This window comes from Amphiura filiformis, chromosome 3 (genome assembly GCF_039555335.1).
Source record: "Amphiura filiformis chromosome 3, Afil_fr2py, whole genome shotgun sequence".
NCBI classification, from domain to species: Eukaryota; Metazoa; Echinodermata; class Ophiuroidea; order Amphilepidida; family Amphiuridae; genus Amphiura; species Amphiura filiformis.
The window spans coordinates 26,053,051-26,197,229 of NC_092630.1; the positions used below are offsets into that span (position 1 = coordinate 26,053,051).

General features: G+C 35.0%; 4 protein-coding genes across 4 annotated transcripts; all 4 read right to left on the bottom strand.

Annotated features, from left to right (window-relative positions):
- Nucleotides 1-6,848: 6,848 nt before the first annotated feature.
- Nucleotides 6,849-10,723, bottom strand: LOC140147151 (neuronal cell adhesion molecule-like). Its single transcript, XM_072168931.1, has 4 exons — nucleotides 10,711-10,723; nucleotides 9,868-9,996; nucleotides 8,468-8,555; nucleotides 6,849-7,166 (listed from the first exon to the last, which is right to left on the bottom strand). Exons 1-4 carry the CDS (start codon nucleotides 10,721-10,723, stop codon nucleotides 6,953-6,955), a joined length of 444 nt encoding a protein of 147 aa, XP_072025032.1. The 3' UTR covers nucleotides 6,849-6,952.
- Nucleotides 10,724-14,489: 3,766 nt separating this feature from the next.
- On the bottom strand, nucleotides 14,490-71,148 carry LOC140148273 (neuronal cell adhesion molecule-like). Its single transcript, XM_072170168.1, has 11 exons — nucleotides 70,913-71,148; nucleotides 70,505-70,733; nucleotides 69,886-70,001; nucleotides 68,817-68,994; nucleotides 67,890-68,009; nucleotides 67,201-67,377; nucleotides 66,242-66,364; nucleotides 64,358-64,528; nucleotides 26,316-26,441; nucleotides 22,197-22,284; nucleotides 14,490-20,939 (listed from the first exon to the last, which is right to left on the bottom strand). The coding sequence occupies exons 1-11, from the start codon at nucleotides 71,012-71,014 to the stop codon at nucleotides 20,720-20,722; spliced, it is 1,650 nt and encodes a 549-aa protein (XP_072026269.1). The 5' UTR covers nucleotides 71,015-71,148; the 3' UTR covers nucleotides 14,490-20,719.
- On the bottom strand, nucleotides 71,125-80,129 carry LOC140148275 (neuroglian-like). Its single transcript, XM_072170169.1, has 8 exons — nucleotides 79,989-80,129; nucleotides 78,837-79,026; nucleotides 78,168-78,308; nucleotides 77,037-77,186; nucleotides 74,765-74,895; nucleotides 73,034-73,190; nucleotides 71,891-72,193; nucleotides 71,125-71,273 (listed from the first exon to the last, which is right to left on the bottom strand). The coding sequence occupies exons 2-8, from the start codon at nucleotides 79,006-79,008 to the stop codon at nucleotides 71,125-71,127; spliced, it is 1,203 nt and encodes a 400-aa protein (XP_072026270.1). The 5' UTR covers nucleotides 79,009-79,026; nucleotides 79,989-80,129.
- LOC140147152 (neuronal cell adhesion molecule-like) lies at nucleotides 79,985-83,475 on the bottom strand. The gene is made up of 4 exons (XM_072168932.1): nucleotides 83,420-83,475; nucleotides 82,618-82,737; nucleotides 81,039-81,274; nucleotides 79,985-80,412 (listed from the first exon to the last, which is right to left on the bottom strand). Exons 1-4 carry the CDS (start codon nucleotides 83,473-83,475, stop codon nucleotides 79,985-79,987), a joined length of 840 nt encoding a protein of 279 aa, XP_072025033.1.
- Nucleotides 83,476-144,179: the final 60,704 nt, after the last annotated feature.

Genomic DNA, 144,179 nt, shown 5'->3' on the forward strand with positions numbered 1-144,179 from the left:
CTAGTTTAAAATTGGTTGTAAAAAGTATGTGAAATTTTGTTGATTGTACCACATATACCTCTAGTCATAAATTGACTTCAAATTGTTCTTGTAGGCTTATGTAGACTGCATGATTTTTAGGACTGTTTGGAAAACAGAAAATGTGCCCATTTTATTGTTATAAGATACTAAGATTTCATCAATAAAAGTAACAGAATCCTATTCATGGTAGTTAATCCTCAAATTAATATTATTTTAAATAATAAAGCACCATTTTCTTTCAAGATAAAAGTGCTCATGAATTCCTTAAATATGCAATATTTGCACATTACTCTGTGTAAATAATTTATGTTTTTTGTGTTTGTTTATATTAATTATGTTTTTGCTCAGGGCAGTAGAGATATACTTTTGGTTAAGAAATTCAGAAATTGACAAGGATATTTGGATTGTGTAAATGAATAAAATGCACAGGTTTATTTTATGCTCAAGGGCCATGAAGGGGCAAACATATTGTACGGGTGCCTGCTTTAGGACCAAATTCACCAGCATTTCTTTAGTTTTCCTTTATATTTTAGAGCAATTCAAGGGCCAAGTACGATTGGTTGGTGGTCGGATTTGGGCCTGGGCCACCTGTTACCTGCTGTAAGGGATTTGAGAGGTTACCATTTTTTATGCCTGGGTGCTTCATTGCTTACACCTGTCTAACTAGATTCAAAATTACTCTTGACCTGTGATATGATTCAAGGGCCAAATACATTTGGATGGTGGGTTGGACTTGGGCCTGGGCCACCTATTGAGGGATTAAGCTGTAAGGGATTAAGATTTTGTTGCTAACTTATGCTGGAACATACTTTAGTTGTTGCATTAGAGATCATTGTAGAGAAAGATGGAACATGACTTGACAAAGGTTAATGGATGGGGTAATGTTTCATCATGATACTAGACACAAAATGCAGTTTTATATGAGACTGAAAATTGACAATTCTGGTTTTAGCTTCTGAATCAAAGTAAATTAACTAAAGCCCAGAGTATCTTTCACGCGATATATACTATATATGTACTGTTTCCAATATGCCCTGCCAACATTTGTTTTTGATACTTAAAATATAGTTATATTTATTAAACAATGTACTTCTTGGGCTGTTCCAGTTAAAATCCATACACCCCTGTGGAAGACATGACCTTAATCTCCAACATAGGGAGTGTGAATTTCAAATTGGGTTGCCTCCATTAGAAATCTACACCCCTTGTGTGGAAGATTAAGGTCATGTCTTCTATAGGGGTGTATGGATTGCAATTGGAATAGGTAAGCAGGGACTGCCTTTTGAGGAGAGCAATCACTCTCTACTGCTCTCCTTGAAACTGATATAGGAGAGTCATTTTTAGCTCTCCTCAGTTGACCATTCTCTCCTTATATTGTATTGTAAATGCTCTGAACAGCTCTCCTTGGAGGTTCCAGAAGAGCCGTTTAATGCTCTCCTGCAAATTCCAAAAGACAGTCCCTGGAATAGCCCATTATCAATTGCAAACAAGTAATCTTACTATTAACATTATATTTACATGTATGTCAACTCAAAAGTAAATGAAACTATGAATTATATTTACAAAATAAGAGTCAACAGAGTATGATTTGATACTCTTTTTCATAATATTGTATTAATAATGTGACAAAGTTATAAATGTATGTGATGGAATAAATTGCAGAATGTGACTATTTTTGTATGGATCTTCATTTCTAATTCAATTATAATTTTGGTCATCTGGGGGAAGTTCTCAATGTTTGAGTCGTTGACAGTGAGAGTCGATCTTGTGATGCAGATATAACCAATCAGCACTGGCACCAAATTGACATTATGTGTTTACACACCAAGTTTGCATCCTTTCACTGGTGTTGTCATTTTAAACTTTCTTTAAACATACGTGATGCGATCAAGCAAAATCAGTCAGAACTCAGAAATATTAAATTTCAGTTTAAAATCAGTTATAAGATAGTAAAAAGCATTTACAAAGCTGCATTTTGCAGAAAACCCCATTGAAATTGAACAACCAGTTCCAAAAATATGAGCGATGAAAGAGTTTCCAAAACAAGAGGAAACAAAAGGAAATATTTCCTTTGATTAGCTATATCTCAAAATCAATATTTCAGAGTTTCAACTGATTTTGCTTGATCGCATCACATATAATGCTATCCAAAATTTTGTGGTCTCATCTCACTGACAATCAACAAAACTCTCTGCTCATCTTGCTAACTTACCATAAAACTGGGTCCTTGTGTCAAAACAGTGTCTATGGTGACAGGGTCATGGCTATGGAACCACACACCATCCGTTCAGCTCAGTTTAAATCTCAACTCAAAACTCACCTGTAAATTGATGCTATTTGATTTGAATTGTTTATGATTTGTTGTATCTCAACTTTTATGTTTGTGCTTAGAACCTTCAGTTTTTGTATTTTGTGTGAAATATTATGTTTTATTATCTTGGCGATTTTAATATTAAATTCAGTGATATATTAAAAGGGGCAGGGATATTAGCTATTGCTTTGGCTCAAACAGCTCCTTGTTCTTATGGAAATATGGTCAACCAAGGGGTATGTTTGTTTTAAGAGTATCCCCAGATTCAAGTACCTTGCAAGTTACTATGAAATGAATACTGTCTTGATTACCTTTTGTCTGTAATTCATTATTCATTCACAGTCTTTACTTTTGTAGAAAAGTTTCCAATGCTATGCTATAACATGGAAATAACAGAATGTTTTGAAGTACCCGGTAGGCTCTAAAGTCATGTGGGACAGCCCTCAGCTAGTTTCTATGTAATTATTTTGTGTAAGCTATTCCTAACCCTAATTCTAATCCTAACCCTAATTTCTTGTAAAACTACATGAATGTATAACCAATTTCCTGCATCACTTGATGTACACATATTTGATATGGAAGCACAATAATTAACTCCATGAGAAGCACTAATTATTTTATGTCTGGGACACATTTTTATTGAGACAATACAAGCCACAGAAGAGTACTGATATAAAACAACAAAGAATACTCAATAATGCTTTCTGTGCATCTCTAATACTCAAGCCAACAATAATAATAGCAAAGCGATCAGCTACTGATCTGATGGCTCACTCCGGGAAGAGAGTAGGAGGGTTACTGGAGTTTCCGGAGGAGGTGCAGCAATTTTGTTTTTATTTAAGGGTTTGGATAGCGACATTTTCACTTATTATTTGTGGGACCTGAGAGTACATCAGACATATCGAATTGCATTTGCACACGAGGAATGTCCTGATGATATCAAATAATTTTGATTTTTTGAAATTCACGATATACATATTTTATGGCAAATTATTACAAATTGATATTTTTTTAATTTAACAGTCCTCGAAGTAAATTGTATAACTATAAATCTAATGTTATATACTTAAAAGTGTATGTAGCTGGGATGAAAAGCTGTTCATCATATGAAAATGTTGGCCTTTCGTGTTGAAGATAGAGATATTTTCCCCCAAAACACCAAAATATTTTCTTTTGGGGAAAAATATATCGTCAATATGATAGGTCAAAATTTCAATTGATGGTCGGCGTTTCATCCCAGCTACATACACTTTAAATACATATCATTGAATTGATTTATAAGATTTACTTTGAGAAAAATTAAAAATATATCAAATTTTAATAATTTGCCATAAAATTTGTATTATATCGTGAATTTCAAAAAATCTAAATTATTTGATATCAGAAGGACTCCTATTCAGAATGCAATTTGATATGTCTGATGTCCTCTCGGGTCCCACAAAAAAGACTGCAAATGTTGCTATCCGAATCCTTAAGGATTGTATTTACATTTATATTTCAGTGCATGACATTAATGTTAGCCTCCTTGGAGACTGAATAAAAAACTTTCTTTGCAATACCTCCAAGAACTGCAATAGAGTTACTTTTGCAGTACACAGTCCTACATATCAATACCGATAGGATTTCAGTCATTGGCCGCATTTAGCATTTTTCTCCTATCTTCGGATTTGACTTACTTTCTCCCAGTTGCTGTAACAGTTTGTAAAGATATATATTATTGAGTCCTTCTGGAACCACAGCCCTAATTTCAAATCCTAACCCCAAAACATTTCTAGCACTTATCCAAAATTCTAACCCTAATATGTGTACCCTATTCTGTAACCCCAAATAAATGATAAATTATACACCTAAAGACTTCTCTAAATGAGCCGCTTTCATTGGCTGTCGAATTTGGCACCTTTCTTGGTTCGGTGACTAAGTCCTGACTAAGCCCGACCCTAGCCACAATGGGTAGCCATGTTAATGCTTGCTTTACAGAGCTTAAGTATTAATGACTACAATTTTATCGAGAACAGCAAGTAATGTAGCAACGTATCAATGTTTATCATAATGTTTAAAAAAAAGCAGATTAAATGTTCCTGATTATAACTAAAGTACTTCTGCACATCATATCTAGTTCAACCTCCTCTTACATCAGTTACAAAAATGTACCTAAATTAACTGACAGAAAAATATGGTCAAATAACAGATATACAAAATGACAGCTAACTTCAACATCTCATTTTGTACCACTTATTTCCTTTCTGGTAGCACAATTTGTACAGCCAGTGCTGACCAGCTGATGTAGGCATAACATAATTTACATATTGTGTGAAATGTTTGAAGCATAGAAAATCTATGAAAAGAAGCGACATACATTTATAAAACAAATATTTACAGAGTAACCAAGCTCTCAGAATAAACTTTGTTTATGGTATTTCTTAATTTTTAAGGGAAAAAAGATAGACGTGTGTTCCGCTGAAGTGTTGAGTATCCGGATTATATCAAATTATATTTTTTGTTTAGTAGTGGAGGATGGCATACAATAATTCAACATGTAAATAAACACATACAAAATGGGCAAAAAAATAGCAATATCATCTTAAACAAAATCCCCTTTGCAATATCTATAAAATAGAATCCTAGTTTAAGTTTAAAGAGATAGAATGAAATAAACTAGTAATCTAAAAAAAAAAATAAAACTATAATAAAGCAATATGTAGTTGCTTTATTTTACTAAATATTTATGTTCGACAAGCCTTAAAGTTTGTATAAAAAAATTCTGAACTGTACAAATATGGCTTAAACTAGACAAAACTTAGGTGACGAAAGAAATCAACGCTGTTCTACAGGCGGACGGACCTTTCAAGTACGGTCAGTCATTTGGGCATTTTTTGTGTGTGATGTTTTTTGCAAATGACTCTAAAAATCACCAAAATCTGTAAATAAATAAAACTTTTAAAAAAAAAATTTCCCCTCATTTTACATGTATTTTTTCAGTCAAAATATATCTATTCTTTGCCCCAAACAGCTACAGGCATACAACAATTTCCGTCAAACTCGGTCCACTTTGGCAAAAAAAATGCCTAATTTTACATGCATATTAAAAAAGAAAAATCTCAAAAACAGAAAATCTAGAGACATTGCTGTTGGGCCTGTAGAACAGGGTGGTTTTTTTTTGTTTTCTTTGTCGCCTTATTGAAGATTTTTAAAGGGTTGTTTTGTTTGTTCAATAATTGTGTCAAAACATAAATGTGGGCTACATCTGTCAACAAAACAGGGCCCAAATTTCACCAAGGCGATCTGTCTCACTTTCTATGAGTTAACAAAAACTGCAACTGATATATTTTTTCAGAAACTTTTCTTTACATTTGTCTATACAATATGGTGATCTCATTGACCAATCAACATAAGCCTTAGATAATTATCTAAGATAATTATAATTATCTTAGATAATTATGTAATCAAACATAAATTACATGCGATTGTGAAACAGGAACTTTCTGCAAAAAAAAAAAAAGGAATTATAAGAACATTTAAGCAATAAACTTACTAATCTATTTAACTATATAAGTTCATGTCTTATTGAACTTATTTACCAAGGCTTTTGTTGAGTTGACACATTATGTTATGGGCTACAATGCGTAAAAAAGATGCCACCTTAAATTATGTGTGTCGGCAATTGCAATGGGAAAAATACACACAAGCGCATCGCCTAACCATGCTTTATATACAGCACCATTTGTTCTTTTTGGTCCTAATTCTGACTACAGTAACAATAATAAACAACATCTAATTTGTGCTATGACCTATTCCATGGAGGCCAAAGGAGGCAGTTTTGAGTTACTATAATTTTTACCTTATACAAACATTAGGCCAGGATATACTGAAAACACCAAAGATTTTTTACGCCACATTTTTGCCTTTATCTCAATTTCAAATTTGCCGCCTTTGGCCTCGATGGACCAGATCATGGCACATTTGTATACAAACAATTGGGCTACATATTGAACATAACAGCAACTTTCATAGTATACTTTATCTAATGGTAACTTAAAATATCATACATAAATAATTTGCTTTATTTCACTAAATTTTTAATTTTCTATTAAAAACTCAATGTCAACCACCCTAAATTTCAGTAATTCATAATAAAATATGATAACAAACTTATTTAATCATTTCACATCGTTATTAAATAAAAGTCTGATCAAACATAATGGGTTTCAAAAACAACTACAGCTACTTCATCACCCACACTCAATATCTTCAGTGCAATCTTTACATTACAAAAATGGTTGGAGATGTCATACCGTAGAATTCCATCTCCAAGTTTGCCTCTAAATCTGGTGTGTTTTTTATGAAAGAGAAGAAAGGCAGACACCCTCCACAAAATTATTTGGAGTTTGAGCAACTTTATTACTGATACAAGCAGCAGTACAAACATGTATTATTGTAAGCCCAATCGTAGTGTTTTTGTGGAAGGTGTTGCCTTGCATCTCTTTTGTCAAAAAAATTAAAACGCTCATTTGGAGGCTTGTAGACATAATTCTACGGTATATGTTAACTTATCAAAATAGCAAACAAAAACAAATTGTTCAGTTTTATAAAATTTTCAAGAGAAGCACTGGCAAGCTGTCCTCAGACAAATGTTGCATACCCCCCAGTCCCGTCTTGATCCTTGTCTGGCGACCGCATTTTCTTATCACCATATTGTCCTATAAATGATCCTTCTTCGTCGAATTTGCCCATGCTGCCTTCAGCATACTCTTTCAAACTGTCTGTTTCACTACTACCGGGCTCACTCTCATTAAGACTAGGCTGTGAGCCATGGGTTAGAGGTGCCTTTTCATCACTAGAAAATAAAACACATTATTATTATTAAGATATTAGACAAGACAAGAGATTATGAAGAAATTTCGAATCATATTATCAAGATGTTATATTATTAAAGAATTAGCATTTTGATCTTCAGAAGTTAATTAAACAGTCTCCACTAAACATGGGTTTTTCCAGTTGAAATCCATACATCTGGTATGGAAGATATGAACTTAATCTCCCACAATGGGAGTTTGAATTTCAAATGGTCTTTACCTGAATGAGTGACTCCATTTGAAATTTACACTTCCTGTGTAGGAGATTAACCCTAACACTGGACCCTGCTTTTTGGGATCGGAAGTCAAAGAAGATCCGAAAAAGTCAAGGAGAAGAAGAATTTTGACTTGGCACCCCGGATTCAACCTTTGACCCCTAGCATGCCAAGCACACGATCACGGACCGGTAGCTACATGGGTTATTGCTGCCCGCCAGCAATTCCGTCGCATATATAACACTTAGGGTGATTGCGTCCATCATGAGACCCTGGGATTCATGCATGCGCAGATTTTTTCATCGTAAGATTTTTGGGTGTTAGGGTTAAGGTCATATCTTCAATAGGGGTGTATGGAATTCAACGTACCTCAATAGTCCATAACGGGGATGCAAAAAACTTCCTACGTACCCTCTTACAAATGCACTTTTCACATGTTCTGCAATTCCATTAATTCTCTGTGACAGCTTTTGAAAATGCCCAAAGTGACAATCAATCAAATATCTGACCCGCTCCCACACATCCAGATATAAGTCACTAATTTTGAAAATTGAGTTTTTGATGTCATCATTTGACATTTGGTATAGGTCTTCCGCTTTCATTTGATATCAAAATTATGTTTCTGGGACATGTGGTCCTCATTCTACGGTCTTTCAGTGGGAAGGGGGGAAGCGACACATAAAGAAAAGGAAAATGCAAGAAAAATGACTTTGAAGTTGTAAAATGACATGTTAAGGTCAGGACTTGGTTTTTTTGAAAATGCTAGATTTGGGTGTTTTAGGCGTAAAAGAATATTTTATTTCCAATGGTAGGTTAAAGTAAACATATTAACGAATTTTGGAATAAAAACTGAAAAACAAAATATGCAAGGTTTTTTACCCTTTCCTAAATTTGACTCGCCTTATCTCGAAATGGCTGAGTGCGACTTATGGCGGGTTTCTTCAGAGCGGGTCACATATATTTTGTCACAATCACTTTATGTCATAATCACACACTCTTGTTCCCTTTACCATCTCCTTAATTGGTCTATATGCTAATGAAGGGCATCAATTTGATAAATGACTTACTCTCTAGGTTGGAATTCATCAAATCCCCCCTGATCCTTGACAGGTGAGAATTCTACATCATCCTTAAGCTGATCTTCTTTATCTGATACTGTGGGTATAGCATTAGAAAGCAGAATACAAAAAAAAATATTACTGCATAAAAACTTGAGTTATTAAAGCAACAATCATGAGTTATTAAAACAAACTCACAGAGATATGAAAATCTGTTTTCTCCTACATGAATGGCAACTCTTAGACCAATATTGTGTCAATTCAGGACACTATCTACATTGCAAGCTTAGTGCATTGACCTGTCACAGGATGACAGCAAGAGTAACAATATTCCATCAAACTGTGTCTCCTCACCGTCCCAATGCAAAAGGTCCTACGCCCAGTCCAACGCTCATCAAGGCATTCAAAATTCATCCAAATATCAGCAAATAAAAACTGTTATAAATCCTCATTCATACCAAAAACACTGGTGGAATGGAATCCTCTGCCTGACCACATAACATTTTCAGGCGGCTTATCTCGGCTCAACGCCAACAAGATATGACCCAACTTTTCTGCACCATTCCTGCTAGATTGGCTCCAGGGGTGTTTGGCAGACACCAGAACCAGTTATCGTCATCCACAAACTGATGATGATGAGCAAATTTATGGTTTATTGAGAGGAAACGTGCATAATTAGCCCCATAATTAGTCTCCCAATGATGATGACAATAATGAAAAGCAATATTTTGTCTTGTTCATTTTGGTCTCAATTTTAATGGGCAGAATACAATAAAGTTTGGAAAATTCAGTACGTGGACACAGTTCCTAAAATACTGTAGCAGAAAGACTAGCAGGGTAAAAATCGCTGACAATATACATTATTTTGTTATACTTATCTTTCATCTGTTTTAACCAATCAGTAGCACAATAGCGCTTGGTGCTTAGGTCCTATGACTGGTTACAACAGGTGAAATATTAGTATGGCAAATATATATGACCAACAATGTTGGTTTTTTTGCTGGTTTTCCTGCTACGTTTTTTTAAGGCAATGTCCACGTAATGCGATCTCACAAGTCATATCCTAAACGTACATACATATTGGGGATTATTTAAAGGAACTGTGTATGATTGCTCAGTGTGTATGCATAAGTGGTTATACTTTTAAGGGGCCGTGCAATAATTATAGATCCCAAGGAAGGGGGAAAATGTGTAAACAGCATGTCAAAAATTGCTTGCACCTCCCTGGGCCTGCCAAAAATTGCTTGCCCCGCATCTCAGAAATCCACATTGATGCACTGAAACATTGCCTTCCATGTAGAGTTGCCCACAGTTTTACATGCTAGAGCAGATATAGGGAGCTTGTGATATACAAGACCAAAACAAGCCAGGTGGTAGCTGATGCTTACAAAGCTAGTACAGAACCTTACCATAGTATTTGCCTCCTTTTTGACTCTTGATTAGACATACAATTAGAATGATGAGAAGAAGTAGAGTGATGATAACAATGAGTATAATAAACCAGCCTTCTACTTCAAAACCAGGGTCTGCATAAGCTCCTGCAATGAATAACAAGAATAAAAGATTAGAAGTTTGTATGTAGTAATTACCAATGATTATTTATAACACTTGTTATAGGCAAATGAAATATCAAAATACAGTATTGAAGCTTAAATTTGTTATCTTTTTGATTTAATTATAATACCCTAGCACTGGGCTTTCATTCACTCTCAACAAGAACAAACAGTGACATCAAATTATGAAGTAGTACTATAATGTGCCTAATTGTTCCCACAAAAAGAGTAAAGCTGTAAGTTGGTGATTTTGAGATCTTCCAATTCAGTGAGTTGCTATTCTTTGTTTGAAGACACCTGTATAGTCAGTAGTATGTCCTTTGTGAATGGGAATATGCTGTATTCTGTTCCCATTCACAAAGGACATACCACTGCCAATACAGGTGTCTTCAAACAAAGAACAGCAACTAAACCGGTGGAACATCTTCAAACTCCCAACTTGTGACTTTACGCTCATCACAGATGTCGCATGTATTTCAAAAATTCAAAAATTGCAGTTTGCTCCATTGGATGCCCTATTGATTTGTATGAAAGTGTTACCAAAGATAATCTAACACTAACTACCCGAAGGCTACAGCACAAAGTGACTGCAAGCGTAGTATCCCAAATGATCCAATTGCGGGATCATCCAAACACACATAATACACATGAAAACATTGGCCAGGCAGTGTACACATCCCTTGTTTCAGTGCTCCTCACCCGACGGGTCCATTGTTCAAACCTGACCGGAGAAAACAACTTTTCTCTTCATCTTCTTTCCCCGGTGGGTTCAGTTTGTATTTAAAAGTAGGACGTATGACCGTTCCAGGATTTGAAAATGACCCCAATTTCGCGGGGAATCAAGGAAAATTTTCCCCCCAAATACACCCCCTATTTTTATCATTTTGAGGATGCATTTTCATTTCACCCCCTTATCACAGGGAATCGAGGACATTTTTTCTGAAAAAATCCCCTATTTTTACCATTTCAAGGAGGAAATGAGGACAATTTTTTTCGGAAAAAATACCCTATAAATTTTTTTTGTGGAACTACTAAAAAACAGACAGAAAAAATAAAAAAAACAAAAACTGTAGCGGTAAAACACAGACGAAAATTCCGCGGATATTTCTTGAAAAGTACTCCTAACTGAACCCACCGGGCTTCTTTCTTCGTTTCCCTTTGGTAAAAGATCCTCCAGAGTGTTATAGGTTAAAAGCACATGACACATCTTGTTTGATGACCATTCATTTTTATTATGTTGAGCTTTGGTATTAATTTGATGGGATGTGACATTGATCCATGGCTACACTAGTATTGTTTATAATCGTTGTTGTCTTGTATGATTTGTAATTTGCTTATTGAATAGACCAATATAATAAAATTTGATATAAAATTGCTTTTAGTTGTAATTTATTAATGTTCATCCATTAGCAGAGGTTCCAATGCTATGCTGCAGTAGTAGCCTGATTCATGTGGGCCAGCTCCCAGCCAGTTGTGAAACATTTGACCAATTTCTGTTTTTTTACCGTACTTGCTAAAATATGAGCTCACATTAGGGATTTCAGTACCACTAAGTAATTTGATCAGGAAGCATGAAACCCTCTTTCAATATGGAGTAATATGATGTATAGACAAATCCAATTTCACACATTCCTACACCTCAATGGCTGCCAAAGTTGGGTCCCCGTCGGCTCCATCTCACCAAAATGTGAAATGATGCAGCCTTGGAGGGTATTTTAAACTGCATTCTATCACCTGTGTGTGTGTGAACGGTAAATGTTCCGAATGGCATCCTGTTTTAAGTGGAACTCCGCAAGGCACTGTGCTAGGCCCTCATCTCTTCTTATTACATATAAACGACATTCACAATAGCGTTTCAAGTACAACCAGGTTATTTGCAGATGACTGCCTCCTTTATCGTCCTATAAATTCATCTGCCGATGAAGATGCACTCCAAGAAGACCTTAATACTATGGTTCAGTGGTCTGAAGATTGGGGAATGAAATTTAACCCAACTAAATGTGAAAAAATGCGTGTTTCTAGGAAGAGAAGCCCAGGCACCACTTCTTATAGCATCACTGGAGTCAAACTAGAGGAAACAAACCACACCAAATACCTAGGTATCCACATTGAAAAAGATCTCCGATGGAACAAGCAGACCCATTATGCTGCTGGCAGAGGTATTGGCGTCCTAAACTTCCTCAGGAGAAATTTCCATCATTGCTCTTCCTCCGTCAAAGAGAAGTTGTATTGTACTTTGGTGCGTCCTCACCTGGAGTACGCGGCAGCATCATGCGATCCCTACACATCTAAAAACATCGCCTATTTGGAAAGAGTCCAGCGACAAGCCGCCCGTTTAGTTACCAACACTTATGGCAGAGATACCAGTGTCACCCAGCTGCTCAACACTCTTCAATGGGAGCCCTTGAAGACCAGGCGTGAAGCACACAGACTAACATCATTTTACAAAATGCAAAATGATCTTCTGGACATAGACTACCAAAAATTCACAGAACCAAAATCAGACCGTTGCAGAAGAGGCCACTCAAACCAGTTTGTTATCCCGACTCGAACCACCGACGTATATGCAAATTCATTTTTTCCGTGCACCATTAAGACATGGAACAAACTTCAGCAGTCAACTGTTGCGCAACCAGACCCCTTCAAGTTCAAGTCATCGCTCCTGCAAGACCCAGCTCTAAACAAAAACTAATCCACCCTCGCGAGCCTCCAGTTTAAACTTCTGCAAGGAGATTTTTGGAGGATACCAATACCAAGTACCAAGTGTTACACATAGACAAAAGAATAATGACAGTGTACAACACAAAAGAATCTAACATCGAATTTTAAGCGGCTTTAATCCACCCAATTGGGCAGTCACTACACCAGTTTGGTGCATGCGGGGACCCGTCATGGCCAACCAAATCCTGACCATGACTTGGCTCGTTGGATTCGTCTATATGCAGAGTTGTTGTGTTGAGTGAAAGGTCCAATTTTGTCTACAGAATTCACCTGTTCCTTGGCTATTCTACGTTGTAGTGATCACGTCACACCTTGGTTACTGGTTCACACTTGGTTTGCAAACCTGCTAGCAATCCATTGACTTGGTACTGTGATCATTTTGATCATGGTTCCGAGCAAATATAGCATGAACCAGTTGACCTGGTAACAATCAATTTTGACGTCACACTACAACGGCAAATTGTAAGAATTTGCTCTTGTTTTGTTTTCTTAATTATTCAACGAAGGTCTAAAAAATGTTTGGAAAAGTCTGTAAATGTCTCAAATCCTTATTCTTTACCGGAGAAGAAAGTATCTAATTGTGTTTGGTTCTAGGGTCTTTGATATTGATCAATAAGATTGAACGTGTATGGGTCGCAGTAGAGTCTATGACTTTACTCATGCACTTTTTGCGAGAGAAATTGGACCCAATAATGCATGTGTGCATCCAATACACAAGCCCTGCAGGCCAGGAGTGCATTGGACACATCAACATCAGCACAAATACATTATTGTGTCTAATCTCTTGAGCAACAAGGGATCCGCATTTATCATGTTTATTAACTTATTTAATACACAACCAAGAATTTCTGCTATTTTTTATAACCAACAAAATACTAAAAATGTTGGCAAATTTTACAAATATCAATGCACCCACATTCCAAGAAAAATTAATCCCTGCAAGACACATCACACAGTATGCGAAACTGCGCACAAGTGCAATTATACAATATATATGCACTTTGTATATTTTTCTAACAGCATTTCTGATTGGCTATATGTGGTTGTAAGAATGCATGAAACACCTTTTGTGCATCCAACTATCATTGCAGCAATTTCCTGCATTCTCTCAGTCAGCGGTTGTTCCATCCATTGCACTTATCCAATTCTCACATCTGTCAAAGGGGATACCCTCATGAAATCCCTTTTGGTTTGTACAGGGGCTTTCAGTTCCATCCAATTTTCTCCGCATCACCAATTTGATTTTGCTTTTGTATTTATTGGGAGTTTATTCCCCTGATAAGAAATCAAACTTTTTGAATTGTTTCACCAAGAGGTATTTATTTTATGACATGTTTTGTGATTTTCCTTATTGAATTGCAACAGTTAGTGTCCCTTTCATGTCCAAGGGCACCAGATGGAACAGCTGAATCACGGCAAAAATGTATCGATCTATCACGAGTGACGTCATGCCGACCAAGAGAATGCTTTGATATATTGGGGTATTCCATTCAAAATCCACACTACCCCCGTGGAAGATTCTAAAGTTTAAAATAGAACAGATGGGTAACTTCCATTTGAAATACTCACCTCAGTTGTGGAAAATATAGGTAAAGCCATATTACAGGGGAGTATAGGTATCAAAAATAATTAACCCTGACCAATTACATTTGAAAAACATACTCCCCCTGTAGAAGATTTTTCCAAAATCTTCCACAGGGGTAGTGTAGCTTTCAACTAGAATAGCCTGTTTGAATTAAAAACACGACAAGCAGTAATTATTTTATGTCTGGGACACAAACAATTTTATTGAGACAATAAAAGCCACATACAGTACTGATTTAAAACAACAAGGAATACTCAATAAATGCTATCTGTGATCTCTAGCCAACAACAATAATAGCAAAGCATGCTTTAAGGGATACACACAACAAGGTATATCTATCAAGCACTTACAGCATTTTAAAAACTACAGAGTAAAATTTTGCATTTTTTCGTAAAAATAATTATATTTTTGGAAAAAAAGTTGCGATCATTCAATTCATTCAATTATTACATACACCCTTCTTAAAGTTCTATTCACCGATTTCTTTCCTTTATACAATAAATCTCACTTCTCCTTCTGCAATCATGTAGTCTCTTCAGCAGTCTGGTTGTGTGTTGCGACATCATTATGGGTTGTGCAGGAGACTGTACATTTTACACCTAAAATCTTGTGTTTTTATAATAGAAGTGAGAAATAATTCAAACAGATGTCCATTTTTGATATTATTTATAAATTTGTGTTTTTTCCTTTATAATTTACAGCTTGATATTGTGTCATTTCTATTACTGCTACTACATGGTCACAAGTCCCATTTTTACCAAGGATTACAGCTTAGTAGGACTACAATAGATACTAATGCAATGGCTGTGGTCAAACTTGATGAAAATGGTATTCTTGTGTCCCAGATCATCGATACAACTGTTGATATATGAATATGTTGTTTGGCTTCCAATTCAGCCTGTATGTTTTGATGGTTACGCTTAAATCGTGCAATGTCACAGAAATGTTCAAGTTTTGACCACAGCCATGCATTTTGGAGACATACAGCACCTCGTCTACAGGGATGCTTAAGTTTTATACAACAATGAACGCCAGTGCTATGTACACACCGACATAAAATAGACTCTATGTGGAAAAGTAGTAGTAATAGTCAATATTAACCTTACATTTACTGTACAAACAAGCTGCCTTAGCATATATATGCCTTCTTCCCCATTCAGCACTGCTATTTATTATATTATATAAACAGTAAAAAGAACTGAAGGTATATTGTGCACAAGCTCCCCATTTAATATATCTACAATGAAGAAAGTAATATAACTGGAATAGGTTTCAATTATCGGACTGAATTTGGTCATGTTTTACCAATACCAGATGCACATGTTTTTTCCTTGCAACGACAGCGACAAACAATAGATCATCCACTCCCAGTGGAGGGTGCTTTTTTTCCAAGACTCCCCAACTTGTTCAGTTTTGAGCCTCATGACAATTTACAACTAGTTTGTAGCCAATCTACAATATGAATGACATCTTTATGAAATTGCCTACCTGTGTTGATAAGAAACATACTCAAAACCTATGAACATACAGCATTTTGGTATTGATTAAACATGAACTGCAGCAGTTTTATTTCGCCTTGTACAGAAAGCTGCAAAATTCTACAGCACAAACCATAATCTCAAGCAAATTATCATTAATTATCTTTTTTTCATGAATTGATACATTTACAGATTTTTTTTCTTACAAAAATACAAACAATAATAATGGTAGGTTGAACATATCACACAATGATTGTACGTTAGTATATGTCTATAAACCGTGATAAAGAAAATAGAGACACAAAAACAAAATAACCTGATTAAGATTATGGCTTGTACCTCAGTCCCATTAGTATGAAACTGTGTATAATTCTGCATTCACTAGGATTCACAACATGCTCATCTATCAGGAGCACAGTTCTTTAACCCTAATACATATGCACATTCATTGAATGACCTTTGAACATTTGGGTACAAAAACTCATACTCTGAAACTTGAGGTCGAATTTTGCAATATGATTGTTTAATTGAGGTTATTGAACTATGCCATTGGGATGAGGCCATTGTGGTCCATAGTGATTACAACATAAAATTTGAGAGTAAACCTTCACCTTGCATTGAAATATTAAAAGTCTCAGGGTTGTGTGAATATTTCTGGTAGCCATAGCAACCACTAGCCACTATAATCACTGTGGTTACCAAGTCCTTCTTGGCTGCCAGTGGCAGTTTCAACCATTTTCCCCACTTTATGTGCAACGAAGGATTGTACTTGCATTATATTTCAGTGCATGACATTAATATTAACCTCCTTGGAGACTAAAGAACAACCTTCCTTTGCAAGAGTTGCAATAGAATTACTTCCTGCTTAAATGTAGTTAAACCTTGCAATGCATCAATGTTTATCATAATGTAAAAAAAAAGCAGAATAAATGTTCCTTATAGCTAAAGTACTGCTTCACATCATAACAACTCCTCTTATAGTTACCGGTACCTAAATTAAATGACAGGTTGCCCAAATATGGTCAGATAACAGATATACAAAATGACAAAATAACTTCAACACCAACACTATTCAGTGCCAAAAGTGGGTAAGTGCAATAGCTGCCATGTATAGATTGAGTACAACATACTGTGTACATTGCCAAATGTTCACAGGGCAGCTATTGTACTTAACCACTTCTGGCACTGAGCAGCCCAGTCCTCATTTTGTACCACTTATTTCCCTTCTGGTAGCACAAATTTGTACGGCCAGCATTGACCAGCTGACAAAGGCATTATAACATAATTACACGGTTGAATCACACAAAAGTTGTGAAATGTTTGAAGCATAGAAAATCTATGAAAAGAAGCGACATACATTTATAAAACAAATTTTTACAAAGTTTATATAGCCGAGCTCAAAGAACTGATTTGTTTTTAATGATATTTCTTAATTTGGCTAGATAGGACATTTCTATCTTTAGGATAAAAGATAGAAATGGGCTTAAAAACTGGTTTAAAATCTTAGTATTCCGTAGAAGCGATATTTTTTTATTATCAGTGAAGTATGGCATACAATTTGGCAGCCAACATAATTATGTTTTTATATTAGCAATAGGAATACACATGGATCATAATTAAAAATCAATAGCAATATGTAATTCAACATGTAAATAAACACATACAAAATGGGCAAAAAAATAGCAATATCATTTTAAAAAAAAACCTTCCACAACATCTATATAATAGAATCCTAGTGTAAGCTTATGGAGGATAGAATAAAATAAACTACTGATTTGTTTTTTTCTCCTTAAATAAAAAAAGACTGGCAGGAAAAAAAATAAAACTAACAAAGCAATATAATACTAATAGTTGCTTTGTTTCACTAAATATTTATGTTCGACAAGCCTTGAAGTTTATACAAAAAAAATCTGAACTGTACAAATATGGCTTAAACTAGACAAAACTTCAAGGCTTATTGAAGATTTTTAAGGTTGTTTTGTTTGTCCAATAATTATGTAAATACATAATATGAGCCACATCTGTCAACAAAACAACAAAACAGGGCCCAAATTTCACCAACTCGATCTCTCTCACTTTCTATGAGTTAACAAAAGCTGCAACTGATATATTTTTTCAGAAATGTTTCTTACTGGTTGTCTATACAACATGGTGATCTTATTAACCAGTCAACATAAGCCTTAGATGATCAAACATAAATTATATGCGTTTGCGAAACAGGAACTTTCGGCAAAAAAAGGAATTAAAGAAATTTTGATTAATCTGTTCAACCTAAGAACCTGTCTTACTGAACTAATATACCAAGGCCATTGTCAAGTAGACACACATGTTATGGGCTACAATGCGTAAAAAAGACAGACGACGCCTTGATGTGTGTCGTTAATTGCATTGGGTAAAATACACACGAGGGCGCCGCCTGATCACGCTATATATACAGCACCATTTGTTCTTTTTTTTTAGTCCTAATTCTGACTACAATAACAATAATAAACAACAACATCTAATTTTGTTTACAAACAATTGGGCTACATATTGTATATGATACCAACTTGTATAGTATAGCTTCTCTTAATATGGTAACTAAAAATATGCAATGATTAAACAAATTTGTTATCACACATTACAGTCTTAATATTATTAAAAACTTAATTTTCGATTAAAAACTTATGGAATAGTGCTCAATGTCAATCTACTTAAAAAATTTCTGTAAATTATGATGTAATACATACAATAACAAATTTAATTAATCATTTCACATGATTATTAAACAAAATTTCTGGTCAAACGTCCATATGGATTTAAAAACAAAACTTTTCCATTATGGAAATCTCACCATCCACGCTCAATATTTTGATTTCATACATACACATGACAAAAAATGGTTGGAGATGTAATATATGTCAACTTATCAAAAATGGTAAACAAAAACAAAATTGCTCACTTTTTTATGAAATATTCACGATGGAAATGATCAGAGCTGTCCATAAACAAGCATTGTACATATTCATACAAAAACGACTTACGTTTATGCTCATTTACATGCTTAGCGGGGAACCGTACATTGTATGTGTCTTTTCTTTTTCTATACACCAGCTCATAAATATTCATAAATTATACAACTTACATAATTCGGGTACAATATGAGTACTTGATATAATTTATAGATTGGCTACACATACATACACACCAAGGTTTTCTTGATAAAATATGCAACCTGCATTACTTAAACCACAATTTATCAATTGCGAACCCATTTTTATACAAATTGGTTCTCCTGTTATTAATATAATAATGCTACCATTGACAACATTTTGGAGCATTATGTTTACATTACAGTCCATTTGAACTGTGGAAATAGTGGATCATTTTCCTCTTTTTGTAAAATTTGCGAGCGATGTTCCTCACTTTGAGCCCTGATACTATAAACATTTTTAAAAAGTGATCACTTTTTTTGATATAGACACAATTATTTTGTAATTTTAAAATGATTAATTGGAAAATTTCAGTGCAGATATGATACAATGTGCAGATTTCAGATTATGTGTCTTCAGTTGATCAGTCACTTTTTTCATTTAAATTCCCCATAATCATTTCTTTTTTAATCAAATCAGTTGGAATTTTGAAGAGAAAATTGAGTTAAATGTGTAATAGTGAGTTAATTCAGTACCATGAAAGTAAATGCATTTGTATTACATTCAACGAATGGCTAGTCGAACGTTGACGGAATATATCATATGTTCTGGAATATTAATATGCCAGTCAGAGCACCATTAAACTTATCCATGTGAACCTTGGTAATTAAGTTCTAAATAAACGGTTACATATTCAATGCTATAGATCATTCAGCATAGCACTATAGATCATTCAGTATATAAAGGAACCTGACCTGTCACGGTACATCTGCTGTTGCATTTATTTTTGCATTGCACATACATAGACAAGGTTCCTCCATACACGAAATGGCAAACCATACTACAAACCGTCATATATTGTAGATGGTCATACTGACCTTTGACCCTACGAGTAATCAGGTATAGACAACTTTAAATATCTCATGTTTGACTGGTTGTCCATGGTACATGCAAATTTGCAGTACCCTGAATACTTAAATACAAATGCAGTCTCTTTCACAAAATCTTGACTTGCTGCCCTCGTTAGAGATCCAACATTCTTGTTAAAATTTGTGGTTTGACCACTGTTAAACACTATCACATACACATGTCAATTTATCATACATCATACTTGAAATAATTCAAGGATTATATATTTTTTTGTTTTATTTTTTAATATTTTTTGTATTATAAAACATTAATTTTTGACAAATCTCACATTCCAATGTTGTACACTGAACTATCTAACTAGTTACATGAGCTTAAGTCTTATTACAATACTAAATACTATTTGCACTTAATGTAGGGTTGGATTGATTATCTTAAAAAATGTACAAGTCTAGCAGTATATAATTATGAAATAGTTGTTGGTTTTACACAGAGTTTTCTTACATCTTGCGCCACTTCGAAGCACGCAAGACTATTTTAAGGTGAAATTTTTGACTTAACTGTAATAGGATTTTGTTTATCACCAACACAAAAATGATTATACACACAGCGTTGCCTTCTTCCAATAGCGCCACCTATCGAGCGATCAACTCCAACTCTGCAGTCAAATCTTCATCACTTTGGTATTTTGTCCAATAGTAGGTCATGGATATGCAGCAAGAACTTGCTTGGCCAAAGTTTCTTGACAAGCTGTGAGTGAATCCTTTTATGCCCAAAATGACTATACATAGCTGGGCAAATATATATAGATATATATATATCCCTTTAGAGTACTACAAGAAAATCCCAAAATTCCCATTTGCAGTAGTTTGGAAACAATAACATTAATAAGAGTTCTATTTTCAAGAGGCACTGGCAAGCTGTCCTCAGACAAACGTTGAGTACGCGGCCCCATCTTGACCTTCGTCTGGCGGCCGTGTTTTCCTATCGCCATATTGTCCTATGAATGATCCTTCTTCGTTGAATTTGCCTGTGCCGCCCTCGGCGTACTCTTTCACACTGTCTGTTTCACTACTACCAGCCTCACTCTCATTAAGACTAGGGTGCGAGCCTTGTGTTAGAGGTGCATTGTCATCCAGATTACCACTAGAAAATAAAACACAAAAGTTATGTAGTTATATTATGATCATGAAGATACAGTTTGATTAAAGGCCCATTCAGTGATCCCAGCAAAGTGTTAAACAATTACAATTGTGTATTGCTTAAAAGTGGAAAATAGGTCATAAAATTTTGAAATGAAAAATTTGGCAAAAAATGAGGAAAGTAATGACAAAGTTGAAGCCTTATTCAAATACAGTTTCATGTAAAATGTCTCATTTTGTCTCTAATACATGTCTTTTGGCTTAACCACTAGCAGGTTATGTTAGCACATCTAACAACACTAACAAAGATGCCAAAATCTTAATTTTGATGATTTTTATGATCCTCTGGAAGAACAAATCACTGAATAGGCCTTAAATTTATCAAAATATTAATTATTGCACAAGACCTACATTGATCTTCATTATCAGAAGAAACAGCCACCTCCACAGAGAATGGGGTTGTCACTAACTCCCTACCTTTTGCAAATGTATATCTTAAAGATGACAATAAATCAGCAACTGAAAAATCAAACTAACCAGAGTCGTCCAATACTTGTGCGTGCATTCTTAACACTAGACAGACTCTCCTTACTGTTATACATGTAGTCTTTAAACACACATGTCAAAAAATTTGCTGTACTACATGTATATAAACACATAGTGATTACTTATACTAGTGCGAAAATTTAGTTTTATTCAAGTCAATTCAATAAAATCAATACATATATGCTTGACCCCCAAACCTTTACCTTATAAAGACTATAGTTTGATCAGATTGTAATCAGCCTTATAACATCACGTTTCAATATCAACATATTTGATTGTTTTGTGACATCTCGCCAGAAGCATCATGAACTATTAATTGAAGTCCTATACTTTGTCTACTTTCTTTAACACACACAATATAGACCATACAAGTAACTCTTAACGTGGGTCTTATTTTTCGTCATCGTAGTAAAAGCCTAACAATTCCCGCCGATTACGAGCTGATCAAACTATAACTCAAAGGAATCCATGAGTGTGCAAAAGCCACATAGAGCACATAAATCTTCATTACACCTCTTGTTCTTGGCTGTTCAATGATCGTATGTTCCATTAATTCTCTGCGACAGCCTTTGAAAATGCCCAAAGTGACAATCAATCAAATATGTCACAAATGTTTTATGTCGCTATCACACACCCTTATTCCCTTTACCGTCTCCTTAATTAGTCTGGTGAGAGAAATTAACATATATGCTAATGAAGGAGATAAATGACTTACTCTCTAGGTTGGAATTCTTCAAATCCCCCCTCATCCTTGAGGGGTGTGCTTTCTATATCACCCTTGAGCTGTTGTTCTTTATCTGATACTGTGGGTAATAATAAAATCAGAATACGATAATTATTAGTTAAAGCACAAATATTGCCGCATAAAAAATAGAGTTATCAAAACAAACTTACATATATGTGACACGATCAAGGGGAATGAGTCACATGTCGGCCCTGGTCGAAAAGGAGTTTTACACATGTATCTAAAGAGGACATTTAGAGCTTACAGAAACTGAAAACCCCATGTTGATACAACTTTTCTTTGTGAACAATATAAAACAAAAGAATTTTAACACTTTCTTTGCAAATATCTCAAAATCAATATTAGCGACATCCGACTCATTTCCCTTGATCGTGTCACATATAGAAAAATTTGTTTTCTCCTTCAAAATCAACTATATTTAAAAGATGGTAACATACTTATACTTATCACTATGGACCATGATGGCCTTATCCCAATGGCATAGTTCAATAACCTCAATTAAACACTAAAAGTGCAAAATTTGACCTCAAGTTGCAGAATATGAGTTTCTGTACCCAAATTTTCAAAAGGTCATTCAATGAATGTACACAATTATTGGGGTTAAAGAACTGTGCCCTGATAGGTGAGCATGTTGTGGATCCTAGTGTATTATACTTGAGCATATGTTTAAGAGGAGTTTGCTTTCAAAGCAAAAATGCAGCTCATTTACAATTCATTGTGTAGCGCTACATGTTAATCATATTTTTTTAAAAATTTGTAGTCAAAAATGTGTGTAGAAACTGTCTGCATCAAATACTTGTAGTGCAATGACCTGTCAGCCATTGTCATCCATGAACTGATGAAGATGAGCAAATTTATGGTTTACCGGGAGGAAACATGGATAATTAGCCCCATAATTAGTTTCCCAGTGATGACGGCAAAAATGAAAATCAATATATTTAAGGGTATCTTGTCTTGTTGATTTAGCCTGTAACCATATTGAATGCAGTATGTAATGAAAAATATTAGTGCTTTCAAGATCAACACCGGTAATGATTTTTTTGGTATCTTAATTTATAGGCTGAGAATGTTATCCTTGTTAAGTACCGGGTGATAAATCACTTTCTGATGTATATCACTTTCCGATGTATATGCCTAAAGAGACTCTCCCCATTATGCACTACTCATTGCTTTATGAAGTGAGAAATTGTGGGAAAACCTAAAACAACATCGTGCCAAAATGATGCACCTTTAGGGGCTGTGCAATAATTATGAGCCCTGGGGGAGGGTAAAAAATTGGGGGGAAGACATTTTTGGGAGCCAAAAGGGGGTGCAAGCAATTTTGGCAAGCCGCACAAATTCATGGGGCGCCTTTTTAATAAAACGCTCTAAAAAGGCTTAGGAAAACAGTACAGAAATGCTTAAATATGCAAATTTTCCTGCTCGCTGCACTCGCAATTACAACATACATCTAGACCATTTAAGGTTTGCAAATTGGGATCCCAAAAATTTGGCATGTTCAAAGGGGGGGCAAAGATTTTTTGGCGGGCCGAGAGGGGGTGTGGGGCATGCGATTTTTGGTGAGCCGTTTGGAAAATTTACCCCCCCGGCTCATAATTATTGCACAGCCCCTTATTCAACATATTTATTAATAAAAATATCAAATTACTTTAAAAAGTAGCCCAATTTTAGGCAAATAGCGGTATGGGTTTTTGAATAGCAGCAAGCTATCGCCAAGTAGCCCAATTGTGCGCCTAAGGCGCTGCGTTGGCATCACCGACTAAACATGCGACTACGAGGTTCAAATATCAAATAATACCCCAAGTACAATGCATGATGGTTAAAAAATCAGATAATTCTGTAAAACCCTGGGAATGATAATGGACTTGTGTAACATAATAAAGGTGCTTCGAGGTATGTCAGTACATGCACCTGACTCTCTGTAGCAATGACATTTGCTTCATTGCTATAATAATAGTCCTATTATTTCACAAGGATTTTATTTTTGCCAATTTCATCAGTTGTTGTGGAAAAGTGAAAAGTTAAAGATGCAAAAATATATTTGTATAATAAAGTTCTATTATACTTGCTTATAAATTCTGCAAAATAAACAAATTGTCCAACCTCCAAATCACAAAAAAAAGTATATAAAATAATAGTGTATATAATTATGCCTATACCTTGAACACTATATGCCATGATAGTCTCAGCTCTCATCAGTGAGCATAATTCAATAAGCAATATTTATCAGTGAAATTTTGGAAAAATTCACCTTGTCTTGCAGAGGATGAGATTTTGATACCCACAAGTAATTCCATGAAACACAAATGCAAACTGGGGTTTATGGAACAATGTCGTTGGGGGAATTGGAATGTGTGTCTGCACAAGTAAAGTTATACCCAAATTTAGGTACATACTGAGAAGAATTGTATCACTGTATCATAGTGACACTGTACTGACACATTAATATTTATCTTCACCAAAATTCTGAGGACTGCAAGCAGTATCAAATAACATACTTGATTGACATAAAATTTGAACAAAATATATAGAATTGCACTCCAAAACCATCCTAAAGTGTCATATTGCACCAAAGTAGATATCACAACAGATTTGTAAGACTAAGAAAGTATTGTTATGTACAGAAGTTGGGAAACAGTTTACTTTTCTTTTATTTGCTTAACATAACAATCTTATTTATACGTCAACATATCACTGGTTGTAAATTGAAGCATAATATGGCACCATTGACATTCAACAGTAGCCTACTTGTATTTTGTCCTAATCTTATATCCAATTTCAATTTCAATTTCAATGCACGTAATTCTGTAAAGTTTTGTAGGGTCTTTTGGTAGTTTTGTAAAATTTATTCCATAGATGAAAGAAATTAAGTAAAATTAGTTTTGACTCTTTTCTCTTATCTTAAACAAATAAGAGCAAACAAGCATGTTCACAATTATTTACCAACTTATCATTCATCACTATATTTTAAAACTTTATCAGCAATTCGATTTCCACCTTGTACCTCAAGATGTGATGGGACGAGTAAGTGCACAAGGAAGATAACGGTCAGTAAGTTAATTTCTGGCTCAAAAAGATTCTGTTTCCTGGCATGCCAGCACTATTTGATAAGTAAAATGAGCCCTTGGATTTGCCCTAGGGTGTTGTACTTGGGTGTTACCCTTTAGAGTGTGGTAGATAACATAATATAGGTCTACTCAACTACATTATATGCAATATCTACCAAGTAATGACACAGCATATACTACAGATTTATGTTTGACATTCAAAAGTTCTGAAAGTTTTTGAGTTAACCTGCTTCTAAATTGAACCTGCTTCGAAACTGAAGATGAAGTATCGTCAAGTAACTGAAATAGCAGCTTTTAATTGGGTAATTAATATTGTGGAACATTTTTGATTCAGGCTGCTGCAAATTTAAGCGCAATATTTGCTTATTACCTCTACCGTCCATTATTCAAAATCATGCAACAATGTGATTTGTCCAAATGCGTCCTATATTCGAAATAAAGTGCCTGATTGCATCTGTAATCCAGTACATGTAAAGCATGTACATCCTTCCCAGAGCATTACACAAGGTTGAGCGTACAATTTTTCACACGCTGTCATTTGTTCTGGATACACGTACATGCTTCACATTTATGTAAATGACTTCAAATATTAGGAAAAAACAGTGAAATTCTCACTTAAAATTGCACAATATTTGCGGTAAAAGAATAGAAAGTTGATGCCTTATCCTTTACACACAATTAATGTACCCTCAGCAGTAAAAACTTTTAAAATAATGGGGGTCCAATGTGCCTCACCCACTATTTACGATTTTACTGCCTCAGACAGATTATTTGGGAAAAAAGGATACAGTATTACTGTTAATTTCTTAAATAATGTGTCTTCTTCAATAAAAACGTTTAAATAATGGGTTTGGCTGAATCTCGCCTATTATTTACGTTTTTACTGCCTCGGACACATTATTTGGATGTAAAGGATAGGGCATTGGCATTTAATTCTTTAGTAATTAACTAAGCAGATTCTACTTGGAAGAGTGCAGATGTAAGGAACATGGGACCCCAAACAACTGCTACAGAAACTTACCATTATATTTGCCACCTTTTTGACTCTTCAGTACACAAATAATTAGAAGGATAAGAAGAAGTAGAATGATGATAACGATGAGTATAACAAACCAGGCTTCTACTTTGAAACCTGCTGCTTGAGCACCTGAAATAGATAAAAAGAAGAAAGAACCAAATGTTAAAAGATTATTTATTTGCCAATTTTATTATATTTTTCTTGTATTTATATAGAAGTAATTGATGTGATGTTACATGTCCGCCATCTTGTAGGTACAGGCCTTTTTTTGTTGCCTTCAGCATTCTATTTGCACTCTGCACATAGTGTCTAATGCATGTACATGCAAATCAATTTGTACCCACAAGATGACGAAATGCATTTAATTTTATAGAGCACCAAAAATCTAAAAGAATTATCATCAAACACTGATATTTAATTTAAAAAGCGCCAAAAATCAAAAAGAATAATCACCAAGGTGTTAAAAACTAAGCAAATAAAGTAAATAAAATACAATGAAAATGATACAAGCAAATAAATTTTAACAATAATTTAAAGCAAAAAAGTCATTGGTTGTAGGCAATTATGAAGAGATATTTCAATAGTTTCTTGAATGTGGCCAAAGACCCTGCAAGTGTGATGTGATCTCAGTTCCAAATGCGAAGAGCAAGACATTAAAATGACCGGTCGACAAATGCTGTGCGTGTGAAGTTCAACAAATTGATGTGTACGCAGAGGAAGATGTAGAACGGAGCACTCTGGAACCAGTATGAATTTAAAGCATGGTATACATGTTTGCAGGTGGATTTATTTGAAAACCAGAACAAGGTTACTTTATGACGTGGGAGCCAATGCAAGTCGATGATGTCGGTGGTGATGGGGTCCATGTTTTTCCTTCTACTGGTGACGAGCCCCAGTGTTATGAATGTTCTGAAGACACTTTGTGAGAGTATCACCTGTACCAATCAGCAAACTGTTACAATAGTCCAACCGAGATGTAACAATGATGGCAAGTTTTTTGGCAGATTTGGAAATGTTAGCATCATAAGCACTCATGGCTGGTCATTCCACAACCCCAAGGTTTCTGACAGGATTCCTGAACTTTGACATATTGTTTGGAGACAGAACATTCAACGCCATAAGCAGATGTTGGGCAAAAGGACGCATAAATTTGTATATATTGTCGGCAAAATCAAGGAACTAATTGGAATGATAAAGATCATAATTTGAATGTCACCAACTGGCTTTTCTACAAAGATTAAGCTTTTATCTAATATCTGATGCCTCTGCTTCTTTGTACACAAAATAGCGAGATTGGAGCAATGTTGTGAAGACTTGTAGACATAAAGGATGAATTTCATACGACAATTCTTTTGCGGACAGGCAGCTAATGAAGATCCCTTTGAAGCTTTTGATGGCTTGCAGTATTTTCTGATGATTTGAAGCTTTTGATGGCTTGCCGTATTTTCTGATGATTTGATGACAATAATCTTAATTGATAAAGCGATGGATGTAAGCTGAATAATGTTGCGAAGATGGAATGTGATTCATGTTGCTACAAAGAAATTTGATTACCTTTTCAGGCTTGAAGATCGACATTTATATTCCGCTGTTGTAAAATGAGAGTTCCAATGCTTCCTCCATGGCACCATTCCTCTGTTTACACTCTATCCGCTTTCTTTACTTAATTTTCATTTTTGTAGGACACAATTAACACAGACAAAGTCACATACATAAAAACATACAGAACAAACAGTGACACTAAAAGTATATATATTTCACACACATAAATATGACGAGATACGCAGTTCTGAAGAGGATATTCATCGAACCCATCTGTAGTGGTAACTTAATATTTGACGTCTGACTTTGATCATGATAAATCAATTTTGTTCATTCCCCTGCTGCCCCCACATTTTTTACATTAATTTAACTAATCTGACACAATTAGTGTTATTATAAATAAAATAAATAAAATAATGTTGATTGGAATTTACATGCATAAATATTCATCATAATCCTAAACAGGAAGGTTTATTCAGACATATGATGATGGAATTATTCTTTTGCATAGATTCATTGAAAAGGGGCACTAATACGGTAGCCAAGCGAAAAAATTCTTTAGGGGCGCTTATTACGTCGAATACAGTAACTGCAACACACATTATTAAGTTGATCCGATATATTCTTTACAATTTGCATCACATCATAATCATGATGGAATATCCTCAATTGCACATTCCCAGAACATCCCAGCCATGCATAGTCTGGGCACGCCCTTCACTTTCAATATGACCAAGCATACTTCACTAGGATCCACAACATGCTCATCTATCATGGCACAGTTCTTTAACCCCCAATACATTTGTACATTCATTGAATGACCTTCGAAAATTTGGGTACAAAAATTCATACTCTACAACTTGAGGTCACATTTTGCACTATGATGATGTAATTAAGGTTATTGGACTATGCCATTGGGATGAGGCTATTGTGGTCCATAGTGCTTCATAATATTTGGCCTACTTCAATGCTTGCTCCACCTGCTTCACACATGATTTCATTTCCAATAACTCAGTATGGCGTAACATCCGATTACACATTTTTTTGTGCCCGTTTTATTTTTTGCACCATGGGAATATAAACATCATCACTCCGTATTAAAGCATGTGAAATTTTCCTTTCAAGTGTATTGCGTTTTATATCCAACAATTACAGAAGATAAAGCATACCGTGGTATCACAGAATTTTTTGCACTCATTTAAATTTTGTGTTTCGGTAATTTTAACAGGAGATGATATTGGTCATGGCTACACGAGTATTTGGTTGTGTGTGAACATTTTATTTCCAATAAAAAGTCACAATGACCAGCATTTTACAAGGGTTTTACCCAATGACGTACTACCTGCTGATTGGTTACAAGAAGACTTTTATTATTTATTGAGCCAATCAGCAACATGGTTAAGAATGGGGGTAGGGGCAGAAGAGGAAGCTTATATATTTCAAAGCCATATTTTAACCAATCGGAAATGCTGTAAGAAATGTAGTAGTTAATTCTCACTGGGGGTTAAAGTTTGTGAATCCTGAAATTCAATTTTACTACTAAATACAGTGGTACCAGTACTAAAATAGTGCATCTGGTTGGGCATCTCACAAAATTAGTGAAATTAAATGTTGCACAAAATAAAGGTAGTTTTACAGCATTTAGTTTGGTGTCAAGATGACAGCACAAAACAATATGATCTAGTTCATCTAGTCAACCAACTATGTTTTGCAAATTGAGCATATGGTCTGAAGCATAGGGCTGTTCTATTTTAAATCCACACCCCCATATGGAAGACATGACCTATATCCCGGGGGCACTCAACTTTGGAGGTGGCGCGTATGTAGGGCTGTTAAGACCCCTTTTTCAGCATCGCTGTCACCCAAAGACCCCATATTTTTTTACGAACACATGCTCGCTCTGCGCTGTGTCACCCAAAGACCCCCTATTTTTCCATTTGATCTGTCACCCAAAGACCCTAGCAAGTTCAATTTGAACAGCAACTTTCATTTATCACTGATTTTGTTACTTATTTTGAAAAAATAAAGAAATTTGAAGCCATTTAGAACTAGAAATTGATTTTCGAGGTTTTTGTGGCTGTTTTGGTTCTCACCCAAAGATTCCATTTAAAAAAAAGGTCATGTTCTCACCCAATGACCCCATATTTTTTACATTTGCTCTCAGCGAATGCCAAAATCATGCTCTCACCCAATGACCCCATATTTTTTACATGTTGCTCTCACCGAATGCCCCTTAGTGCGGCGCCAGCCCTACACCTATATCCATTTCAAATTGAAGTGCCCCCCCAGGGCCTATATCTTCCACACAGGAATGTAAACTTACAAGTGGAATAACCTATTCAGGTAACTCAATTTGTAATACATACTCCACCGTGTGTAATATTAAGGTAAAGTCTTCTATTGGGGGTGTATGAATATCAAATGGAAGAGCAGTTATTAAACATATTGCATTAAGCTTTTTATATACCTAACTAAACACTTATCAAGGAATGGTCAAATATACTGTTCCTGAAACTATTACAACCCAAAGCAATTATTGCCTTATCAAAATGGAATATAATACTTCCAAAACACCTGACTCATTAAAACAATTACACCATCTCCCACTCCGTAAGGCAGTCGGCCACGCCTGTATTAGCTTTATACATATATGAGAATATGAGAAAACAGCCCCTGGGGAACAGGCCTAGCATTTTATAACTAGCCTGCGTTGTACTATCCTGTCCGGCCAACTGCAATAGCTTCTATTAGTTTTTGAATATTAGAAATAATTTAACATAGCTTTAAAACAAACAAACAAAAAGTTCAAAATTGGAAGCAACCCTGAGACTACCATAACCTGAAATATTATAGAAGTCTTCTTACTTTACTGAAAAATAGCAAACATTTTTGCATACCTTTGAATTTTAATAAAGAATATACTTTTGACAGGCATGATACGCCTGTCCATGTGACCCGGTATTCATATGCTAGTGAAGATGACTGTATAATATTTTGATTTCATTTCATAAATACAATCATCTATAAACAAACTTATTTATAAATCTATGTAAGATTCAAAACATACAAATAAACATTTATCTTTATAACTAACCTCAAATACAATGTGCTGTCATCACTAATTAATACAAAAATAGTTACAAAATCATGAATAATGCAGAGATTAAATTTTATAGAGGAAAAAAAACCACAATATTTTTCCCGAAGGCCATTCTTGATTACGAGTAGCTATTATCATGATTACGCATGGTTTATTTCAAAAATCATGTTTTCATGTTCCAAGACAGATATGTTACACAGTAGGAGTTAATTAGGTGGTAGTAGGAAGACCTGACAAGGCTGACATTAATAATATGATAATGCTGCTACTATATCATATGATGAGACAACAGATTGCCTGTCTGAGGTGTATCCTTTCAAAATTAAAAAGTTGAAATTCAATTATGTTGCAAAATCTGTTATTGCAAAAATCATATCATGATACAGAAATCAGTAAATATTGGATATTTACATGTGTGTTTGTGTTGGTGGGGAGGGAGGGAGGGATGCATGTGTTGGTGTTAATGTCTAGGCCTAAGCTACATGTTATATCTGTATGTGGGGGTGGGGTGTGTGTCTATGCACGTTTTTGTGCACGAGTGTGATATTTTGGCGAACACTTGTCTCATTAACATAATGGATATTGATTTTCTATTTACCAGCTGCTATTTTGAAAACAATATTTAATTGCCATAGCAAAATTATTAAGTTGCAAAACAGCCACTGATATCTAGATTTGTCAGCGTTATCAGCCATACCTGGAAAATATGTTTATTTCCCGGCAAGAGAGATAAATTTCCTTCAAACTTAGCAGGATTTCCCACCGTTTCTGATGTATTTCTTTATCCAGAACAGGTAAATTTTCCCTCCAAATGACCAAATTTCCCGGTATGGAGATTTTCAAATTGCCTATTTTTTCATTGTTGAATTAAACAAAAAATATAAGCAATATTCACTCAATTGTGTTTTGTGAATGTTTGGGATTATTGAAAACAGCGTTATTAACAAAACAAAACAATATCTTCTCTAGATATACATGTACATATCTAAATAACATGTAAAATCATTAGTAGTATAATACTGGTCATTGATTATCATTCCAATAACATTCAAACAATAAACTAATAAGCGCTCAGTTGATTAAGATGTCCTCGGACAAATCCAGGTTTAGCAGAGTGACAAGAATCTGAATGAAGTAAACACCATTAAAAACAATACAAGGTGGTGAAAGCACTCATACATAACTAAGTAACAGTAACCATGGTGAGTTATATAGGTCAAAGGTCATGTTAATACCATCAGGACTGGCTCACACCAGGTAAACTAATTATAGCTGCTTAATTGCATATCGAGGGCTTGATTAGGATGCTAGTGATGAACTGATTCTCAACCACCATCCATTAGGTCTATTGATTCTTACTCCAATTTTAATGGGAAATATTGATATTTTGATACCATTAATTCGGTCTCTTGAACCCAAATCTATTATTATTGCGCTCATAATTGATGAAGGATGGGGTTATGTAAACATTGATGAGGTAGAAATTGCTTAATTAAAAAATAATCGAAGTAACAATTAAGTATATGCATCATGTTTGTATTTTGTTTTAATTTACAGATCAAATGAATAAAGATAAAATTTTTGACCAAATTCTAATGCAAGGTTTATGGTCTTTGGATAAAAGCTTTGACAATTTGGCTGTGAACAAACCAGCTGGCAGTATTAATGTTAACTAGATGAAATAATAAAATTTGCATTCCCAGGTGACCAGAATTGGTTCCCTTCTCTGCTTATGCTTAATGTAATGATGCTATTCTTGTTCTTCCATTCCAGAGCTTAAGGCAATGACTTTACCCTTATCTACGCTATTCACATTGTATAATGCAACTCTATTAGTCTTATTACAAGACTACCCTACCCCAACCCTGAACCCTAACCCTAAACTCCGTAAACGAGGACTGGACTCAAGTCTAGCAAGTTGCACCCTATTCGGTATTTGTACCCAACAATCCAGTTATCCACAGTTACACAATGAACTTGAAACAGCCTCATCTCAAGTGACTTAGTTCAATAACCTGTAATTTACTGGTGAAATCTTGATTGAACTCATGTTGTGGAGTTGAGATTTGATACCAACAATACATGTGAGGTCATTTCAAGAGTGAATGAGCATGTTAGGTTCATAGGAAGTCACTGAGCGATGTGGAAAAGTACATGGTGTTATCCATAGTAACATGCTTGAGAGAAAAAACGGTTTCCATGGATGACAACATCAAAAGCATTAAGTAAACTAGTGATGCTAAAATTTGAATATTTAATTAGTTGATTTGTCTAGCTGCATAAACCTTTCAAGTTGAGATTATATTGTTAACTGTCAAGTCTATTACCTAATATGTGTGCTGTTCATTGGATATCATATTTAATATCATTTCAAATAATAATTGCTATCTACTGAAGATAGCATGTTCACTAAATGCTCTCTATGAAATACAGTATTTGCCACAGTATAAATGCTGTCTACTGAAGATAGCACTGATTAGCCTTAATCTATGTACATGTATTTATGCAGGGTTTCTGGTAACTAAATATAATTGTGTGCAATGATACAAAATATTGTTGACAAATGAACAAAATGTGTGGTAAATTAATTTATCAACAGCAACAAAATCAATCCAAGATTGGATTGTGAAATTTTGAGGTGAAAAAAAACAAAATTTGAAATTATAATTAATGCAGTAACCCTCTATACAGATTATTAACATCCACAATTTCCAAACAGCAGCAAATATGAAATATTTTTATTAATCTCATCACAGACCATACAGGCATGAGTGATTTCATCTCAAGTTAATGAAATTAAAGAAATGGACATCACATGTAGATAGAGAGATATTATATATGCCAAACAAATTTGCCTAGCTCAATCTATCATGCCAGATTAGATCCACTCATACCAAGAGTCAAGTTGTTACATTATATTAGCTTGCTGGAAACTGTTGGAGCTAATAGCATTTTATAACAAGGTGCAATCTGTCCTACCAATTTGATAGCACTAGATCTCAATTAACCTCATCCATCAGGACACAGTTCTTTTGCCTCAATGTACTTGTATACTCATAGAATGACCTTTGTATGTGTTGGGTACAGAAACTCATCCTCATCACCTCAAGGTCAATTTTGAGGTATAAGACTGATGAGTGGAGGTGATGGACTGTGGCATTGGATTTGAGGCCCTTTTAGTGATGGTGTCAGGATAGTGGGGTGGGTGTTAAATGCGGCATGAGTCCTTTTAGACCCCAACTCATTGACTGTGGCTAATGGTGTAAATGGAAGTGGCTATGTTAGGAGCAAGATTTGAATGTGACATGATGACTTAATACAGTATGTGATCGGTGTTGGCATTATGGGGCTCTCTATACATAGTACTTTGGGGGTCAAGTTTAATCCAGACAACATATCAACCAATGCATTTGACAAACAAAGCATTTCGATCTGGTCGCCTGTGATGTACTCAAATCTAGATTTAATGTGAATTGTTCCAGAACCAAGACAACCTATCCACCACTAGTCCTAGCCCTACTATAGGGCCTTTTAAACACACTATATCCAAGAACCGCTAAAACCCACTAACCGCTCCACCCGAAAATAGGGGAATAGCAGAAACAGGGTATAGCAGTTCTCTGGATATAGCCAGGTTTTATGATATAGCATGGTTTTGGATCACCACAGTCAAAAGGCCCTATACTATTAAGGCTAACTAGTCCTACCTACTGTAACACAAATTTTCTCTAACTTTATTTTCCTAAATTGAAAAATTCTGTTTCCAGTTGTATCCAAACATGAAAAATAACTCTCCTGCAATTAAATTGAGCATATTATCCATAAACTCATAAAATTACAAACTTTGTGTGAACTTGCAGTTAAAGTACTTCAGCATTTCGATTTCAATCTTACTTAACATGACAAAACAACATTTTTGTGAGTGTAGAATGTGCCACCAATATCCAGATGTGGAAATACTTTCAATACTCACATTTCATAAATTGATACCACTCATAACACATTTGAAACAGGCTGTTCACATGAGAGGAAATACTATTTGTGTGATTTATATGGATTTATACATATCCTTTTTAGCTTTAACAAATTAACATACACTTCACACAATTTCTAACTTTGAATAAATACTTCTTATGTATTTTACCATCTTTACATTTTACATCAATTTGAGTCATCTATGCTAACATTATGATATAATAATAAGTATCATTTTTCTAGCATTTCAATAAACATTTTAATTAATATTAAATCATACCCTCACATTACACATAATGCACAAATTGAGAGTGAACTTTGTTACTAAACTGGGTTTATTTCGATAAACGTTTTAATTAATATTAAATCATACCCTCACATCACACATAATGCACAAATTGAATGAGTGAACTTTGTTGTTATCAAAGTGGGTATATTCTGAATTGAATGAAATAATATGTATATCCATGAATAAGCCTACATCAGATTTCATACTTGTGTGAAAAAAAATTGCCACAAAAAAATGAAAGCGTTTCATACATATCAGTGCACGCTACCCCAACGGGTGGGTGGCTGGTTGATAGGTCACCACTAATAGGAATAGGATAATGAAATTATACCATTATGACTATTTCCTTCTTATTATGCACATTCAATATTAATTGGGTTAAGATTTGCTGAGACCTTTCAATTACAATTTCTGCACTGTTCATTACGTTGGACAACATGAATCTTTCAAATTTTAAATCTTACAGTGATAGTGTAAAATATATATAGGCAAAGTGTACTCAAAAGTGGTAATCATTATAGTATTTTGTTACTTCATTATTACTTCAATTTTAAGTTGTATGAACAACATTTCATATCAAAACAAACAATTCATATCAAAACACGTTTTGGATTTATACACATTCATAGAGAAATTGCACAAAGCGTAAATAGAAACTAGCCATTTCATATCTACAGAACACATTGTATAAGGGAAGTGATAAAATCACAATTATTTTAAATATGAGTTTTTATTGCTCTTTCAAAAGTTTATTTCCTGTTTGTGTGGTTGATTTGAAAGGAAAAAATTAAATCCATGTTTCCAAATATCTCTACATGTGGTTACATTAATTACAATACAAAGAACGTAATGGTACAAAATTCCACATTCCTTGATTTGATTGACATTCCGCTTCTTCGGAATGATGATCACCTCTTGAGCCAACCAACAACAAAGACTGAATTACTTTGGAATTTTTATAGGGTTAGGAGTGTCAAACAAAAGATCAATCATTAGAGCAAGAGTCTTTTAAATAATAATAATAATAATAATAATAATAATAATAATAATAATAATAATAATAATAATAAACTCTATTGCTTAACAGCAATATCCAATTTTGGCCATGTACATTATATTTTGTCAATTGCCATGGCAACTAGAAGCTGCACAAAGCTAAAGATTTCATCCAATAATTCATATCCTCAAGTCAATAATAGATTCTGAATAAAACTGATCCATGTCAAGATTGCATGTCAGTGCAATAACCAATGTTAAGCCATCAATAAACAAGAGATGAGATTCCTCATCACTTGCTGTAGCATCCATCGCATGCTGTACGTGAGACTGATCAACTCCCATGAATCTTAACCTGCCAGGAATTACACAGGCCAGTCTGGGGAATTATGTCTTTGCTCCTATCTATATTGCAGCTTGAAATATAGTAAGGGTAAAGGGCATACGCTTCTTTACTATAACCATCACAAACCAGCTATACTACATTCATGCTAACATGATGATCGACCTTCGATCTGGTTGGAGTCTTTCCTACGACAGACCTTCAGGTTTGGTGTCAACTCTTTTGATCAGAGCATCTGGCGAGGTGTACGTGTTTGCTTGTCAAGGTGTACGAGACATGGCTATATACAATCGCAAACAAACTATTCTGATTTATGCGCCTATAATTTTAGAGTTTTGTTGAATGAACAGACACATCATCAAGCATCTGTCATGCAGTACATATCAAGGTGACGTGCTGCATCTCCATTCCTTGACAATAATCATACACGTATAAATAGCACTGACGATAAGTGATCTGGAAGTTTGAAAAGTATTACGATACAAGAACCTAATCAAATTTAATTTGAAATCCAAAACTAACTTCCTCAAATCAAATCTAGAAAAGTCTCATACACATCTACAAACTTTAACAATAACACAAATCCTAGTTTCTGTGAATGTTATTGTTGGTGTCTGAAACCATGGTTACCAAACTAAGAAAATAAATAAAAGTAATAGAAAATGGAAAGTTTGGAAACACACCAAACTTTGAATATTTGACTATACAAACTTTGCCATTTGATTAACCTGCATGGGTAGACAAGTCAATAGGATAACTTTAATGAAGCAAAAATCACCTATTGGATACATCCAGGTACTGGGAACAGACCTGATGGTCTCTTTTCTTTTCTCCTAAAAGTCACATTTGTTTGCATTGATATTTTTCGGGTCAATTGCAATTATGATGCTACGTTGGAGTAATGCTTAAAATGCAAAGCATGCTTAGAACTTTTCATATTCGGATTTACAGAAATTCCGTTTTGATTGTTATTGTTTGACTAACCCATATACTTCCACTTTATTTTTGTTTTTCATTTTCATGCCAATAAATGGATTTTGATTTCAATGCAACTAATGGGGTTTGGACCAGAAAAGTACTCTGCAAGATTTTTATCAAGGCTTGTTACATTAACTTATTTTCTCTTGTATTATCATTTTTATTTATTGTTTCTGCCAGATAAATTGATCGATTATATAGTGTGTCTCGCCTCAAGTTGAAAGTAACTGCCACAGTGTTACTTTTAAATTGAGAGGAGACAAATAGTATGACTCTTTATTTTGTAACATACAAAGTGATTCCTTCAAATGGTCCCAGACTATGTGAAATTAAGGATCATGTACAGATTTATAATGATTTCCATATCTCATTTCTTTGCCAAAATAAAACCTACATGTATCATACAGAAAATTCCATCACTTGGTGACTGAGATAATGAGTATAAAAAGTGACTGAGATAATGAGTATTTTCACGTGCAATTTAATCATGTTTTCCATAATTTGGCTGGTAGTGTGGATTATTTTTCTGACTTCCATTTATATGACCAAATGCGAGTGTAAAACACATTGTTATTTCCTGCCTACTCACTCAAAGATGGATGTTTAGCCAAGTGAGATTTAAAAGTATACTAAAAACAGGCTGCAAGGTCGGTAGCAAAATGGATGTTTTGATTTTTCCACTAAAAATGCACGCATATTCATTGTTTTTTGTGCAAATATAATAATAATTTTGGAAAATCACAAAAATGAATTCAAGTGAGGGTCAGAAAATGAAGTAAGGGCGAGTGACGAGAAACACAAAATCGACTTTCATCAGCCTTAAATCAGTTTTTGAAATAAATATCTCATTTCATTTGACCACATAACATATTCATACACAGTTTGCTTTTCAATGTCAATGCCACACAGTCTACAAACAGTTTTCCTTTCTTTCCCTTTCAAAACAAACTACAAACAAATAGTCTGCATGGTCCCCTAATGAGATCCATTTTGTTACACTCTGTTTGTTGTACTATGTCATGCTTAGACTATTTCATTAAGTTTGCCATATGATGCCGGGGCATATGAGTGTCATGGCGTGAGATAATATTTATGTTTATGTTTTAAGTAAACCATGAAACATGGTTATTACATCCGCTGGGTTAGGATCATTACATCAAATCAATGTTGTAAATTTAATACATAAACATTTCAGATGATGCCATTCATGGTTACTTTTTAGTGAAACATGACACTTGGTTACATGACTTTTTGAGTTTTAAACAAATGTCCATCATTTTTCTCATTTCTTTCTGTTTGACCTTTCTGACTCATGTGTTCTGAAAATTAAAGAAATTCAAAGTTGACAATATTGTCTGTTTTTTACTATGTGAACTCAGGAAACTTCTTTTAGTATCAAGTGTTTGAAATTGACAGGAGTTAAAAAGGGAAATATTTCTACTTAACTTGTTGAACAACTCTATTTTAAGTTTTTGCAGGAGTTTTTGCTCCTTATAGTGGTGGAGGAGTATGAGATGGTGTACATGTAGAAGTACCTACTAACTGCTGTGGCCCCCAGTTCAATCCAGGAAGGGCCAAAAATGATCCGCACCCATCCTCGCCACTTTTTTTGTCTGGGTACTTCCTGTTTCTCTTTTAAACAAGGCCGCACTATTTTCCTTTCCATCTTAATGCATTATTTTCAATTAGTCCTCATTTTAGCATCATCCTAAAGTTCAAGATCACAAACCTGACAATTTTAAGCATCTACTATTATCAGGCGTGATCTCATGAGGGAATATGATCCAAAAACCGCGAATCAATTATCGAAGATAAAGAACAACCAACCCGCAGCAAAGTGCATTTTGTTAAAACCTTAATCAAGTGTCTAATCCCTATGATATATGACAAAGCACATACACCTGCACCTTAACCCCAATTATACATGCGATTTAACTTCAATTAAATTGGGTCACTCAATTTCACACAGAACAAACCCAACACGCTTTGTATTCCTACATTTTACAGCAGAAATAGATAGCCCACAAACAAATCTCTCTCCTTGTGCTAGCAATATGCTTATATATGTGGGAAATAGAGATATGGTAGAGATGTTGTTTTTTCTTGCCCTACTTGTTATAGCATTTGGAACACAATAATTGTTGAAGGACAAATGGTCGTAAGAACATAATATCAAAGCACTTACTACCTCCTTGGGTTTCTTTATTTTGACAATGTACATGTAAATACAGAATCTCTGCATAAAATATTTTAATTTTGTAGATATTACAGCCAGACAAAAACACTAAAATTTAAATTGTTGTAGCGAAAAACAAACCCTCAACGGAGCTTGAAAAATGGATTTTATCATGTAAAAAACAACAGAGCATGTATATTCGGGCATTATTCATGGCTTACTGAAGGCAGTGATTTTGTTATCAAAAATAATTCTCACCAAATCCAACATCTGTCAGTACATTCAAATATCCTCAGCCTTTCAGCTAATTAATAGGAGCCAGCTAACGAGTTCAGCAGGTGTAAATTAAATATTCAGATGCTAGTCCATCAGTAGATCTGACCATTATGCAATCAGACAATTCAATTCAATGCAAATACAATGCTTACAAAAGCTAAGTTCATTCTCTTAATACCATCTATGGTTCCTCTCTGCTATGCTCAAACACAACACACAAACTGGGGAGTCGTCAAATGTTTTCAGTGTTATATCAAATTTCTGATTCAATAAACCAAGCGTTTGCATTTCATTCCACAAATGGTTATTCATATATATATAGTTGGTATTGATGGAACAATTCATTTCTATAAAAATCTAACAATGGTAAAAGAGCATTACAATATATAAAATGTTATTTTAAACACAATACACAGAATTTCATTTGTTTCCCTACATTATCCTAAATTTACAGAATATCAAAGTGATACAAAATGCATTTTAAAATTATTTTGTCTTTTTTTTCCTTCCACTTTTGTTATTTTCAGCCAAATAGTCCTGTTTCCGATGGCTGGGTTCACTGCTCAAAATGTGATCTCAGATTGTTAAGTATCTCTTTCTCCACTCAACGTTTTGAAAAGAAATTCTGTGAATGTCCACAAATATTAGGGTTAAAATCATCTTGTTTGTTCTATATTTTTTTGTTGAGATTTGTTTATATTATAATAATAATTATGATTATGTTTGAGACCTAATGTCTTCATATCTTGCTCTTGCATGGAGATACTGCATTTGGAATGTAAAATCTGTATAATCATCGCTCTTCACATTCCTGGTATAAGTTCATCTATAATTTAGCGACCAAAATGGTAGGCGTGAAAGATATTTTTTCGCATGATGAGGAGATAATACTATACAGGATACCAGCTGTTACAAAATAGTTATTTATGCACCTGACGCAATCACAGAAACCATTGTCAATCGGCATCTTTCATACATACATTGGTGGTATATAAAACTGTACATATAATATACCCGTAACTATTTGGCAGTCATGTTCAAATCACTGATAATTCTGAAATCAGTTTTGAGAGAGAGAAAAGATGCTCTTTTTGGCTATTTGAAATGTTTGGAAAGCTCAGGGAAATGGACATGTAGCCATAATATATTGAATTTTGAAAGAGCAAAAACTATCAGAAGTTCAGAACCAGTAAGGATGTCAGTGTCAAATAATTTTCCTGTGAAAATGTGCAATAGGTTTAATAAATAAATACATAGTTGACCTGAATAAATATTTTTACAACATGCAACATTTCAGTTAAGCTCTCATTAATGTGGAGGTTGCAAGGAAGAAAACAATCAGGATTTGTAATTGGCAAACAAGACAAAAGGAAGTCTTAATATGGCTAGATAAACTGAGACTATAGAAAACAGAATTTCTGAGCCAATTGGTCATCACAACCATATTCAATTATTTTAAAAGTCTTGAAACCTACAATCCTTATGCCTAATAAACGATCATAATCTTGATGATGTATAGAATATTATAACATGAGTTCCTGATCATCTTGTAAGTTATCAAAGCCAACAAAGGAGACTGAGAAAAATAATTGCATGACTGGAACTTCAGGCCCGTAGCCAGGGGGGAAGGCTACGATGCAACCCCCCCCTCCAAATTTGCCAAAGTATACAAAAAGTCCCAAAATTTAAGAATTTGCGAGCGTAGTGAGCAAAAAAAAAAAAATCAAATTTTCTTAAAGCTCTTTTGGTTAAAAGGGTCCAAATTTGGAGAAGAAAGTCAACTTTTCACAAAATTGCCTTCCCCCACTTGGAAAAAAAGTACTTTTTCAAAAACAGCACCCCCCAAAAAAAATCCTGGCTACAGGCCTGTGGAACTCTATGCAGAGGTTTAACAAAATCTGGTCATAATCCAAAAATCTAAATTTACAGTTGAAAATAAAATGGTGCAAATTAAAAAGATTATGATATGTGATTATGTTAAATTATTCTGAAATGAATGTGTGCCAGCCTGTGTCACTGATCTGCAATACCTGTGTATTAGTGTGAGCTTTTCAATTATGATTGGGTGTACTCATAAAGATCAACATTATATTGAATGCCTATTCTTTTAATTAACAACCTCCTTGAATTGCATCAGCATTTTCTTCGATTTAAATCTTGAACATTTCAAATCCCTTGCTCACTTGATCACAGGTGATGTATCAGATTCCAGCTCATAATATCCTGTACAAGTACTGTATATCTATTTGAAGTTGTTATAATGTTATGCATTCATTCTTCAAGATGGTATTGCATACAGTCTATGGTATAAACCCTGTGGAATCTGGGGCCAATTTCACAAAGACCTACAATCAATCATGAGTTTGCTTTATCAAGTGTTAAACCACCTACAGTACATCACACTTAAGGTTGATAGCAAGTCTTTGTGGAACAGGTCCCAGGCCATATAACAGCCTACTACAACTTTAAAAAACAAGGTCAAGATGGGATCTGAAGTTGTAATTTCTTATATTAAGTAAGAAAATGTCCCACTTAATTATTCATTCTATCCCTTACCCTTAACTGATTCATAAGATAACCTCTTTACAGTATAAAAGGGTGAACTGCCACATCTAAAGGCAGCCCTGCATTAAGCACAAGGTGTTACACAATATCAGAGGAAAAAACTGTGTAGTAAATCAAACCATCAACAAGAGGCCCTGTCCCTCATTTTTTTCTCAAAATTCTAATTTTTTGAAGTCTAAGGTGATGAATTTGTAACAAAATCTGAGGGTTTTAATGTCATCTCCGGATCTAGAGATGGAAATAGTCAACCATCAGGTTTCACAATTTAGGCTTCATTATACCTCATTGTTTTCAGAACGAGAAGGGAAATGTCTGATAGTCAAAACTAATATTATATCATTCTATAATTTTTGAAAGAAAACAATAAAAAAAACACTATTTAATTAAAATACATATCAAAATTTGCCAAAAATCTTGTTTTTCCCCTTCTTCCACAAACTCGACGAACTAAATTAACTGGAACCAAACAATATATGACATATAATGCTGGAAATACTACTACTTGCATCATGATGGCAAAATTAAAATATCAGTTGTCACCGGTAATCACATCTGCAGACCTGATTTATAAAATGACCTATTCATGCTCATTTGATGGGTGGGTGGGTCTCATGTACAGCTACAACCACTTTCTCTTGATTTCCGGGAATGGTTTAATTAAATATCTTTTATTATTAATTCATGTCATACGATCTGTTATGGTGGGCCTTTTCTCCTAGCTAGAGCATACATGTGCGTTACTGATCTCGATTTGCCAATTGCCATTACAAGTTTATAACATAAAGCTTTACATAGATGGTCGCCAGGAGCTTGCAGATGGTTTGTACAATAACATTCACTCATTCAATAAAAGCTGGGGTACCTTAGGGGTTCAACATTGGGCCACATTCAAAGCTACATCCAATGTTCCTATTAAAACAAAAAGATACTGTTTCCGTACTGTTATGAAATGGAAAGAATTGCTATCAATTCATCTTCAACAAATCTTTAAAAACAAATTTGGCTTATTTTCATTGGCATACCAAACTCATTCAGCCACTATAAGTACCCAATAAAAAATTGATCATTACAAAAACAAACATGCAAATTATATTTGGTTCACTACAATGTTTTATTATTTTTTTGAAATCAATATCAGGATCCATGTATAGGAATTTGAATATATATTTTTGCAGAGTGTATTGGCTCACTTAATGGATTTTACTTTCAAATGTTTGCATTTTATTTGTGTTGTTGAACTGCCTCCATTCATGTCAATAGAATTCAAATAAATTATTTTATGGAAGGATAGCAATTCTGACATTTTGGTACAATTTCCTTCAAGAAAAAATGTTGTTTTGTAGTTTTGTATGCTGAAGTGCATTTTTGACAAATAAGAGAAATACAAACAACGTCTTTGAACAGCACAGGTAACCTGGCTTTGTCAAACTTATCTTACTGTATAGACCAGGCAATTTTCACCAGGTTTTCAAAGCCTGCAAAATCTATCTGTGAAATATATGTAGATCTATGAAACCGCAAAACTATTCAGAACCATAAAAATTCATGACTAATTAATAATGTTAATAGATCCTGCTGTACAGTACAATGAGATGAAATCTGTAATAAATACCAGTATGTATAAAATTTAACTTAAGGGCTTGGTTACCCACCTTATCAATTTTACATAATTTGCCATAAAATTTGTATTATATCACAAATAAAAAAAAAATTGATATGAGAAGGACATTCCTCATTTTCAGAATGCAAATCGCGTGTGTTTGATGTGCTTTCAGGTCCCACAGAAAATACTGTACAAAGGTGAGTGACCGACAAAATTATGACTGTTAAATGGCATTGGGTTGAGGACACCCCCCCCACAAAAAAAATAAAATAAAGGAGGACAAATTATTTGCATGTGAATTTTCATAACAAAAACCCAATTTTCAAATTTGTATGAACCCTTGATAATAAGACATGCCTGCAAAAACACACAGCCAATGGTCTCAAAATTTAATCCAGTGCACCTGTAACAATGAATTTGAAACGAAATATCCACTGACCGAAATTCACACATAAAAAACTGCTTTATCCAATCAATACCTACCAATATTCAATATTCCTTTGGACTAATTCCACATGACAGAACTTGCTGTACAATCTGTACTTTATTCCCATTGATTCTCACCCAGACCACTTTAATTAACCAATGGTGACCAAGTCACTCAATTACTCACAATACCTTTAATAAAGACTATAAAAGCCATCAATTAAGATGCTTAAACTGGCAATAAAGCACCGCTTGACTCGTCGATACGACTCGTAAAATTATATCTAACTTTGACACCCTGGCATATACACAATGACATCCTTAGTACACAAGCATGTGTTTGTGTACAGTTTGTAATGCACCGTCAATGCTACACTGCACTGCACATCCAATACAATCAAACAGAAGTGTATGCTGCCAATCTGAGCTACATGAACAAGAAAAAATAATAATTTTTAAAGAAAAAATTATTACCATCATCATCATCACCACCACCAGTGATGTTGCTAGCAATTGTACTTAATAATTCCTCGGTTATTCCATCGGTAAATATATCCCCATTTGTTGTAGCCATGGTTGGTAATGCACTAGAGTGGTATGAAGCAGCTGACTGCTCATCTCCCTATGCCCAGTGCAGTCACAGTAATGATCACCCAAGCTCATATGGAAGCCTGTCTCTCATTGGCTACACACAACCTGAATATTACACTTGGAATATGTAAGGGTAACTATCATTGGTTGGATTGGATTTGTATGAATATTCATGAGTAGCCACATATTCAAGGTCAGCAAGTATCATTATTAGATAGCAATAATTAAGAGTTTCACTCTTAGTTCATTTGTGGGAAGTTGTTAATATTTAATACTTATATTTCATATTTTGTGTGCTTCATTATATTATACTGAGGAGCTAATTAAACTTTGACGGAATGACGAAACTCCAGGATGATCTGATTTTCCTTGCTTTGATTTTGAACTTCCTGCGTGCTGTAAACAATACATTTATTGCATTATAAAACATGTGCTGACATAGTGATGTTCATCACAAGGAAAAAATCATGACATGCTGTATTGTACCAACAAAATAAGACGAGAAATGCCTGTAGCAATCCTATGGTAAAATATCAAGATATGCACTAAATGACCTCTCTGCAATATCTTCCATGCTAGAATAAGGTGGCAAGCAATATTCACTGGGTCAAAATTAAATTTCTCTCTTTTCGGAATCCTGTATAAACAATACCGCAATGTCTGTGCACTATATTTTGTTGAATCATACCTTGCTCATTTTGGTCACTGTCAGTGTTGCCAAAACTTTTCAGCATCAAGGCGCGGCGCATTGACTCGCCAGGCCGCGGTAAAGGATTCTCAAGTAGCCCAATTTTTTATGCTTTTAAAAAGCGCCCAATACCTGATATTTGGGCAGATTTACCCGATTTTAGAACGCAAAACACCCAATTGGGCGGAAAAGCACTTGACTTTAAAACTTTCGGTACTTACTGGGAAGTTACTGACCGATCAATAAATGGTCACAAAACCCATTGTAATTTCAATTTGGAACTTCAAAGACTCAAAACCTTTATAAATCGGCTAAATTGAAAGGAAAATACCTCAAATTACTGCCGCGGCCTGAGACTGGCAAAAGTAGCCCAATTTTAGACAAGTAGCGGTATGCTTTTTTTGAGTAGCGGCAAGTGATCGCCAAGTAGCCCAATTGTGCGCCTAAGGCGCGGCGTTGGCATCACTGGTCACTGTGATAATATTTATTGATTCCTTTTCTATTTGTGAACACTGACATGTGTTCATTGACAGTACAACCATGGGATAACATAATCAATACACATCAAGTTTTGACGAGTTGGAAATAGGTGTCCGGTTTCATATAAATCCATAGGTTCAAGAGATTAAAAAGGGGGAAAATCTATCTTACCACAGTTGAGTAGAGATCAATGTTATATGGTCATTTTCACGGTAAAGGGTGTAACTTTGGATTTTTAACATTTTGATCCGTAGTGTTCTAATAAAGCCACAGAATTCCATGATTTTTGGCCACATAAGTCACCTAGTTAGCAGCTACCTTGGGTAGCATAATCATCTTTAGGAGTTACTACGTTCAGTTTTAGCAGGCTTAAATGTACATAATATTGCCATTTTGAAAAACTATAAAAAACAGTAACATTTTTGTAAAACCCTGTGATTTCTTCAGTTAGTTCATGGATAATTTTTCTTATCCTGAAAGTATGGTCATATGTTCAGTAAACACTGCCACATTAGATTTAATTGTGAACAGCCCTGTATTTTTGAGAACCGGACTTGATATTTGTCGTTTGGAGGCTTCATTTTCCGTTAACAATTGTTAACAAACTTTGTGGGTATAGCTTTGGTTCATAATTCTTGGTTATTTCTTCACTTCTTCTTGATTCATAACAGTTGATATCTTAACTTGAAATGGGTAACAAAAATTAGTCGATTTGCAAGCTTTTAAAATTTTTATAAAATCTTGACTTCAAAGAGCCGATTTTCCGTTAACTTTTTGAAGCCTCGAAACAAACTGTTCAGCTAGCTTGGGCAAATATAAATAAAAGAGCTCATCCAATCTATTAATCAAAATGTAGCAAAGTAGATCCTCAAGTCACTTGTTTTTAAATCGTGGAGATATATATCACAGTTTGAAAATGGGACCCAATACAAACTTTCCGTTAACACTTGAAGCCTCCGAAACAAATGAAGCCTCCGAAACAACAATCCTCTTTGCACATCTAAATTGGTGTGTTCCATATTGATATCTGCATTGTAATTGTTAATTGATATGTGCAGAATGTCATAAATTAAAAAAAAAAATTGATATTATGGTTAATGTTTGAAAAATATACTGATACCCAAGAAAGCCTGTTTCGGAGGCTTCACATGCAAGTTAACACCATGCTTAACGAATGGGTGAAAAAATTAATGTGTGATTAATCTACAATATCTGCTGCATAGAATCATTAATTCAATACACACAAGAAAATAACAGCTTAGATGATCACAACAGTGTTGTTTTCAAAAAAATACTTCTGCAATGTTTAACCATTGTTAACATGAAGCCTCCGAAACAAAAAAAATGACTTGCTGTGATAATTTAATTTTTGTCACAACTGAAATTCAATACTTAGATGCAAAGCATGAAAATTGGTAATTGTGATATTTTTTACCTATTTTTTCATGTCAACTTGTAGTAGTTAGCCAAATATTTTACTTTTATGATCACCTGTGTTGTTAACTGAAGCCTCCGAAACACAAATCGCTTGAACTGCCAATTCTAAAAAATAACTCCAATTTCTGTGAAACTTGGCTGGTAGGTTCCTTTCATCAAGTAGTATTTGAACATGAAGTTAGACATTCAAATTATTTTAGGAACCCAATTAAAACTTAAAAAATATGTTTAAGGTTGGGAAATTTCCATTGTAAATGACACTTGATGTTAAAATTTTCAAAACTGCAATTACAAACATAGCAAAACATGGTATAAAATTTAACTTATATCTGTTGACTTACTTTGGAATGGGATTTTACATGTATTCCAGCTTTCATGTCATAATTTTCTGAGCATATGTAAAATACATTTTTCTTAGATTTTAACCAAAATGTTATGGAAATGTCAAATTTTTTATTAGAAATCAAAAGATTTAAGCCTTGAAACATTATGTTACTGAAATTTAAGTTGCTTCTATGCATGATTTCAGTAAACAGAAACATATTTAAGTGGTTTGAAATTTTGACCCTAAAAATCAAAAGTTACACCCTTTACTGTGAAAATGACCATATTTAACCCCGGAATATGTTGCCTATGGCGTGGGATAATGTCATATACAATTGTTCCATTGACAAGGATTTAGTCTGATAGTTTTACTATAACTGTGGTTACATTCCTGACAAATTGTATATTGAATTTGAAACAACCTTTGTGAATGCCACGGACAGTAAAAGACTATTAAGTTAACTAAATTTCAAAACCGTTCCTGCAAAAAATTCTAAACAGTTCACCTTACATAACTAAAAATTACATAATTAATAAACTTTCTAGAAAATGAATACCCCGGGATGAATACCTATTATCTGATGCTATAAGTAGGGAGCTGGCCAAAACTTTTTCCAATTCCTCAAAAGAAAGTGACCGTGAAAATAAGACATTTGACCCTTGTCTGCTTGTATCACTAGAATCTCAAACATGCTCATCTGAGCAAGACAAAGTTCCTATCTCCAATATGCTTATACATTCATAGAGTGAACTTTGAAAATGTTGGGTACTAAAACTCATACCTAACAACTTAGGTCAACTTTTATGCTATGATCATTGAATAGGGGTCAGTAACCTATGCCACTTGGTAATGAGGCTATTTTGCTGCAAAGTGTACATGCATACTATTTACAGATTCAAAGGCATTTACAATGATTTAAAACTGATTATCAACTTAAATGTTCCATGAACTTTTTCTGATGCTGATTTAATTGGTCACTTTACTAAACAAAGTTGTTGTTGGTTTTTAATATCCTTTGCTGGAGGCAGCACACAGGGCTGTGAATACTTACTGTCAGAATCTGTAACTTCACTGCAAGTACTTTGGTCCCCTACACACATTGCACTTTTCAATGATCTAGTTTCTATTTTAGAAGACAATAGCATTAAAAAATAAACAAAATGTACAGTATTCGACCTTATTAGCGACACTCCCATATGTTCCCTCTACAGAATTCTTTTCCAAGTGACAAGTGTCTATGCGCACCATTTTTCAATGTACCTGTACAAGTAAATTCTGTCAAATTCCTAGAAAATAAAATTACATTTAAACCTCAAAGTATAGGATAATGACGATTTTTATATCAGATACACTGAATTTATAATGTTTTAGTTAGTGTTAGTTCTCAATTTTGACTTTTATTTCAATGTTTTATTTAACAAGTCCCTCCGAATATGAATGACTATTGTACTCAGGGCGCTAAAAATACAGCATACTACTGAACGCAATGTTGCTTATAAAAATATCACTTGTGACTAGTGAACTATTTCTCAATAGGGGATTATGATAACATACTTGACAAGTTACTCTGAATTAATCAGATAAAAATATTGCAACCTTCACATTTGCCACAACTTTCAACTTTTGGGTTTTTTAAAAGTCTTCTCGACTTGTTCCGTAAACCTCCCCCAGCCAAACCAGCTGGGAGCAGATTTTCCAAAACCTAACTATGACAGGCTGAGAAAGGCATGTAAACATGAGATAATCACTGTTGTCATCATTGGTCGGCCGATGACGACGGACGGAGTTATAGCAGTGCAGGGCGAAAAGCTCATATGTACTATCGATTCATCATAACAGATGTATGATAGGGATAATAGCCCTATGAAGGAGATTCCTTATGTATGATGGAACAGCCTGACTTGTGTGGGCCTCAAGGGGTACAATATGATGTAATCTAGAAACATATACAAAACAAAATGTGTACTTGACACAGATTTCAATGTTTTGGAATTTTTTTAAAGGAAAATGTGTCACAAAACAGAGTTTCTGACCAAAATTGGGTTGATATGCAAAGAAATCAGCTCAAAAGGTCTTCTTCTTCCATGTTATATTCACCATAATACACTATAAAAGCCCTATGAAGGAGATTCCCTAATCCCTATCTATGTTGGAACACCCTGGCTTGTGTGGGCATCAAGGTGTAAGAGTTGATGTAATGTATGCTTATACAAAACAAAATGTGTCCTTGACACAGATTTGAATTCTTTTGGAATTAACATATTTTTAAGGATAATGTGTCACAAAACAGAATTTATAAGGAATTTATAACCATGCACAAAAATCAGCTCAACCAGTCTTCTACTTCCATGTTATATTCTAAATACTAAAACCAAACAGAAAACCTCGCATACTATTATCCTTTTTTCAAGTTACCACATCACCGCTTGAAAGCAAAAAAAGAGGCAAATTTGAAGTGAAAGAACTTTGATGTAGAAACTGACAATCTCAAAACGAGCTCATCAATCAGAACACCGTTCTTTCATCCCAATATACTTCTACATTCATATGACCTTTGCAAGTCTTGGGTACCAATGCATATACAGCACAACCTGATGTCAAATTGTGAGCACTGATTGTTAAATAGGGGTTAGTGAACTATGCCTCTGGCATTGAGGCTATTTGATTCATAGTGGGGCCGACTCCCATTGAAAGTACCAATACCGACCTGCTCCATTGATGACTTTGCTTTTTAACCCCTTTTCACTATGACAGCACAGTTCACCCTGAATAAAATCTTCAGTCAAAATGCTTGCACACACAATATACCTACAGGCTTAAAAGATGTTACACTGGGTTCTATGTGTCAAGCCATTAGGCTCGGATTCCTGAAATTTGTCAACATATGTTGTCATAAACAAGATCTCAATTATGTATCTAACTGGTTTAGTTCCCAAAGGACTGCCACTAGTAAACTTGGTAATTTGAACAGCGAAGATAATGTTGAAATATTACGATTAAAATTAAAGCTACATAATTTAAATTCATATCGTGTTTATAGCATAATTATAACTAATAGGTTTCAACTCCTACATAAAGTGACAAATTCTAGTTTATTTTTTGGTAGAAATATACAGCATGAACCATCCTGCAAGGTATACTTAATACACAAGCATACTTCAATTCTTTTTAAATTCCACTTGAGGTATCGACGTAATAAAATGCATAACTGGTTTCCGAGCCGAGAGACAAATATCGCAAATATGAAATTGATCACTTGCACATCAAGCCAGACACGATATAACTTTATTAATTGCCACCAGTCACAAAGCTGAGATTTTTTATATCATTGCATATTAATACAAATGACCTAAATCTTTTGCGAGTTTTCCCATCCGCCAGTCAGTGAGAGAGAAAATAAAAACAAGAGGCTCGAGGCGTATCACCGGGTCATACGCATAGAGGTGAATAAAAATGCTACAATTTTACACATTGGCACAGTCTGGAAATGAACTGCTGCTTGTCTTTATTATAACATAATGTGAACAAATATGAACATTAGTTGTGTTTCCCATTTTGATAAGGGAGTTTAATTGTATACATTCATAATAATTGCAGATTGCAAATTGAATTGCTTTGCTTTATTTCACAATTGATTCAGTTGAAAATGATAAATAAGTAAATAAGTTAAAAATGTTCAAAAAATATTGCAAAAATGGTATCAATTGTATTGAGTCTTGTCAGCTGGGGCATCACCATAGGGTGCACCCCTACAACAATTAGCAAAAAAAGGTCCACTTTGTGGTTTAATGAAAAGCATAAAATCTGCTGTTTTTTGTTATGTGATTTGAGAACATCCTTTGTACAAAATCTTCGTCAAAATGTTGGGCCATGGGTGCAAAAACGTGCATCTTCTTGAAATCTGCAACCCTCCTGCACGAAAAAAAAATCCTAGTTATGCCCCTGCTTGCTAGGACCCAACATAACTAATCAACTCCTGAAGCAGGGAATATATTAAATTAATTTGCTTTACCATTCTTCTTCCGTTGCTCACCTGGTCCCAATCCTGCTATGTAATACAATTATTCATTGAGTAACAACAGATTGTAAGCCAAGATTTCCAGATTTGTGAACAAAATTACATTTGTGAGAAAAGGTCGCAGATTAGCTGTATAGGACTTGTAACCGAACTGACCCGCAAAAGGCTGAACAATAATACTACCGGTATATATTCAATTGGCATGTATTCTTCTACCACCAAGAATATCATCTACAAATTTATAATATGATTTAATCTATGAGTGGTAGCAGATATGTGGTGCGGAAAATTTCATTTGTAAGAAAAGGGCTAGGGTACTAATCAGCCATAGACATGATAGAAAGTCTTGCAAAGAATGACTGTACTGACTACCAACGGTTGAAAAACCCAGTACTACACTTTGGTAGGCACTCTTCTACCACTCAACATCTCGTTTCCGAATATGTTATCAGATTAATCCATACGGTGACAACGGATTTGTGACCAATTTTCCCACGTGTAAGAAAAGGGTGTCGCTTAGCTGTAGGCTGAAAATCACCACCAAATAGGATTTGTCACTCTATTCAAAATACAAACGGATAGTCCGCTGTGACTGACGGAATCTCTCATAGATGGAGTATTATTACATTACCGGGGACGTCAACGTGGGGATTGAACTTTATTTATACAAGCAAGGTGAAGGAATTGTGTAATAGTATTTCACTGGATAATCTGACTCTATTATGTAATTTGTATGATTTGAATGCTGATGCACGGAAGCAAAGATCCAATACACTATTAAATTGTGATTAACGTTTCTGTCGGTCAAAAAAAGAAAAACTTTTTAGCCAAATTGTGAATCTGCCTTTCCCCTCCATCCCTTATATTTGTTTGAATCTTTTTGTTCATGAATGTAAGGCACCTTAAGCACACACAAAGCGAAAACAGTTCATATATCAAGAAAACAAAGATTGCTTTGCATGCATATTTTCTGTAATCCAAGAAATCCCCATTCCATTTCATATATTGCTATCAGTCTATATGGCATAATAACAACTGAAATGCTTGTGACCAATTTGTATTGACAATTTAAAATTTGAAGAAAATAGCTCTTTCAAAGTTCAAATGTACCAACTTTATAAATAACCTCTACTTATAAACATACATAATACAATTAGAATCTACATCAGTTGAAATCGGCATATAGATCTGTTTATAGCAAAGCAAAGCACAACCCCCTCTGGCCTCATTGAATTAACGACTCACATACTTGGATGCTGTTATTTCATTTGATGAAAATATCAGTTGCATTTGGGTCAGTTAGATGAAGGCAGGACACCTATAGATTGATAATCATGATAACTGTTCTGCATCCAGCATTTTACTTGTGAGCGTTTATTTCAAATTGTTGTTTCTGGTATGTCAGGCTGGGAGGGGAGGGTGGCATAAGCCGTGTATAAATGTCACATTTCTTGATATGCTAGATGGATTGGATGACATGTCCATTTCATCTACATAACTTGATGGGATTTTGAATATTATTTTTTGAAAGCAATTTAATTTTTACTGCAATTGTGTTACAAATTTTGAAAAAATGCAGCAATCAATGTAACCTAAATATTGCTTCAGGCGCTGGGGGAGTGGCTAATTAAGAAATGCAATAAAAATCGGAAAATTACACACCCAATCAAAAATGCAGTGTATCTGAAGTCAAAATAATCATAATTCAAAACCGGAAAATTTAGATGGTGACTTTAAGTAGATATTTGAGGGATTTCAGTTGCTCAGGCTCATTGAGAAAAGGGGAGGGGCACTTACACAATTTTCTCTTGAAAATTACATCAATTTCTTGTACACTCTTAAAAACTTAAGTAATTTTTGCCTATACTTCCAATCTTTTTACACTACAGATGAGGAGGGATGGCAACCAATATAGGGCTTCTTCAATCTTTTGGCCCCTGGTATCCCCTTAAACTAGATTCCAACAGTTTTCTTGTGTTTGTATTCCACATTGCAAACGGGTGCATATATTTACATGTAACACATTCAAGCAAGTTCACCACTGCAACATTATACATCTCAGGAAGTACACGGGGTACGTGCAATTGAAACAAAATAAAAATGTAAGCATGAGGAAAAGTAACCAAGATCATTTGCAGCCTCCTTAGTCATACACAAAGTGTACGGGATGCAGCTAGATATATGCGTCTGATGTCATCTTGGCTGTGTTGTAGGAGTCTAGCCTAAATTATAGTGAATACGGTATGGATTGGAAAACTGGGAGAAACATTGCTGATCGATTTTTTGGGATTTAGAAATAGGACATAGTTGTTTTTATTGATATTAAACTTTCTAGAGTGAAAGTTGGAAGTGGAACATATTTACATAAAGATTTTCTGGCATGTGGCATAAATATATCATACTGGTTACAAATCGACTGTTGGATTAAAATCTTGAAATATTATCAAAGATTATGTCTAAAATTAATAGTTATAATTTCTATAATTTTAATTTAGGACAACCGAGTTAATGATATTTTTCCAAAATGTCATCAATGAATCTGACTTTTAATGAGCCTGTGCAAAGATGGCCTGATGATGTCACCCTTTGACCTTAATTACTTGACCTTTGAACTCTATCACAAACGTAATGAGCAAATCACATGATAGTAGTTCAATACATCTACAGTAGACAACACCCCATCTGTGCCAACCATCTGACTCTGTTATCCACCCACATCTCATCTACAGAGCAAGCTGTTAATGAGTGATGATTATTAATGACACAATAGCATTTCACCGAACAGCACTTTCGGATCAACTCTTGATTAATGCCGAATTCCGTGACCCTTATCTAGAGCAACGACACCAAAAGAGTAATTAATGCATATAAAAGCAATAAATAAATATGATGAAAATAGATCCATCATTGTCATGATCATGAAGCATAACCCGTACATTGAAAATAGAATTGTTTTAGTTGATTATGCAACATCAACTGATGCCTCAAGCTCATGTTAACATCCTATAGTGTATGAAATTCAGCTCATCTTCGTTCAAGTTTAATTAAACGCCCTTTAGTGTGTGAAAATCATCTATGTTTTTTTACAAGTTGACATTAACATGAATTTATAAAAAGGGCCCACCTTGAAACCAGCTGATCATTTCAAGCATTACCTTTCGGAGCTAGCAATAGGATCCACAACATGCTCATCTATCAGGGCACAGTTCTTTAACCCCAATACATTTGTACATTTATTGAATGACCTTTGAAAATTTGGGTACAAAAACTCATACTCTGCAACTTGAGGTCGAATTTTGCAGTATGATTGTTTAATTAAGGTTATTGAACTATGTCTTTGGGATGAGGCTATTGTGGTTCATAGTGTAGGGATATAAAAGCTTTTGGCACCTGAAAGCTATTTCATATTTTGTGCACCTTTTGCCGACATTGGGGTTGTTTGTGTAGGATGGTATTGTAAAGATGATAATGATGATGAGCATGATGGTATTTACCGCTGGCTGAGATAGTACATGTGATAGTTTGATTCCAGATGAATTTCATCTGGTAGTTTTGATTGATGGAGTAAAGATGTTCTTATTTAGGCTATATAATAGGAAGTTCAATTTAAGGTTGATCTTAAGGTGTTGTCGGTATAAGAACAAAACGATGAATCTCGCTTGACTAGTTATATCATTTGGTCAACTTGATAGCAAACTGTTGGGTTTTATAAACATATACATGTAGTTTTCATCAATTAATACTGCTCAAACCTACCAAGTCATGAATCACACATAATTATAGATCCATTTTGGGTATATCCCAGGTTGGATCCATCACTTCTCTGATATCATCAAAATTCTTCTTTTTTCATTTGGGAATAATTCACATCATATTGCAAACAATTGATGCAGAAGTGTGTTAGAAATCTAGTATCTAGAATTTCCCAATTTCCAGATTACAAAAGGTGGCTAAGAAATTATTACAAAAAAATCTGATTAATCAGATGAAGCCAGGCTGATCCTGCTCCCAAACCCACCCACCTAACTACCTACCTACTTATGTATCTATAACCATCTGTGAAACTCATCTTCTCCTAACAAGGTCCACCAGTCACAATCTATCCAACATCAAAATTTATCACCATAATAATGATCGGTTCTCTTCATAATCAAATCGGTTAGTATTGATGTAGTGTTATGACACATTTAATGATCATTCTAATAAGTGATTTTACTCTCATTTTATCATAGTAGGACGCTTGAAGGGACATGGTTCATGTACAACATAATAAGAAATACGAGAATTCTTTTTAGAGAATTTATGTCTCTTTTCTATTTTATCATAAAGACAAGCTATTTAGAAACATTCAATTTTTTCCTACTAGATGTTTACTTATTTTTACACTGAACAGTGGTGAACCTCGGGGGGGGCAATGGGGATCATTCCCCCTCCCTATCTGAAAAATCATTTGAGCAAATTTTAGCCTCTCCATACCCTCAAAAGCCATTTTCCAAACCCTACATTCACCTATGCTGATCGACTATCGGATAGTGACACATATAAACCAATTTTCCATGGGAAATTGCTTCATCTTCATAAACAACATCCCCTTGATTTCCATGACAAATTGGCCGATGCGTGCAATATGAAGGGAGTACCACCTTTCAAATTAAAATTGCCTACAGGACCAACCAAAGTGTAGACATGCCCAACGTGTATTGGTATATTGGATGGTGATGAAAAACTCGACAAAAACAAACAAACAAACAACACACACACATAAATTATCTTCATGTTTCGATTAGTTGAGTGTCATCTAGGGTGAGAGTAAATGGATTTTTTAATGATAGTTAAAGGCTGATGCCTTTTCAAGTTATCGTATCTTTACTAAGCCCCAGTTAACCAGATAACTACAACACTGCTTGTACAGGTATGAATTGACAGAATCAGGCAACTGACAACCATTGAACCTAAATGCTAGCATTGCAAGATGAGGTAAAAAATAGGGCACCGGGACAAAATGGCAAACGTGCGATACAGTTCATCAACTATGATGTGTACCAAATGTTATCTACATACCACTGAGGTTAAATATGGTGCATACTTCATGTATGTCTATGCTGGGTCAATGAACTTGGTAGTTAATATGAGACATTTGAAGCTACTGAAGAAAGTGTTGCTGAAGTGTGGTATTTTGGGCCCATTGGGCTACTTATATTAAACAGAAAAGTGTAGTTACGTTAAATTAATTGCAATTTCACATACAAGTTTGATGCATTTTAAGTTTCTGAGTTGTCATAAGTTTTGAGGGCTGTTGAACTAAAACAGAGATGCTAACATTAACATCCAGAAAAGAGGGTGGATTCAAACAAAAAATAGCCTGGTTTTCAAAATTACATGCAACTTCAAAGGCACAAAAATTGCCAGAAATAGGGAGGTTGCCAAATTTGGGTGTAAAAAATGACAAAAATGTTTACAAAAATAGGGAGCCTCCCTCCAAAATAATGAGGGTTGGCATCTCTGTAACAATACATCTTTGCGAAATTAATACCTGAACATTCTCTGTTTTAAGTCCCAAATGCTCCAACCCTCTTTTACAACCCGATTAATAACATTGTAACATTAGCAAATTCATAACCCATCACTCAAATGGTTGTCTACGGGACGAGCACAGCAATCAGCGAAGATGGATGAAATTACACTATGTTTAAGAAAAAACCCTGAAGAGTACATGAAATGAAAGCTGCTTACCCCCAAGACAATGTCAAAACTTGAGCTATCACTCAGCTTCAGCGAGGCTCATTTAACAGGCAGGGATTCAGACATAAACATTGATGCACAACACACCCAAAAACCCTAGCAGGTCAATTACTTACTGTACTCATTAATCAGTATATCTTCCTATAGATATCTTTTTTATCCCTCCTATAGGTCAGAGTGGCTTATATTGAAATAAACCTAAATTGAAAATGGGACTTGGTGGGCTATTCTAGTTGAAATCCACACCCCCCTATGGAAGACATGACTTTAATATTCCATACAGGGAGTGTGAATTTCGAATGGGGTTACCTATGGGCGACTCCCATTTGAATTCTACACCCCCTGTGTAGGCGATTAAGGTCATGTCTTTCATAGGGGGTGTATGGATGTCAACTGGAATAGCCCAGTGGGATCCAATCTGAGCAAAAACGGCAATTTTGACAATTTCGAGATGGTCATTGTAACCAAAATCAAATTTTGCCCAAATCCGCACATCCCTTCCTAGCATATCTGCTTGCAAAGTAATCAACTTTTATAATGCCAATTTTTGTAAGTATTTGATTGTTTTTTGCTTCCTATTTTTACTTCTATCTTAATTTCACAATTGCCGTCTTGGGCATTGTTGAATCATTAGATCCCATCACATACTGAAGAAGACATAAACTGAAAATGTACCTGAATATACATACATCTGCCCTATAAAGGAATAAAGATCAGGTTACCATTTCGGTTACTATTGTTAGGAAATCATGTTGTGGAGGGGGAAGGTTGTTGGAGCAGAATTATTTTATTTAGAATATAGGTTTGCATATTTAACTCTTAAGGATTGTTTTCCAAGTGGACATATGATATAATTGTCGGTTGTAATACCTGACAATATTGCATGCTTGGTTATTGATTTAATGGAAAGTCGCCGCGGATATCAGGTTTTAAGAGCATAACCCAAAATTTAAGAAATAAAGTGTGTAGAATTGTCCTGTATAAGAGGAAAAAAAGTAAATATTAAAAGCGTTAATTTGTAATAAAATCAATCATGATTTAATGAATAAAATATCAGTCTCATCAATTTGAGCCTCATCATTTATTTTTATTTGATGGATTACGGTCGGAAAAAGGTTTCAATCTTTTTAATCAAAAGCTGGGTAAATTGACACAGAGCCGATGATTAGTCATTTCATGAAGGACCAATTCAATTAATATTGCCCATCTTTACACTAATACAAACAAACTGGTCATCAGAAATGACCCATGTTTGACCAGCTATTTGCGGATTCCCTAGTTATCAATACGATGACAGACAGACAGCTAGCAGTTAGTACCAGTTACCGCATCAACGTATCACTGACCACATCAACTAACCGCACTTAACATATATTTTCTTGGGCTCGCTAATAATAGCGGACAGACAATTGTTTTATTATCAAAATTAATATCAGTTGAACAAAATAATAAATAAATGTAAAAAGCATACAATTAAAAGTAGAATTATGTTTTTTGTTGTTGTTGAAAGAGTATGCTACGGAATTAAATGTGCAAATAAAAAATACACAAGAATTCAGTTTAAATTGGTATAAACCAAAAAACCAATAATCAAAAGGAAAAGACATACAGTTTCAGTTAAATTTGATGTAGAAAAAACAAAACATAAAACACTGTTTATTAACATTCATTTTTATCCACATAAAAAATGCACTGTAACATTATCATATTCGGTAAAAATTGCAGCTTATTTTATATTGTGTCAAAATACGATGTTATATATGTGCAAATTATTAATTGGCATTGTTAATCCTTCGGGATCTAGGGACAAAAAAATCACATCACAAATTGTCACTTTGCCTTATAAATATGAAAAGGACTCATATCAGACGTGACAAACGTAAACAGGGGTAAATAAATACCATGGTAGTAGCCTTTCACACTTAATCACCACCACAAAATAAGGACAATATATTTCAATATTAAGTATAAATTTGACGAATGGATATCATTCCAATGTCGACAGGCGAGTTTTGTCAAATCTATACAGTGTGCCATAGCATGATTAAGTTGGATGTGTTTGGTAACGGTGCATTAAAAATCAAACATTGTGTTTATATGTCCAGACTCAAAGCATACGGTTTGCTGGACATAATGCAAGTCACAGCTTGCACATTTTATAGCTTACACATGAATGCCACGGGGTAGCCATGGAATATATTATTGTTGTTGTTGTTGTTTTCCTGTCATGATTTTGTGAAACTCAAAATAGCACCTGTCATGGCTGAGGTATGAATTGGGATCTTCTAACAAGTGAAACGAATCGGCACTTTTACGAGATGTGAAATTTCCCACTTTTGAAAAATGTCTGCCCAAATTACATTAATGCTCTTTGTGCTATCCATATTATAAAAAGTCCCAAGCTTTGAGATATTTTCTCAAAATATCAAGAACTATTTTAAGAACCACTGAACCAATACTAGGCTTGTTTGTACTCATTTTAATGCATTTTTCATGATGATTCCAATTATGGTCATGAAAATTAACAATTCTGAAATTGTTTGAATTTTTGATTTTTTTTTTTAACTTGTCGTCTGCAGTCGACACCAGCACGGAGAGAGTTAAGTAGTTGTAACATAAAATCACACTCATATAATTTCTTGTATGTAGCTGGAAGCTAACATATGTTTTTGAAACTTTCCATTTTAGTATCTGGTACATGAAACCTTCCAACAGTGACATTTAAAAAAGCTAAAATATCTGTATACTAAGAAGAGAAAAATATTCTTTTGACTGTTTTGGCTTAAGAAGTAGACAAATAATTTAAGAAGTAGACAAATATTTATTAGGAGGACTCAAGTTGAAAGAAAAACGGAAAGCAGGTCTTAGTCACGGTTTCACTCAGGCAACTTAGCTTATTATATTAAAAATATTTCATATTTATGAATCCAAGCTAGGAAGAACATATCCTGCAGGCATTAGATGGTATCTAGTTGGCATATATCAAGCTCTGTTTCGCCATTTGAACTCATGGCTGTAGGCTGTCCAGCAGTGACTGACTGAATGTATGTTTAATACAACATAATAGAAGCCAATAACATCAAAATTTACTCTCAAATCTTTAAGTGTATTCTGTGATTATTCCGACACATTAGGTATGACTTCTTCAACTGGCTGGTTCATGAATGTTACACATTTATGTTGTGATTTCTTGCTATTACTACTTTTTGGGATATTGAAAATAACTTCGATAATGAATTCTAGATCAAACTTGATGTCCTGTGTCACATTTATCTGTCTTTGTGGAAAGGAAGGTGATTTTGAAAACAAGGAATAAATATTTTTACCAGACATTTTTTAAACAAAAGCCTGCAAGAAGGGCGGGTGGGATTTGCCCCATTATAAACATGGGAAGAGGGCATGATCCCTACAAGGGAAAGCATCTCCTCCTCGGATAGATTGCAGTCTTAAAGCAAGAAGCACGGCAATCATTCTTAGATCTGTGTCAGAGGTTTCCTTATTCATTACCATGCTTGGTTGATCATGGTTGAAATACAGCCAGTTCCTACAACCCATGATAAACCCTGTGACATTCAAATATGCTACCAAGTTTCTCTATGAGCCAGAAATAGCATCATCTTCAATGGCACAGTTTAATAACCTCCATCCCACAGTAATAGCTCAAAAATTGACCTCAAATTATGCAGTATGAGTTTCAGTACCCAAGACATTTAAAGGTCATTATTTGAGTGTACAAGTTAATGGAGGTTATGTAACTGTGTCCTGACAGATGAGAATGAATGAGATCTTAGTATCTTAACCAACTCGATGCAGACAGTAGAATAATGTCAAAAAAAAATGTGGTTTAAAAAAATCATAATTTTACATTTTCATGACCAATTTTTATATCTGCACATAGATAGACTCAAAAGAGTACAAACATTCACAGTTTTGGGTTGGTAGCTTTAGAGATTATTGAGTTTTTCATTAGGCAGGTTCTGCGCACCATAATTAGCTATATGGAGAGCATAAAACATATGGTTGTCATTGATAAATTGGGCCTACACTTAGCGTGAGAATCTCTGGCCACTGTGCCTTCATGTTGCTGAATTCTTAATTTGGTGTTGAGGAATGGACACTGAAGGATTTGCATCTGAAAAAATATTTGGAAGCTGGTGTAATGGCAAAGTTTTCATCAAGAGGGGGCTTGATGGGGGAATTGTAGTAACAGACATGGTGTGGGCAGAGGATGTGGGTGATAGTAGAAGGATGCCAACTACTCCGAGAAACAAAACTGACCTCTTTTTAAGCTTTTCTTAGAAACAACAATGTTTCTATCATTTTACATTTTCATTTCAAACTGTGAATGACTTAACAAAGTCTGAATCAAATCAAATTGAATTAAATTTTCCTAGATGATATCCTGGGGGGTCACTCCCATTGTGGATGATATCCATATTGGTCAGAAACTGACAATCGAAAACAGATTCATATTTTCACTGATTTGCTTAATAAAAGCAAAACTAACCCCAAAACAAACAATAATTAGAACAGAACAAAACAAACACACAAAACACATACATTAGTATTGAGAAAAATTACCAAAACAAATTACAGACATCCTATCATAACATGTCATGTCATGCATCAATTTATTTTTGCTTTGCCAAGACTGAGGGCAGCAAACAAATCTGCACCAATGTGTGATAGTGTGAGAGAGGGCAGTATTGAAGTTTCAATGATGTGCCCCAACAGTTTGACTTCACAGTCACTTGGTGCCTTTCACTTTGTTTGGTGTGTGGTAGGAGTATTACCCTTGATAGACAGAGTCTACAGTAGGAGTTAAAGGGCATCACCCCCCTTTTCTTATTGCTCTTTTGATGCTGAGCTACCTTGTTTTGTTTCAAAAATTCCATCATACATTTCCAGAAATATATTTTTTTAATTTTCTTTCTTTTATGCCCCATTTCCAGAATTCCAGAAGATTTACATCCTGTGGTGGGTCAATATTTTCGGTTACCGGTTTATACTCATATGTGTGTATGTTGGGGTGCCTACTCTGGTCTATTTGCTTGTTTTTAGGAGGGGGCAGGCAATAGCGTAAAGAAAAGAGTAAAGAAACGATGAGAGTAGTGGTATTTCACCGGCGGCCAGAGACCTCCCACCTATTCTACACCCCTCATGTCTCTTCACAAGACCAGACTAGAGTCAAGCTCAACAGGGTCTTCTTTCCCCGCTGATTCTGCCAATTGCATTTAGAATTTAAGTAATATCCTCAAACAAACACATAAATAGGCAAACAAACATATTATCACACAAATTAACACTTTGATCTCTTTGGAATAGCATATTATAAGTATATGTGTGCAATCGCCTTCAATCGAGGACACACACACACTCTACATTCCAACTGTGGACTACTCGGCAAAGGGGGACCGTCCTCGGTTAGTGGAGGTCTGCAAACGACCACAATTGTATGTATAACGTATTTGTGAAATACGTCCGCTATCATTATGTTAGAGATAACGTCTGCAGTTACTAGGTTAAATTCTATAACCACAAAAATACACACAAAAAATGGCGAAAAACTTCCTCGGTATGTTGATTGAATACGGATTTGGACGTCCATGTTTGCATGGTCCTAAACAGCGTCTACGTTTGACGGCGATTGCACGTAGGGGTGTGAGTATGTATGTATGTGTGTATTAGAAAAACGTGAACCAAATTTCAGCCGAAGAAGATATAATATGCAAACTTTGAAATCTTTCCAATGATGGCTGATGACCTGTTTGTTGCTCGATGCCAATCTGCCTCTTCTTGGTAAACACTGTGACGTTGCCACTATATGCCATCTCTACAAGATGTGCAACTCTCCTTGTGCCACTCTCTCTGTGCATCTCCAAATCCTTACAAACGTCATCCAAGACCCAATCTCCAGAATCATAACAGCTGTGGTTTTCACCCCCCCCATCTGTAGACTCTCTCTTGCCAAAACCTCATATTACCCATATATGCCCACCATGCGGAATTAACTTCCCGAGTCACTTGTCAAGTGCAACATTATCATAACTTCATTCAAAACCATATCTAAGCCACCAACTTTTGCGGTCAGTTTTTGACCCATTTGTCTGGTTCTTTTTATTTGTGTTTTAGACATCTTTTTTTAGGCCGTTTGAGCCACTGTTGGGTTTTGCCTAACAGGACCAAGTACTACAAAATACTACTTGATATATGCGCTGTTCGTGCGTGCAACCCACGTGGTGTGATGACGCAATCACCCTAAGTGATATATAGGCACGGTTTCGCTGGCCAGCGAAGCCCAAGACCCGTGGCAAGGTGTCGCCGACCCAATGCTTGGCATGCGAGTCGGGTTCGAATCCCACCCAGAGCAAACAACTTCTTTCTTTCTTTTCTCTCTTTATTCCTTTCTTCTTTCCCTTCCCGTCGCGAAAGAGCCCGGTGGGGGTTAGGGTTAGAGAAAAAAACCACATCATGAAACAAACCAAGCGTACTTACCAGTGCCTATTGTCTTTGCTTCATCCCACTCGCCAGGTGTTGAACCGTCATCATTCTTAGCTATGACTTGAAATAAATATTTAGTATTTGGACTTAGATTCTTCACATGTATGGCATCCTCCTCAAATATATCTATTGTTTCTGTCGTTTTGGCTTTGGATTTATCTTCGCCTGAAAGACAATTGGACAAATTTAAGACAATGTTATTCATTGGACAAGGCGACCCTAGATAACAAGTGTCAGTTTTTGTGTTCTCTATTTTGCCTGTTATATTCAGTTTCTTGTTATTTTTCTAACAGTATGTTTGACCACATCATAAACATCTCAAAATAAGTAACTAACCCCCCTTAAATAACGACCGTTATTCAAAAACGGGTGATTGTATTACAAATCTGTAAAATGCGTTGGAAGCAGAATTTATTTCCGCAACATTTTGACACCTCATTGTAGCAATTGACTAAATATTGACGTCACAGCGTACATTTAAATCAATGTAACCCAAGATTGGAAAGTTTTGTATTCAGTATAATGGAAGGAAATCTGTGTAATGATATCTGAGTGTTTTTGTATTGTATATAAGTGCAACTTTCAAATCTGGACCTCACTACATTTAATTGACCGGTGTTTTATTGTCTTCTGGGCTATCGTATCAAATGCGCAGAAATAAATTCTGCTTCCAACACATTTTACAGATTTGTAATACAATAGCCCCTTTTTGAATAATGGCCATTTTTTAGCGCGGGCTAGTTACTTTTTTTTAGATGTTTATTTGGGTTCTGTTGTCTACAAATGTAAATTGAAAACATTTCTTTTTCTATTCACTTATTAAGATATCAAGAAAAGCTACGAGTCATGCTTTTGCCCCCCCCCCCCCAAAAAAAGTATAAATTGCCTAAAAGTAAAGGATAAGTCATTAAAATCGTCATCAGATATTTTTGAAACGAAAAATTTGGCAAAAAAACAAAGAGGAAAACGGCAGTATTTACAAAGTTGAAGTCCCATTCAAATACGTGTAGCTAATTTCTCTACTTAAGGAGAGAAATTACAGATTCATGTCTCATGTTGTCTTTAATACATGGCTTTTGGCTATGTTAGTATACCGTAAAAACTTGATAGTTAGCATATGTGCTTACTATTGAGTGCTTTTAAAACATGCAAACATGAAGAGCCCCATCCACAAAAGTGTAAAGGGTTTTGAGCAAATCATTGATACACATAGTTATATACGAACAAGAAAACCTGCAAATGTGTCTCAACCCCATTAGCTCAGTTGGTAAAACGCCGGACTTTGGTAAAATTTCATGTTTTCAAAAGCACTCGATAGTAAGTACATATGCTAACTATCGAGTTTTTACGGTATATGACACTAACAAAGATGTCAAAATATGAATTTTAATAATCTTTACGATCCTCGGGATAAGCACATCACTGAATAGGCCTTAAAGGGTATATGAGGTATTGTTGGTCGAAGCAGCCAAATAAATCGATTTTCATTATCTGAATCAATATATTATTGAAAAATAACACTTCGGTGTTTTGCGAAAGTTCATTCTACAAATCATATACTTATACCTTGCTTAATTTATTGTTGTTAATGAGTTATGTGCGTTTTACAAAAGTGTTGTTGTTTCAGCCCTCTTTACAACATAATTCAAGAACCACAGGACCTACAAAAGTATATCTGTGATATTTGAATTCTTCTACACGCTCGCTAAATATGAATTGAGCAATGCAATTTTTGCTAAAGCTCACTACCATTCGCAAGACGCCCAACAATACATCGTATACCATTAATCAGACACATACACACTCCAGTCATAAGCTTATCCAAATCAAACAGAATCATGCCGCCCCCCCCCCAGTTTTTCCCAAATGAAAACATACCTTTTTTGTAATATTTGATTGATATGTAATCTGCTCCCGGTCCCTCAAGTGGTAGCTCATATGAAACGTTCATTGAAACTGTCCCAATTTCTTTAAATACTGGCTTAGCAGGTACAACAGGTTCTGAAATAGGTAAAGAGTTACAAATATAATATATATATATACAATACTGAGCAACATATTTGAGGGTGGGACGGCTACTGTGAGCACCTCCGGTTACTAGCAGGCAACCCATGCCTGCAATGGCTATGGATGGTCAGTGGACATGCCGTTGGTTTACATTGCTGGTGCTCCTCCGATGTCGGCTTCAAGGCATCAGTCTTGCTTATATTGACCAGTTTTCATGCATATATGGATTCTGTGGATTCTGCCTCTGGGCCGTTATTAACCATAACACTCGGTTTAGGTCAGAGGTGCCCTGTGTGTTGCCCGCCCACTCAGCTTAAGGGGTGGCACCCAGACTGTAGTATTTGGTAGGGTTAGGGTAGACTGCAACATACTTTGAGGCCTCATAATAATAAATGAGATATTGAAGGAAATAAAAGAAAGAGAAACACAAGAAACAAATATAAAACAGGTGGTGAAAGAGAAAGGAGAATAATAAGAAAGGAAAGGAAATAAGGAAAGAAAGAAAGAAAGGAAAAAAAGAAAGAAAGAAAGAAAGAAAGAAAGAAAGAAAGAAAGAAAGAAAGAAAGAAAGAAAGAAAGAAAGAAAGAAAGAAAGAAAGAAAATGAAACGAATAGAGTAGAGTAGAGGAGAGGAGAGGAGAGAGAGAGGGAGGAGAGAGAGAGAGAGGAGAGAGGAGGGAGGAGAGGAGGAGGAGAGGAGAGGAGAGTAGAGTAGAGTAGAGTAGAGTAGAGTAGAGAAGAGAAGAGAGAGAAGAAAAGAGAAAGAAATAAAGAAGCAAAGAAAGAACATGAATATATAGATGATAAAAAAAAGATAATCATTTACTTACTTCCTTCAGGTCTTGTGCTAGTTTCTGCCCAAACCTTTTCTCCTGCTCCTGCACTTGTCCTAGCTTTGACAGTGATCTTGTATTTAGTGTCTGGTTTCAGATTCTCAATGATTTGTCTGGTTTGATCCGGATCTGGGATTTCTATTGTTATATTGTTTTCAACTACAAGACCCATCACTGTGTAAGGTGGAGAAAATAAATAAAACAATATTGTAACATTTCCATAAAAAATAAGATTTGTTTTTCTGTTCCACAAAATGTTTGTTTTCACTGAAAGATGTGTCCCCCTTTTATTTTTGAGCTGAACAAATGAGGCAAATCAAGGGAAATTGCTATGTAGATCAAGGTCTGACTTTGCCAATGTCACTCCATTGGTTGTGACCGAGTTCGGTTATCTTGATGTGGTATGAACATCCCATACTCATTCCACTTAAATTTCAATTGAATGAATAAAACAACATGGTTCAGTATTATTTAAAAACCCATGATTTTATCACCAATGCAGCACCTGATTTTTGCAGGGAATATTATTTTATTAAAGTACACTATAATCAGAAACAGGAATGAATAATAATTGATAATAATATCCTCCTCAGCAAATGTCACAATGTGTATATAGATGGAATTACGGTTACCAGGTTTAGTAAATAGATTACAAACAAACAAATAAACAGACAAAGTTAACTTACTGCGTTCATGTATGAGATCATATCCCGTCAAGACACCATTGGGGTTATCGGGCTTCTCCCAAGTGGCCAGAATTCTGTCCGATGAAGCTTTTACTTCAAGGTCATTTACAGCGCTGGGTTCTGGTAAAGGAAAGCACACCAAAAATTATCAGTCATCATGAACTCTTATAACATAACATGCAGGAATTACATGTGAGTTTCCTACCGAATATAACGCCTATTTTCCACCAACAAAGACCCAATTTTGTTATATATTCATTAAGTTTCAGACCTAAAATTTACTAAAAAATACCAACTTTCCCAAATTCCACACTTATATTCTTGCTAGAAAGGTTGGCATTATTTTTTATCAAGGATAACCTCTGTAAAATTACAGCATTTGAGCTGCGCTGAGCAGGAGGACAATACGCAATGTCAACAAATATGAGATAGTGTTGCATTGTGGGATTTACCAAAGTTGCTGCTATGTGCGAATTATATTTTACTCACTTTGCAATAATATTTTGAAACTTTTACTTGTAGTATCTCTACTTTCACCTTCATAAAATTGGTACGACATTTGAAGACAAAAGAATAAGGGTAAACATTTGTATTGTCATTTAATGTTGAAAATGTTCTAGTGAGCGATACATAATTCTTTTCGAGTTCATTTTGACTGCTCAGTGCCAGAATTGGATTTAGCTGCCATGTGTAGCTGCCACATGTAGATGGGTACAATATACTGTGTGTAAATTGCCAAATGTTCCCAGGGCAGCTATTGCACTTACCCACTTCTGGCACTAAGTAGTCAATTTCCTCCTTGTATACTTTCCACTGTTATTGCCAAATTGTCTTCCTACAAATATTTTAAGTACAATTTGCAAAAACAGAAATCATACTGTGTTATTTTCTAATCACTGTCTAGTACTAGGCCTAGTGTCTACTTACTTCCTTCTGGCATTATAAATTCCTCTGGATCTGATTTGGGCCCTGCCCCCTTGCCATTAAATACAGCCAATTGTAATGAGTATGTACTAAAGGGTTGGAGACCTGCTACAATACACGGTGAGGCGTTGCATTCATACATCTCCTCACTATTGGCAGCGATAACGATTGAATAGTAAGCCTGTGGGTAAAGCATACATAATCATTCAGATCAGAATGCTAGCTTGGTTGTTAGTCTTGTTCCAGATGCTCTCTTAAGCTACAGCCAGCCGATCTCCCCGAGCGGCAGTGCGTTAGCTTATGCAGACCGCTACCATGTTTTGGTGTCGTACCAACCACTCTTGTCAGTTTAGAAACCTATGCCTGCTTGGCTTGTCTATTTCATTATGCAAATGAGCTAATACATTGACGAAAATGCTCTTTTCATTGGTGGTTGCACTGTAAGACATTGTGTACTGCTTAATATTAATACATTGGTCAATAATAAGTAAAAATGAAAGTTTGGCCTTGCAAAAATGTGTCATGAACATGCGATTGTGAACTTGGATAACTTAAAAAACGCCTCTAGAGACTGTCCATAATCTGTGTGATAAAATATCGCCAATTAGATAAATTGATAGTAGAATTTCCTGAAATTTTGTAAACTCCACAACCATAAAAATGCAAAATTCTGATGGATTATCGTGTTTGCATCGCAATGAACAGTCGCCAGTTTGATAACTGCGAAACTAACGGGATGTCATTTGTCACATGGTGGCGCACTCACTGACAACTTAAATCCCAGTTCGAAACAGCCATCAGGTCTTTGGATGGGCAGTTTTGGATCTTGTAACCCTCTCCGAACAACTAACCACCTCTTATTTATTAAACTATTATCAATTTTAATAATTCAAACATTTTTGCCTGACAAATCCATTGAAAAAGTACTCACTAGTTTAGCTTTCGCCATCTGGGCTGATGGCTTGATCACAAGTGACTTGGTCCACTGCTTTTCATCTACAATCCTACAAATGCATCTATTTACTATTATCAATTTTGTTTTATCAAAATATATGCAAAGAAATCCACCTACCCTGTATCCCTGTATTTTTCCATTGACAGAGTCTGCTGGGACATCCGTCCAACTAATTTCAATGGTATCCGAGTTGAGTACATCCACTTTGACATCACTAGGGGCTGCAGTAGGTTCTGTTGGGTACAAATTATATGACAACAACATGAATATTCAATATAAGTGATGCAAGCGTAAACAACTCCAAAAAGGCCCAAAGGATAATTACCATAATAGGAAATATGCTTTATTAAAGGGAGTCTCCGGCAAGCATAACATTATGCCATATATGTTAGAAGAATAACTATCAAGCATAAATCACATGGTTTTATTTAAAACAAACTCATATTAACCATTAAAACGAATAAAAGCAGTCGACTTTCAACACGCAATATAATTCCCGCGCCAAAATTGTCTAAGTGCAATGACGTAATGGTTATTTGAGCTCTATTGTCGTCAGCCTTCATTATATTACTAAGACATCATTGCACTCAACAATTTCAGCGCCCGGGAATTTTGAATATCTGTCTGTGTGAGAGACTAAGGTCATGTTTTCCATATAGGGGGTGTATGTATTTCAACTGGAATGGGGTGTATGTATTTCGACTGAAACAGCCCAATGTGTGTGCCTGTCACTTACCACTTTCACCCGAGAATCCTGTTACACTTTCTGGTGTTGCTGTAGACCGACCAACGGCATTCTCAGACACAACTTCAATATCATATTCTTGGAATAATACGTCTGACCTAACCTCAAACTTGTTCTTATTTTTATTGACTGGCTCTTCTGTCCACTCTGTTTCTCCTTTAGCTTTATATCTTACAATATACTTGAAATCTGGACCAGCATAGTCCTCTGGAATCATTGGCTACAAAAAAAAGTACAATAGAATTCATCAAAGGCTTATTAAAATATTTCACTGTATGAACTGTTTTCGCAGACATCAACCAATTAATAATGGGTAACATGTCAGACTAGAAATGTTTTCTAGAAATAGATTTGACATTTTAAAGGATTCTGGTTAAAAAATACAACAAATCTAATTACCTCCCATTGTACAACCATTAAGCCAGGTTCAGGCCCTGATCCTGTAACACCACCTGGATTCATAGACGGTCTCTTCTCTGGGGTTGCGTGTTTGCTAGACATTTCACTTGGTGCGGATATCCCAACCTTATTCCTAGCCTTTACGCGGAAACTATATCTGTTGTATGGTTTCAGGGTAACAGTTTCAGAAGTTGTAGATGCAGAAACCTTGGTCAACTCTCCCCAACTATTATCATATTCTGTAGTGTACTGATGGTGTACTCTGTGATGGGTGTGTTCCTTGAATGCTGGTGTCCACTGATGTCTGCCTGAAGATCATTAGTGTTGACTACCATAACGTTGTTAGGAGGATCAGGTATGGCTAAAGGTGGAAAAAAGGAAAAAAAGATGAGGGATATTTAAAAAGTTCCTCTGTTGTAAAACAATGTTAATGCTATCTTCATCTGACCCTTCACCTAGAAGAAAGACATTTGGGGATTGAAGTTTTATTAGAGGGACATTCAGGGATTGAAGTCACATTAGAGGGACATTCAGGGATTTAAGTTTAATTAGAGGGAGTATTGAGGAATAGAAGTTTTATTAGAGGGACATTCACGGATTGAAGTTTTATTATAGGGACATTCAGGGATTGAAGTCACATTAGAGGGACATTCATGGATTGAAGTTTTATAAGAGAGACATTCAGGGATTTAAGTTTTATAAGAGGGCGTATTGAGGAATAGAAGTTTTATAAGAGGGACATTCAGGGATCAAAGCATTGTTGCACAATTTGTATTTTACAAATAAACCCTACATCCGTAATTTTGATGAAAATGACTTCGGAATGTGATCATATTGTAATTTCGTCAGGATCACAAATATTGTAATTCTTTTTTTTTATGAAATTCTTACTCTTGTACAAAATTTGTATTATTTTTGCAAACAACCAACATTGTTTTATGATTTTGGAATAAGTACAACAAAAATATGCAGACTTACTCAAAACTGTGACTGTTCCGGACGCTGTATCAGTTGATGTTGATGAATCACTTTTGAACGTTGTGATGGCCTTACATGTGTACTCGCCACCATCTTGTTTCCTCGCTGTAATCACAGTTAGAGAATTATCACTACCCAATTTGTAGCGATTTTTGTTCACCTCTGTGTCTATCTCCACACCTTCAAACTCCCATAAGACGACCAACTCCAGATCTGGATCGCTGTCAACCACGCATTTGAGGACTATGTTTTCGTTGGCAGTGACTTCTGCGGCGCCTGGACCTTCTGTCACTGTGGTTTGTTCTGTAGTGATACATTGGAAAAGAAGTGATGTTGCATTAAAAAATATCCCAAACAAAAAAAAAATTATATTTTAAAACCAAAATAAAACATAGACAATGTATAATCATTGACAAACAAGTACTTTAATAAATGTAGCAAAACAAGTTATTTATAGCAGCATGTAGACTGATATTGGACTCTGTCATATTGACATAAGCTTAAAAAGATACCGTTTCAGAGTCTGAATAGAGCAGTGACGTAGCTTGCGACGCCATCACAGCGTCTTCATTCAGCGTAGTGATTACTCTCCTCCGGTCACATGACCACCCAGTGGGTGGTCAAGTGACAGGTCACCTGACCACCATTCTCATTCATTGATTCACTACACACATCAACAGTATCGATCCCATCTTTAAGTTCACTACTGAACAGGAACAGGAAGGGAAACTCCCTTTCTCCCTTTTTTGGACACTTGCATTCACGTCAATGACGATGGTAGCACAAAAGTCACAATCTACAGGAAGCCCCCCCCCCCCCACATTTCAAGCCGAATTGGTGCTTATGCCTTCATCCACACGGCAGTATATGTTTGGAGTGGCCTGCGGGTGGGGTGGTCGGAGACGTGTCTGGTGGCGGCGCACAGTCCTTTGGGAGCGAAGTGCATTGGTGTATTATTTCATGTGTCTGGTGCTTTGCTGTGCCTCTTCACTCTTGTTCCTAAGCTGTTGTGAACCTCTGATTGGTCCATGTGGTTTCCTTATATAGAGCCTGGGTGCCTATATGAGTTTTTGACCTGTGTCACTTTGCATGGGCTATAATTGATCACTCTAGCATTTTATGAAAATAAAGACTACTACTTACTTCTGACGATTAGTCTGGGTGAAGCAGCATCTGTACCGAAATCATTAGTCACATTACAGTTATACATCCCAGAATCAGTCTTTTCAAGCTCAGTAATTCTCAGCATTCCATCGTCACTACCACCTTCCTCAACAGTGAACCTACCACCAGGGGTGATCTGAAAGATGACGAATACAAAATCAATGATAATCTGTTGAATACTATATTTCAGGTTTACTTTTTATTTTGCGAGTAAAGCAGGCCTCGAATTAAGCCGTATCTCATCTTAATCTCCGGAATTAATAAAAAAAAGGCACTTCAGGCTTAATCTTTCATGTGCTATTTTAGTACACCCTTGGGCATTACAATCATGCAAAAAGTAGACATTCAAGAATAATTGAGGGTGTCGCTGTAGAGCAAATCACACATTATGGCTTTAAGCTTTCTTTATACAGGGTTACAAAATTCAGTTTCTGGCACTGCTTTCCAAGAAGGCCCAGATTTATGTAGGTACAATTTATATTAAATTCTTTTTAAAGACAAGAAAACATTCAAGAATTTAAAAAGTAATCATCAAAAAATGGTAATAAGGCTAAATTTGTTTGATCTTAGAATTGGCTGTTGATGCTACTTGATCGTAAATTATTGCAAAAATGTTATTGATCATTGATCAATACATTGATCATTGATCAATATGTTACATAAACAGACAAAATGTTATCACAATTAACAAGTCAATTAATTGATGTTACATAAATAAATAAGGATCGATTTATGGTCAATTGGGTTCAATTGCCTTTTTTTGGTCATTGTAAACATGCAGCTCCCGACTGCTTGTGTGATATTGTTTCATATACAATTCAAGCCAATTAATTGATGTTACATTATAACCAGGCCTCGAAATAAAAAAAATCCAAGGGTCCTTTTGAAAGGGTCCTCATCATTTTTTAAGGGTCCGACCCTGGACCCCTGCCTTTGAAATTTCAAGAGAGAGAATTAGCTTCGGCAAGCACTGTATGTAGATTGTAGAAAATTGAAAACCCGGGTTGAAAACTTTTTTTAATTTCCTGTGCTTGGAACTGGTGGAAGGAGAAAAGACATACAAAATGAACCACCAGCTCCCAATGATCATGAACAATTACAAAATAATCAATACTTTAGTTGAAAACTTGATGGGAAACTAAAATGAAAGTGTACTCAGGGAGCTGGACATATTATGTGAAACAGATTTTCCAGTGGAACAAAAAAACTAGGCTTTTCTGCTCTTTGCTTGGTTCAATTTTTACGGGTCCACGCCTACTTTCACAGGTTTCACGGGTATTTGATGCAAGGAGACGCCTTATTTCAAACGACTCTGGCAGCTTGTGTGATGATATCGTTTCATATTATAACCCCTACATAGCATCACAGTGCCTACTGGCCCCCTGCTCCTTCTTGTACAAATTGATTTTTAGCACCCTCTTTTTGCACATAGGGCTATTCCATTTAAGATCCACACTACCACTGTGGAAGATTTAGCTTATGCCTTCTACAGTGAGAGTATGATTTTGAATAGACATTTGTGTAACTTCCATTTAAAATATTCACTCCAGTTGTGGAAGATATAGCTAAAGCCATAATACAGGGGGAGTATGGGTTTCAAAATGATTAACCCTGACCAATTACATTTGAAAAACATTCTCCCTCTGTGGAAGATATTTCCAAAATCTTCCACAGGGGAGTGTGGATTTCAACTGGAATATTGTGACTTACTTTAGTTCCTTCAAATGACCATGTGACGGTTGGGTTTGGTTTCCCATATGGCTCACATCGCATTTCCACAGTCTCGCCCTCAGCCTCTTCGTAACTTGCAAGCGGTCTCTTACGGATTTCAGCAGGGATAGCTATAAAGAGAGGGAAATAGCACCAAGAAAATTTAAACAGATTCTAATTAGTGCATTTACGTGGTTGCGTCACCAGCATATGGACAAGTCGCCTTTATTTGCATGTATAGGCCCAGCGGGAATAGGTTAGTGCGCGATTCGAATCTGCCATTGTTAAATTCAACATGGCGTTTCTCTCAACTTGAGATAAAAGAGACTATATTCAGCTGATAGTACCGTATTCGTCCGAGTATAGTCCCACGCTCGAGTATAATCCCACCCCCCATTTTCCGAAAAATTTCAGAAATTGTAAAAAAAAAAAAAAAAAAAAAATTTTTTTAAGTTTATTTTTTTTTTGTTTTGGAGTGTCCCTGGACCTAGACCTAGATGCTAGGATCATTAATGGTTGACCTAAAAAAAAAAAAAAAAAAAAAAAAAAAATTTCAAGATATTTTGTATTTTTAATATGAAAATTGATAATTTGTATTCATGTCATACTCTATTAATGATTTCAAAATGCATTGAATTTGAATGCATTTTGAAATCATTAATAGAGTATGACATGAAAAAAACAAAGTATCAATTTTCATATTAAAAATACAAAATATCTTGAATTTTTTTTTTTTTGAAATTGAGTATAATCCCACCCCCAATTGTGAAAAATTTTCACATAAAAAACGGGTGGGACTATACTCGGACCAATACGGTACTTCAAAAGAGATCTAATTATCACTATGGACCGCGATGGTCTCATCCCAATGGTAAAGTTCAATAACCTCGATTAAACAATCAATCATAGTGCAAAATTTAACCTCAAGTTGCAGAGGATGAGTTTTTGTACCCAAATTTTCAAAGGTCATTCAATGAATGTACAAATGTACTGGGGTTAAAGAACTGTGCCCTGATAGATGAGAATGTTGTGGATGGACACTATACAAATATTAAGATGGATTGCTCCTGGAACAGCACTTCCATGGAACAATTCAACTTTCACCGATTATATGAAGACCATTACGCAAATATCAGGTGGTTAATCTTTGTTTTATACCACTCATACACAAATTCTACAAAAAATTAATCAATTTCATATTATAAGATTGTCCATTATGGCTTTAAATCAACCTCTGGTATCAAAGTGTGGCAAATGAGGCAGTAAATGACTCTTGAGGAGACATATTTTTACAAAGTAAAAAAAAACACCTCACCCATACTTGAATATTTGGGTAGTTTTTTTAAAGTAGCAAAGAAATCACCTACTTAAGGGAAGGGGTATGAACGTTTGGACAGTATTTATTGTGGGACATTAGAGCACATCAGACATATCAATTGCATTCTGAATACTGAAGAATGTCCTTCTGATATCAAATAATTTTGATTTTTGAAATTACGCAATGTAATACGCATTTTATGGCCATGCAGATAACCAGTAAAGAGAATTGTGTTGCCAATTATTACACCCAAGGTATATTGTTACACCAGAGAGTATTTTAAGGGAAGGGGTATGAACGTTTGGACAGTATTTATTGTGGGACATTAGAGCACATCAGACATATCGAATTGCATTCTGAACACGAAGAATGTCCTTCTGATATCAAATAATTTTGATTTTTTTGAAATTCGCAATGTAATACACATTTTATGGCAAATCATTAAAAATTGATACTTTTGATATTTAACAGTACTTGAAGTAAACTTTATAAATCTGATGATTTATACTTAATTAAAGTGTATGTAGGTGGGATGTAAAGCCGACGATCAATTGAAAATTATGTCCTTTCGTATTGAAAAAATAGGTCTTTTGGGAAAAAATCCATATCTTCAATATAAAAGGTCAAAATTTTCAATTGATCGTCGGCTTTTCCTCCCAGCTACATACACTTTAAGAATATATCATTAGATTTATAAAATTTATTTCGAGGACTGTTATATATCAAAAATTTGAAAAATATCAAATTTTAATAATTTGTCATAAAATTTGTATTATATTGTGAATTTCAAAAATGAAAATTATTTGATATCAGAAAGACATGCTTCAGATTCAGAATGCAATTGACACGCCTGAGGTGCTCTCATGTCCCACAAAAAATACTGTCGAAACGCCATAAACGCCATTCTAGATCCCTTAAGGTGCACCATTACTTAAAATCAATATAAAAACTTACCCAGCACATTCAGAAAAACACTGGTTATCTCTTCTCCGTAAATATTCTTAGCCACACATTGAAATACGGCACTGTCAGATTGCTCGGCATTAGTTACGATAATCTGACCGCTACCTTGTCCAGAAGTTATAGTACGTCGTGGGTTTGCTTCTGAAAAATGATGGCAAAAAAAATGAATGAACACTCTGCATAAGTCACGGACCGGGATAGATCATCTGATATAAAAGATAACAAGAGATGAAGAGAAAGAAACACTGTTGAAGTCTGAAACAGATGTGTAATCTGCTCCCGAATCTGCTAGGCCTTAAAAATATTACCACTCCTACATTTGTGGGTGCACCGCAGTAGGGCTCTACATCGCAATCGGAGGGTTGTGTGACGAGCCCCGGTGGTGCCATCATGTTGTGCACTTGGGCAAGGTGCTTAACCTCACTTGCCTCTCTCTACCCAGAGGTGAAATGGGGAGCTGTTAGGAATATTGTCCATTGAGCAGTATCGTATGGCAGCTGATCATATTCTAACAACAGCGGAATAATTGTAAAGCGTTTTGATACATGCGAAAGGCGCTGTATAAATAGCAACATTTATTTTATTTTTATTCATTAATAGGCATACAGATTTGCCGACTGGTGCACATGTGCTCCTTTGCCTTTGGATAAATTTCACAAACAAATGGAGAGATCCCTCATCTGAAAATTTCATCGAGAATAAAGGGTCCATGCCCTTATTTGCTGGTGGGATTTTTACGGGAGGGCACTTCTAGTTTGTGCTTAAAATTCCAGTTATGTCAAGGGAGCCCATATGCGCCATTACGCAAATCTTTACGGTAATCCAACCAACCATCACAGCATGACCTGCTTCAAAAGTCTAGTATACATTTACCAGGACAGCTGGCAGTTATTTTTTGTAAAAGAATAAAATGCAAGAAAAAAAAAAAGTGAAGTTCCTCACCAACTGTGTTGAAAATTTATTCTATAATCCAAAATCTTAAATTTTTTTGTTGATTTTTTGCATGAATTTAAGCTAAATTATTCAAATTGTGAATTTCTTCCCCGGCAACTTTTTTGCTCACCTTGTGAGAACAGGTTTCATTTAGAAATAGGAAAGATAATGAAATATGTGACCACTTACCTACTTCACTCTCTGGTTTACCATTAATAAGCCAAGAGATACTAGAGGCAGGGGAACCACCAGCTTGACATGTCATAGTCACAGATTCTCTGGGAGCGATGGTGGTGTCATCAGGAGGATTTGGGTCCCAATAAGGTGCAGCTGAAAAAGAAGATCCAACATCATTAGTCTTTGTCAAATATCCCTCTTGAGATCATATACACATGCTATATAGCGAATGCACAGTGCTGAATGCACAAGAACAGGTGCCAAAGGTGTGTGTTAGGAGTGTGGTTTTGGTGAGTATCAAAGAGCCCAGACCCAAAGAGAATCAACTCAGCACTGCCCCGTGCGTAACGATATGGTAAATCCTCCATATTGGCCCGTCTCGCTTGGAGACCAAATAAGTGTACCTCGGGTATATATTAGCATAAACCCTGATATGGAAAAACAGTGGCATGATCAACAGGAATTCAGTTTATTTATAAACCCTGATGTTAAACAATAATTTGCGTTTTCAAGTTTGACTGTTACAAAGGTTTGTATGAGTAGTACATAGTGTACATTATCGACACAAATACACGCAATTAGCATTATTTCTTGTACAGGGTGTAAAAAAATATGCTAATGAGCTGTAAAGAAATGATACAGCATTGACCAGACATTTTTGATTCTGGCTAGCAAACTTACCTCTAACAATTATAGCGGATGTATAGGTAATAGGGGCTCCTTCTCCATTTGAGGCCTCACATATGTAATCGCCGTCATCATCAAAAGTCACACCGAAAATTTCCAGGGTAGATCCTGCTGGTCCAGTGGAGACTCTATCCATAGGGATTTCTTTATTTCCTCCCTTTTCCATGTAATGGAAGGTGTAGGGCTGTAAAAATAAAGAGACATGGTTATATAGCAATTTTCCTTAATGATTATAAATAGGCTATTCCATTTAAAATCCACACTACCCCTGTGGAAGATTTTGAAATCTATTCCACAGGGGAGTATAATTTCAAATAGAATTAGCATATTAACCAACTCTATTTGCAACTCACCCTCCCTCTGTGGAAGATTCAGGTTGAATCTTTCTCAGAGGGTGTATGAAATTCAAATGGAGCTGCAAAATGTGTTAATTCCATTTGAAATTCATACTCCCCCTGTAGAAGATATTTCCAAAATCTTTTACAGGGGCTAGTGTGGATTTTAAATGAAATAGCTCAATGTGCCGACAGGAAAATCTCACTCCTTGCTCCACCAATAATTCTGAGGGTCGGTGTCTCGTCACTTCCGGTTGATGATGCGACTCGCGGATCGCGGTCAAGTGATTTGATTTGTTGTTGATGATTGCTGTCATTGGTGTTGCGTACATTTTGATCGCAAATAGTCAGTGGAATCAAACAAGTTTCTAAGTCTGCAGAGTGGAAGTTACTTGATTTACAGTTAAATTATATTCCAAGGCAATGCAAACCACCCACAAGAAAAATGAACTTGAAAATGCATCCACCCACAAGAAAAATGAACACGTCCGAAAGCACTGCGCGTGCAATTATACAACATTTATGCACGGCTAGTAATTTACTAACGCTTGATCTGATTGGTTCCCACTATCTACAGGGGTGTGAGTGACCTCTATTGAAAAAGAGGAACTTTGTTCAAAAAAGAGGAAAAATGAGGAAAAGCACTGAAATATGCTCGAAATGGGCTGAAAATGAAAGAAAAAGCTAAAATTTTGCTCAAAAGAAATTTCCAAAAAAGAGGAATTCAGCTTAAAAAGAGGAGATTTCACACCCCTGTATCTAGGAGTGTATGAACCAACAATATATTAAAAGTTACAATAACTGTACTTACAATCCTTCAGCAATGCATTTGAGTTGAAGTATTTTCGTTCTCAAAACTTCCTTAGACTGTGGTGGTTTATACACCCAAGATGGACCCCTAGTAGGAGCAGGCCTATTTGTGTTCACCGTGACCTCAAAAATTGGGGAGGTTTTCACTTCACCGATGTAAGCATTCGGTACATTGCACACATAGTCTCTGGAATCCTGTTCTTGGATATTTGCAAACACTAAATTGCCTTGTACATCTTGAAGTACTCTGTCACTGTAGACTACTGGATTGCGAGGACCCTTCGGATCACCAGGCATTCCAAATGTCCAATAAATAGCTGGGTATGGTGATGGCACACCATTTGGAGGATCACAATTCAGCACAACCTTTTCTCCGATTTGATATGAGTCAATCTTTCGCTCTACCCAGCTGAATGCATCCAGAACTATATTTTACAGAAAATAGAGGAAAAAAACAACCAGCGAAATGAGGGTTAAATCAACATATCTTTGCAAGGTTATTAAAAAGGGCTCAATCAATAATCGAATCGGACATTGTATCGGCCCGATATTTTCTAAATCAGTATCGGGTCGGATTATCAGTAAAAAAATGCATGGAAAACCAGTGCATCTATAATATGTGATAGATGAAGAGGTAAACATTAGTTAATGGTTTGCATATTAAGGAAAACAAACTAATTTTTTCGTAATTTTTTCGTAATTTTTTTTTTTTTTCAAAATTAACTGTGAATGATCCTAGCATTTCAGAAAATGACCCTGAAATATCACCAAAAGCTTGGCAAACATTTTTTGCAAACATATTTTGAAAATGTTCTGATTAAAAAAAAAATCAGTCTAAATCAATACATTTTGGCATGATTTTAGCAAAAAGTACAAAAAAAAAAAAATTCCGAAAACACAAAATCTGGGTCGGTCAGGTCAGTAAAACAGGGTGTTCCCGTCATCTTATTTATCATTTTCAAAGATTAATATTATTTTCACTCCTTTACAGGGATCACAATTATGCCTTCAATGTACTCCTACTTGTATTTCTTCATTATATTATGCTCACATGCAATAGAAGCATTAACTTTCTTGGAAAGTGCAGATCCGAAGGTATTTTCTGCGATACACTGGTATAATCCTTCGTCGGATTCTTCGACTCGTTCCTGTGCAGTTTCTGCTTTCATTCCAGGATCTTCCGGGTCTCCTACTTCTAGATTACCACCATCCATGGTCACCCTGTCATCGTTAGGATCTAAATCTACAGGATTTTCACCATTTCTATCATATTTGACCCATTTGAATCTGCAATTTAACAGGAACAAGTAGATTAATATGTGCAAAATATGTCCCCACCAGAAGGGCAGTTCTTGAGCATTATTAAAGAAAACATATCTGCAAATTGACCTTAAGTGACTCCTAGCTGACCTTTGAGCTTGACCCCTTGCTGATCTTTGAGCTCATGTCTGTTGACATCACCCATGTCAATATACCCAGGCTCAGAAATACGATGTGAATCTGCGAATGGATTCGCACACAGATTCTCGTAATGCATTGACAAAATGGATTTGCGTAATGCATTGGCAGTTTACTGAAAGACAAAAATATGTACTAAGTTTGACTCCCAGTTTGACTATTTATACTTCATTTTTTAAGCAACTGAACCCCAAAAATGGTGAATTATGGTATAATTTACACAAATCATATAATTTGTACAATAATCTTAGTGTCTAGGAAGAGAAAGATAATTTTTGTCAGAAACAGGCTACTAGATAAATAAGTAGAAAGGCTTTCAAGACTGGAATCCATAAGCAAGCAACATAGTTTCAACACATTGTCAGGCTTTTGTTCTGGTGTGGTCCTGACTTCTTCAAGAGCTTTCAAGACTGAAGTAGGAAAGGGAAGCAGCAATAGCTACTCTAATTGTCAGGCAAAGTCATGATCAGTTGACTTGAAGCAACTAGATAGTTGTGTAAATTTGCAGTAGAAACTAGTGGTCTTTCCAGTTTTGAACCTATACTAGGATGCTGTATCAAAAATAGAGTATAGAGGTCGTCAGCCTTTCGCCATCTTGTGGGTACAAATGATACATGTGTGCATGCGCCGGACACTACGCGCAGGGCACAGCTTGCCACGCAGCTGTCATCGCACATCGTCACAGTGATTTTGCTGTTCACGCATGGAAATCGAACGACCATCGCAGCGTGTACCCACAAGATGGCGGCATATGACGTCACGCTGACTGCCTCTATGGCTGTTTGAGAAGAGCTTGACTCACTATTTTGAATTATTTGAAGCATTCTGATGTAACCTTAACCCCATGAGAACTACCTGCCGATTGGCCAAAAAGAAGTTTTCATTATCAATTGGCCCAATCAGCAACATTGTTAGAATAATTTCATCACAAAAAAAAATTGGTGTGAATTATTTGCAAAGCTCCATTCTGATTGGTGATTAAAGTGAAAATACCATGTAATTAACCAATCAGACCAAATGTTAGATTGGCAGGTAGTGCTGAGGGGGGTTAAGGATATAACCTTAAGATTAAATATACATAAACAATTATTTTAAAATAAAAATTTTGTTTCTGCACTCTGGTGGATATATGCCCCTAATCATCATCATCAATACCATGCTCAATTACTTACCTTGGTGGCGGTGTTCCGGTTGCATCACAGGAGAGCCTAATAGGGACTCTCTTATCCATAATAAAAATATCATAACCTCGTGCAGGTTTTGGCTGTAAAGTTATTGTTGGGGCGAGGTATCTGTAAAAAGAACACAAATTCATTGGTTAGACAACAATTGTTGGTTCAACAAGAAAAACAATATCTAAAATTTATGTGATATGAAAAAAGCCTAGTTTTAAACAAAAAAGTTGCAAATTCAGCAACATTTTATGACTTTTCAATTAAAATAATAATTAACAAAAATAAATAAACTAAGAATAAAAAATATATAAACATGGCATAAAAATGTTTGGAAATGAAATCAGGTTATATAAATGAAAATGTAGAGATCCAGTCACCAAATAGAAAAAAACAAACCAAAACAACAACAAAAACAACACAGGAACAACAGACAAGGGATTGATAAAATGAAACGAAAGAGCCAGAACCATCAAACACTTGTATTAGGCTATTCTATTTAAAATCCACACTACCCCTGTGGAAGATTTTAGAAATATCTTCCACAGGGGGAGTATGTTTCTCAAATGTAATTGGTCAGGGTTAATCATTTTGAAACCCATACTCCCCCTGTATTATGGCTTTACCTATAACTTCCACAAATGGAGTGAGTATTTCAAGTGGAAGTTACCCAATTGTCTATTTTATTTAAAACTTATACTCCCTCTGTGGAAGACTTTAGCTAAATCTTGCACAGGGGTAGTGCGGATTTCAAATGGAATAGCCCATTGGGGATATTTGTCAGATACCCCACCTCATTCACCTTTTTGTATCATCTATGCACACATCTTTAGTTTGCAATCCATTGATGATCAGCATGCGCAGTAAAGGTGTGCACATTGATGATACAACATCAGGGGTAAAATCACACAGACTTCCGGGATTTACTAAAATTAGGCGATTTGAATGTTGTTCATTTTACAGTGGTTATTTTAGAAAATACAGGGGCAAATTGTCCCTTTATCTTTTGAGCCATGGACCATCTTTTTTTATGGGTTCAGGGTATCTCACAATCGGCCCACAAATTTGATGTGATGTGATCAAGCAAAATGTGTTGGAAGTTGGAAATTAAAGTTTTCCAAGCTACATTTTGCAGAAAACCACATTGAATTTGGACAACCAGTTCAAAAGATGTGAGCAGTTAAAGAGTTTTCAAAACAATAGGACATACTTTCTTTCTTTGGCTATATCTCAAAATCAATATTTCTGACTTCCGACTAATTTTGCTTGATCGCATCACATATCAATATCAATGCACTGATATCTCGGCAGGGGTGGATCCACAGGCTGAAGGTGACCAGGGGCTCCAGTCTGATTTTGCATATTTTGTCAAATTAACAAAATCAGTTTATTTCTGGGCAACCTCTAAGCCCCCCCCCATCTCCCACAACCTGGGAAATTTGATTGTCCAAATCCGGGATCCGCCCCTGTATCTCGGAAACCTGCAAAACGCTTAATTTTACATGATACATTTAATTAATTAATTTGTTAGTATATGTTAATTAATCAAGCTGTTAGTATTAGTATCAAGTAAGCGAATTGGTTTAGTATTAAATATTCAACATCATCGAAATACAAAATTTTCTTGCCTTATAATATATAATTAGTTTGCATATATTGATTAAAAAAATGTTTTATCATCATTGATTTAGGAGCAAATAACAGCATACATAATGCGCTTTATACAAGAAACAAAACAATCACAGACAGTGAATCGGACAGCACAAACAATTTATAATCACATTACCTGTTCAATAATATTAATTTAACAGTTTAGTTATTGCATAACAGTATAAAATCTAAGAAATATATTGACACTGACATCTTCATGATTTATCATTCTCTGTTAAGCTTTATTTTTAAAATCTTTAAGTTAGAATCTATATGCAAACAATATAATCATGACATCAGAATATATTTATATAAAAAAACAAGATACATGTTCTAAAATCAACACCAGAGATGCCAGGACATGCAGGTCCTCTTGAAATTTTCGGAAACACTATGCCAGAGGTCTTAGGCATTGCCTTGACAGAGCCTGATAAGGCAAAGACCCCTAAATTTTTCAACTTGCGCTGTGCATTTGGTGGCATTAAATTACTTTTAATTAAAAATGTACAAAACATATCCTTTTTCTCTGTCTTTTTTTAAATAAACACATATTTTAAGTCAAAATTTCAACAATTTGGAATTGTGCTTTAATAACGAAAGCTGGCATCTCTGCAACAATGGAAATGAAAAACGTATGAACAGGAGAGGCGTGCGCGTGCGACTTTACCATTAGCGTCCAGAACAAATATGATTTCCTTTTGAGATGAACCTTAAAAGGATCACAATGGAAAAAGTAGATGATATTTAGAGACTCTTAATTTGAAAAAGACCTGCGACACAGCCTAATGAAACTTTGCCAGTAATGAATTAGTATTTATTATTTCAATAATAGTACTTGGAAATAAAAAGAAACATTTTCGTATTATCCACTTTGTCATGTTAGTTTTGCTAAGATGCAATTGTTGAGTTTCTCAAAAGTTTGAGGATTAAACAAAATTATTATCTTATTGTACATCATGGCTAAACACAGTAGTTGGAAATCTTAAATCTATAAGAAATCAAAGTTTCAGAAAATGTTTCTTTTTACTTCAGTACTAAACATTACACTCTCATTACATTACAGTGATCAATATTTTAAGTCAAGAATGGTGAAAACATATAATGGTGGCTGCGTGATGGTGATCATAGTCAAAATATACACAAAAGGTCATCCCATGGTTTTACTATAATGGTGAATTTCTTAAAGGAATATTCATTGATTTAGACTAATTTTACATTTTGCATGTTAGATTTTTACAAATCCAGATTTTTTTTATGGCCCAAAATCCAAATTTCCGGATATAGTTACATCTCTTCCTTTTATACAATGCATGTAAATATACTCTTAGAAGAATCAATGAATATCTCTTTAAAGAGGAAGCTCCGCCAGAGCAGTTCTTCTGTGGTGAAAAAACCTGCCTGGTTATCAAATTATTCAGTGACAAGATTATCTTTAAATTTGACAGGTGCTAATTAATGTTTGAACGTTATTGCATCAATTAGCAAATTCAGAGATAACCGTGTCACTGATTAATTTGATAACCAGGCAGGTTTGGTTCACCCCAATTGGTAATTATCACTATAAAGGCATGCACACTACCTCTTGGGTCTCTAATCTCTTCGTCGTCTTCCGCTGTAAAATGGAGAGATGAACACCAAAAAAAGGACCCAGCCAAGACAGGTCAAAGGTCACACAAATCAACAAATGGATAAAGATAATAAATAGCATAGCAATTATGAACACTATCTACAAAACTAATAAGCAAAACTACTTGAAACTTTTTCATGAATGCAAGGTGAAATGATGGTGGTGGTGATACCATGAAATAGTTCATGAAAAGTATAGTTCTTCAAGCTAAAAATAATGTAATGTTTGATCAAAACTTTCGAAAAGGGTAGGCCTATCGGACAGTTTGAGCAATGTATCATGGCTGCACAGACTTGACATATGGTACACTACAAGATTCCTTGCAGCCAACTGCGCAGGTTAACCATTGCCAAGGTACCTGACTGGTAATCCAAATGTACATACAGTACAAATGATGCTACTGCACAGGACACACCAGCAGTGGACTATACTGGTACTCCCCTGGTACTGCACAGTACCTGCCAAGTACCTTGGTGACGGTGTACCAGTGCAGGCGGCCGCAATAGGTGGTAGTGTAACACTCAAAATTGTCCCATTCAGTTAGTCAATAACTAATTTATTTTTTATAACATTCCGCCAAAGCCAGGCAAAGCCCAATAGTTCTCAAATACTACTAAATTAAAGGTATGAAATTAGCTTGAACACAAGATTTTCAATTTTTATATAATTCCATTAAATGCCTCAATGTTTGTGTATATGATTCCATCAAATGCCTCAATGTTTGTGTATATGATTCCATCAAATTATAATATAAAAAAAATGTCTTGGAATTGAAAATGAATCCTTGTTTGGACAAGTGAACAACACTTACACATTTCATGTTGTGAAACTGGCACTGCAAAAGTTGCACATACAAACAACAGTATCAATACAAGTTACAGAACTACAAGTATTTACATACCAATTGTAAAAACTGGATAAAATAAAATAAGCAAAAATTTTCAAAATGAAAAAAAAAATTGATTTGTTACTTATCAAGTTTGCCACAGTTACCTGTTTGGGATATTTATTAACAATGAAGAGCCCCCTCTATTGGTAAAACCATAGACCGTATTACAGTCTATGGCTTAACAATGTCAATAATGTCAACAGTCTGGAGACAGTCTACTAACACCACACATCAACACCGGGGTTATATTTTAAAAACCCTACAACCATGGACTGTAGCCATGCTACAACTAACTATGGTTTATGGTAAGGGTTAGAATGAGGGTAGGATTAAGGTTAGGATTAGGATTAAACAGGCTTAGTTAGACTAGGGTTATGAGAGTTTTCAAACGCAATGTCATTTGTGTCGTTGTAGTTGGGGTATCCCAAAATAGTTTGGCATATGGTCTTTATTCTGCTTTTCTAACTCCAAACATAAAAGAAAATCTGTCATATGCAGTACAGTTGTTTCTTTTCAGACAACACGTTAATACACAAGTGTAACAAAATTAACACCATCATTTCACCTTGTATCACTGGATTTGGGTATTTGAAAGATACCAACATTTAAAATCAACAAAATCACCACTAATATAATTAAATAAGTATAAGTGGTTTACAACAGAAGCACAGAATTAAAATATTGTAAATTACTAACAATTAACAAGATATATATGCACAGCAGGAAAGGAAAAACAGGTTTACTATAAATTGCCATAAATATGTTTGTTTATATTTGCTCCCAGGTATTATTGGAGTAAGCATTTATAAATAAATTAATGGTGCAAAAAATAATGACTGCGGGTATAATGTTTATTATATTTTTCCTATAGGTATGTTTGAGGAAGATTTAACAAATAAATTCATTGTGCAAAAACATCGCAGGATGTGGATTGTATTATTTCATTGAAAGAGTGATGAAATGCATGAGTAATTAATGTTGTGATATAAATGATATAACATTATCTGATATAAACCAAAATCAGTAACCATTACCATGGTAACTGCTAACTTGAAATACAGGCAAACATAGGGAGCAGAAAACAATAAACAACTCATTTTTTTTTTTTTTTTTGGTAAAATTTTTTTTAACAACATCAACTGTCGGGTTCTATGTTTTGTGTTTGCTGGAAAATGATAATTTGGGATTAAAATAACTCTTCAGTCAATAATCCTAGAAAAGAAATTCAAAAGTACCTGTTTGATCTCAATATTCTACCACAATTTATTCCCTTGGAGTGTATTTTATCAATTTTTTGCAAACATTTATATGTGAAAAGATGTTATCAATTTAACTTCAAAGCTGACAAAAATAAAAACCTCAGCAGCAGCTGTTTTCTCAAGGTTTAGCTTTGAACATATCCCTGTAAACAGTATTGATTATTTCTATCAAATTAGGACTAGGCTTTTTTTCGCATTCTAATTCATCAAGTGAATACAACGAAGAAAAAATAGAATGCATTCTATTTAGGAATACTTGCCTAAGTGCCAAAACATTTATAATCCAAAGAAGTAGGTTCAACGTGAAAAAATACTAGTCACTTACTCACAGCGGCAATTTCCCCTGTGAAAAGCAGCCATTTTCAGCATATCCCTAAATTTAAAGCACTCCTTTTCGCCCCCACATCAATTTGACAACAATTGATATTGGTGAAATTCAATAGCAGATTTTGTTGAGAGAATGCCTGTAGCATGTGATTGTATTATTTGATATGATAATGGTATTAAATTGAGTATGTTGTGATTATCAGTCATTAACATTGCCGAAGAATATGAACAAAATCTGTCAAAGACACTTGAATGGTAGATTTTACAAAAAAATTGCATTATGTATGTGCAGTGCTCAGTGCATTTGTATGTACAAATTTTATGAATCTGAAATAACCATTAGAAAGAGAAAGTAAATTTCATGTAAGCCTACGTCGTTTCTCAAAATTCGTTCAAATGATGCCAATTTTCCCGATAAATGAAGACCCGCCTTTCCCTAAACGAAGCTCTTCCAGTTGAAGTCCATACACCCTAGATGGAATTGAACACATGACCTCAATCTCACACACACAGGGTGTAGGATTCACACATTCAAGTAACCCCATTTGCAATTCACACTCCCTGTGTGGAAGATTAAAGTCATGTCTTCCATTGGGGGTGTATGGATTTCAACTGGAATAGCCCAATTCTACCTTCACAACAAACATGCATAATTTTTAAAGTGCAGATCCTGTGTGAACATTTATATTTTACCAGTCTCAAATTACAACCCACTTTTTTATCATTTTGGGAAATTGATAGTGAGAAAGAATACTGAAACTCTCTCCACTCTTTTTCCCTGGCATTTATATTTCACAACACATGTGCATAATTTTCAAGAGTGCAGAATCTGTGTGTATACATATATTTATCCCTTTTACCACTTTCTACTTACTGTCTTTTTCTTTATTTATTTGTTTTGAATAGAAAAGAAATTGAAAATGGTGATAGAGAAAGAAAAAGGAATGCATAATGTTTAGAAAACAAAGAATATTTTAAAGGTTATAGTGCAAGGGTCCAAGTCTCTAAGAAAGATAGATACTGCTGCTGATAGGTTTTGTTTTCTCCAAACCAGGTGTAGCATGAGCATAAAAAATCAAGGGGTCCCTTTGGTACCTGCAAAACCAACATTTAAGGGGCCAATGAGAATTTAAGAGTCCATCTGTCCGAAATTCTAAACTTTGGAACTTGTCAAATATTGCAGTGAAATTATTATTATCGTTGACCTATGGCGATTCGGAAGATTTACTGATCTTTTTATTTTTTTAATTTTAAATTGACAACTCTTATACTGATTTTCGCCTCCTTTTTATCGGACCCTTTGGTCACTTTCAACTTGTGATTTAAAGAGTCCAAAATGGCCAAAATCAAAAATAAAGAGTCCCTGGACGCGCAGACTCCTTAAATGCGACCCCTGCTCAAAACTCTTAACAAAATCTCCAATTTTCGTTCACAGCCATAAACTAATGTCAATTTATCACCAAAAATCAAATCCCAGAAGTGAAATGAATTCTCACAATTATTATTTTTGATCCAATTTGCAAGGAAATTATAGACCAAAAAAGTAATGAAGAGCTTCTTGGGAAAATGGATGTAGCAAATGTTATTTTGAATTCTGACTTTAAAACACTCTTTTGGTTTGTTAAAAAACGGTTTCCTAATAGCTTGCATAAGTGGAGCTGGAGAAAAGCTGACATTAATGTCGTGATTTGATGTCATTATGGGAAATGTAATGCTCGCCTAGAGTGTGGAGTAATCGACCAAAAGCTGTTACCAACATAAAAGAGATTTGGTAAGAACATGACGCATGTTACGACATTGTGATCGCAAATCACACATTAAGCTTACAGTATTTGACACTGGGTAAATCTATGATTTAAAATACTGCACGTGGCATAGGCTTTTAAGACCGCACCTTATTCATTGTAGGGATTTATTCATAACGACTTTATACAAATTGCCAGTTACGAGAAACAGTATTCAAAATGTATATAAATGTATAATAGGATTGGGGGGAGCTTAGTTGAGAAATTTATTCAAAAGAAGGTGAAGGACAGAAAGTCGTTACAAGTCATAGTGATAGAAATCAGAAATTTCCTAATTTTTTTTTTGTTGTTGCAAAAAAAACACCCCAATATAAAAATAAATTTGAAGAGTAGCACAAGGTTTGAAAAGGTTTCTATCAGAATTTGTGGATTGAAATTTAAGGTCATTATTTTTTCTAAACCTTTTCTATAAGGCTTAGAAAAAGGTTTGTTTCAAAGCTTGCGCGCGCGTTTGTAAAATCGCACGATTTGACAAAAAAGAAATGCGGAAATTTTTTTTATTTCAAAAATTTTTTTTTTATAGTTTTTTCCAAAAAAAAAATCGGCGAAAATCAGACTTTTTTCTCAAAATACCATGAAAAAAGTCGGGGGGGAATTGCATTTCGCATTTGTTTTTAAATTTCTCGTGAGCTTTGAGACAAACCTTTTTTTTGCCTAATAGTATGTCTAATGTATGGTTAGGTTTTCAGGAAAATCTAAAATTTCCCACGAAGATAAAATGATCCTAAATTTTGATGGGTCAGCCGTTCTTAATGCATTATTCACATGTAACCAATTAAGCTAGTATACATTGACAATGTTTGAATGTTGTTTGTGTATGATTTCCACATGTATACCAATTTTAAGTTTTATTTGAATACGGTGATGTTCATATTTCATTATTTTGATCATATTTTTAGCTTTCCTCCAATAATAATTTTTAGACAATCAATTTTAATATATATGTCACATGCTATATTTTAAAGCCAAACTGTATAATTTGCTGCTATGACAATTGCCAATACTTGATAACATACAGCTATGCATACACATAATACTGAATGAAGCAAGTGATAATGATATACAAAAATGTTTATGTATACTAGTATATGATTGATAAATGTATAAAGCAAAAATTACAGCAATGAGTTTTTATTGGTATGTTTTGAGGACTATCTAGAGTGGCAAAGGGACCTACAATTTGTACAAATACTACATTTTGCACCAAAGATGATTAATTTTTGATTATTAATTTTCTTCAAACTGCCCACGATTAGAATTATCAAAGTAAATTGTTAAACATGTTAAAGCACATTAATTCAACTAAATAAATCTTCCTCCATACTTTTAAGGTCAAAATAACAAATACCAAACTACAACTGTAATAATCAAAGCATAACAAATTTGGTTTAGTTTAAAATAGGATCGCTAATTCTAAAATGCATGCTAACATTTATAGAGTATAAAATGACTAATAGAATAAATATAATCTACTATTCACACAACTAATTAATTAACTAATAAATAACCTCCAAAAACAAATATTTATAAGTCAATAAGTAAGTACACTTAATAAAAAAAATGGAGTCAAACTTAGATTTCAAGATGGCTGACTAACTTACTTTGACTTTGTATGCATACTGCACAGATTACTACGAGAGCTGTAAGGCAGAGGAGTCTTCCTAGTACGTTCTCCATTATGAATTTATTATAATATTCCTACGGTTTGCTGCGGAGGAGCTACTAAGGCTGTGTGGTTAGGTCATAGACCTGCAAGAAGAATAAAAACAAAAGATGTGGATTAGTATGGTTGCTATGGTAATATATGATACAACAATACATCTTAAAAGTTCACAATTTGAAATTATTTATAGCATAATGGATTATTCAAGGATGCGATTAGAACAAAGCAATGCATCCTTTTGCAAAACCTTGGATGTGCTGTAATTATTTTATGCCATAAGAAATATGACTTTGAGTTTGACATCTCTCCTGACTTTTGACATGCATTTTTAATGCATATTTTATTAAAATATGTACTTGCAGAAATAATGAACTATTTATAGCATCATTGATTCTTAAAGGTTAGACTAGAACAAAGTAATGCTTCATTTTGCAAAATCTTGAATGTGACAGAATTATTTTATGCCATAACAAATATGACTTGAGTTTGAAATCTTTGATGAGTGATGACTTTGACATGCTATTAATGTACATCTACGGAAGTAACGTTTCTGTTGAAACATCAAATTACATCACATATTGAGGCAATAGGAAGGGAAAATCATTTAAATATTAATACATTTTTTTTAGACCAATTTCAAAATATAGACAGACTGTCTTCAATATGCGTCAAAGTCCAAGTAAAACACGATGTGTGGGACTGTGGGAACAAACCCCATATTTAATCAGTTTTGACAATGATCTTTATCGTTTATAAGCAGAATAATAATCTTATTATGATAGCACAAATACTGCACCTTGTCCTAAACATCTACCAATATCTGTCATTATGTACACTGTATGTGGAGACTTGTGAAAACCATACCCATGTTTAACACCACATTTTCAAGTTTCAATAACCAAGACAACCACTGCCTTTTTCATAATCAGAAATGTGCACCTTTTCAGAATCACCATGAAAATACAACACCCAGTATATTATATATCTACCTTGTCATACATATCAATGCACATGTGCATGTACATAGCATTATATAACACAAGACGCAAAGTCACATTTGCAAAGCAGTATAGACATAGCTAGTGCACAAGTCACTGCACTGCCATTGACACAGGATTTGAAACCCAATGCCATCTTAGTTTCCTCACAAATGTACATGTACTCAATAAAGTGACATAACGTATAGCCTGTGTACTATTTCAGCTAGCGGGCGTATGTATGTACATGAACCTTGCACACACCTGTGTATGTGATGATAGTACAGGTACTGATGAAAATATTTTGATATGCGAGTCTCAAGTTGAACTGGAAGTAAATTTGTCGAGTGGTAGAAATTTACCTGCCGAAACATCCCTATGGTGTTTTTGTTAAGGATATCCCATATCAGATTATTTCCAACTGCTTGACACAATGGTATCACAGGCAAACCTGTGTAGTACAATGAACCTTGGTAGTACAATACATGTACTGAACATGACATTTGTGATTTGAGACCATACATTACCAATTCATACCATAATATTTAGGTACTACCACCACAATTTTCAACACATTATGAATAGGTATGTAGCTTTTTTCAAACAGATATGCTAAGACAGCAGATAATTAATATCAAAAATATTGAATATGCTATCTTCTGAAGATAGCAGAAATAATATCTTTAAACAAATCAATCCTCTATCTTTATTCTATTGATGTATTATTATTTTAGTGCATTACTTCAACAGACAGTAGTATTATATTATTGCTATCTTCAGTAGATGGGTAACAAAACCTTGAACATGTCATCTTCTGTAGATAGCAATTTTATTGTTATGTAACATTACTATCATCTGTAGACAGTAGCAAATACTGAGCAACTTGCAGTATTCAGTGAAAGTTAATACTGTGCTGTGCTATCTTTAGGAGACAGCACAAATTTTGCAGGGCAATCTATCTCCATCAGGTTGACAGCAGTACTAGTCTTGTGTATATTGTCATCTTCTGTAGATAGCAGTTTTATTGTTACTTAATTGCTATCTTTCAAGTTTTGGTATATATAAATGTATACTAAAAATGTATTTGCAGTGCTATCTTCAGGAGACAGTAGTACAAACAATGCATAGCATGCTATCTTCAGTAGACAGCAATTATTGCAGACTATTATAGCATTGTGTGTATATTGCTATCTTCAGTAGATAGCTATCTTCAGTAGATAGCTATCTTCAGTAGATAGCAGCATACTGCACATCATACTATCTTCAGTAGATAGCAGTATTATTGTGAGTGAATTGCTATCAACAGTAGACAGCAAGTCAACAACAAATACAAATATCTTTGGTAGATATTAGTAGCATTTTTGTGTATTGATATCTGCAGTAGATAGCAGCATACATTAAACAACATGCTATCATCATTGAATATCAGTATTATTGTAAATGCACTATTATCTTCAGCAAAAGCACCAACATCTTGAAATATGCAAATTAAAGAAAACACCAACAGTGGATCAGATAGTGCAATACTATTGAAGTATGCATACATTATCTGAAAATTTAAGTGTTAGTGTAAATAACCCACTTTCTGTCACCAGAAAAAAAAAGAATAAATAGTTCTGTTTTGGTTCTGACAATAAAAGAACCAACAGCTAGATGGCAATTGGTGTTGGGGAAAAGGGAGGAAGAAAGAAGCTAGATACCAAGATGGCCAACAATGTGTCTCTATTATACAGAGCAACCACAATCAATATTTCACAGACAGCATAATTCAATTATCATTCTTTGTGTCAATTTTAAATATCTCCAGAATGGGAGGCAGAATTACAGACACGCAATATTGGTGAATCACAACACTTTAAATAGAATACCTGTCAGATAACAAACCTAACAAAATTACTAAAAGAATATAATGATAAGAATCTTGTCGCTGCTAAACAGAAATATAACTCAATTTTCAATTGTCACAAGAACTTGGAACTCTTTTAAGAATGGAAGCCAGACAAGGCATCATGTTGAATCATCTTACTATAAATAGCAGAAAAGCCACAAAACAGAGAGAATATTACAAAATATACGTAAAAAGCAGAAGAAATATTTTACTGCTACCAGTACAATGTATATGTTTGCTAAACTAATTGCATGGAATCTCATAAATAAGTCGCATCCTGACTGATATAATATCCTCCTCCCTCCATCGGCATTGCAGCTATGCAGCTGTTTGGAAGAATCAAAGTCAGGACGGTTTAAAGACATACGTTCCGTGAATGTCTTTAAAACAATAAATCATCCAGTTTTAATCATCCTGAGATGTCGTATCTGAGGCAAGTGATTCTATCAGTGGGTAGATTATGCCATAAGCCCAAATACTCTCATTTCTAATGGAAAAGTTCAGAAGCCTCTATTCAATTATCATATCTCACAATTTGACCTCAAGTTGTTGAGGATGAGTTTTATTTTCAAAGGTCATTCTGTGAATGTAGGCCTACAGACATATTGGGGTTAAAGAACTGTGTCCAGATAGATGAGGATGTTAGCGATCCTAGTGCACTGATCACTTCACATAGGTATCTGGTATCTACCTGATTATTTTGAGATGCCACTCTGGTTTGTAAATAAATCTAAAAGAACTTGGAAAATCTGGATATTTACCTTTTCAATACTTGTGACAAATCAAAGGGCGGGAACATCTTTGATATCAATTTGATAAGAATAAAGTCTACAGAAAGGAAAGTAATGGTCACAATCATTTGAACTCTTAACGTCTCTAATGATAAACTTCTTATTGGATAAAGAAATTTAAACTGATAGAATAGAAATTTAAACTGATAGAATGGGCCACCCTTCAGCATACATTTACAGAATACCACTCCAGTATTTAAATCCAATTATAATTGTCACACATCCTTCTATTCCATGTTCATTTAATCACATGATAATGTTGCATTCTCTATAACTATTGAATATTCATGATCTAAAAAGAAAATAATCTATCAAAATTTACAAATTATCAATGTCATGTCCATTATAAAATTGATTAATTTTCTGGAGCAAATGACTGATGATATTCTAATGCATTCTTTTTCAAATCAAAATTCACATTAGTATCATAAAATTGATTAAATTTCTGCACCAAAATGTCTGATGATATTCTAAAGCATCCTTTTTCCTTTCAAACATTTTACAACCCATTTTGTATTCAGCATCTGTAATGTAATTCTTGAATTTCAATATTGATTACAAACAAAAACTCATCATCACTAGAATCGCCATTTTGTTGACTTCCTTTTCCAATAAATTACAACACAGTGCTACGAATCAATTCCACCTAATATTCATATCTTTTTCTATCCCGGCTCCAGAGATGATATTTGGAGTAGACAGGCCATAATAATATATATAGCTTCATCCTGTAATCAAACCAATATTTTAGCAAATATTAATGCAGAGTTGACGCCAGCAGTATGCATATTAGATATTTACTAAAATCATCCTGTTTATCATCTCGGATCTCGCACTACCAGCAATATAATGCATATATATAGTATGCACATGACAATATTATGGCCTTGACCGAATGACACTGCGGTTCTCGATTCCTAATCATAATCTAAATAACTGTAATTACTCTAATAATTAAAGTTGCCATGCTAATCATCATATAGGCCTATTAAATATTGTAGCAACAGATGAACATTATGTAAGCATGTGGAGAGTGGATTGAATTATGTATCATCATGCATTGGTGACATACATTCCATGAAGAACCGCATCACTAGATCCATGAAGCTAGCATTAAACAGAAGACACTTGGCAACATAAACATTGGGACATATGGCATTAGCAGCAACAGTGACCGATTTTCGCAGAAAGATGATCGCATGGAAGTTGCAACACCACCGTTATGGGACACCATTACTAATTTTCACTTTCCCGTAATATGTGTTTCAAAGAATCAACAAAGTTACACCATACTTCTGTTTACAACTTTCAAACACAGATATCATCTGACCATCCTACCAAATCATCCGAAACATAAATTTCATCCGCACCCTTTCCATCCTCTTTTCAACCGCATCACATCATGGATGGAAGTAAAAATAAATGAACACAGAATTGGGGAAGTGATGAAGATGGAATCTAAACAGAGGCGGAAGTTATCGGACCCGAGACGAACCACCCTAGAAACCAAGAAGGTCATTTGAATGTGACTAATGTATGTTTTGGAGATATGGATGAGTATATTATTATGATCTGTCTGTCTCCTCATAACACACTATACTGTAATAATAAATGAATGATGAATGACGCGGTTAAGTTTTATTAAATGTAGTATGTCATAACCGGTGGAGAAGATTGACAATGAATGATTTTGGATAATTGAATGTATAATGTGCAACCATTTTGATGTACACGGTATTGTGAAGATGAATAATGTGAAACTGAAAAGATTTCTAAAGTACTCTATGAAACATTGAAAAGTTTATGCCTTTTTTCTATGCACTGGTTTATAACAGAGTAAGGAATGAAAGGGAGAAGCTGTAATTTGGTCAGGTCTCCATGATTACTCAAACATATTTTTTTTCCAGTTTGCTTGATGATCAAATTAAAAGTAAAATTGGTTGAAAGTAAGAATGTTGTTATGTAACTGCAGTGATTCCAGTGAATAGATTCGTCAAATCTGCTCTTCAAATCAAATAACAATTTTTGCTTGACAAAACCAGTAAGTTTCTACTTACTAATATTTTGTCCATCTCATCGGAGGACTTCATCAGATGTGAGCATCTGACCCACTTATGTCAAGCAAAAATTGTTATTTGGTTATAATTAAGTTCATAATAATAACAACATATTTACAACTTTCTTGTGTCGCAAACAACAACACGGAATAACACAAGCCTTAAGTTCAATCCTGCTCAATATTCTGACATTTTCTTATCCAGTAATAATTATTATACACCTTTTTCAATTGATCTGCTGAAAAATATGAAGATAAACACCTACAAAATGAAGGTATGGTGCAGCAGAATTCCTGAGAGACGATTGTGTGTATGTGACATGAATGCTACACACGTTATAAGCTTACTGACACACAGCAATATGCTTAAGGAGCAAATAAGATTTTTTTATTATTAATCTAATATTTAGTCCATATTCAAAAGGGATATCTAGAATATTGCTGCACTGAAATGTCATGCATGTCACGATAGTAAATTACACAGATTTGCTTACCACTGGGAATTTGTATTGCTAGATGGTACAATTTAATAAGCTGTACTTTGAACTAACTCATTACAGTCAAACGCCCTTGCTCCTGAATCTGCTTAAATAAAAAGTATGATGCATATACACAATTTCTAATATATTTTTGTTTCCTTAAAAACTAGCGAGGATTTTGTAAGTGCATTAAAATGGTTACGTTGTCGCAAGCAGCATATCAAATCCTGTTTTCGCCGACTTCTTAAAACAGATTTCCCGAAACCACAAATTCAGACAATTTGGTTTGCTATGCTGTCTATTATTGATGGGTCCTGCTATGTGTAGCTAGTCTATCTCGCATGCTACCTGTCAACAAAACAAGTGTGTTACTTCGGTCTTGGAGCATTCTCAGGAGACTTGGAAAATGACTGTGCTTGAGTGCAAATGAGCACGTTCTATGGAATGGAGTACTGACAGTCGGAAAAAAGTAGGGAGTGTCACTAATAAGACTCGAAATGTACAAGATTAAGATGTCGTCTCTAGGAAAATAAGAACAAATTTCAATTAAAATTACTGATCATTTCATATTGGAGTTTGTTTCATTTTAATTACCATAGACCATATTTTTGAATCAGTTATGAGGCTAGTTGAATCAAGATTTTAATTTTAAGGCTATACATAAGGTCCAACTACATAAATGTCAAATTATTTTGAAGAGTTGCAGGTAGTAATTTATTTCACATTTTGTATCAAAATAATATGTCAGTGAAAGTTCTGATTTAAAATTAACAATACAAATATCACCAAACTTGCATTAGAGAAATTTTTCCTTACACTGGAAATTGCCCTAAAAAATTAACAAGCATGACAGTGCTTCTAGATGATATTTATGTATGTCCGCCAGGTATTTACTCAGCTGTATCTCTACTTTTGTAAGCCCGTGACCTGGCCGAGGTTAAACATGACCTAGTCTGAAATTGCTAGCCGCAAATAGCCGGCCACTGGCTATCGGCTAGATTAATACCGTGTCCCATGCAGTACTGCAGTATCAGTCAGGCTAGGACTATACAATTTTAACATCATCAAAATGACATCATCCTATCCTGAAGCAGTTAATGTGTTGGAATGTTGTCAAGTTTAGACAAGCTAAATTTGAATCACAATTTTCACATCACCTGAAATAGAGATTTCTTAATTCCTCTTTATATAAGGTGTATAATTGCAATATGTTTCCTTTTTTGTTTCCGTTCTGTGACATTTTTTATATGCGGTTCCTAGCAGGAATTAAAGTTGTTTACAACTGGTAGTAAACAATATCAATCTACGATCTTGTAATAAATTAATCTAAACCATAATCACACTATGACACTAAAATCAGAAATAATGTACCCCAAAGACCCCTGAATATATCTATGCAGTCACATTTACCCTGAAAAATTGTCAGTTTTAATGTTTCGGTCAGATTTACAAAGATGAACCCAAGCTAAATTTACGAGCCTGCCAACAGTACGCCGACACTTTACAACATCTCTCTCGTCCTTGACGCTCTCTGAAAATGTCAACTTTTGTGATCATTCGCTACGAAAACCTGCTAAAACATGAAGCAAGCCGCCATTTACTGTGCAAATACAGCACGTTAGCATCTGGTGGGTAATCAAATAGCACATAGCAACTAACATACATTAGCTACACACGCACAGGAAAACACTGAAGTAGATATCGATAGAACCTTTTTTCATTTTAACATATTCCATTTTAATTTTAAATAATGTGTTATTTCTTGTTTTGGTGTTACATTTGAACAATTTGGTTAGGTACTTAGATATCTTCATGGTGAATATTTTTAAACCTTTTGTATTTTCTTGATTTTCCAGTAGTCTGCACATTCCTATTATCTGTATGGGTCAAAGGTCATCCTTCTGATCTATAACAAAAACACCCAGAACAGGTTTTCATTAATGTATCAATCTCCATGATAGTATACCAACAAATTTCATTATTAACGCAAACTAAAACAATGACCTCATAAGTCTTAGAATAGTACATCATGCCCGCAAGTCATAGTGAATTCATTTATTATGACAATGTTGTATGATAAGGATGGAACCTTGCCAGAGGGGTTGAGATTATTACACTCCGTGCAGGATACATGCATTTCTCCACTTTTTCACCCCTCATGATTGATCGCACAGTGTTAAGATAAACAAGTCATTCCTGAACCATCAAAGGTTACAGCTTTGAAAAGGAGTTCATACGGCGAGAAATAACATTATGACTATTATTTGTCGCAATTTCTTTCCACTTTGTTTAATTTATCACCATCTCGACTCCAAACAGATTGTTACTAACATTCACAGCAACATTTGTTTCCTTCGGTAATTTTACGACAGTCATGCTTCGTGGAAATTGCTCCGCAAGATGTAAACAGTAATATATTATCTATTGCTCCTGTAGCGATTTATTTATTACTTCGCACAAATTTAATAACACCAAGGTTTGGATATCCTGCAATATTATTATTTATACTACGGCACCGACAATTTTTGCGATTGAATGTTCAAGATATGAAGCAATATTGATTAAATACAGTCTGGAATGAGGCGTGAAATTCATTGTCATGCAACATCAATCAATTCATGTTGCAACGTTTTCATTTCAGCCTCATTTCTAATGGCGCATGAATATTTTGATGCTATCGATTGATTAACAATGCACAATGTTTTATTTAGGTCAGCTACAGTAGAATTACATTAACACTTTCTTATACAGATTTTCCTGTTATTCAAAAGCATAAAATAATGCAATCTATTCACTCCGATCAGTGGCGGCGCCTACGGGGGCATAACTCTTGCCCCCAGAAAAACCAAAATGACTGAAATTTCCACTTTTATGGTAATTTTACGCACAATTTGTTTGATTTTGCCCCCCCCCCCCCTGAAATTCACTTGCCCCCTGAAAAAAAATTCCTGGCGCCGCCACTGACTCCGATATTCTCTACAAAAGAATACGCGATGTAATTCTTGAATAAAATTAAACAGTGCAATTTCCTGTCATTCTGTATTACTCAACCTAGCGGTACAAACTCATAATCAATTCCATTATTCTCAAACTAATTGATGTATTTTTGTTTCTCTCTTGCTTTAAACCATGAGGCATTAAATTAGAATTAACAACGTCCTTGGATCTCATTATTCAAGGTACGTAAGGAATAATCATGTGCCAAGATGAGCATTATAATGCGCTATGTGACAGTGCTGGTGATGTAAAATATGCAAGAGGTGGCTTATCATTGTGACAATGTTATGCCATAATGCATGAAGACATAAATGTCAGCATACTTGATTTAGAAAAAGTGGATTAAATAAAAAATACTTTACAATTTGCTTAGAATAAGTCTATGTTTACCTTTACTTCATCTTTTGGCCCATATAATTTACATTGTATTTCCACAATGAAAATGACAATAGAGAAATTAATAATAATTTGGCTGCATTGTAGGCCTACATCAATAATGAAACATATACACATTCATGGTCCGATACTGGAATGAACATTATTCATACTTCCATTTTAGTCAAACTCTTTATGGACTAGTATTATTTTCTTGATTCTACCTATTTTATCACCGAGTGAGGTGCATTGTATAAATTTTATCATAAAATTTTATGACATATTATTCTGAAATGAAAGAATTATTCAAAGTAGGTCTATGTCAATTTCTTTAAAAAATACAGAAGTTTCAATTTCTAGGCAAACATGGGCCTGGATTCAGCCAGACATTTAAAATAACATTCATGACAACATGCTCATTATGTCCCCCTCACTGATCAAATCTAGCTTAATAATTAATGCCCGAACCGTTACAGTATACCAGGAAACCGTTCATACATAATCCAAACTGCAGTCTGACCTTGGACCTATATGAACTTGAGCGAGCAACAAACCGAAAAATATGATGATTAAAATAAAGACTCTAATCAAGCGTACTTGGATTTAGTCTGGTTGCTACGGAAATATGCTACTATGGCAATACCCATCATGCCTGATGAGCAATGCCATGGTAATGCTAACACTTTGGGACAAATTATTCGAAAGAAAAATGATTTTGAATAAAAAATATGAGGTTTATGGACACATGTAGAGTTGTAATCCTTCCTGACCAATTGATGCAAATAATGATAAGTGTGATGTTGTGCTGTCCAATCTATTGCAATTTTTCCGCTTTTTTGAGCAAATTCCTTACATTGATACTTTGCAAGACTGCTACATCAAAATAGCAAATATGTTACCATGCATAATTGTAAAGTTTTTTTTGTAAACTATAAAATAATAATAATATTATTCCTTTCTCTGAAGATAAAAAAAGTACAAAATTCTCTTTTGAAAATGGAAGGGAATAAACTAGACAAGAAGTATTTACACCACAGCATGTGAGGTACAACTCTATTAAAACTGAGGTGTCACCACATAAAGAATCAAAATACACAACGTTACACATCATTCAAACCTCAGATAAGGCACCGACTCATTTTTCCCCCTTTCATCACGACTTCAAATATGTTAAATTTTTCAAGTCGCTCAAATTCAAGAACCCTAATAAATTCTCTCATTATCACATGAATTGTGTCATGTTTCCTCCAATGTGTGATAAATCATGCACCAATTGGGCCCATGGAGGGAAAAGATGTACACACACATGGGAGCAACATGTAACGCGAGATCGCTTGTCGTCTACAGAAGATAGCAAGTATATAACAGTAATGGCTTCATTTTGTGTCTTGCCTGGCATGATGCCAACTGATATACAAACTATAGGTGTTTTTTTTTTCTTTCAATTTTTTAATATTAACCACACAACTTGGTTTGTAGATTGATAGAACAGTGTAGTGAAACAAAATATTACATCAAGACTGCTGCTGTCTACTGAAGATAGCAAGTGTGAGATAAAAATGAGACCCCATGATGACTGAATAAAAACCTGGTTTGATACTAAACCAATCAAGATAAATTATTACTCCTTGAATAAGTTCATCAGGACTATTATACATTTGTTAATTATGAGTTGCAAGTCCATGTTTTAAAAGTTTGTCACATTATTGATGAAAACATGAGTAAATTATTGGACTTGCAAAACAAAATTTACCAATTTCAGATAAATTACTGCCTATCTTTTCCAGAACCACTTTGAATACGGTACCTAAATTTGTCAATTTATACTGTAACAAAAGATGCATCTGTTATCTACAGAAGATAGCAACACTGGAACCACAAAGTGGCTTCATTTTGTTGTTGTCTGGATTAGGCGACGAAAAAAGAAAACCCTGTTCTACGGGCCCGATTTTGAACAAATTGGGAAAAAAATTTTCCTGTACAAATGATGCCGACCCAAATTTCAGAAATTTCGGGAACAAAATTTTTTTTTTGTCTTTTCTCAAATTGCAAATTATTTACAGATTTTGGTGATTTTTTGTGTCATTTCCAAAATAAAATAAAATAAAAAAAGGCAGACCGACCGACCGACCCTACTTGAAAGGTCTGTCCGCCCAGTAGAACAGGGTTTTTTTTTCGTCAGCCTTAATGGCAGAAAACAAATAATATATAATTGTATAATTACTGCAGCTTTTGCCCTGCTGCCTTCTCACAATATGAATCACTTCAACACTCCATGCATTTTAGATTTTAAGAACAGTATTATTAATAGATATCTATCAGAAGATTTTTGTCTACTGAAGATAGCGAGAGTAATGTGATATTGAAACCACTTTTTCCTTTGGTCTGGCTTCATGACAAAACTTAACTGATATTGATGCAGCATTTGTTTTCCTAATACGATTAACAAATTCACTTCTGACACCTCACTTCATAGATTTTGGAATAGATACATATTATTTACTAACCATAAATCTCTTAATTAATTCTGATTTGTAAAACTTATAATCCTGTGGCCAGAGTCACTGAAATCTCAGCCTCTGGCATCAGGAATAATACTTCAGTATGCTAAGAAACAGATTTTTATTTTCAAGATTTTCGCAATATACATCCCTTACAGATGAATGAGTGATGATACATCAAGACTTACATTATGTTGTTTGTAAATCCACATTATGCATTCAGAAGTTGTTTATACACAGTGATGAAGGCCTTACAACAATATTTCTGACCAATTCAAAATCTACTGACCTCCTTAAAAACATCTCGAGGCAAAATTCAAATTTACAATTTTTCTTGGCATCGTGCAACATAAGAATGAACAAAAACATTATTTCTAGATTTTGATTCTAATTCATGAAAGCAACTTCAATAATAGATTTAATTACAAGCCAAAACAAAAGTTTCTTTTATGACTTTCCATGTCTTGAGTGTTATCAAAACCTCTTCTTAAAGAAGTCCTATATTTTCTACAAACAAATAATTGTACTTCAAACAATCTTATATTTGCCATTCATCATAACACCCCATTTCTATCTATCTCCGACTATCCATTAGAGCATCTTCTTCAATGTCTGCCACCATGGCACCATGACTAATGGCCAACTATAGTGTTTCCGCATCTAAATTGGCAAGAATTATTTCACTCATGTTATTGTATCTCTTAAAAGAGACATGCAAGTTTAAAGATTTAAAGTAGTTCCTGGCTATGAAAATGTGTTATTCATGTTGTGAGCTGCATAAAAAGTGTTACACTGCAATGGCTTCATAGATCCGTTGCCATTTTAGTAACGTAAACACTAGAATGCAGCTATACAACTGTTATGGTAATAATATTCTCTCATTATGAATCACAAGCCGCATCCATCAAAACAAGATATCTGCAGGGGAAAAGAGCAAACTCATGTTTTACTAATTATGTTATTGTGGATCATTCCTAATGACAAATATGGTCTCAGGGAGTATGATTGACCCACTAAGAATGATGTTTGACATAATACTAAAGGAAATGAAGAAAGGGAAGCACTTTGGACAAATCCTCAGTGGCAGTTAAGATTGGATTAACCCTAACCCTACCCGTGGTTTTTGTGCTATCGGAAGGGAAAGAAGGAACGAAAAAGGAGAGAAGATGAAGAAGAAAGTCACTTGGCACCCCCGGATTCAACCTGGGACCCCTCGCATGCCACGCAGAAGATCCCCAGCATGTAGCTACACAGGTGACGTTGGCCCGCCAGCGATTCCCTGGGTATATATGACTTGGTCTGATTGCGTCATCAAGTCCCGTGGAATGCATGCACGCAGGGCGTTTTTAATAGTGAGCTTTAGTGAGTCCTAGTTCTGTTAGGGTTAAGAAGGCATATAGGGAAAACATGCATGTAGCTTAACCCTAACCCTACCCGTGGTTTTTGTGCTATCGGAAGGGAAAGAAGGAACGAAAAAGGAGAGAAGATGAAGAAGAAAGTCACTTGGCACCCCGGATTCGAACCTGGGACCCCTCGCATGCCACGCAGAAGATCCCCAGCATGTAGCTACACAGGTGACGTTGGCCCGCCAACGATTCCCTGGGTATATATGACTTGGTCTGATTAAGTCATCAAGTCCCGTGGAATGCATGCACGCAGAGCGTTTTTAATAGTGAGCTTTAGTGAGTCCTAGTTCTGTTAGGGTTAAGAATTTTCTCTCTCTTGACCGAAAATGCTCACAGTAAAATTGTTCACTTGATATGATGGGAGTGGCATTCTTTTTTTCAATATTATTAGTTATTAGGTGAAGTGGAAGTATGGTACGGAAAATTAGCGTACATGAAGTGCCAGTATGTCACTGAACGCATGATAATTTCCCGTACCATACCAACACTGAACCATTAGAAAGTCATTCTAAATATTGAAATAATTACGTTTTTAAACATTTTAATTGTTGCAAAATTGGAAAAACATTACAAAAAGTAGATGACTGTTCCGCGTATTATGTATCGCGTGCATTTCACAGTTTATGCGAATTGCCTTTATATGCGTACCTCGCTGTAAACGCGCATCGTTCTTGTGCATTACGCTCTTACTGAATAGATATAAAGTGTAAATACGCACTCACTGACTAGATATGAAAATATATCCGGTCAGCAGTGTTATTTGATGTTTCCCTCAGTGGTATGATAAAGGCCAGCATAGGCTTTTCAGTCTGGCTTGAGTATTTTGTCCGCACCTCATCCCATCAGGACCCAAGTGTGTTAATGTTTACACTTACCCATCTTCAGTTTTCATTTATGTAAATCAGTTTTAAATCAGACTTTAATTTATATACTGAAAAACTTGATAGTTAGCATATGTGTTTACTATCGAGCACTTTTGAAACATGCAAACACGAAGAGACCCATCCACAAAAGTGTAAAGGGTTTTGAGCAAATCATCAATACACATAGTTACAAGTAAACCTGTAAATTTCTGTCTCAACCCCATTAGCTCAGTTGGTAAAGCACCGGTCCTACAATTTCAAATTTTTAAAAGTGCTTGATAGTAAGCGCATATGCTAACTATCAAGTTTTTACGGTATTTGAATTCATTATCCTTACAGTCTCAAAAATTACAATTTTGCAATACATTTGGATATATATAACCCATATCCTTTGAAACTTCATTTACATAATAATTAGTATTCATATGATCCCATTTCTCTATACCTTCGCAAATAATTTATGAACAGCGCATCGAATTTAAATTGCTCATATTTCAATCCATCTGCATACTTTTTGATACAATTTTGCACTACATACTTTCTAATAAACGCATTGGTAACATGAGTGCCAGTATTATCCTTGTATTAATATCACAGAGTTCTTTCTGAGCATAATTGATCTTACCGACCTACTAATACAGTCTCTATCATGGGTATCAGATACAATATACTGATCTATGATACATTTGAGTCATTTCAACATGGGCTACATTTTCATATTATTTGATATTCATCGAAGGCTGTGGCACTATGCAGCATAAATTACTTTATAGTTGTTCCAGGCTGATTATTATTAAAGCTATGCAGAATACTAATCATTTTGAATAGTGATTTTTTAATATGAATGTATTAATCAGGGATTTCATATAAAAGACCATCAATATTTGCAATGGAATGAAATCATTTGCTGCATTCGTAAGAACCTACTTCAAATCATTGCCTTTAAGAAGGTTTGACCCATATTTATTATACTTGTTGATATTTTATCAAGGGGCATAACAGATGATTTGTTTGAGTACAAATGTTTACCCCCGTAAGCAGGGCTTACCTCTGAAGTAGCAGCTTTTAAAATAAATTAATAAAGCATCTAAAAATGCACATATTATATTACTATGCATATCCATCATTTTGATTCATAACTACACATTGCTAATTTCAAATACGGCTTGGTTTTACTTAATTTTAATGATTTTTCATTCATCAAAACAACAGTTGCTTTGGTAACCGCTATTGATCAGTTTATGTTGCTAAGTACAAATTGTACTATAATTAATATACACATGTATGTGTATACCAGCTTTTGGCTTTGCTAATGCCTCAATGTGTAATATCTTACTCTGCTCAAAACAATAATTCTTCTCATTTGTAATCGGAAGAAAGAATGACTCACAAGATCTGGCCATTTTAATTTCAAACACAAAAATCCAATTATGTCTAATTGGAGCAGGCATAACCATCATGGCACAAATAGTGACCTGAGGCTTAAACAAACTCTAATTAAAACACTGAATTGTTTATAAAAATTATGGTGTACTTTTGTCAACCTAAATCAAAAAAATTATAATGAAAGATGGCATTATTATTAAGTGTGCCATCTAAAAAGTCAAGCAGTTGAAATTCAAGTCCATAATATTTAGCAATTTACATATGGCATGTGTCAAAAAGCTATAAAAAATCTAAATTGTTCTTGTTACATTGTGTTATTTTAAAATGTAAATAGTGATTACGTTTTGATTTCATCAAATTTACAGTCTCTCTATTAATAATATATCAACCTCTAAATTTCAGGAAATACAGCATCAGATATTTTTTTTGTTGAAAATCCATTATATCAAGTATAAATCCGAAATTTATTTTATTTATTAAGTAAATTTTGTATATGAATACTATATTATTTGTCTGCGGCAAACTATAGTGAAGTTTATGTTTATGTTTATGCATGATACATTGCCAGAATATTTCTATAATATTATGAGACAGTTTCCTAAACAAATTTGCTAGAACGAGTATAGTTGGTTTTGCAAATGGTTGTCTGGGGGTGATAAATCGCACCCACATTTTGTTAAAATCAAGGATTCAACACAATTTTATGTTATTATCATCTAAAATAAAATGTCTATCATTTATTTGAGATTTGCCATTTTTCAAGTTGTACATTTTCTGACATACTTGCAAAATGAAATTATGTTTATTGTAACTTGTAAGGTTTTCAATTTAAAGAGAAATTGTTTGGTTTCTCTTACTACTTCAAAATTGTAAACATTGAATAGTACTCTTAGTTCACATAACAATTAATTTCTGAGTAAATACTGAAATGTTTCAACCATTTAAAGGTACTCGCAATATACCTTATTTTTTCTCAATTTCCTAAAAAAAAGACAAAATTACCAGTAAAAATACTCTAATTATCAGACACATGTCAAGACATCAATAGTTGTATCAAATTCAAGGTACCTGTACTTTCTCTAAGGTCAAAAGCAAACCCTATGCCATATTTACAAATCACAAACAAAACCAGAATGGCCAACAATTGCATCGATATGTGATGACTTAAAAAACACAAAAACGATCGTGCCAAGGGCAACCTTGGCCTGCATGGTTACAGATATAGGAGTAATCCAACCAGAAGTAAAGACGGTATATATATATATATCTATATATATTTGTATATTTAGACGATGAATATAAAAGCTAGTATGCATGCTGTAATAGATGTATGGAGTCTGTCTCAGCTAGCCTCCATGTGCATGCATGCTTAGCTTGATACACACACAGCTGGGGTGTGGCACATGTGCAGTATATTAATCCATGCCGACTGTTATATACGAATCCCTGTATAGTAGCGTTATATAGATCCCGATAGCAAAACACACAACAGTATTCCATCCATACCTATAGTACTCCAAATCATAGGGTATAGTCACTGGATAGGGGCAACTGGCTTGTCCCCCTTCACAAAAATCACAATTGTGATTACGACACACACAGTATGCCAACAAGACGTGTTTTTTTTTCCTTCTCCACGTTAAACTACACTGCTGTCTCCGCTACTGCATGCATCAACATCAGCATTATCATAATTGATTGCCTGGCTGGCCCACATAGAGGGATTGACGCTGCTGTGTTCTCTCTATACTCTACACAGCCGTGTGCGTGTATACATGCATTGGCTAACAGTGAGTGAGTGAAAGTTGAGTGAGGTAGTGCATGAGTAACTAGCATGTATTGAGGCAATTTAATACACCAGCCACCGCATGGCCCAGTTGCCTTTCAATACATCATACCGCAAAAATAGAAACCACTGTTTGTTTCATCATCGTCTTCATCACCACCATCAACACTGACTCATTCATTCACTTGGTTGCTTGAGTGTAGAGAGCAAGTAACCATGTGAGTGAGTAGCAGCTGATCCAAGCAATTGAGGATGGAGTATGCCTTATCTATTATGTGACATGGTAAATCCAAACCAGGCCAAAGGCGGCGATTGCCATATTGAGATAAAAACAAAAGAGGGACAAAAAATAATGAAATATTTAAGAAAATTGACACATTTCAAAAGCTTGTAACTTCGCAATCTAGAATAAAGGATTCAGCAAATAAGACACTTGGTTACCAACCATGGGAACTGAGGAAGATTAAATGATGAGAATAACTCAATTGTCAAAAATACCTTCTTTGGCCTGTATTGATCAGATCATGTCCTATATCCACTGCTTGGTGCCAGAAGTGGGTAAGCGCAATAGCTGCCATGTGTAGCTGCCATGTGTAGACAAGTATAATACTGTGTATAAATTGCAAAACGTTCACCGGGCAGCTATTGCACTTACCCACTTCTGGCACTGAGCTGTAAGTCAATATATCATGTTTAGACTACAGCAGGCAAAACATTAGATCATCTTCATCACCTAGCAATCAAATGTTTGAGAAAGCTTAATACCACTCTACCAGTCATATACACTACACAGATACCACATTATGTGGGATTAATGTTTTCATTTCCCCCTCATCAACCTCCTCGATATGTTCTTCATACTTTTCAAAATATCAACTGCCATGGGATGCTTCCCAACCACCCACTTAATTGGTCCCATTTTGGTTCTGATCAATCAGCAGCAACCATTTTACAATGTAAATAAATGATTTATACCAGCTTAATGCATAGTTACAGAAATCGATTTAATTTGAAGAGCAGTTTGACCTATATCTATTTTCAAGCGTAATTTTGAAATCATGTTTTAAGGCATTCGTATGATGTAGAATTATATGTATGCGCTACGGTGAGCGCCTCATTGTTCGCAGTGTTATGACGAATAATGGACCTACAATTGCACATAAATATTATGATGGCTATATAAACAAACCAGCAATACATGTATATTAAAAAAGTGACCTCACCTCACAACATAATTCATCAATTTGGATTCGAAATTTGGTACTTTCTGATTCTTTTGAAATGTCCTATAAATATAACAGCATCTTCTCAAATTCATATACATTCATTTGTAAACATTGATGCCCACATGCCTATTCATAAAATTAGCTTTAACTGATGTGATTAGCAATAACCTCAACACAGGCTTCATCAAAATTAGAAACAATTGACAGATGTTGATATATTAATGTTCCAACTGTCTTGATTTTGAACAGTGGCAAATTAGAATATAATTTCATGACCTTACTGAACTCTACAAAATTCAATGTCAAACTGTCAATTCAAATGTCATAATTTCAGATCATAAAGCAAAGGTGCACTGACCTCAGTCCCCTTTTAACCCCAAAATTCAGCTATACAAAGAAGCAAAAAGGCACAAGACCAATTTGTACCTTTCACTTCTTCCATTACGCTCTTTCATGGATGGATTCATTGCATTTCCTGCAAATTTTTATGACTTTTGACTGACTGACAGAGTCCATAGTCATCACCAATTGACATATTTTTGCACACACAGTCCATTAACTTGTATGTATTTGTCTAAATTTGACTTTTGGTAAAAATAAGAATTGTGTACAATGACCTGATGTTATTGTACAAAAAATATTGTCAAATATTAGCCGATTTATATTTGAATGCACTTTTGATTGACAGTCAGAAAGACAAACATAGAAAAGGGAACACACTGTCCAACAATTTGTCAAATCGGACCATTTTTATGTTGATATGCATGTTTGCTTGAAATTGCTTCTTTAATGCTAATTATACACACATGGTTTGACTAAAACTAGACCAAGATATCACTAGAGATATAAACTGAATGTATCAATAACGTTTACAGTCCCTGGACTATCTTTTCTCATCTGTAAAAAAGATTATTTATACAGCACTAACAAATGGAAGATAAGTAATACATATATAAACTGAGGTCACTTCGCATAAACCTGTACAGATGTGCCTGTACAATTATATGAAAATGATAGTACGATAAGAACACTCTGCACTACTGTAATTAATATTTGTAAAATCAATTGGTGTGTAAATTCCGAGGATTCTAATATTTAGATCAAGTGGCATTCAAAGGCACAGCTGGAATTACACTAACTACCAAATTACAGTCATATTTTTCAAATAGCATAGAGTCATATTTTCAATAATTTCCTCATTAATTTAATGCATGTGTGTACATACTAATTTGTGCAACAATGTGCGTGTGTGCGAAATGGATGTATGGCACTAATACTACATACAGTAGCTATATGATACAAAGCATTACAAACATTATGCAATCACATTTATCATACTGTAAAAGTATTTTCATGCTACATTTTTTTTCTCACACATTTCACATTCCAAGCTGCAACCACGAAAATAACAACAAACGAATATATTCTTGAACAAATTCTTGAACAAATATATGCCTTTTGTGTACATAGGTCAATGTAAGGATACTTAAAAATCATGAATTTAAAAACAAGGGAAACAGTTCACAATTGGCAAGGCGCAAAAAATAATCATGCAAAAATTTCTACTTTTACAATAATTAAAACACCAATTTCAAATTACATGATTATAGCCATGGCCTATTTATCATTCTATAAATCTATATTTAGAAACTATTACCGTACATCAGACTTCTGTGTGGTGTTCCCCTCACAATAGGTGTCGCTGAAACCTGTGACATATCAATCCTAATTATAACATATCTACAAATGAATCAATTAATTCTTTCTCTGAACAAGGCAAAAAATCAATACATTTCATTTTCATGACTAATTATGATTACCATTTACTGGACTGTTGCTTACGTAAATATTAAATCAAACCACAATTTTGTATTCCATTGCAAAATCACCCCGAAGCTGTGCATTTTCAACTATTTATTCAATTTGTACACTTTGACTACAATTGGGCACTGTGCTTTTCCCACAGTCCTGTGGGAAGCCATTCTATTGGCAATACAAGTCTATTATTATTGAACAAATTCATAACCATTAATAATAATAAATACCACACAAAATACCCAAACCTACATTTTTCTCATAAGTTGTCATGTCCTGCAATGCCTGATTTATCCACACGATTTACCCTTTTGGTATCTGACAAAAAATGAACTTTTTGTTTTCAAGCATAACTTTTCAAAAGGCAAAATTTTCTTCAGTTCTAACAGTACACTAACCAAATTTTAGCATGGCTTGAATAAAACATTTCATCTTTAATATTTATCCCTCTCTTTTACTCTTTCTCTGTCTTTCTTCATTGGGTATTCCATATATGAAATCTGCCTACCCCTGTACAAGTTTAAGACACATCTTCCACAGATAGAGTATGTTTTTCAACTGGAATTGGTTAGGGTTTATTATTTTGAAACCCATACTCCCTCTGTATAAATGGCTTTAGATATAATTCTATATCTTCTATAACAAGAGTAAGTATTTTAAATGGAAGTTAACCAGTTGTCATATTCTATATGAAACTCATACCCCCCCTGAGGAAGACCTTAACTAAATCTTTCAAGGGGAGTACCGATTTCTCTATCTCTTTTACCATTCTGTGCGTCTTTTTTTTGCCTAGATATTAGTACATACCAGGCACTATAGAAAAACAACACATCTTTGATTTTATGCCTGGCAATGTATCAACTTAATATTAAATTTCCCCTTGAAACAAATTTGTGAATGAACGCACAGCAGTTAGCTTTCAGTATTAGATGAATTTGCTTGATAATGAGATGGACTAATAGATAAAGAACACTTAAAACATATAATCAGGAAATGAGTAAGATTATCTGCTTCAATCACACACCACCCAAAGCTCAAATCGCTTGACCAAAAATTGAGGGGCAACTTTTTAAAGATAGCCTAGGTGTATCTGGGGATCTATAGTTGTGAACATTTTGATGATGCCGCACTCAAATCAAAATATGCAAGTTTTCATACCTAGTACAATGTTATGACAAATTTGGGCTCCCATCAAGTTTCAAACCTCTCCTCTTTTCATCAACAACATTGATGACCTTTAGTTATGGTGTGGCGTGGATGCACAACTACATGCTTGTCACACAAGGACATGTTTAGCCTGAACGACAACTGCATTGAACATGAGGGCACTTTTACTCACAAAATGGCTACATTTTGCTCTATAAGGGTGATTTTTCAAAACATGGACCCATGTCTAGGGAATTTCTGTGAAGAACTTCTACCTATATCTAGGGATTTATTGTGAAAAACAGACCCATTTACGCAGCACTTCCCTGTATACTTTAACACATGCCTTAACATGAAAGTGTCCCTCCCCCAGGACGATAGTGCATGCAGCATCTTCACTATCACTTAAAGGTTGCCAGTTATACATGTGCTCCTTTAAATTCTGGGTAATAATAATTTCTTTCTGTTAAACCTCTAGATGTATGCAGATGTTAACGCTATCCCATCCCAGCTTCATTAGTAATACACAGACCCTCTAATGAGCCCTAGTCACATATCTCATTACAAATGAAGCTACACACAGAACAAAAATAGCTATTGCTATATCACTAATTAAGAATAGGTCTGACTGTTACAGGTTCGTATTCTGCTGCTGCTGAGTAGGTTTGTATTTCATTGACGTGGGGCTGGCTGAATACTAGTACTACCACTATGGCATCATTAGATGACAAACGCATGTGTTTCGTCCATTTTCTTTTTCAGTGACATTGTTTCAGCACTGTAGAACTAAAATGTTTGTGTTGTTGGACTTTAGAGGCATATTGTAGTTAAAGGGTGCTGGTCCAGGAAACTGATTTGTAAAACTATTTGACTTGGTTTTCATGTTATGGGTTCTTAGTAACATTAATAGACACTGTGGACCACAATAGGATCATTCCAGTGGCATAGTTCCATAACCTCAATTTAACAATCATAGTGCAAAATCTGGCCTCAAGTTGCAGAGTACGAGTTTTTGTACTCAAATTTTCAAAGGTCATTCAATGAATGTACCAATGTATTGGGGTTCAAGAACTGTGCCTTGATAGATGAGCATGTTGTGGATCCTAGTGAGAGCATGCTACATGTAGCACTATTGTGTATCATGACAACACAGTATGGAACTGTGAGCGCAAGAGTTCCTTGACATCATTGCTACATAAATGACAAATGATAAAAATATCTAAGTAACATGCAACTACATTGTTTGATTCCACTGTCCGTATCACCTTAACATTACATGGAACACGTGCCTATGATCCAGTGATGGACTTCACCTAATGGGTACTTTACTAAATCACATCCATTGGTCATCTCTTAATCTGAATGGCAAAGGGAAATTGGAGACAATTTGTAGTCATAACTTTCCCAACAGATGATTAAGAGGAACAGAGCTACAATATGTAGGGGAGAGCGGGGAGTGTTCGCCCTATTTTTTTCTGACCAGCCTAGCGATGTCAATTTTAAGGCTAGGGGTGACCTGATTAGCCCATATGAAAGCCCTATGTCTTAGCTATATACGGCCACAATCCCAGAACTATAGGCCTTACAATAGCAACAGGGTAGAGCAAACAAAAAAGTTTTGCAAAGTGGCGAACTTGCCCCATATTGGGGCAGGTTCGCCCATATGGTGGGGTAAGTTCACCCTAAATCACAAAAAAAAAAAAGGTTTAAACATTGCATAACAATAACATATTCAATGTAAACATTTAACAAGAGTATACAGGGCATTCATTCTCTTCTGGGGAGTCACTAAATTTGTTGCAGGGGTCGGGTCAGGGTAAAATGTAGGGGTCCAAATTGAGCTTAAACGTATCATGCTTACAACTTCGGGAGATTATGGATTAGGACATAAACGGTGGTATGAGTAATACTGATACCACATAACTTTAAAAAACATGCTTTTCAGTAGTTTTACCTTGTTTAATGGTATAATTATCAATATTTTGCATATTACGCTGAGGGGGCAGGTCCGCCCTCCAGTTTGGGGGTAAGTCCGCCTGGGAAGTTATAGGCTTAACATGCCCCATCCTCAAAAAATTAACGTGCCTTGTGCACATTTTTGTATTTTCATCAGGGTATGCAAAATACAAAATCGAATAAGGAGTTTATAACTGCATTAAATCTTTGACAAATCCCATATGTTCCCAATACAGATTTCCATTAAAACCATCTGTATTTATGTATCAATGATAATACAACATTATGAATGCAAGAAAAATTACGCTTTAGTGTAATTTTTTTGTTTTGGCTGCAGTTCGATGAACACGTCCCTATATGTCGCGTAGCTAATATGAGAAGTTTATAATAACCTACCGTCACCTAATTTTGCCACCACCAAATTCCCCAATAGCCGTAGTGCTGAGAAACAAGGGGTGGGCGAACCTGCCCCCAGGGCGAACACTCCCCGCTCTCCCCTACTATCTGATGTGGGTTCAAATAAAAAATAATAATATACTTACCTGGTAACAAAATGATGTTACCTCAAATGCTTACTTGGCATCAAAATGATGCTACTTCAAATTGCAATTACAAATTTATTAACTAAGTACTCTCTAAATGTACACCGAATGGAAAAAAGAGTGAGAGAGTGAAATGGAGGACAACCCCTTTTTGAGTGGAAAAAAATCACTCTAAAAGGATTGGAAAAAAAAAGTCTGTATACTCTCAAAAGAGCGAATATTGCCTAAAGAAAACATACTTTCTTTCATTTCAGAGTGTTTTCCACTCAAAAATGGTTTGTCCTTCGTTAGATAGTAGTCCCCTTGATTGAATAATTTTAAAAAAAGACACAAAATTCAAGTCATCAATATGAAGTTTTTATCTCCTGCTTTCAAAGGAAGATTTTGCAGTTACATGATATCTATCCATTCTTGAATTTGCATGACCACACAAAAAGTACAGGAGCTACAGAAAAGGTGTATCAAATTCACAACACTGAAAAGTCCACAGGAAGGTATCATATTTGCAGAATACATTGATATCCAAGGAAACAAAAAAATCCAAGGAAGCAATGGTATCAAAATCAATATTTTCACAGATGAAAATCCCGGTGGGGATATCAAAATCATGTCTGCAGAATTGCCATAAGAAAATGATATGTGGACTACTCATCACTTTATTAGACATCCCACTCACTAGGCGGCTTATTTCCACCAATGGACCTGTTTCCTGAACCAACCAATTTCTATTGCAAGTTTGGGTACCCAGGAAACTCCTTAGGAAGTGATACTATCACAAAAATCTATTCAAAGCCCCTTTCACTCCAAGACACCTGTAAGGTCTTATTTGAGCACCTTTATATCAAAAATTTAGCCAATAACACTACTTTTACTGTTAAAGCAAACTCCTCCCTGGCACTAAATTGAATCTTTAACCTGTATATTTACATGATGACACCGACCCAGTTTTTAGACAACTAAAGCTCTGACAAATTCATGTTGTCATCTGAATGCACAGGGTGACTTTTATCTCTCAAAAGTTGAGAAATGGAGTGAAACACACAAGTCTGCTCTTTCATTTATGTTGATGTTGCCCTAGTTACCTCAACTCAGTTACAACTATAAAACCAAGCCCCCTTTTCACTATCTATCTACATCATCACCAAGGAGTATTTCCATGGTAACCAGAAGTTAACCTATTTTTGCACCAAATTATAGCACATACACAACAATAAGAGTTAGCAAAAATGGAATGTCAAAGTTGACCCATCTGATGAAAAAATTAATAACCTTCTTTCAACAACAATATAAATATATATCTGGGTGTAGTATCTAGGTTTTCAATATCTATGTAACTAAATAATGTAAAACAGACTAGAAACTACGTGGTGTAAAAGTCAAACGCTTCATCTTGATCAAGATTGTGACATTGCTTCATTGTTACTCCATTGATAATGTTGACAATGTGCTTCATCATCATGATAACACAAGGAGATAAAAAGTCCTAATTGATGAGCAAGATTTATATTTTGTATCATGGGATTTGATTTTTTATATTAGAGATGTATCATGCATGGAATGATGATACAGTATCATATTCCGGTAATCACAGCGTACAATTGGCCAAACATGGTGTTGGGTGATGGTGAAGGTACTATATTGTATTTTTGACTAGCCGTTATCCCACAGTGCCTCATTCTCTATCAGTAGATACTAAAATTAAAACTATGAAAAACTTAAATTATTATGTTGTGCGCCTAAAACGATCTTAGTGTAGTAGTAGCAATGGCCTACTTTTAGCGCTATGTATTATGGGGCCGGAGTTGACAAATGGCCGACTGCGCCATACATATCCAGTGTTGGTGAATTAATTTTTAATTTAGTTACATTTAATATCAGGCATCAGGATAATTGGGCTATTCTAGTTTAAATCCAGACACGACATGGAAGACATGACCTCAATCTTCCAAACATGGAGTGTGAATTTCAAATGGGGTTACCTGAATGGGTTAACCCCATTTGGAACTAATTCACACCCTATGTGGAAGATTCAGGTCATGTCTTCCATATACATTGTAGGGTGTATGGATTCAACTGAAATAGCAGAATCGAGGATGAGTTATGATGATTAACTCCTGACCTAATGAATGCGACTGTTGATAAACAATTTCCACTAAGATAAACATGATATAGCTTACATGTATGTAATATTTCATTCTGTCAACCATGCGATTCTTGCACGTTTACACTTAGGGTATATCTTCCAAAAACGATGACAATTTTTCGAATATTTAAAGAAATAAGGTGAAGCTGACAGGAAATTGTTCAAAACGATGACAATGTTTAGATTATTTGAATCAGTTTTTGACTGAAAAAATGAATAGAGGCTATAAAATGGCCAAGAACATAAATAGAATGCATTCCAGAGTATACACTCATAGTCTCATTGGTCCAATCAATTGGTACAATTATTTAGAGCAGGTTTTTCAAATCAGTACTCTACCACATCATGACATGATACACATAGATGCCCTCCAATCTCAACATTCAGAGCAAGCTTAAAAGCCTATGTACCCAAGAGGTTCTCTTTTAGCTCTAATGAAAGAATAATAAACATACAAAGACAATTTCATATCAATTTCTCTTAATTACGCTAGGTGAGCAATACACTGCTTGCCCTGCTCTGTATAAATAACACATAGATTAGCCTCGCATAGAGGTCCGACATCCCACCGGACACACTATAATAACAGCTTTGCTTTGGGCCAGGTCATTCTTTCAGTTGCCCACCCTTAACACACTTTATGCATCAAGCCGCCCCGATACGCCATATATAATTTGATAAAACATATTGGGCAAATTATGCATGCGAAAATGCAAACAAGTGGATGGTTTTCGCTCAATCCGATATCTACCCAACGGTGCAAAACAGATCGCTAATGAAATCATAATATACAGCTGACCTAAATATTAACCTATGGATCCCAAATCTGAAAAAATTATTATTGCATTAATTAACCCAGCTAGGACATTATGAGTGGCTAAATTGCCTATGGTATTTCACACACACACAAATTACGGTAATAGCGGTTTAATATAAATCAGAAGTGATCTTGTCATTAATTTCCACTGTGGATTGTGTAAGTTTACATTGCAAATTGGACTAGAAATATTATTGCATGTGTGTGTGTGGGGGGGGGTGTTTGTTTACAGTGTTAAATGAGGACACACATCTGATTCTTACCTATCAAACAAGGATGCATCTGCAATTGCGGACACATCCTCGCCCTTTTATAGCTGCAATGGATTGCTGATAGCCTAAAAATGAATCTGACACTACATAATATAAGTAACCCATTATAAACAGCTTTCCGAAAATCCACAGTTCGCTGTAATTTGACCAGGTGGGTCAACAGTCAGAGTGTGAATGTTACATCCTTGGTGTACAGGTTTTAACCGATGTAAGGACTTGGGATGGGGGTGTGGGGTGGATGTGTAATTGTGTGGGGTATGTACATAATAACTTTTCTTTTAAAACACATCAAACAGGCAAACACAAGGATGGGGTTACATTTAGATTATTGATTCAGTTTACTAATCAATAATCACTAAAATTGTGCCCTCCCTTCCATTGATTACAAAATTGATTGAAGTGTTGAATCAAGAACATGGTGGTTCATAATGGAAGCTTAAATACATACAAGAATGTCTCATCATGCACACTTTCCAGACCATTTACTGGTAGAAGTCACTTCATGCCTCCAGGTTCAAGTGGAAGAAAAACACAATCCAGATCCATAACCCTCCACTTTCATTCCTCTTTTTCTGATGACACACTCCAATAACAAAATATCTCATGCAGTGCATAGTAAAAAATCGAGACAAAATGAAAACAGTATAGTGATTTTTCAATTATATATCTGTTTTATTAAAACACCGCAATAAGCACTGGCAGATACCATGGGTGAAATGGAGTGGAAAATGGACTCTGGCCATCGTTGGTTAATGACATCACTTCACATCTGACCTGTATTTTAAAACAATGATCCGTAAAGCGGCTTTTTGGTTACCGGTACTGCTTTTAAAAAGGTAGCACACCTCACTAAATATGCACAGATCTGTAAACCACCATCTTCATTATGATACAATGTGTCATAATATTGAAGTTATTATTATTATTAAGTAGGAGAAAAATAGTTTGCAATTAGTCATTTATGAAGCAATATCTTTTGGTGGGTAAACAACTTGAAGCCATTTTAAGCTAGACACATTCTTGACAGTGATATTATATTGGCTTTCCCTTCAGGAACTTTCAAATAAACGACAGTTAACCATTTAGATCAATATGGGTATGGTTTATGATTGCTCCGTAATACGTGTAGGTAAAAAGATGAGGACAATTTGCAAGTCATAAAAAAAATGCTCATTTCCCAGTAAAATAGGTTTCCCACAATATTTCTTTACATTTCTTTATTTGGGAAAGCAAAATATCCTTCCAATTGTCAAAATGTTGCAGGAAAGAGTTGCATGGAGCCTCATTTTTTTCCAGCGCTGTTGATTTATTATGTAATACGTATTTGTAATTTGTCACTTCCTCTTTCCTATTCAAAATTTTGAAAAAAAATCAAAATATAACATAACAAAACATGACAAACTGTATATTCATTAAAAAAATTAAATTATTTGTTCAAAAAATGTATTTTGCAAATTTATTTTGAAACACACGGTTATTTGAAGAAGGACACGATGCAGCAGATCCTCATGCCATATTATAATTTAAAATGTGCTCCCACCAAAGGTCAAATCTAACACATTCAGTGACAAAATTCACTCGGCTACGACTAGGAAATGCTGGCAACCCGTCATCCCGTCAAACTACTCATGGATGTCGTGGCCCCTACACCATTGGCCTTGCAAACGATGACTCAAACCGGTCACTTGATCACTAATGGTCGCTTCTTTTCATCAATCTGCGGCAAACTACACCACACCGACGCAGTATCCTATTACTGGGTAAATTAGCTGATACGGCTAAAAACGAAAGAAAAGGATGCTTAGAATTCTGATTTGTACATTTCAGGATTGTAAAGTGTACTCACTATCCACTGTTTTGTAAGGCCTTAAGCGGGTTAATAGCAAAGGCCTGTAATTCTCATTTATTCATCATGCACACTTGTGTTGCAAGATTACGGTGAAATTTCTTATAAAACATGATATGGTCAAAATTATGTAAATTGTTTTAATGTATTATCTTGATAGTACGAACTGGAGGTTAATTGGTTTATTGATATGCAAAGCATTTTGTTAACCGGAATAAAAGCCTCTTTCTAGAAAACAAGGCAGTGAATTCATGAATTGCCAGACTTTTTAATTTCATAATTCTGATAAATGATGAATGCAGCAAGCAGGGTGTTATACAACAGGGTGTTATACAATCTAGTTAGTTCACTATATAAACAGGGGCTAAAACTTTTGCATTCAGCCATGCACCTCACCCATCATAAAATATCAACACCTGGTCAAAAGAACCACATGAATAAATGCACAGACTGTTTCTTATTTCAATATAACCTGACATACTGGGCTCTAAAGCATCAATTCTATTTCAAGGAAAGAATCATTTAAATAAGCAGTATGAACACTCATTCTAAGGAAGTATGAAAAGCAACTAAGATTCACCATTTTTAAGTAAATTACTTTGAGCAGTGTTACTGCACTTGACATTTGATTCCAGCTGGAGCAATGCAGAGCAATTCCAACAACATAGAATGTCACTTCTGAACAATTTACTAATCAAACTACCACCTTTTGTTTGCCTCATTCTTACACTAATTCTTTCAAACCTGGACCAAGCTTGTAGCATAAAAACTAGACACATAATTACCACTAAGGACACGCAAGCGTCTGCATACCAACAGTACTAAAACAACAAAATACAAGACGGAATAAAAACTAGACTCCCTCAAGACACATTGAAGGGGAAATATCATCGCAAGACACTGGTGTGATAATCCAGAGTTATAACTGATCATATTTTTCTTTGCTCATTTCATCGAAAGCATACAATGCAAATCAGAATTATTAAATTAGCCTATTTTTAGTGATAACATCAGATGTGACGATAAACCCTCAATTCCAGCGTTTGGTGTTAAAAGCATCTGAGGAGGAAGTAGTGTGGTTTTATTTAGTCTGGGATATCACAAATGGGGTCAGTATAATAGTGTTAGCAACTTAGTCTTGATTTACTAGCAAATGTACTGAAAACGAAGCACGTGTTAATGGTGTAATTTTGAATTATTATACCGCTAATGTGAAGTGACGTTTGGATTGTAAGGAATGGGATTAATGGGCGAACGTGGAATGGGGGCAATAAGGGAACACAATGGAAAGCAGCGATTAATTAATTGGTCTTGTTAGGAGTCTATTCTAAGTGATTTAGGCAAGGCACACAAAAGAGTTGGCTGCAGGCTATACGATAAAATGGTTTGAAAACCAACTGAGAAATTTGCAGCCATAACAAAGCCAAAACCACACCAGTTGTACTCATAACATAATGTCATGTGTTTTTTACGCCCAGAGTTTTACAGCTGCAATGTGATATATAACAGATATGATAGAACATTATCAGCTATCTACTGAAGACAGCAGCTGCTATACTTAGTTCGGTTCCAAATAGGTAGGCCTCATTACACCGCAGATATCAATATCCAAGATATTGAGTCTCGCTGTGGAATATTGCACCTGTTAAATTGAAAATGATGGATATATGACTTTCTTTTCCTCTTCTTCCCCCATCTTTTTTCACACATAATTTGAACAAATATGACAGATACTGCATAATTCTTTCACACCCATATAGTAACAAAAAGCTACTAATTGCAACTTTTAGATTATCCAAGTACTGATAAAAGAAGGAAACAAATAATAATAAAAAACAAACAAGCAAAAAAAAAACATAAAACAAAACAAAACAAATCTATCTTCAGAACATGACAGTTGCTATCTGCTGTAGATAACATTGGCTTTCTTATGGATAGCCTTGACTGTTATCTTCAGTAGACAGTAGTTGCTATCTTCAGTAGATAGCAATGACTGCTATATTCAATGACAAGCAATTGTCATCTTCTGTATAGATATCAAAGACTGCTATCTTCAGTAGACAGCATTGTTTCTTCAGTAGAAAGTAGTTGCTATCTATCTTCTGTAGATAGTATTGAGTGCTATCTTCAGTAGAAAGCAGTTGCTATCTTTTGTAGATAGCCATCTTCAGTAGAAAGCAGTTGCTATCCTCTGTAGATAGCATTGACTACTTTCTTCAGTAGACAGCAGTTGCTATCTTCTGAAGATAGCCATGATTGCTTTCTTTAGTCAAAAGCAGTTGCTATCTTCTGTAGATAGCACTGAGTGTTATCTTCAGTAGACAGCAGTTATTATCTTCTGTAGGCAGCATTGTTGACTGCTATCTTCAGTAGAAAGCAGTTAAGAGAGCCAACTTAAGTAGACAGCAATGACTGCTATCTTCAGAAGACAGCAGTTGCTATATTTTGCAGACAGCGCTGACTTCTAACTTCAATACTTGCTATCTCCTGTAAATATAGCATTGGCTGTTATCTTTAGTAGACAGCAGGATCCTACTACATTCAATACTTGTTACTTTCAGAATGCAGTGTGCAGCATCTTAACCCTTACACCCAAAAAAACCACAGAATACCACGATGAAAAATTCTGCGCATGCATGCATCCCAGGGTCTGCGATGACGCAATCACCCTAAGTGTCAAATGCTCACGGAATTGCGGGCCGGGCAGCAATTAGCCGTGTAGCTCCCGGTCCGCGATCGTGTGGTTGGCATGCGGGGGGTCAAAGGTTCGAATCCCGGGGGTGCCAAGTCAAAAATTATTCTTCTTCTTGAAAAATTCGGATCTTCTGTGACTTCCGATAGCAAAAAACCTGGGTCAGTGTTAGGGTTAGATAAACAGCAGTTCCTGCTATCTTCAGTAGATAGCACTTGCTGTTATCTTCAATACATAACATGATTTTAATTGAAACAAGACTCTCTCTGCTTGTGCAGGTTTAGTAATATACAAAATATTGAAAGCCTTCCCCACTTCTAATCATAACTGCAGACACCAGGGAGACAATGTCATTGTTAGTTGTCATCTACAGCTTCATCCAATCGAAATATCCTGACGTGAATGAACTGGTTCAATACTTAAGTTTAAGGGGACACATGCAGCGCAGGTTATCTGTCAAATATATTTTACCAGTTGCTTCACAAAATTGACAACTTAGTGTAAGTCGATCTACTCTTCTATTTAAGTTCTTTCCATCCTTTTAAGGGATGGGATATGAACGTTAGGACAGTATTTATTGTGGGACATTAGAGCACATCAGACATATCGAATTGCATTCTGAATGTACGAAGAATGTCCTTCTGATATCAAATAATTTGGATTTTTTTGAAATTCGCAATGTAATACACATTTTATGGCAAATGATTAAAAATTGACATTTTTGATGTTTAACAGTCACCGTACTCAAAGTAAACTTTATAAATCTGATGATTTATACTTAAAGTGTATGTAGGTGGGATGAAAAGCCGACGATCAATTGAAAATTTTGACCTTTTGTATTGAAGATATGGATTCCCCCCCCCAAAAAAAGTTAAAAACCTTACCTATACTTAGTAACAACTACTGTTTTAATCAGTTGACACCTGCATGTGCCATGTAATGTGCTATTCCAGTTAAAATTCATACACCTGCTATGGAAGACATGACCTTAATCTTCCATACATGAAGTGTGAATTTCAAATAGAGTTACCTGAATGGGTGACTCCATTTGACATCTACACTCCCTGTGTGATTAAGTTCATATTTCTATAGGAGGGTGTATGAATTTCAACTCGAATAGCCAAATATGCATGCATGGTTTCCAAATTTGACAGCCTCCACTGCACCATTGTTTTTGGCCAGCAAAAGAAAATTGTGCCAGTTCTTTTACAGTTTTTTTTTAAATATCTGAAAAATGGTGTTTCAGGCTTATTCACTGCAGATGAACCATGCTTCACTGGTAAACATTGTAATCATGTAAAACATTTGTAAAGCATTGACAAATTGTAATCCAAGGTTACATAGTCATCTCCTGCCTAGCAACATCCTTTTTTATGCCAAAACAGATATAATATCCGAGCTATATTCGTCTTATCTATTTTCTTCCCACCCACGTACAATCCAAATACCTGGAGAGTCTGAGTAAAATTTATAATATCATCTTTGCAATCGCCTCTCTTATGATTGATGAAAGTGACAACTCTATTGCATATTCTAGTTAAGGAGTCAATCCATGCATGCAGACGTAATGATACCCATGGTAATTCATGCTTATAAAATGCATAATATATTATGTATCCACCTAAAATGCTTTGCACTGGTAGTTTCTTAATACTTGACTTAAAGTTAACAAATTATATGAATCTGTCTAAAATATGAAAAGATGTAAATTAACCCCCTGAGTACCAACTGCTGATTGGTTAAAAAAAGACTAATTATGATTTATTGAGCCAATCAGTGACATTGTAAGAATGGTGATGGAGCAGAAGAGGATTGAGCTTAAATAATAGAAGCTGTATTGTAATTGGTCACTCAGATGAATATATTGCGCAAGGACCCAATCAGAAACACTGTAAGAAATGCAGTGGTTAAGAATACTAGGCTCATTTGCATGCACACGTTACCAACATTTCAAATATGGTCATAAAATAATTAAATTTTTTAATATATTGAACATTTGTTCCAGTTGGGTAAATATCGCATACTCAATTTTTTGCGCTTCTATAACAAATTATCCCAATCAGTGTCCACTAACATGGAAATCCAAAGCAAACAACTGCACCATGTAGGGCACGGTGGCTCTGTGGTTACGGCCTTGGACTCATAATCCGAGAGCTTGCTCGACGTGCGTGGGTTCGATTCCCCGTCCCACCACCGTGTTGCACCCTTGGGCAAGGCGCTTTGCCTCGCTTGCCTCACCCCACCCAGGTGCAATGGGAAGCTGTTAGGGGTAGTCACAGTCGTTGTACTGATGGACCCTGTGCCACTTGTAGGCTACAAATGTGGTTCCGACATATTCTAATGACAGCGGAATAAATGTAAAGCGCTTTGAGGCTGTTTACGGCATAAAGCGCTATATAAATATCTACATTTTTTTATTTTTTTTATTTTACCATGTCACAAACCATGGGAAATATATTAGAATCCACTGATTGACAGAAAATTGTTCAAAAGTCACCCCCTTCTCCAAAACAAACATGGAATTCCTAAAATGAATCTGCACACAAAAACTGTTCCTGAAACAAAATCATAGAATCCATTTTGATTGAGCTAGACTTGATGTTCAAATGATTTGGACTATTGGAATTGAAGTTTTCACTCTTGAAGAAGGTCAAATATAGTGATCATCTGATCACGGCACAGAAACGAGAGGAAAAGAGATCTACATGATGTATTGACTTTCTTTAAAAACAGAAAAATCGTTGGCCTGTCTTTCAGTGATTCCTAAGAGGGCTGGTAGATATCTTCAAACTATCATTTTACCACTCTACGGATAAAATGTCAAAAATCTGTCGCTATAAAATTGAAAAGATACAATGACAGGATCTGTAATATAAGAAGGTGGAACAACATGGTTTTGATAATCAGAAATCACTTCAAATTGTGTTCTGAAGGATAGACCTGCCAATCATATATTAAGAACAGCTTAAGTCTTAAGATAACTTTGCATAAATTAATTTGATGAATTTTGTCAAAATATTGCTTCATCAATTTTGGCAAAGTATATATTTCAAATAATGAATAAATAGTGGTGACATAGCAAGATATTTTCTCTGTAAAGTATAACTTCAGCAAAACCTGTGCTCAAAAGGGTACCCTAGCTGCCCCAATATTTCATGTGTTCAAGACTTCTAAATCAAATTGTTATGCCGACAACTCTAGAACTGTTGTAAACATATTACAGAGGTACATGATGCCACTCATGCATGCATATTTGCCTTTCTCTCTTCTTGTCTGGTGATGGTAAAACTACCTCTGATGCTTTAAAGAAACTGTATGTTATTGCAGACAACCAAGGCACCATTGGTGTGGAGCTACACACCTACAACCATGACAACCTTGTGTTATATTACTGTCTAGCCAGCCACACAATTTTGTTGTTTGATACATCATTAGACACGTCCATATGGAGGTCTTTTTGCTAAAAGTAACATGATTCTTGAGCGAAAACTCAAGAGACTGAACTCTCCAGAATTATATGACCGTCTGAACAGCATGGTGTACTGTAAAAGTGGTAATTTTTGCGTGTGTAATTTTTCACGCTTTGCTGATTTTGAACTACATTGCTTTTTTTAATTTTGCGATTTTGAGTTTTCTTACATAGACATATACATTAACAGAACATAGTCACATGTTCACAGTGCGCGAAAATTTATGTACCACAAAAATTAATCTACCGTGAAAATTTCCACTATATGATGAACTGTCTTTTGGAACATAGTGATTTAAATATAAATACCATCTCCATGGGGAAATTACACACATTTTTTCCAAACAAAACCATATTAACCCTAAAGCCCAGGCCTATTTTGGCAAAGGGGAAGGAAAGAAGTATAGAAGAAAGAAAGAGGAGGAGAAAACTTTTTTTCTTGGGTGGAGATTTGAACCACAGATCCCTTGGAAATTAAGGTGTTATTAATAGTACACCCACCAAATTATAGCCTCCTCTAGGAAGTTTTTGTAGTAACTTGTAATAATTACTACAACCAAATTCAGCTCATACCAGTTGAGCTATTATTAACCATGTTGAAAATTTACTCTAGAAGAATATATAAGCTGTTGCCATGGTAATGCTGACATAAATGACTGGCAAATATATACTCTAGCTAATTGTCACTTGCTAATGTCAAGAATAAATGACATTTTAATGTAACTATGATTTAAGTTAGCTCCAAAAGGTGCACGAAAGAATCGAATCGGCCCACATATTCTTTGCTTACAGTACACAATTTGGTTTTTAGGGTTTTAAATTTCACATGATCCAAACAAATCTTCCTATCATATGTTTAAACAGATGTGTATACTTGAACTATACACATGGCTTTATTGCTTCAGTTGTGTCTTGTTTATTTCCTTAGCGTGTGACCCAATGCAATCCTTGTTAGATGTTACAGTGGAGAGTTTTATGATGGAGAGTTGGAGTTTACATAGGAGTTCAATTTAAACACCAGATCCTGATTTGAACCAAATGCCTTGGTTTGTGCCTAAAATTGGTAGGTTCTACTCCAGTATACATGAGTCATATTATGAGTTTTAGGAATGGAAGATTGAGTTTGAATTTCAGTGTTACATCATCATCATCATCATCATCGTCTACGCTTTCCGGCTATGTTGCCATTGCGCACGCTACTACTGCTCTCCAGGCTATTCTGTCATTGGTCTGTGTAAGAGTTTGTTCATCTACTTCTTTCTGCATTCGCGCCACCCACATTGGTTTTGGGCGTCCGACAGGTTACATTTGAACTCATATAAATTGGGAAGAGATCAAGAGTGTGGATTGTTGAGAGTAACGTCATGTATGATGTTGGATTTCACAGTGGCAGATTAGAATCATGCAGAATGCAAGAGTAAATGGAGTAAATGAATTGAACAAATTCAAAGATGAATATAGATGGTGCTCTTTTTCACTATTAATATTGACACAGAGAAAACCTGATAAGAGTTTGATCAGTGTTGCCTTTCAGATAGTCTTTCAAAATGCGACATAAAATTACAATTCTGTGTTGACATGGTTCAAAATGACTCATACCTATTCCTTCTTATTGGTCTAATTCACGGTCTAATTATCAACTCACAATGTATTAAATAGGGCACATGCTTAATAATCATTCTGTAACGAAGTCTTATGCCTGTCTATATTCATTATTTAAGCCTTTGTCTCCAACAGTCATTTTATTACCATAAGTTCTTGCAACTATAGACTGTGGTCTTTATGGTCTACATTGTAACCATGGTGATGTTCTACATTCTGACATTAAAATAGGCCTTTAGTAATCGCATTATTGAGTGAAATGACACTGTATTCAAATCAAGTACTTTGCTCTGGCCCATAACATGTTAAACTTTAAAAAGATTAGGTAGTTTCTTGGAAGATCTTTGAAAAGAGCGATAAAAAATGACATTAAAAGCGAAAAAATTGTCTGGAAGTTTTTCATGACAACATTGTGAAACACAATCACTGTAACATACATGTTACACCACAGTAAGCAGACACATTGGGCTATTCCTGAATGGGTGACTCCATTTGAAACCATGGGCGATTAAGTTTGTGTCTTGGGTGTGGATTTCAACTGGAACAGCCCAATGTTGCATTACAGAAAGTACACATGTCGCCCTATTTCTGCAGCATTGAATATGTTTGAATCCTCATGCCAAAGGTGCAACCTGAGTTCATGGGAATCCCTCAATATAATTATACCATAGTACCAATACCATGGAGGTATGATGTCACACCAGTAAAACACATTAAATGACAGAGGGATAAACATTCAGGAACAAAATTTTAATTTGAGCGATCAGTTCAACAAACTATGCAGCGTCAATGCAAAAATGTTTATACCTGTATGTATTCTGCCCAGAACTGTTCAGGTGACCTCATAGTCAAACTTTAGAACACAGACACCATTTCTACTATACATGTAGTCTGCACCATAATACTAAAGACAAATTAAACTAAGTAACACAGTTCCGTGTGGTATATTTTTCAGTTGCAAACTCTAACCAATTTCCCCCAGCTCATTCATCCTATCCATCATTTTAATCCACTATAACAAGATGCTCTACACGGAACGAAGCTTAATTAGGCTAAGTATGAAAATATGACACTTGCGGGCACTAGCTATCACTTTTCACTGTCATCCTTATCAAAAAAAATTGACCCTTAAACATCCTTTCATATTCATCGAAGCATGTCTACAGTATTGGATGGATATAAAAATCGCCCCATACAGCAAACAGTTTTTTTTTACTAACCTAACAGTGTCTGTGTCAGCATTTTGTTTACTTATTTATTTCCTATTATCTGTAAGAAAATGAATAGATATTATACAATATGAAAGATTTTCACTGAAGGTGCCGCTACATTCATCACTCTGTCAACTGCAAATGGATAATTTGCAAAAATCAAGCTCAATTTCACTTGCAGCTACTTCTTTCTCCAACCTTAATGCAGTTTAAAATCCAAAAAGTAGTTTTGATGAAAGGCATTCATTTGGATTGGAGCTCGTTATTGATGTCGATTAGAAACACAATAATGGCGCTGAAGTGTGTTCTGACTAAAGAGCTGAAAGCAATCAACTTTAGTAGAAGAAAAATGATAAGGAATGTTTTACTTGGGTGCCATGAATGTCTGCATTGCTGCAAAGAACTGAAAGCTAAGAAAAGCAATTATTATTAATTTTACAACTTATGAAAATCAATTTTAGTATGGCACTGGTACAAAACTGTTGAATACCACAGCTTTGTTTTAGTTTAAAATGAATTTTTGAAGAAAAAATATGATTCTTTATGCTGTTAAAATGAAGAGTCTGTCACTGTGTTAATGGACATCTGTACCACAACGAAATGTCCATCCAAACTCATCTTGATTCCTTTCACAATCATAGTTGACCATTGGTCAGAGTTGGTATGTGAAGCACTTATACTATAGTAACATTATCACATACCCGATTATCAGCGACCCATCCTATTGATATTGATAGTTGGTTGACATTTGGACCTGATGATAAGACAACAAGCGAGGTCAATGAGGTCGCAGACAGATTCATACAGCTTCGGCTGTCAGGAGACGCATTAATTGCTTTGTCGGGTTCAAGTTTGCGCAATGTGGGTTGGCCAGCCCCCAACGCCGATAAACAGGTGAACTATTAATGAACGTACATGCATGATATTTGTACTATACTATACTTTTGTTTTATAATATCAACTGCTAGTAGTATTATACAGACATGTTATTTTGGCATATAAAACTTTTCACAATGATTTTGAAAGTTTTGGGAAATAATGTAGTGTGAGTTGTATATTTCTTGGATTTTATGTGTAATATATAATTTACAGTATATTGTTATTGTTGTTATTTACCTTCACAAAATTCAAAACCTTGATGAAAATCACAACACACACAATATACTGCTTACTATGACAAAACCTTCGCAAAAATTCTCTTTTCTACTGGGTAGTGATGCAGTTCATACCCATTTTAAGGTATGCATTGCAAATTGCTTCTTTTACGGTAAATTGTAGCATTTCAAACTCTACAATATCTAAAATATGCAGGGACTGTTTTGGAATTTGCAGGAGAGCATAAATAGCTCTTCTGGAGCCTTATAGAGCTGTTTAGAGCATTTACAATAGAATGTAAGGAGAGAATCATAAGAGAGCTAAAAATCACTCTCCTATATCAGATTTAAGGAGAGCAGTAGAGAGTGATTGTTCTTGCTCTCCTCGAAAGGCAATCCCTGAAATGACTGACATTTTCCCTGTCAGTGCAATGATATCACTAAAATCAAGCATCACATCAGACATAAATATCAATTAAATCATGTACATTAATTAGAGCGCAAGTCAAATAATTGCCCAATGTTTCTGTAGCCACTATCCCACATGCCAGTTAACACATATTGATTATGGCCACAGATTATGGCTAATTTTGGACCTAGTATGAGAAATTGACAACTGAATCCGAAGTAAATAGGTCATTATCATATTGTTTAATTACTCAATCAATGTTTTCAATACTTGGTGTGGTCAAACATTTCTGACATCTAAAGTACATTGACTCTTTCGATGTAATGATAATTGCAAACTCAGATAGTTCCACAAAATAATGGAATTCATCAGTCAGGTGTGTCAAGGCAGGACCTCAATTTCGTGCCAGTTTACGAGAATAAAAAAACATCCCGAGTCGCTTTACGTACTGCATGATTCAATGAAAGTTGATTCTCGTAACAAATGTTATGAGAATCGAATCTGAGGCCCGGCCGGGATGACTTTTGGGACTTCTGCCCAGTTTTCTAAAAAATAATTCAAAATCAGCCTATATTAGGTCTCGTATTGGGTAAGCAGTAAGAGTAAGCACATTTAGTCAAATCATTGCCTACTCATGCCCTAATCACATGAATATTGATTATAGCTACAGATTTAGGGCCTATACCAGCATGAAAAATTGACAAGTTAATGAATCCGACTTTAACCATCATTTAATTAATCCATCAATGTTTTCAATGCTTGTCATGGTCACACATTTCTGCCATATAAAGTACATTGACTCTTCCAACATAATTACATAGGCTCAGACATTTCCAGAGAATGTTCATACAAATAGGTTTGGACTCTTGGATGTGTTTCTGTTTATAGGTACACATCAGAAGCTTTGAGTACTGTTAAAATATTTCCATATATCTTTTTGCTGAGAATAAACCCATTTCAAAGTACTGGATATTCTGTGGCTATTTTGGTATTAATGTAAACCATCTTTATTTACAGGCGGAATGGTACTTAATTTTACAAGGAGCTCAGATTCACAAATTTAATTTTAACCACACAAAAATAAATAAATAAATAAATAAATAAATAATGCATTTTTTTAGTCTGGGATTCAAACATTATGAAGTATTGTGTAAGTGGTAATTTTCATGTAGTTATAATTTTCGCGAGTGAGAGAGACATTTTTGCGATTGTTATTTTCACAATTGCCTAATCTTGCCCTATACTTGCAATACTATTTACATATATTCGAGAGGTGTTTATTTCGTGGATGGCACACCAATCGCGAAATCCATGAAAATAAAACCCTCATGAAAATTACCACTTATAGTACTTTGCAGACAATTTTCTTCATTTCCTACACAATGCTAATTTAAATGTACCAAGCTACAGACAATTTCTTAAGTCCCTTATTTTATTGGCCTAGATACATTCTATTATAAGGCTCTCTATACAATGAAAGAACCAGTTTACCACACAGCATCAACCAGTCACCACTGTTACGTCTCACCATGGTGTGGTACTGGTCGCTCCACGAACAAATTACATTTCACTTGTTTGGCTTTTCACCATGACAGCGAGCACACAAAGTTGAGACAGAGGAGAGAGGATGGGTAGATAACATTTGAGATCCTATGCCACAATTAAAGAAATGCCTTTGTATCAACCAACGCATCAATTGTATCTCAAGTTAGGCCAAAAAAAAAAAAGAAGGAAAAAAAAAGGTTCGTCTCAAAGCTCACGAGAGGATTGAAAACAAATGCAAAATGCGATTTAAAAACATTTTTATTCCCGAGTCCCGACTTGGTATTTTGAGACCTGATTTGAATTTTTTTTTTGAAATAAAAAAAAATTCTGCATTTCTTTTTTTTTCAAATCGTGTGATTTTACAAATACGCGTGCAAGCTTTGAGACAAACCTTTTTTTGGGCCTTATATGTTCACAAGATATCAGATGTAAATTTATAAGACATTTTCAGTTTGCAAAATAGTCGCCACAATTTTTGTTTTCCTTTCCCATGGGATGCAGCCTCAGATTTCTTCAGTTTCACAAGGATTTCTTTGAGAAAATTGTAAAAGGTATCAGTTTACCAACTTAGTGTAAATTTGTAGGTTTCATGCATGTGTGCCACAATTGTGTTAATTTCTTTTCAACTGGAAGAATCGTGTGTAACTTACATGTAAGCTCTGCCATGCTTGTAAGAAAAGTTGCTGCACTAATCAATGTGCAGCAGATCCTCACAAGATTTCACCTGCAATATATGTCATTGACATTAACAAATTAATGATATGTGCTCTAATGAACTGCTGTATTAAGTTTAGCAAAATACTTATTTCACTGTCAAATGCTCTCAAAAAGGCAATAATTGACTTTCAATCTTAAAGACTGTGCTGAGGGAAATATCATTGACAAATTTTATTAACTTGGTAACAAATTAATGATATGATGTGCTCTAATCAACTGTTTCTTGCTGTAAGTTTAGTAAAATACTTCACTGTCCAATGCTATCTCTAAAAATAAATAAATGACCTTTAGTTTAATCTTAAAGACTGTGGTGAGGAAAATATTTTTAAAAAATTGAGAATTTCTTTTTTTTTTTCCTCACCAACGTTAATCTTTTCCTTTTAGAGATTGAGTGATAACATAGCATGCATGATGCAATTACATAACATGCATGATATAAACAAACAAAAAAACAAATAAATGAAACAAGATTTCTGTTATGTATTAATTTTTAATTATTGCTCTATTTCAGCTTGGCATAATATTATTCCTCCCACCTCATACCAGGCATAGTGTGAAGAGACTCGGAGACGTGGAAGCATCCTGACAAGCAACACACCTTCCCTATCCACAAAGCAGCAACATCATAATTACACCTGTCACTGACAGCCCAACAAGATGGGCATGAATGCACCATCTCTCGACTGAATCCCGGATAGATAAATTCCAGCAAAATTCTCAACATCAAAAGACTTTATTTATAGACAAGGTTTCAACTATGCATCGATAGTTGTCTTAAGCACGTCTTGATGAAGTTGCAAGCGGAAAAAAAATCGCAAGTTATGCATATCCACTATCCAGTCTTCCATGCTTGTGATAACTTGATTGGCAGTTTATAATACCGTGATATGCAGATAAAAATTATATTGTGCAATAATTTTTTCGAAACATGAGGGAAATTTTAATCAAGTTATAAATTAATGATTTAATATGGAAGATGCATGATGGCAAAAAATATGTAATTCCTCAGGGACTTTGAATACTGCTTTGTTTTTGCTTAGTATTCAATTCATCAGGGACTTTGAATACTGCTTTGTTTTTGCTTAGTATTCAATTCATCAGGAACTTGGAATACTGCTTTGTTTTTGCTTAGTATTCAATTCATCAGCGACTTGGAATACTGCTTTGTTTTTGCTCAGTGTTCAATTAAAGGACTTGGAACCCAGCTTTCTTTTTGCTTTTTAGTATTTCAAAAAATGTTATCACCGATGTGTTGGAAAAATAAGAGAGATTATTTAATATATTTGCATGGTTTCTGTCAATGTGTGTTGCAAAAAATATGTTTGCTTTCATCTAGCTACAAGAGTTACAATAATAGTGTTCATTGGAATTGCATATTGACATATTTTAGCAGAAAATAATGGGGGGGGGGGAACATTCACTATGCTGATCCTTAATTCAGTATAGCACAATGTTGTAACCTTGCCTTAAAATACTATGTTCCTTTAAGTCAGAGGTTTGTATGCCAAACATGAAAATAAACAATTCCAGTGTTGTACCCTAGACGAACATTTCTAAGTACTGTAGGCCATAATCACAATCACTCAGTTCAGCTCAGATCAATGGAATATCACCATGAACACGTCAAAGTTTTGCAGGGGAATAAAGAATAAAAAACAGAAAAGTGTTTACCGCCAATCGTTACGAAAAACAGGTTCTCAAATCCATCACAGTACTCCTGACATCTCGGCAAACATTCCCAGAAAGCTTGTGGCTCATTGAATATTTACAGTGTGATAGATCAAAGAAGCAAGAACAGTAGGAAAGGCAGAATTGCTGATACATGCATCTAATTTTGCCTGCCAGAATGTACTTTGTTGCTAACCTGCGAGGCTGCGACCGTGACTACGTGCCTAGTGTGAGAAAGACACCCTTGCAGTCAAATTGACAATTCATAATGTGATAAGATGTGCGCGACCTAGCAGTGTTTATTTCTCTCTCACACTCTATCTCTGTGTCACTTTCTACCTGTCTCTCTCTCTACCTCCCTCTCACCATTCCTGAATAGCAGGTATCAGTACAGTACAGAATATTCCAAGTAGCGAGATGAAAATTCATAAACAGATGGGTTATAAAGACAATGCTACACCAGAGCTGCCAACATATGTAAATGCAGAAGATTTCTGCGAAGTGTAAAAAAAGCTTCGAATGTGGCAATCTCGCGCCAAGGGCAGCAGCCCTTGCGTGGGATCAGCGCCCCCGAAAGCTCCCGGATGTTAGCTTTTTTGAGACCCTTAAAAATGCCTTTCCCAGGTTGCTCATCCTTTTTTTTAGCAAAAGGACAGGACAGTGGGAGTATAGGCCTAATTGATTTTGTTTTGATTTTTCTAGCCAGATAGCTGTAAATGCAGAAGATTTAATATGATTTGCACAAGTCAAGAAGATTGTCAGCAAATGAGGAAGTCTTCTGCAGGATCAAGAAGGGTTGTCAGCTCTGCTACACACTAAATGGCTGTTGGCGGATCATATAAAACATCGCAATTGTTAGCATCATATAAGCTTATTTACAACCAAAATTGTTCAACCTGTTCATTAATATTGCATCTTAGATTTACTTAGTGTATTTATTTTTCAAATAAATATATAAATAAAACACACAAAATTTAATAAAGAGATAACAAAATTTGTGCATTTCAAGTTTTTACTTATTTATAGCTTATATGCTTTTGAGAAATTTAATGCAACAAGTTTAAACAGTTCATAAATTTGCCTAGTAGAATACTGGGTTTGTGGGTTTCAAACATATGGGTTAATTTGCCCTAGCTCGGTATCAAACCAAGAAATTAAACTCTAATTTGACTAGCACTGTGCATGAATCTTCAGGCTAATACTGTCAATTTCAATTCTGATCTACCGAAATAATCTTGCACATCCCGAAGACAATATGATACAATTGTAATGCAAGTGCAGTCAAACTTAACTGCAGTGCAGTTCCAATTGTGCAATTCCAAATTCATTGTGATCTCTTTCTGAAAAAGTTATTTTTGAAGCCAAAGTGACGGAATCCAACATGCAATATAATGCAGCAAGCCTGGCATTTCAACCTCTGTTGAATTCGATTCACACCCAACGAGCGTAAAATTGAACATTTCACTACAATACAAAGTACTGGCATTCCACAATAGCAAACGTGAATAGAAACGGGATATAACCATGTGCCAAAATTAAGCGTAAAATCTAACACAAAAACACCAAGTTCATGGCTTTTGACATTGAACTGCTGAAATGCCTGGGCACTTTTCAAAAGCTTTTTGGCCTCTAACCAAAAGCAACAGTGAATGCAAATAAATTGCCTTCAAAATGTTGACACAGGAGAAAGGTTTAGTGTGGAAATATATTGGCAGTATTGAGGTTATAAAGTCTGTGGTGTAAGTGGCCAACTTACAGCCAAAAGTGTGCACATTCAAGCATTTTGTCAGCAGAAAAACAGGGACTGTCTTTTGGAATTTGCAGAAGAGCATTAAATAGCTCTTCTGAAGCCTTCAAGGAGAGCTGTTTAGAGAATTAAAATATAATGTAAGGAAAGAATGGTCCACAAAGGAGAGCTAAAAATCACTCTAATATATTAGATTTAAGGAGAGCAGTAGAGAGTGATTGCTCTCGCTCTCCTCTAAGGGCAGTCCCTGGAAAAAACAATAAAATGTGAGCATTTTTGAGGTTGTGTTGTGAATTTTCAAAAGTTCTCCCATTATGTTGAGTCAATTTGCATTGGGTGTTTGTGTAATACCGATGGATATGCACAAATACACATAGGTTAGCACAAGATTTGTAAAATAAGACACAAGAGGATATAGCATTGCAACAATATCCATTCCTGATATGAATATTACAGGGTTGTAGCCAGCAAAGTGTGAGTGCATGGTGTCAATGTACAGAAACATGATATTTTTTGCAAGATTTTGCCAATACTGGACACTTTAAAGTAAAAATTTAGTTAAATACACAAGGTTTGAGTTTGAGAGGTGGGTTCAAGCATTGAAAATATCCTTAAATCATGGTGGTGGGCTCTATAAGTGAGCGGTGGCCGTTCCACTACCTAACACCACCCATTGTAGCTACATCCCTAAATTTGAGCTAAACAGTGTTTGCAGTATTAAATAATCAAGGTGTATAGTAGTGTGTTGGGAATATTCTAAACCCATTTACAAGTTGAAGGTTTTATTTGTAATATAAAACTTGTCTGTCTTATAAAACGTAAAGTATGTTTCATAAAACTGCTGAGATTTCATCTGTATTAGCTCACAAATATAAGATGAGCTACTAGAGATATGAGTTTTGCATGCAGACTGTTACTTGTAAATTAAGTTGGTCTGAAAAAGAGATCATGTACAATAGCAGGGTGACCACTTGCCAACTGGTGGCTCTGAAAAGAGCCATTCCAATGTATTATACATGTCTACTGAAGAAGTGGAGGGTCTTGCCATCTTTCTAATCGGTTAAACTCAGTTCATAAGTCAAAAAGGAAGCATAAACAGGCGACAGATCAACAAAACTAGGAGGGAACTTTTCCAGATAATTTGCAAAATTGTCCAGCTCATGGGGAGGCTTGATGAGAAAGTATGTCTGTCTCTATATCCAATCATTCTGTAAGTGCAAGAACATAATAATATGGATGGTCAGTGAAATTTTTTTCACTGGCTGTCATTTATGTATGTGGAGACTTTCTCAGATTTAATTTCCCACATAGTTAAACTTTATTTCTCCATCTCGACTATGATTTCGGAATGATTTCCAAACCTCTTTCTTAAAGCTTCTTGGATGAGAAGATGATACTGATAGAAGGTGGATATTGAACTGAAGGCCTATAGATAATAACATCACTGCTCTTCTCCATCTGACTCATTAGTTCAGTTGGCAGAGCATCGGTCCAGTGATCCAAAGGTCCCAGGTTCAAATCCTGGATGGTCAGAGAAATTTTATCACTGGCTGTCATTTATGTATGTGGAGACTTGTGTTAAAAACCTTTCTCACAAACATAATAATATGTACAGAAAAGCAATAGCTGCCAAGTGCATTTAACATGTACCAATTTCCTAATATATTAATTAATTAATGCAAAAGGCACAAGTCGGACAACTCACAAGACACCATCACCTCAATACCTGTTCCCTCCGAAATTCACCTACATGTGCACTACTTCAATTAGGCTGCACATAACAAAGCCAGAAATCCAACTTACCAAGTCAAAACTCAAATCACAACAAATCAGGTAAATTCCAAACAAGGAATTATACAGTAATAATACAACTAATTGGCCAATTTGTCAACTTATGTTGATTACATCCAGTAAACACACCAATTATTGTACCTAATGCTATAATCGGTATTCATAACCATACACATTAGGTGTATGTTTTATTGTGACTGATGTATTGTCCCTTTTCACTTGTCACTAAAAGTAAACAAATCAAGAGAAATTTCTGCTTTCCAATCATGAGAAAATAAGCCAACTTATTACCCAGCATACAACCCTGTTTGCTGTACAAACTAGCATTACTGAAACAAATTTGTTATACAAACTATATAATACAAAAACACATTTTTTCAATACATACCTCCTCTGTATTATATTCCAATTTTGTATCAGCTAATGTAGTTCCAATTCATCAATATCTGTGGATCAAACAAAATAGAAAGAGATACATAAACACTTGACTCAGAAAATATATCTCAAATCAAATATTTCAATATGCTCAACAAACCATTAAATCAGAGGCAAAATTGGTAGATGTGGTTATACTGTTACACTAGCAACAGCAACTTTTGAAAGGCCAAGTTGTTGTTTGTTTGTAAAAATCATTACTATGGTTATATTTATTATTACAAATATGTCCTTGAAATTGTGAAACCCGACTGGTTGTAAATAAAAAATATATATATTTAACAGATATTTTGACTGCAATTAGTATTGTTTACATGTCATTCAGGTTATTCCCATTCAACGGTATAGCCTCAGGTCTTTGTCTGTGTAATATGCTACAGCTACAAAACAACAATGATAAAACAACTTGGTTTTCAGTTGGCAGAAAAAACAAACACTTGCACCTAGTTACCTGAACAGGAAATTACATGTGATGTCCAAAAAACAAATAACAACATTACTGTGTGCTGTTAACATCTCTGTACATGGACATCCAGTAGATCTGATAAGTCAAAATCGCTTTAATAATTAATAATTTAAGATGCGCACACAAAAAATGTTTTCAAATATGCACAAACAGTCCAAGTATTTGTGGTTAGTGTTTGCATTTAAAAAAGGAATTACAAATTGGTCATTTTTAATTCAATGCAGCTTAGTAAGCATTTGACGCATTAATAACTAAAGACATTGTTGCTGGTTTTCACATTAATTGATCTCAAATAGCGCAGACTTGACTCGTTAGTTGTAAATGTCAATTAAAAACGAGTCTCTGTTTGGGCGAACGGTCTAAAAATAGGACAGACTGTAAGCTCAGAAGTCCTTGCTGATTTTTGTATAAAAGCTCTTTCAAACACCAAGTGACACTGGATGATGGAGGCATTTCTGTTTACAGATTCTTGTTAACTGCCAATCTTCAATATATCTTAAAGCCATAATATATGATTTACATCAATTGTTATTTTGTTATTCTTTACCAGAAATGATGAAATAATTAGTAATAACTGTCAGGAAGGTTTTCTGTCCATTTTAAACCAAACTAATGCGGTAAAATGAAAGAACACCCACTTGCTATCTTAGTCTCAGTGTTGTAATTATGGCTTTAATTCAAAATTGCCCTGTTGTCCTATGAACACAACAGTGACAACACATTTGTCTGATTCCAATCACGTCTAACTTGGGGATGTGTGAACATTACAAATATGCCAAAAAATCAGGTTTGAAACAAATCAACCAATTTAATGTATTTATTTATGAGATTTAATGGCTTTAATAAGAGCAAAATACATTGATTGCTTATTGGTTAATAACTGGAAGGTACGAGATATGTAATGGGAGCTAAAACTTGTAGGTTAGTTCAATAATATACATCGGACTTCTGACATGTCTGCACCGCAATGTGAAGTCATGTCTCATACAATGAATTGCTTTCAACCATACTATTCTGTAAGCATCAAGTGGTCCTTATATTATCAGAAGCGACAGACCTGAATCGGAACCTGAATGTACACAACAACATCTATTTGTACATTTTTACATGTATTTCAATTGCTAAAATCCACTTGGTGCAAACATGTTCTTAATCATTAGAGTTTACCAAATAACTGAGAATGTGCCTCGTCAGTGGGGTTTTTCCAATTCACCAAAGAAAATTTACATCCAAATTACATGTTTCATAAGAACGCTTTACACAATTTATGTGCATACACAAGCAAGCAAGATTGCCTATGTCTGATATTACAAACACTGCATAGATGATTTATTTGTGTATTTGCTGTACTATTTGACTCTCTTTATAGCCCACACTATAATATGCAGCTACTACATAATGCACATATTTTTTCACAGGCTATATCATTTATCATGTTCAAAAAACATCTGCAGCCCTGTTTATGTATGCTATGGCTATTAAATTTTATATCAGAAGTGATTTGGGCACAAACAAGATAATTTAGCAGTTAAGGTGTGGGAAATTTTCTATCATTAGTACCAAAATTCATGTAACCATTAAAATTTAAAAAAATCATTCCTAGGTTTAGACAATCATTATATTGACATGGTGTGTACATGCAAAGAATTCATAGTGCGGCATGCTATTTCTCTGAATAAATAGCATCCCCCTTTTACCAGAATCACATTCAAACCACAACACACTAACACTAGGATCCACAACATGCTCATCTATCAGGGCACATTTCTTTAACCCCAATACATTTGTACATTCATTGAATGACCTTTGAAAATTTGGGTACAAAAACTCAAACTCTACAACTTGAGGTCAAGTTTTGCACTATGATTGTTTAATTGAGGTTATTGAACTATGCCATTGGGATGAGGCCATTGTGGTCCATAGTGTAATTATTTCTTGACCTGTTTTCATTTTATTCTGAACCACTTTAAATTTCCAGCCTCCAAGAATATGTAAAACCCTATTCTAATACAACCACCTGTAAGCCAGAACCGTAAATTTGATGCCAAGGGTCACATTTAGCATGATTTATCCAAAATGAGTTGATAAAAATAAACCTACTTCAACCTATTCCAAGGCTCTAATGCTATCATTCAAACATATTGCTGTAAGGCAACAATACTCTTGACAAATCCAGCATTTGATTGAACATACTTTAGGGCAACAGGCTTCATTAAAAGGTATAAATTGACATAAATACACCATTGGCAAAATTTACAAACCATTACTACCAATTTTAAAAATACCATTGCCATTCGTTACAGGTCATTGGCTTCATAGAGGCTTCGCACACTCGATGCAAAAAAAAGATTTTAAAAATAGAATGGTTCATTTAAATTTATTCATCGAGACACTTGGGATGGATTTCATGTAATTGTCTTCATCGGCATATAATTGTACTTTCTGCTAAGGTGATAACAAAATCATGGGGGAATTACACCGGTTGAAAATCAGTTCACAACAGTATCAAAACAATACTGACAAAAAATAGATATTTTAATGCTATTTATCTTTATGTTTTTCTCACGATAAGCTTGCACAAACTTGAAAAAGCACCACACAAAAACGAATGTTGCTTGTGCAATTCTATGCAAATAAACTTGGAATTAGTGAAGTTTAATTAATTAAAACTGTTTGGAATTGTCACGTTAAAATATAATCTCACAAAAAATAACTACTTTAGCAGTAAATAATTTAATGAGGTTACACTACTCAGGAACATTTCGTCCATGATTCTTTTGAATCTGTTCCAAAAAAGAACGGGTTATTTGCAACCTAAAAACAAAACAATTTACATGTGACAAAACTTAAAAGCAAGTCTTTTGTTTTGCTTTTTCAGCTGTAACGTACCAACTTTAATCTAGAAACACCCATTCCAAATTAAAAAATAATGCACAAGATACATTTGGCATCAGATTCATGGATTACTAACAGAGCCCTCAGGCAACATTTATACATCAGTATTGTTACACTAGCAATTTGAGCAGCTGTTATATAATCTTTTTGTTATTACTTCCAGTATTTTAGTTGACAGTTTTTAGCTAGTAAGTCTAATGTGATTATTGTTACAAAGAAATGATGTCGCTGTTGTAAATCCAATTACCATGGTGTTAAAAATAATGAATATCAATTAAATGTCTAAATCATAATGATATGGGAGATATTGGCTGTTTTTGCCATGTACTTGTTAAAATTTTAAATGTGATACACAATGAGTGTTGTTTGCTATCTGAAGTAGATAGCATCAGGTCATTATAATGGTATCCAAAGTGTTGGCTTGCTATCTTCAGTAGATAGTGATAATGATAAGAAGAAATGTCTCAGAATGAAGTCAGCAGGACAGGAATGTCAACAGAAGCCTCAATTTTGCTATCTTCAGCAGATAATACAATCAGCAAACATCAGTAACAGCAAAAAGCCATGTTTGCTTTTTTGGGTAGATAGCAAAATCAGGGTAATTTATGTTGCTATCATCAATAGATAGCAATGTAAGCAGAAGGTATGTTTTACTATTGTTTTGCTATCTTCAGTAGATAGCAACAGCATAATGATAAGGTTTGCTATCATCAGTTGACAGCAGTACCAACAGAAATTCATATTTGCTATCTTGAGTATATAGCAAAATCAGAAGTGTGCTGGTATTGTTTTGCTACCTTAAATTAAGTAGATAGCAATTATCAGGTCTTGTTTGCTATCTTGAGTAGATAGCAACATTGGAAGAATGCACATCTGCTTGCCATTTTCAATAGACAGCAGAATAGACAGGAGAGTAAATATTTGCTATCTTCAGTAGATAGCAAATTTGTAAGGCATGTTTTACATTATGGTAGATTATAACATCCAAAAAACATGCTAATACATCCTAATATTAGTTGATAGCAAAATGTAATTTTGTTGTTCACACCTAACTTCCACATCTCTTATATCATCAAATTGGTTTTGACATATGCGACAACCAGTCTAACGCATGTGAGACAGGTTGTGAAATCTAGACAATATTCATCACTTAGTCTACAGCAGACATTGGCAACCTTAATTAAAAAACAAGAAAGCAGCTAATTGATCTATGTCATGTTGCCATCAAGATGTAACATTACATCATCTTACACTGCTCAATTCAGTGAGGTTGCAATCATATAATATTGCCCAAGCCGTCATTAGCATTCTGTGTATTAATAAATAGGTGTGT

Excerpts from the sequence above, each read along its gene's own strand:
- LOC140147151 (XM_072168931.1), bottom strand. Across the intron at positions 8,556-9,867 it reads AAAAGGAGGCAAATACTATG|TATCAGATAAAGAAGATCAG; the intron begins GTAAGGTTCTGT and ends CTATACCCACAG. Across the intron at positions 7,167-8,467 it reads GATGAATTCCAACCTAGAGA|TGATGAAAAGGCACCTCTAA; the intron begins GTAAGTCATTTA and ends TTTATTTTCTAG.
- LOC140148273 (XM_072170168.1), bottom strand. The coding sequence starts at position 71,014 with ATGTCTAGCAAACACGCAACCCCAGAGAAGAGACCGTCTATGAATCCA. Across the intron at positions 70,734-70,912 it reads TAATGGTTGTACAATGGGAG|CCAATGATTCCAGAGGACTA; the intron begins GTAATTAGATTT and ends TTTTTTTTGTAG. Across the intron at positions 64,529-66,241 it reads AATCAAATATTACAAAAAAG|GCGAAGATAAATCCAAAGCC; the intron begins GTATGTTTTCAT and ends ATTGTCTTTCAG.
- LOC140148275 (XM_072170169.1), bottom strand. The coding sequence starts at position 79,008 with ATGGAAAAGGGAGGAAATAAAGAAATCCCTATGGATAGAGTCTCCACT. Across the intron at positions 77,187-78,167 it reads TAAACCAGAGAGTGAAGTAG|AAGCAAACCCACGACGTACT; the intron begins GTAAGTGGTCAC and ends ATCATTTTTCAG. Across the intron at positions 74,896-77,036 it reads TGTTTTTCTGAATGTGCTGG|CTATCCCTGCTGAAATCCGT; the intron begins GTAAGTTTTTAT and ends CTCTCTTTATAG.
- LOC140147152 (XM_072168932.1), bottom strand. The coding sequence starts at position 83,475 with ATGCTGATCATCAATGGATTGCAAACTAAAGATGTGTGCATAGATGAT. Across the intron at positions 81,275-82,617 it reads ACCGGAACACCGCCACCAAG|ATTCAAATGGGTCAAATATG; the intron begins GTAAGTAATTGA and ends GTTAAATTGCAG. Across the intron at positions 80,413-81,038 it reads AGTTAATGCTTCTATTGCAT|TTCTGGATGCATTCAGCTGG; the intron begins GTGAGCATAATA and ends TGTAAAATATAG.